The 121,896-nt window shown below is 45.5% G+C and overlaps 2 protein-coding genes across 10 annotated transcripts in view; both read left to right on the top strand.

The window, feature by feature from the left end:
- The first annotated feature begins 726 nt into the window (after window positions 1-726).
- Window positions 727-80,980, top strand: SCD5 (stearoyl-CoA desaturase 5). Its single transcript, XM_073340509.1, has 5 exons — window positions 727-1,378; window positions 49,243-49,373; window positions 60,499-60,704; window positions 68,987-69,219; window positions 79,059-80,980. The coding sequence occupies exons 1-5, from the start codon at window positions 1,150-1,152 to the stop codon at window positions 79,247-79,249; spliced, it is 990 nt and encodes a 329-aa protein (XP_073196610.1). The 5' UTR covers window positions 727-1,149; the 3' UTR covers window positions 79,250-80,980.
- A 37,614-nt stretch (window positions 80,981-118,594) lies between these two features.
- Window positions 118,595-121,896, top strand: part of TMEM150C (transmembrane protein 150C) — a 41,196-nt gene continuing 37,894 nt past the window's right edge. For 4 of the 9 annotated variants that reach the window (XM_073340503.2, XM_073340501.2, XM_073340502.2 and 1 more), the window contains exons 1-3: window positions 118,595-118,684; window positions 119,908-120,006; window positions 121,287-121,495. The gene's annotated coding sequence lies outside the window, so the exon portion shown is untranslated. The remainder of the gene's footprint in view (window positions 118,685-119,907; window positions 120,007-121,286; window positions 121,496-121,896) is intronic. The other 5 variants (XM_073340505.2, XM_073340498.2, XM_073340506.2 and 2 more) reach the window with 2 other exon arrangements.

Genomic DNA, 121,896 nt, shown 5'->3' with positions numbered 1-121,896 from the left:
CATTATTTGGTTCATCAATTAGACCTAATTTTCACCACCAATTTTGGTTCACTGATTTCTGGTCCCACGCGTCTCTTGTTTACCAGGCATGATCTTAACACCAGCTGTGGCTCCTTTTCCCATCAGTGTGCATTGTTACAGCTTATCGTGACACCTCACGCACTTATAGCCACTTTCCCACCGTTTTTACAGTGAGCTTACACCCAGGGTAAAGGTGGAGGCCCGTTTATCAGCAGATGGCCCGTAACATTGTTAACCCTCTGGTTATTGTACATTCATAGCAAGCAGCAAGGCTGCAAATAGATCACTCAACAATGCAATCCACTGAAAAACTGCCCTCTCCCTGTGTTACCATGTGTAGTAATTATCATTAAGGGACCTGATTTTCCAGTGGGAGCCAGATTGGGCCCTCAGTCCTGTCTAGAGCAGGGATTTTCAACTGACGTTAAATTATATGTCCTTTGACATCAATTGATATTAAGCAGGCACAGTTGTACTGAATGAGTGCAGACTGATTTGGTGCATGGAGGGGTTTTTCCCCCACCCACCCAGGGGCAATTGAGAGGGCTCAGCAACCTCACAAAAGCTTGGCTGCCTTGGGGGAGGGCTAGTTGCATCTGGCCACCGCTTTGGATTCAATTCCCTCCCTCCCTCTCAGTGTTTGCATTCTGTTTGCGTGGGGGGGAATTTTCAGTCTAGCCAATATGTGGCACCAGCGGCCAGAGCAGCTCTCTTGTAGAGCCCCACATGTAATTCTGATTGGCTGTAGCTATGCAGGTCTGTCTTTCACTCTCTTTTTTCTCTTTCCCTCCCCCCCCTTTTTTTTCTTCCCTCTGTTGCTGTGCGGAGTTCAGTTCTGGCACAGCAGGAGCATCATGGATGAGATGCTAGCAACAGATGCTGTGCTCCAGGACTTGCATTCGTAGGGTTTATTTAAACCTGGTCTGAAGGGGAAAGAAGGCAGGGGAAAAAATCCCCAACCTAAAAAGAAGAACAATCCTCGTCCGTTACAACAAATAAATCATCAACCCTCCAAGCAAGCAACTACTCACCTTCGCTGTCAGACTGGTAGCCGCTCTCAGACCCTGGTCCGTGGGGCACCGCACAAGCTTGGGTGCATAGGCACACTCGGACCTTGCTTCCTCAGCTATGCCGGGCCCAGGAGCCAACTGTGCAGTGGCTGGAGAGAAAAGGACCCCCTTCTGTGGTGGGAGAGAAGAAAGCCCGTTAGGATCAAAAGCCGAGAGCAGCGAGGGGAATGCCAGCTATAGCCAGCAGATTGTCTGGAGGAATGTCGTCCTAATGACACTGCTTCACATCGGAGCTGTGTACTCCCTCTGCCTCATTCCCAAGGCCCAGCTGCTTACTTTAATCTGGGGTGAGTTCCCCGACAATCGGGGTCTGCTTTGTTATCCCCTTGTAGGAGACCTCTCCTTTCTTGGGCCGGGGGGGTTGCTTCTGTTTTCTGAAGGCTGGATTAGTCCTGTGTTGGCGACTGTTCTTTAAAACTAGAGGGGGGGGAGGGAAGTCGCACATTGGAGCCTAATGTTTCAAAGTCCTCCTTCAGCTTGAATCATGCCGTTCAGCTCCTCTGCTGCATGATTTGCACCCTAGGGCAAAAGGATGATAAACCACCCTGTACTTTTCCCACGAGCAACAGGATCAGTATTGTTCCCGTGCTGGAGGGGGGGTGGGAAAACCGAAACAGTCAGATTAGAAACTTCATCCCTCTCAACCGATGAGGACATCAATTGGCTGTTTTTAAGCACCTTCCCATAGGAGATGGTCTTGTCTGGTCCCTGTCCCTGTCTCCCAGATCCTGGTAATTTTGACTCATTTCTGAACCAACAGCTCACAGTATTCTCAATGAAACAACTGGGTATGGAAGGGAGAGGGGGAGATGAAATCTTACCTAAGGGCCTGATCTTGTGAGGGGCTGAGCTCTCCACACCTGCACTGAAGTCAGTGGGAGTTGGGGGCACTCAGTACCTAGCAGGATCAGATGCCAGCAGCCTAAAATGCTTCCCACTCTTAATTCTTTGTTTTATATACAGTCCAGGCTGTTGTTACTTTTTCTCCTTATGGGCTCCACTTCCCCCACCCCACCCCCCAGTCCTCCTGCCAGCCTCTTCCCCCTTTTAATGCCTGGTACGTGTAGATGCTATTTGCCTGCTTACATATCCCTAGAGTCACTAACCGAAGAATCCCCCAGGTGTGTCTGTCATATGTGCCCCTGGCATAAAGTAAACCTGCTGGAGATACGCTGAACAGGGCTCTCTGCTCCTTTTCCCCAGCTCCGGCTGGGGCATTGTGGCATGCACCAGGGACTTTGGGGGGCAGCCATGACTTAGGGCTGCAGCCCGGGAAATGCTGAGGCTCGTGCAACTCGTCCCAAATCATCTTCGTTCCTGCGCGTCGGGATTTACAACCGGCCTAACTGCATGCACTCTGATGGGTACGTCAGCATAGCCACTTCTGTTAGCCCCTTTCCCCCAGGTTTAGCTGAGACAAAGGACACAACCCCTGCTAAGTGAGTGGGTGCAGGTCGACCCCTCTGCGCGGGGGACTTCACTGGGTTTTGTTTGTTTTTAGAAAGCCCATTAGGGGCCAATGCACAATCCCAAAATGCTCGTGCTGCAGCCAAGTGTCCAGCCCCCTGCAACACACACGAGACTTGCTGCTGATGCTTCCCACAAGTGCCGCTGAATCTGGTGGGAGATGAAGGGGTTTGACGCCACCCAGGACAAGGCCCATAAGTAAAGATGTAGAGAGTTAGTGCATGCTGGGAATGTGGAGAGTTATTCAAGGGCCCTTCCACTCCCTGTTTGGTTTGGGGGAGCTGTGTGTTGACACGCTGGTCTGCATAACACATGGTATGCAGGGAATGGTGCTAAATTCCAGGGCGCTCCGGTTCCCAACCTTCTCCCTCCCCACCCCCATGTATATATTCACTACTATGCTGATGCTCGCTGCGTTCCTTAATGACAATTATAAGGGCTCGTTGCACTTCCATCTAACCTCTCATCAGAGCATCTCTAAGCACGCTGTTAGCCCAGAGCTACAGAAGGGGAAACTGAGGCATGGGGAGGTTGTCACACTGAGAGTGAGTGGCAGAGGAGGGAGTGGAATGCAGGTCTCCTGGCTCCCACTTGCCAGCTCTTGCTTTTTACTCCTCTGCCTTAAAAGAAATGATTGTGCTACTTGAAAGCCACAAGTGTGTGAGCCGGAGTGGCATGGGATGGTACAGGCAGGAGGGAGGTGGAGGGAGTGATAAAGGCTCTAGATCCAGACCGTGTTCATTAGAAGTTGCTCTGTTTCCTTCCTGAATTCCATGTTTGCTTTTAAGAGCAGTTGTAGAGAGATTTCAGCCTCCTGAGAGCACTCGGGCTGGCAGGACAATAAAAGGAGATGAAAACAAGTCAAGTGTAGTATTTGTTCAATGTCTGGCACCTCCTTCTGGAGAGGAGGTGCTTGCACTCACCTCATACGCAGGTAGGGGAGGGATGAGTATTTGATGCTCTGATAGTCCTTTTCTGTTTCTAACCACTCAGATCCCAGCAAAGGTCACATGCTGCAGGAAGCAAGACACACACACCACCCCAGTGAGCATCACACAAGCTGTCTGAAGGCTCTCAGGGTATGTCTACATTGCAATTAGACGCCTGCGGCTGGCCTGTGCCAACAGGCTCGGGCTAAGGGGCTCTAATTTAATTGTGGTGTAGATGTTTGGGCTTGGGCTGCAGCCCGAGCTCTGGGACACTCCCCCTTGCAAGTCCTAGAGCCCGAGCTCCAGCCCGAGTCTGAACGTCTACAGCACAGTTTAAACAGCTCCGAGCCCTTGAGCCCGAGTCAGCTGGCACGGGCCAGCAGCGGGTGTCTAATTGCAGTGTAGACGCTAAATAGAGGCCTCCCTATCCCCAACCACCCATTTCAATAGAGGGAAGAGAGGGCTGGGGCAGGGGAGGGTTCGGCTGTACTGAACCTGACCTGAGGGCTTTTTGTCAGTGTAACCCATCTCTACTTCAGATCCATTATCCCAAAACCTGCCCACTGAAGTGGTGCCAGGACTGCCAGCTCCATCAGCAGAGCATTGGTTCAAAGGATACACAACAAAGAGGCCTTGTTAGTCCTATGTCTTTTAAAAGAAACACCCCCGTCCCCTCCAGGGTTCACAGGAGGTGGCCTATATCCCAGGCCGAGACTGAGCGCTGCTAGCAGAGGACAGCATCACTGACGCATATAAAGCTTTCTAGATGAAGGTGTTCTCCGTGCTTGTGTCTTTCAAAGACAGATTCTGTATCCCTCACAAATCCATAGCAGCCTCATTATGTCTCTGTTACCTAGGACACCCGTTTGTGGTTTCTGTGCTGAGTCAGCTGCCTGTGGCCTTGATTACCATTGATTGCAATCCCCCTCCCCCCCCGCTTCCTTTTAATAATTCCCAGAGGGTTGGGTTTAGTCAGATTATTCTTCCCTCTGCAACATTTCCAAAGTCTCTAAATGGGCATTTTCATGGCTGGCCCTGCTCTTTCCAGGGGTGGTTGTGTTTTGAGACTGGAGGATATACCAAATCTAAATCAAAAGCCCACGCTAGCACTGTTGGACGTAGATCTCGCCTGCTGCAGAAGTCGATCAAACCCTTCCATGGCCCAGCCAGAGCCTGCGTTACCTGCTTAGCCAAGGGAGTTTCCCCAGTCTCCCCACGTGGAAATGGCGAAGACAGCCGGGCTTATTTCAGCTGTTGTTGTATCAGCTTTTTGGAATCAAACGTGCTTCAGAGTCAGGCTTTGCAGAGCTGTCGAAAGTTCAAAAGGGAAAAGAATCTGCTCTAATTGTTCATAAAATCTCCCAGTCTTTTGTTCTGTAACAATGTGACCATGCCTTAGACAATACCGCTAGCATAATTCCTGGGATTTCAGTTGCTGTAGAAACAGAACGGAGCCACTTTTTTCAATTACATCCATTACTTTCTGTGATAATTTTTTCGTTTCTTCTGCCCTTTTTTAAGTGGAGGAAAAATATGATGAGCGAAAGGGCTGATCTCTATTAAAATCCATGTGGAAAACAGGTTTGTTTCTCCCTCCCTCCCTCCCTCGCTCCCTCCCTTTTGCTGCAATGTAGATACCTACCTTTTCTATTTTGGGACGGTTTAGAAAACCACCCCCTGCTGTATCTTTCTGGGAATGCTGCACACAGCGTAAGGAGAGGGGAGATTTGAAAACCAGACAAGAGTTGTAAGAGCCAAGCAATGAGAAAATAAAGGAGGAGGCCCAGCTATGCTCTCTGAGACGGGATGGCTTCTCTTGTCTGTTCTGTAGCTGGCCATGATGAGAAGGAGAAAGCAAAGGTTTGCACTAGGAAAGAGAACCTAACATATAGCTTCCTTTATCTTGTCCCTCCCATCTCCTCCATTGAAAGGAGGCTAAAAGAATAGATTGAGTGTTTGAGGTTCTGCCTTATATGTGGGTTTACCACTGTCCCTCTGCGGGATGGAGTGAGTGCCTACCTGGCCGCCTATGGGCTAGTCAAGGAGATAAAATCCTCACTACTGCTGGCAGCTGAATGAAGGTCTCATTTTTCGTAAGGGCTACACGTCTGTGGGGTGTTTGAGCTAAGGGAGAAATTATTATTTATTTGTATTGTGAGAGCACCTAGGAGCCCCAGTCCTGGATTCAGGACCTCATTGTGTTATCACAGAACCAAAAGACGGTCCCTGTCCCAAGGAGCTGACTAGCTAAGTATTTTGGTTTGCTGTCAAAAGTGCTAAAGGTGACCTGCAATTGATTTTGGTTGCATCCTTCATTTGTTCCTCTGTAGTGTGTAAAGAAGGGCTGGGAAGCTCTTTTTAAGCTTTGTTTTCCTCCTCTTTTCTTCTTCTTTCCAAATCTTAGAAATATCATGGACGTCAAGTCTGGTCTACCTTAGGTTAAAGTCCCTGCCCTGCCACAGACTCCCTGTGTGAACTTGGCCAAGTCACTGAGCCTCTGTTCCCCATCTGTACAATGGGGCTAATAGCACTGCCCTGTCTCCCACGGATGTTGTGGGGGTAAACAATTAAAGACAGTGACATGCTACTACTGATACTAGGGTAATGGAGGCAATACAAGTACCTTAGCTAGACATCTGGTGAAGGGTAGCAAGGCTTGGTACATGTGTCAGATAATATCTCAATGAACTGGGGTATGACCTTCTCATCCTCCACATTCTGCTGTACCAGTTTAGAGGGTGTGTGGGTTTTCTGTTCTGATGTAGAGGAAGCTATGAAGGGCTAGTGCCTTATGGGGAGAAGGCTGTTAAAATGAAGACCCAGGGCATGTGCTATGCACAGGAAAGGTTGTGGGTAGAGGGTTTTAGCTGGGTAGTAGGAAGGTGCATGTGGAAGGCTTTTAGAAGTGGTTGGAAGTCCTCCTTCACTCCTCCACCTCTCCTTTTTTCCAGCCAGTGACTCCATCCAACATGGACATATTTCCAAGTCCATCTGAATTCAGAACATAGTTTGCAACCCTAAGACTAAATGTTGCTGTCACACCTGCACTAAGATCTCACTTAAGAAATTCTGCTCTCCTTATGGAAACCAAATCCCCATTTATGTTGACAAAGAATGATGTAGGGAGAGCAGAACACTGGAGCCAAGAGCTGACAGAAGCATGTGAGAAAAGAACTCTGTCCATCCAACATTTCCCCCTCATCTTCAGAGGAATCTCTTCTGTATTATTATGAATAATGAGTCACAACCAAATTAATATTTGTATCATAGTAGGACCCAGGGTCATGCTGGTCAAACATCTTCCAGACACGTGGAGCAAGGATAGCAGAATAGGGCCCTCCAGCTACCTCACACGCTCAGTTTTCCAGGCCAAACGTCCCTGCTGTGCTGTAGATGATTGCAACTAGAGGAGCCAGAACCAAATTGCCACTTCTCCAAGCTTCAGGATAGTTTGGAGCTGGATTTGGATGTGAGCTTTGCAATTCAGGCCCAACTCGATGGGAAACCTTTTTGCTTCATTAAAAGATGACAGTCGCCACGTAGGTGGACTCTTTCTAAGGGCCTGTCTTTCCCCTGAAAGAGAAGGAGCCTACAACCCACAGTGAATCCCTGAGCGGTTGAGCAGGAGGATGATGTGGTTCTCCTGGTTATCAGGACAGCTGGGTTCAATTCCTTCCTCTGCCACAGACTTCACACGTGACCTGAGGCAAGTCACTTCAGGCTGGAGTTTTGACAAAGCTCAGCTCCCAGCTAGGCACCAAAAGAAGTGGCCAGATTTTTTTATGTTGGACGTTGAGCTCCTTTGAAAGTGTGACCATGAGTCTGTCTGTGCCTCACTTCCCCATCTGTAATATGGGGATAATACGGCAGTGCTGCCTCACACAGGTGTAGTGACAACAAGCAGGTTAAGTGAGAGGTGGTTGGATACTCTGGTGGTGGGAGTGGTATAAATCCCTGGAGGGAGAAGTCAGGCGAGTGGAATCTGTGCACCTCAGAGAGGTAACTGCCTGTAGCGGTCCCCCTGTGTCCCCCCAGGAAGTCATCCCAAGGCACTTTGTAAATGATGTCCAAAGTGCATGTAACACCTCAGGGAGCGACTGCAGTAAGAGGTATGCAGAGCTGTGACTCCCCAGTGGCCAGCACTAGTGTGGGACACATTCCTAATGCTGTCTCACAAGCAGAGAGTTTTCCATACCATTGGTTTGTTTGTTTTCTACGTTCCCTTCCCCTGCAACATCCATATGCAGCTAGTCTCTCCCTGTGTGGTCTGGGGCTGCCACTTCTCTCCCAATACAGGCTGGGATTTCCCTCCCAGGCCCCCTACTGATCCGCTTCCCACTGCTCCCAATTAACTTGTTAATCAGTGAGTCACTGCTTCATGCTAAGCAGAGATGAAGGAGGGCCACCATGCTACCTAGAAAACAGCAGTTACAGCCAAAATGAACACTCAGCAGGATTAGTTTCCATTGGTAACTTACTGAAATGCATCCAGCTGCACATAATAGACAATGGAAAAATTAGGCCAAGGACAAGCCAGTGTCAGTTGTTTACTTAGGATCATCTGTACTTCCCCTTCCCCTGCTTTGACCAGCACCTAGAGAGCTTTATTGGGGCTTGTAAACCACAGCTCACAGGAGCAGCAGAGGAGATGCAGGAGGGCTACCCAGAGGCTTTCTGGGTGGCTGAGCCAGGGAGTGCACTGAGGGAGGAGAATCTGCACTACCCTTTCAAGGGATGCAGCATGCAAGCCACTGCCCCCACCAGCCCCTTCCTGCCCCGTCTAGTGCGGGGAGGGCTGTGGCACCAGACGGGATCCTGCCCGTGACAGTCAATGTTTGTGTAAAGCATATAGAAATGGGGGCTCCAACCCAAAGAACTTGTAAACCGAGTTTATCCTTAGCTATGGTATGAGTTTTACCTTTCACATGGCCTCTGAATAGCACCTTCATGGGTCTGTTTTGCCTACCTGAGAATGGCTATGCTGATGGAGACAGCGCCAGTCTCCCCGGTTTCATCTCCTGAAAACTTCCCCAGGTAATGGCGGGGGGAGCACTCTCAGTTTGATGCATGAGGATTCGTGCCCAGCTCTCCCAGTGAAGTGAATCAGCGGAGCGAAGAATGGGAAAATAAAAGTAGCAATAAAGCAGATTAGGATGGGAGGGGAGCTTCACTCTCCCAGCAGGAGCAGAAAACAGGGAGCAGCAGCCTGAGGACCCATTCCCAGCACCAGCTCCTGAAAACAGGAGGGACTCCCCTGGTGTGAAATAGGATGGTGTGCTGTTAGTCGTTCTGTCTCAGCCCTGCTCAAAGCTGCGTATGTAAACCACCCCTGAAATCCAGACGGCAGCATGGTGGAGGCTGCTCTGCTTCTGTCTTCTGTGCGCGACACGTGCCCTGCTTTCCACCAGGGTTAGAAAACCTCCCTCCCCAGCCACTTCTTTGCACTCCCATTGGCGGGAAAATACCAGTGTGTCTCTGAACGTGAGTATGGAAACAACTCGTCATTGAACTGGAACCCTTCCCATATTTCTATTACTGGCAAGGGTGCCTATTGTCATTTTCTTAACCAACAGACCTTTTTGTTGGTCCTTCTCTCTCTGAGCTCTTTGTTGTGTGCAATCAGTTGTCTTTTATGTTTTCCATACAGTTCCATCTATGTGCTTTTTATTTTAATTTAAGGAAAACAACAAAATAAGAACAAATTTAAAATCTCCAAGAAAGAGAGAGAGCTGGGGGTCTCTCTCACTCCAAAATCCAGTGTTGCCAACGCTCACATTTTTATGGGGACGCTCACCATATCTGGTGTTTTACTTAAAGCCCCAGCTCCTGGAGTCATGTGATTAATAAGAATCTCAGCTTTAATTTCTTTTTAAAAGTCAGTTTTAGCCCTTTCAGTTAAGGAGAGAAGCTTAGGAATGTGACCTGAGTGCACCCTGCAACCTTAAAAACCAGAAACCTAATAAAGAGAATCCAACATTTATTATTGTTGAAACCTCATAATTAAGTTAATCTCATGGGAGGGTGGGCAACTGACTCATGATTTTTGAACACTTGGGGTTGCTGATACTAAAATCTTCCATCTTCAGTCCTCTCGCAGCTCTAGCAGGCAGACAAGCACCCTTCTTACAATTAAGGATGTGCCAGACTCCGAACAGCTTTCAGCACAAGAATGTTTCCTGGACAACTGGACTTTGGCCCAAGTGATTATTTCTGTAGTTAGACCCCAGAATCGTTAGACTAACCCCACTGTCATCATAATGCCTGTGTAGATGGGAGGTTGCTTTTGTTTTAACAATATTTAGGAGGCATGTTCGTGCTCTTGAAAGGGATGGATGGATAGCACACGCTGTAAGCAGGGTCTATGCCATTACTAGGCCTTCCCACCCAGCTCTCCCTGTGCACTTCAAGTCTGGGCTGCCTGGGGCTCTGTCTACACTACAAGCGCTGCTCCACCACAAAGGGGTTTTTCCATCACTGTAGTAAATCCACCCCCTTCAGAAGTGGTAGTTAGTTGGCGGAAGAATTCCTCCATCAACCTAGCTGAGTGGGGGTTAGGTCGACCTAACTACGTTGCATAGAGTGTGACATTTTTCACAGCCCTGAGTGATGTAACTAGGTTGATCTTAGTTTTCGGTGCAGACCAGGCCTGGGAGTTCAGCCTGACTGGTGATCGTGCCCAACAGCATCTGAGCCAAAACCCAGTAGCTGAGCACTGTTGAACTCTGAGAAAGTTCAGGTCTGCAGCCAAACTGTTGCTTGGAACTGTCTATAAAACAGATTAAAATAACTGCAGCATTATTATTTGTATAAGAATAGTGCCTAGAGGCCATAACCAAGATATGGCCCTGATAGTACTCCATGTAAAGAGCTGCAGAGGCAAAACAATTTGCCGTGCACAACAACGAGCTGTATTGTATTGGTCTGATAAAACCCAGGAACTATGCTGTGTATTCTTCAGTGCCATCTACTGGCATTTTATCGACCAACTATCCGATGAAGTGAGCTGTAGCTCACAAAAGCTTATGCTCAAATAAATTGGTTAGTCTCTAAGGTGCCACAAGTCCTCCTTTTCTTTATACAGTATACGTATGTTTTGACTTTGAGCACTCCTGTAACACTAGATGCTGAACATATCCAGAGTAAGAGATTGTAAACTCTAGGGGGATGGGATAATCTAAATAGACAAGACACACAATGGGAGACGAGAGAAGAAATATTTCTATTTTACAGATGTGGATCTGAAGTCTCGGGAGATAATTGATTTGTCCAAAGTCACAGAAGACCTGTGCCTGAACTGAGAGCTTAACCCAAATCCCCTCAGTCCTAACATAGGACCTTAAATCCTTTCTGTCTGTGAAGAATGGCAATTTAACAGGGACTTGTCTAAACCTGCCCCCGCATCACCCTAACTGTCACTGCAAAAAGATCTTACCAGGGTTCCATCGGTGCAAAGTGATCCAAATGACCGTTGTACAGGCTTTTGGGTTTCAGGCATGCTCGAGGGCAGGGGACTGGTGACAAATGCTTTCTGCTGATAGTACTTTAAGGACTTATCCACACCCTTCAGAAATGTACACTAGGAGGGTTTAATCGAACTTAGGTTGCATCTACACGTAAAACGCTACAGCAGCACACCTGCAGTACCTCAGTGTAGACCAAGGGTCAGCAACCTTCGGCACATGGCCCAGCAGAGTAATCCGCTGGCGGGCCGCAAGAAATTTTGTTTACATTGACCATTTACGTTGACCGTTCCCGGCCAATGGGAGCTGTAGGAAGCGCCGGCCAGCACGTGCTTGTGGCCCGCGCTGCTTCCTGCAGCTCCCATTGGCCGGGAACAGCGAACCGCAGCCACTGGGAGCTACGGGGGGCCGTGCCGGCGGATGGTCAATGTAAACACAATGTCTTGCAGCCCGCCAGCAGATTACCCTGATGGGCCACGTGCCGAAGGCTGCCAACCCCTGGTGTAGACACTCACTATAGCAACCGCAGGGGTTCTCCCATCACTGTAGTTAATCCCGAGATAGGCCAGCTAGGTCGATGGAAGAATTCTTCTGATGACTTAGTGCTGTCCACACCAAAGGTTATGTTGGCTTAATTATGTCTCTGAGGGGTGTGGATTTTTCGCTTCTCTGATAGACGTAGCTATGCCGATGTAACTGTTCAGTGTAGACCAGCCCTTAGTCTCAGTGCAGGTCTTCTCCTGTCAGTCAGGTCCCAGAAGGGTCACTGACGCCACTGCAATAATCAGTGTTGATTAAAAGCAGTCATGATCTCTTAGCATTGTCCTGGGCTAGCAGACTGGCGCTCTGAGCCAAGCTAGGCTCAGTCTTGCCCATGATTTGGCAGGTATCCCTCAGCCTCAAGGATGAGCTGGCAACAGAAGGGTTAATTAGTGAGCCCTGCTGGATGTAATGGGACTTAATTAGAAAGGCTGAGCCCAGCTGTGGTGGTGGAGCAGCAAGAGCACTGCTGAAACAGAGATGTAAAGGCAGTAGAAGGAAGAGAACTCTAGAGAGAGAAACAAGGGGAGTCAGGCTGAGTCACCCGCAGGGAGCAGGGTAGGCTCCTGGGGGCTGTGAGATAGGGCTCATAGTGAGCAGTGGGCTCCTCAGAGCTACATTCCTGGAGTTGCTGGGAAGCAGTGGGGGAATCCGGCTGGGGAAGAAATGGTTCAAGAAAATCTCTGCAGGGGCCAGGAAGCAGAGGATTTCAATCAAGCCTGAGAAGGGCAGAAGAACTTTAAGTGTGGACATTGTTTGTTAACTTTATGTGGAACCTTTAGTTACCCTGCAAGGGGAGGGAACTGTTATGTGATTTGGCCAGAGAGCTGAGCCCCGGAGACCCAGGGCGGGAGGTGGGAGAAGATGTGGGCTGGCCATTGCAGGGCAAAGGAAGTGGCCACCAAGGTGTGTATGAGAGGTGAAGTCCCCCGCAATACTACGTCAGGCCCTGAAGTGAGGATGTGCACTTACAAGCATATCACAAGGCAAATCTCATTATTCACAGACTAGACTGATCCAGGGCCACACAATTTTCTTGACTACTAAAGCCTGCAAAGGCCTAATCTCTACTAGAGCTCAGCAGAGAAGCCAACTGAAACCTGAAAACTAAGGGGCCAAATTCATCCCTGTGATAAATGGGCACAGTTCCATAGTGTCTGTTATGCCAGGGCTGAATTTTGCCCACAACTAGGACTACTTAGGTTTTTCTCAACCTTTGTCTAGTTTGAAAGTCTGTGTGACAGCTCTTTGCCTAACAAACACGCACAGATATAAGGCCTGCTCCTGCTCCCCCTCTAATCAATAGCAAAGCTCTTTTTGTTAACAGGAGCAAGATCAAACCCCATGTGTGTGTAATTTCATAGGTCTCTATATTGGTTTTATCCCTGTGGGTAGCGTTTGGGGAAATGAGAACCCTAAAGTTAGGGACGGAATAATCTATTACTATAGGCCATCTAGACCAGTGGTTCTAAACCTCTCTCACACTGGAATGCCCACCTCCCAATGTAGCTGGGATCCCCACGCACAATAAGCAAAAAAGAGATAAGACCATAAAGCCATCTTTGCCCGTGACCTCTGGTCCTGTGCCAAGTGCAGCTTGGACAGATGTTGGAAATGGGTTTTCAACAGTATGAATGAAATCACTTCCCCTCTCAGCTAGTACCTGATTCGAAGCCCACTGAAGTCGATAGGAATCTTTCCATTGACTTCTGTGGGTTTGGGATCATGCCTCTTATCAGTTTTCACTTGCAAGGTCCCTCGCAGTCTGCCTGGCTCTTTAGTGATCCACAGATTCTTGCAGTAAAAACCGGGCAGGCAAGCTCTGAGCTTCTAACGTAAAAAATGAGCAGAAATAACTTCAAAAGAACCCAGCCAAGCCTTTGAGGCCTTCCTCCGCCATAAAGAAGCACCGAAGTGCACACAATGATTTGTTTTCCTTTGGAAGCCTCGTTTAAAGACCATATCCTCTTGGCAATGAGCAGGAGAAACACATTCGCTAATAATCCTGCAGCCCCACAGATCCAACAGCAAACATCCTCCTGCAGCGAGGACCTCGGTCCACAGTATGGCGCTTTTCTTTTGCAGTTCTGAGAAGGGGGGCATGGCAAGTGCCCGCCATGTGCCCACTGAGCTGGCTGCAGTTCTGAGAATCTCAGCTCCTTCCCCTGGAGCCCAAGCACCAATCTCTCAAACACATGCCCCCCCCCCCCTTAGAGAGTAGGGACAGCAGCAGCTGGACAGTAACATTCTAGGCCTCCCCCAGAGTGTGCGCGCTCACTCTCTTTCTCCCTCTCCCTGCCAAAGATCTAGTGGAGGAGACCCGAGAAAAAGAGCAGCTCAGGGAGCTGCGGGTGATGTGATATTGAACCTCGCCTTTGTGACTCAACACTTCAGGCTTTATTGACACTAAAAGATGGGAAGCAGCGCTGCAATAGGTAGTTGTGTGTGGGGGGCCAGGGGATAATTAGTCTGCAAGCCTTGCGGTTCAGTGTTCTGCCCCCTCCTTTCCTCTTCACAAATCCCCTGACCCCAGATGCTGCGGCATGTACAGAACCCTTCTTAGCTGTGCTTCTGCAGGAAAACAAGGGAAGGTAATTAAATGATGCAAGAAAAGGAAGGGCGGGAAGAGAGCTCATTGTTATAACAGCAAGAGAAGAGATGGTGACTTTTTGCTTTTTCCTTCTTTAAATCTTGCTTCCCACAAATTTAGGTGCCCCAGCCGCTGTTGCCCATCAACTAATTCATCCACTCAATGGACGGTGCTTCCTGCTTGGCAAGCAGCATTGAGACTCCTCCCCAGCACTCTTAGTGATGTGTGACTAGACATGCTCAGCTGGTGGTAGCTCGGTGGCATGTGGTTCTGTGGTAGACCCTTGCAGACAAAGTGCCTCTTTCAAGGTTAAAAAGGAGACTGATCGTTTTTAAAATGTTTTCGCTGCTCCAAAATGGAATCTGGGGATGGCTGGGTGTCATGTGAGTCTCCTCCATTTTGACTTAGTGGCTACCCACTGAAACCTGAGGCACATTAAATGTGCCCTCAGCCAGTTACAAGTATCAATATTTGGGCACTTTTATAGGCTTTTCATACACTTGCTAATTAAGCTTCAACACCACTGTAAAGTGGGTAAGTAGATATTATTATACCTCATCTTACAGATGGGGAAACTGAGGCAAAACGGTTAAGTGAGTTGTCTCAGACCAGAGAGGGAAGCAGTATCCCAGGTGGGGCGATCCTGTCTCCTAGGACTGTGTTTACACCACCAGAGCACATCTCTTTCTTGGTGATATTAAGCAGGTGTTCTCAAAGAGAGGCTCAGTAATGTCAACAGCCCCAAAGTCTGCTGAGAAATCTAATAATATCAGCCTTGGCCTTCTGTCCATTTCCGCACCACAGCAGGTGCTAACAACAGAGCGAGAGGCAGCACACAGTAGAGTAGGTGCAGCGGTGGTGGTTCTCCACCAACTCCCAATAACCTTCCTGAAAGAGGCAAAGATTGAGAGAGGCTGCAAATAGTCAGGACTGTCGAGAGGTGGTCCCTTAAGCAAGGGTTTAACCATCACTTTTGCTTTAAGATGGTAGGCAGGTGGCCCTCATGGAAAGAGGCATGAACAATCCCCATCAATAATGGACCCAAGTTCTCCTCGCTGGCTTTGACCAGCTATGAGGGGCAGGGTGAGTTGACCAAAGCTTATTCCCTGTACCTCGAACCTCCAGCAGTGAGACTGGAAAGGGACTCACAGCCAGAGAAGAGGGTGTATTTTTACCCGGCTCTATCCACATTAAGCAGATTCTCATGCAGCTAATGGTAAATGGAGCAATATTTGACTCCTCCGCCAGGTGGAGGCAGTGTGGATTCAGGCTGCCTGCTGCTTGGAGCTGTGCTGCTTTTCTAGACTTTGCAGATGCTGCGGGGGAGGAAATAGCTGCCTACCCTCCACTACATCCAAAGCACTGGGATGTAAAAAGTCTGCTTCAATCAATAGGATTCAGCACTGGTGCTGGAGCTTCCTTCCCTGCAATTACAATTGCACTTGTAATTAACATTGCAACGAATTGCTCATCTTTAATTATAACATCAATCAGTAGATTTTATTTTTTACCATCCGGGCTAACTGTATAATGCCCTGCTCCACTGGAAAGTTGGCAAGTCAACATGACTCTGCTACATGAGGCAGCACCTGGCCTGCGTTCTGTCCCACCTACCCGAGGCATGTTGGCCAGCACACACCAAGTTAATGTAGCTGCCTGAGAGCTAAAGCACAGCATCAGAGCGGATATCACAGAGAGCTTTACAGCGCCAGGACGGATATGAGAGAGAAGCATATTTGTCAGATGCTGGCATCAGGAAATCTATATTCTATTTTAGTTTTCCAAGTGAGCCTCAACCTTAATAACAAAAGGAATCCTAGAACAAGGGGCACTTTCCATCCGTCCTCAGATAACCGACCTTGCAGATGTTGCTTGTAAATGGGCCAGAATTAAATTAGATGGAGTCAGTAATCAAAGGAACTTTCCTGGAATGAATGACTGGCCAATTGCCTAGTCAGTGGTCTTCACTTCCAGATTTAGCTTGTGAGTCCCCACCCCGGCCCCTAATACTATCCTGGTTACACAGCACTTAGAAACCTGCCTCTCTGCCATTCCACACACTGTAGTTGTAGCCATGTCGATCCCAGGATATTAGAGAGACAGGGTGGGTGAGGTAACTGTGATGGGTTCTCCCCGGGGTACCACCTGGAACTGGAGTACCACTGAATTCCCTGACCCACCAGCCTGGGCTCCCTCTCTCACTGTGCTGCTGTGACAAGTTGCAAAGCCCTCCAAGCTTGCACTTTCCCCAGCATTCACACAGGCAGGGACACACCCAGCTGCACTTACAGGCAGGCTTCCTAAGCACCAGCATCTCAGCCTAGGACTCCAGAGCAGTACTGTCCTGCCCTGGTCAAATATGGCCAGTATGTGGGTTTAATACCTGATCTGCCTCTCCCTCAATGTGAAGAGGACCATGCACGCTTGTGGAAACCAAGCTGAGATTTTCCCCAGACACCTTAATCAAATGCACACTGATTTGGATTAAAACATAAAATAAGTTTATTAACTACAAAAAGATAGATTTTAAGTGATTATAAGTGATAGCAAACAGATCAAAGCAGATTACCTAGCAAATAAACAAAAATGCAAACTGAGTTTAACATACTAGATAGGTAGGATATGAATTAGCAAATTCTCACCCTGAGTGATAAACAGACTGGCAGATTCTTAAGGCACAAGCTGCTTTGGCTTTGCAGCTTGGGATTCCCAGGTTTCATACATGGGCTAGAAATCCTGTTAGCCTGGGACCATCACTTCCCCCAGTTCAGTCTTTATTCCTCAGGTGTTTCCAGGTGTGTGGTTGTAGGGAGAGTGAGGTCCCATAATGATGTCATTTTCCCTCTTTTATATGTTCTTCCAACTTGCTGGAAAGCTCTTTCACTGCGACCTGGGTCAAACAGTTCTCATTGTGTAGTGCGATCTCTGAGAGGTTTCTATTGTACACAGTTCCTGGGGAAATCCTTGTGCTTGTGTGCATTTCCTCAATCAACCATTCACATTGTTTAGCCTTTTTACTGTTATACCTGAAAGGCGGCTTGTGGATGTTTTCAACCTCGTGACATGTTTCAGTAACACATACATGATAGCCAAACTTCGTAACTTCCCAGATGCCGATAGTACACACCATCCAACGAGATATTAATCTCTAGCTGATCAACACTTTTAGAATGATACCTCACGAGGCATACTTTGTGCAAAACATATCCTAATTACATGACAGTGGTGAATATTGGGGTGCCAGAGTAATATCTTTTATTGAACCAACTTCTGTTGGTGAGAGACAAGCTTTCTTGAGCCACACAGAAGAACGAGAGCTCTGTGTGGATGGAAAGCTTGTCTCTCTCACCAAAGGAAGTTGGTCCAATAAAAGATGTTCCCTTCCTCATTTTGTCTCTCTAGGGAATTAGGCAGTTAAGAAAAGTCTCAGAATCACTGGGGTGTGAATGCTCAGGTGAGTTGTTATTGAGTGAGGAGTTGGAGAACCTCCTGCTTTAAAATCATGAGGTTTTTACAGTTAAGAAAAAACAGTCACCCATCTACCCATTTTTTGGAAAGGAGAGCCGAGTGGGAGTGGAGAGAGTCATCTATGCACTGAGCTATTTGGGAAGCCATTTCATGATGTGCAGTGTGTCTCTCCCGCACTCCCCACTTATAAAGTTGTCTCAGGGAGAATGAGCCATACTGAGGATAAAGGGGTATCCCTCGCCAATGAAAGGAACTGTTTCAAGGGAAGGGAAGTCATTTTGGGGATGGAGGAGGTGCACCCTATATGGAGAGCAGCTTCAAGGGAGGTGGGGTGGAACCAACTCTACTGGATTTGTTGTAACTTCTTCCAAGCGCTCATTTGGCTCTCAATATGGAAAAATATGATATTTTTAAAAAAAATTAAACACAAGTATAAGCAGAGTCAGGATGAGCTCCACCCTGACATCTGGTGGTGAGTTGTGTCAAGTTGTGGAAAAGAACTTCAGGGGCTGATCTCATTTGCATAGGCACACCCACCCCACCTAGCATGAGCCCACAGCTGCCCAAATGGTCACTTTGGCTGCTGTGGGATCCCCAGTTTCTCTGTTATTGGGGCAGGAAGAATAAATTGTAATTATCCTGATTATGTGAATCAAGGACAGTGGAACTGTACTTGGCCTTTTGTTATAATGGAGGGACTCACCATCAACTAAGTAGCACTTGCTAGGCAAGGGACATGGGTTCCAAAACTCAGTGAATTGAAGGGATATTTATCAAAGGCCATGATTAGGTGTCTTGATGTTTTTTGTCTTTTGGCCTTGAGATGAAAACCTTGTCTGTGTCTCTTGGACTGTGAAGTAAAAATATTATCTAAGTTATACATGGTGGTACGGGCCCCCTGGTGAGGGCCTTACATGCTAATTGCACTTCCTCCTCTTTCCACTGTGGAATATCAGAGCTAATTTTGGTTCCATTAGGAGTCTAGTTACAGGCTGCTGAACTGAATTCACTTTGGGCCAATGGTGCACCAGCACTGAGGCTCCCCTACTACAGGCTGAAATCACAAAAGAGCTAAACTTACTAAGAGCTGAAATCACTGAGTGTTGTGTTAAGTAGTGGGGGAGCCTGAAGATATACTGCGGAGCAGTTTGTGGGACAGCTGGCAGAGCAGAGCGGCTCGTGGGACGGCTGGAGCAGCTCGTGGGACGGCTGGTGGAGCGGAGCAGTTTGTGGGATGGCTGGAGTGGCTCATGGGGCACGGCTGGCGGAGCGGAGCCCCATGGGGAGGTGGGGCAATCGGCTTTGGACCACGTAAGGTGCCCCTTAAACTCCCCCCGCATCTCCACCCAGATTGGGAGGTAAAACTCTGCAGATAAACTTTCAAGCTCTGGTGCTGCACTGACCAGGACAGAGACTTTTGGGTTGTTGGACTTTTGGGACTTTGGGTGACTTTGGGTTGCTGGACTCAAGAACCAAAGGGAAAGGACACACCCCAAATTGCTTGGGGTGGGTTTTTTGCTTTTGGGTTGTGTTATGAATCCTGTTGGTGGTGTTTCCCCAACATAATGCCACATTGTTTCTCTCTGTTATTAAAAGGCTTTTGCTACACTCAGACTAGGTGCTTGCGAGAGGGGAAGTATTGCCTCTTGGAGGCGCCCAGCGGGGGTGGTATATATTTGTCCCAGGTCACTAGGTTGGGGCTCGAGTCAGTTTTGCATTGTGTATTGGAATGGAACCCCTAGATACTGAACCCGGCCCTTGTTGCTGCCAACTCTGACGGGCAGAAGGGTTACACAAGTTTAAATCAGTTGCCTTCACTGTAGTATATACTTCTTATCATCGGCCTGCTCCTGCTCCGTTGAAGTCAATGGAACGAAAGCATTTAGTTAAAGTCAAGCAGGTACATCAGTGTTTTGGGGCCTGATCCAAAGCCCACTGAAGACTCCCATTGTCTGCACTTGGCTTTGGATCAGGCCCTTGCTGAACCATAGATTAGACTTAAGCATGTGCTTAAGTCAGTCATAGGCTGGCTGGTGTCTTTTACTATGCATGCAAAACTGGGCCCGTTCCTGCATTCTGTGTACAGAGATGGCTGAACATCATATGCTAAAATTTTCTGCCCCCAAAAAATTAAAATTCACCAGTTGGCGGAGTCCAAGGTCCTGATCCTTCAGTGAGCCATGCACCCACACATAACGCACTGCAGTGCACCAGGAGCCAAGCTTTGACAATTTTATCTCAAAGAGGAGTGCTTCAGAAAGTTATGAGCAAGGGACAGTGGGTTTATATCTGAAACCATGCTGCAAACTTAACTCCGGCACTCACTGTTTCAGCTTTCTCTGCTTCTGTGGGCTGGCTTTTATGTTTAAGACAAAAGAGTTCTTCTGTTCTCTGATCTTCTTACATGGGATTGCTCAGTGTAATTTACCATAGGCCGTGCTTGATACACATTCAGCTCTGGGTGAAAGGCTGCAGTTTCAATTTTTTATGAGCAAGATTGCGCTAAGTTTGTCTGTTAGGATAAAGGGACAAAAGGATGGAGAAGTGGGAGACCCCATTTGTGTCAGAAGTTCTCCATGATGATGAGAATAAGCAGCTTAGTGCTGACTTTTTGAACTGTTGGCTCTGTTTCCGAGGGAGTTAAATGCAGTATGTACATAAAATACACAGGTAGGCTTACAGGTTTTAGGTGTGGGATCCTCCTACAGAGGGAAGGACTTGGGTGCTATATTGTTAGACATAAAAATAGTTCAAAACCTAAAACCCCTGAATTAAAAAAACAAAACAAAAAACCAGTTAGGTTGCTAAGTGACAACAGATCAGCATGACTGGGCAGATTCTGCACCACACCTTGGCTCATACACGCCCCAGCATGGTCCACTCCAGGGTATATGCCAGGGATGGAGTCAGATGTGGAAGGGCATGTGCTGAGGGGGGCAGGGGTGGAGGAGCAGCCCATGGGCAGCCATAGGGAGCCTTCTGTAAATCAGAGCAGCTGTTGGCAAGGAGGGGCCTGTGTTCGTCCTTGGTGCAGGTGTAATCCATGTGGCACAAAGGTGGTGTAAAGCGACCCCTCGCCCCCTGCCCCCGTTAGCCTTCTGCACTGCACCTGTCAGAAGATGCAGCACAGACTCTAGTCCATTGTGTTTCTATTTATCATGTGACTAGTGTCAGCTTGATAATTCCTTTAATGAGTCACTTCCTTGTTGTGAAGCGCTTGGGTTCTGTATATGATGTGGTAGATGGCCGTCACTTAGCAACTTCAAGAGTGTGTGATTGTGTGTGGGTGTGTATTTTCCAGGATTGGTTTTGGTGGGGGTTTTTGTTTGTTTGTTACAAATTTCATTTGTGTACAAAGACACCTATTTTAAATAAATAAGCTGGAGCAAGGGGCACTGGGCAAGCTAATAATGGCTGGAGACCAACCTCTATTTTTCCCTAGTAGATTACGGTAGTGCTAGGCACTGCACCTAGACCTAGTAAGAGACAATCCCTGCCCAGGAAGGCTTACAGTCTACAAAGACAAGACAGACATAAGAAGTAATGTTTTTTACATATATGGAACTGGTTCTCCAGGGTCCTCCACCTTATGTAGTCATTCGCACCCATGCAAAGCAAGTGGGACGTTCACAAATACGTCACATGGAGCACGGCAATGCAGAATTATGCCTGAAATCACCAGGTATATTAAGTTACTTGTCCAAGGTCACAAACGGAGGCTTTAGTAGAGCTGGGAATTAAATGCGGGTCTCCACAGTCCCAGTCTAATGCCTTAACCACAAGACTGTCTTTCCTTCTGCCCTTGAAAACTGCTCGTGGCATGAGCCAGTATCAAGACCTAATTCACCTATCTATCGGCATTTATAAAGCACTTGTCACTGTGGTGTTTTACCACTGATTAAGGACAAGTGCGGTTGCCCACAGGGGAGTCAGTAAAATCTGTGTCCTGTGTGTTTTCAGTGATGTGATGAAATGTTATTTACTGAACTGAGAGAAGGGAACATTGGAAACTTCAGAGAAATTAGGAAATTGTCATGCCTTGCTTTTTGTAACCTCAAAAATCTTTAAATTGTTCAACTTGTTGGAGCAAATTCCAGTTGCCAGTGTGGTTTAGCCTTCAAAAAAAAAAAAGAGAGAGAGAGAGAGATCAGGAAGATTCGGTTTCTGCCTCTGTCCCTAGCTTCCTGTGGGACCTTTGGTATGTCGCTAACAGCATCTGGGCCAGTTTCTGATGCCAGGTATGCTGGTGGAAATATGGAGCATCTCCACTGACTTCAGTGGAATTAGTTTGGATTTGCACTGTAGTAACTGAGATTAGAATCTGGCCCTCTGTGTCAAAGTTGACCTGTCTGGAAAATGGGAAGTAATATCATCCCTCCTTAGGGACAGTGGCATGAGTTTTTATTCCATGAGTGTTGCGAAATGTAGGTATTTATTAAGGCTGGGCTTTTCAAAGGGGCCTAAGGGAGTTAGGCACCCAACTCCCATGAAAATCTCCGAGACTCTTGAGTGGAAGACGTGAGTTGGCCCTAGAACTGGGCACCAGTGTCCATTTCCCATAGGGCCTTTTCAGCAGGGAATGCAGAAGTAGGTGCAGAAGTCACCTTCCCAGATCCTGGAATTTTCTTTCAAAGTGGAGAAGGAACCCGAACCAGTGGATACTGAAAATATTCTGTCCCCATGATTTTTCCCCATTTGGCTTTATGAATTTAGAATCATGACTCGTCTTCAACTTAAGACATCTTACTATTCCTGCCCTGGGGAGTTGCCAGAAGCTTTTATATATGTGCAACCAAAAGGTTTTGATCTGTGGACCATCCCAGAAAGCTTGTGTGCACAGAGACTGAGACTGTTCTATTTCATTTAGCTGGTGATTGTTGGGGTAGAAGAAGCGTGTGATTGCTTCTCTTTGGAATTCTTCCCAGGATGGTAAGGAGGTGGTGGTGAGGAATTGCTGGAGAGTCCTCTTCTGTTGTTGTCTGAAACTCTGCTTCTCGTTTTGCTTTGATGTGCTTGTGACTTCCATCTCTCAGAGCTTAATTTAGAGCTGTTCAAAGAATTTTGAGGTCCCCTTTTAGATTCAGTCGATTTCGTTCTGAGATGTCACGCATTTGGCCTGCAAACAAATATGCTTTTTCCTTTGAAACATGGGAAGGAGGTGGGAGTGAGGGGGTGCTAAATAGGATAGAATGCCTTTTGCCTCTTGGTTGCTAGTCTGAACTCAGTCCAAAGTCACTTTGATAGCAATGTTTGCTGTTCTTTGGTGGCTGTGCAATGGCTTATGTGAAATAAAGATGTGTACATCACATGAATCATCATGTTAACTAGTACCCACTTGATTTTTTTTTTCCCCAGCAATTTCAGCAGCAAACCAAACACTAAATGGGGCCTGGAGACTGAACTACCCAATACCACCTAAAGAACGGCTACTTCCTGGTCAGTGGGTGAGGCTTATTGGTAGGACAGGGTGGAGAAGCTTGCACTATATTACCCATTGTGCACCTGTTCTTCAGGTAGAGGATTTCACGCTCCAGAGCTGTCCAGCCAGAACAAGCCTGGAGGGAGGTAGCTTGGTGCTGCAGGTGGGGTATCAGACTTGGGTAGAGGAGATCTAGGTTCTAGTCTTGGCTCTGCTACTAACTTGGTGTTTGATCTCAGTCAGTACATTTTGGGTGGATTTTCAAAAATGCTGGCTTAACTCTGCTCCCAAGAAAGTCAACGGAGAGCTTCAGAAGCATTCACAGTTTGCCTAACTCTGCCGTCAGTAAAGTCCATGGTAAAACACTCCATTGTCTTCAGCAGGAGCAGAGTTAGGCCAATACTGAGCACTTCTGAAAAGCCCATTCTTGCCTCCACCTGGGTCAAATAGTCCTGTACATTTCATGAGCCATAAACTCCCCCCACCACCCCCAAAGTCTAGAAGCTTATTTTTGAGGGGGATACAGGTTACCCTGCCCTTGAATTTAGAAAAAGAAATCCTAATTTTGGGTATAAAAATTGCTCAAAATGAAGATATGGTTGTCTCCATCACCTTGGAGATGCTGTTTTGTCCTTGGAAAAGTCAATTTTAATACAACTCTTCTAGCCTGATTCAAAAGCAAGAACTTTACAGACGAGATTTTCAAAACTCATGGGCAAGCAATTTTGCCCTGGCTCTATGAGTAGAGGCAATATGTCAACAGGTGAATCTACAACAATGTACACACAACCACTCCCCCCCCCCCCCGTTTTCACACTAAAACTGGTGTTTACAGATTCAAATGATTGCATCCCTACCATTTACATGTGTAACGACCTAGGCTTCTCATAAATGGTGGGGAAGGATGGTCTTGTGATTAAGGCACAAATCTCTTGAAATGATTCATCGTACTGAGGTTTACTCAAGACACCTATATAGTTCCATCTATAGCTCCTAGAACTGAAAAAAATTAAAATTTCTTATTAAACTCATGCACGAATTGCCATTGCAGCTGTCCATCAAAACAAAGTAAAGCACAGGAACGATTTCTGCCTAGAACAGCACTAACGTTGCGTTCAGTTGGCCTCTTGTGTAAAAGGTTACAGATGATGTAGCTTTTGTCATTACAGGTGACGTGTAACTTCTGCGTCTGACTTTTTTTCAAATCATCATTCAGAGCTGGAAGATAATCTTTTATGGTCATACATGTATCAAGAACTTTTTCATTCATAAGAAGCAAAATAAATAGCTGCTCTATCTGTTATCGTATGCCCATGGGATCTCACCTCCTGATCCTTGAAATGCTTGAGGCGTTAGCAGTTCAAATGAATGGTTAGAGTCCTACAGTGTTGGTAAAAATGTAAATACCTTTATGCAATCTAGCCTGCAGCTGTACCGCCTGGGGCTGTGAACGCATCAGATCTCATAAGCCAAGCACTGTGGGGCCTGTCATCATTTGGAGGTGAGACTTCCAGTAAAACCCAGGTGTTGCAGCCCTGTGAAACTGTTCCAAAAGTGTACTGGTCGAGCTAGAAAAAGGACTTGTCTGCCCTTTATCATGATGACTGCCTAGGAAAAAAAAATTGAATATTTTTTTCAAAAACTGACTTACCAAGCGAGGGAGGAATTTTGCATATTGCTCATGAGTGGGACTTTGCAGAACTGTGTTGGTGCTCCAGTGGGTATATGCTGCTGCAGTGACATAAGGGAGCTGTAAAAGCCACCCAGCAGGCGGGGGGAAGGGGAGATTTCCTGAGCCTAGGCATTGCATTGGGCTTCTGTAAGCTGGGGGCCATGCTGAGAACAGGGGGGGAAAGGCCCAGGGCGACTAGCAGAGTGGGGATTCTGGGTGGTGCTCCTGCCCATAGGCCGCTCAGGATGGTGCTGCTGTAACTTAGATGTCTAGAGGCCATTTTGATCTCTAAAGGAGCCCAGAGTTGAGAGGGCCCAAAGCTGCCTTTGTCCTCCCCATCCCTGCAGGCATGCCAGGGTCACATGTCCAGGCCACCACTCACGCATTCCCAGCACCCAGACTCGATGTCCCACATTGAGCTGGGCTGCAGGAATGGGCTACTAGAGTTGTGGGGCTCTGCTGCCCCTCTGTGTGTCTGCTCCCCCTGCCGGCTCTGAGCAGGGAAAATGCAGCTGGCAGGAGTAAGTGAGCAGCAGCTAGTGGAGGAGGCAATAGGGACATGGCCTGTACTGGCTCCAGAAACCTGCCAGCCTGCGCCCAGCCCAGAGACACTTCACCCACCAGCCTCCCACAAACGCCACTGTCTCCATTTCCTCCACCAAGCTACCCTACTACCAACCCTAGGTACTGTCCAGCCTCACCCCCGCCCCCATGAGCTATTCGTTGCTTCCCTCAGCCACCGATTTTGTTTAATCTCCTCCCCTTCACACATCCTGTACACCCCCACAAACCCAGCCTCCCCCAGCCACCTCCACGCACCCGCTCCATCCAGCAACCCCCACCCCAACAACACCCATCTTTTGCCCAGACACCCCCCCACAAACCCAGCTTCCCCTTGCTCCCCTGACAGTGCCCTCCCCCTCCCTAGCCATCTTCTACAGCTGCCAGGTTTTGGGCAGCTCTGTGCCCTGACCCCGCAACTGTTTGGGGCAGAATATTGACCTTTCAGTTTATGGCCACGTACAAATTATGTGCAAATATCCAGATGATTTTAATGGGCTATTTTGCATATTTATAAATAATTGGTATGAAAAGTCCCATGGAATTGGCAGGTATGTGCTCAGGCTGCCAGTTTTGTACTGGGCCTTGAAGGTGGTACCGCACAAAATCTCACCTAGTCTTTACAGTGTGTTGAGATCCTTTTCGGCAGTCTTGCCTCATGGGTGGAGCACGAGGCTGGTACTCAGGAGACCTGGGTTCTATTCACAGCTTTGCCACTGCCATGCTGGGTGACCCTGGGCAAATCGCTTTGTGCCTCAGTTTCCCCGTTTGTGACGTGGGGATAATGATCCCGACCTCTGGTGTAAAGTGCTTTGAGGTCTATGGAGGAAAGGTGCTCTGTAAGAACTAGGTCGTATTATTACTATTTGGGATAAACGGTGTTGTATGCACTTTAGGTGTTTGCTAGTCATCGCTTTCATTCTTCTGAAGTTGTCCGGCAGGAATTAAAACTCACACTGTGCACGTGTGTGGTAGCGCCCCCTAGTGTTAGCACACAAGCAGGTATTTACACCCTGTTTGAGGAACAGCCACCTGCGCATTCAAACTGCGCATTAAATTACGCTTTGGAGTCTTCATTTTTAACCAGAGGATCTCAAAGCACTAATTAACCCTTGCAACTCCAATGTGAGGTAGGTGTGTATATAATATTACGATCTCCATTTAACGGTTGGGGAAACAGAGAGGTTGAAGTTCAGTAACTTGACCAAGGTCGCACAGATTCAGTGGCCAAGATGGGAGTAAACACAGGTGCCCTCACTTCTGTGCCCGTGCGCCGACCATAGACAGCACTGTCCTCTGAGTGCATTGCAGGGTTTTGAGAATTGAACTCAGTGTCCGATCATGAGCTGCACAGGGAGGGGAGAACGCGCAAGGTGCTTCAGTAGGAAGCTGGGCATCAGGATTTGGGGACCGATTCTCATTGGCAGCCACTTTAACAACCTCCTTGATGCTGCGAGAGCAGTGCAAGGGCACTAGTGTAAAGGAGAATCGGGTCCTCAAAGGTGAAAAGCTTTATATGGAGTGGAGGGGTCTGTGCAGGGATGCGTGAGAGAGACTCCTAGGGATGGAGCTGCGTAATATACTGGATCTGATGACAGTGGTAGATGGCTCTGTATATTTCTCATTCCCAGTAACAGAACAGCATTCTGTGTTGCAGTCTGCAGCAGCAAGCTAATGAATTGATGTTTATCTTCACGTCTGCCCTTGAGAAGGGCCTCTGCAGCAGGCACCTTAGAATTTGCATTCATTTTTAAGGAGTATGCCCCTCCCTTTGGTATGTGTGGGAAATGCACGTAAATAATGGGCCAGATCCTGCTCCCACTGGAGTGAATGGCAAAGCTGCCCGTGGGGCTCTGCCTGCATGGAGCTTGTTGCAGGATGCGGATGTAAGGAGGATTGGTCCTGCTTTGAGCAGGGGATTGGGCTAGATGATCTCCTGAGGTCCCTTCCAACCCTGATATTCTATGATTCTATGAAAAACAGGTGAAGGTTTGGGGATGGGGAGAAGTCAAGGAACATGGTGGTGACTGGCACCATTAGCACCATAGCAAAAGACAGTTTCTGCCCCAGAGAAATGACAGGCTAAATAGATCAGACAGACAAAGGCTGGCAGGCAAAATTATTCGCAGCCTCTCCCCTTAGGGTAAGGGGAATGGGAGAGTGTTTACATGGATTGTATTTTAAACAGAAGCAAATCCAGCTCACCAATTCCAGCCCTCCCCTATCACAATTAACCCTTAAGAACAGTAATCAATGGGAGAAAAAAAACCACACCAAGATCAACCGTCATTGTGTCCCATAAGCCCATGGTTTGCAGCATACCCTCCAGGTCAGTAGGTTTGGGCTATTTCAAACCAGAGTGGTGAGTGCAGCAGCCACTGGACCTCTGTGATGGCATAACAGCTCCTCTGTCCCTACTGTGTGGTTTTAAATCTCCCCCATGCGTATGACCTGGTCCTTGGTTTGTTTTTAAAGCCTATTGTAATAATTGAAACAAGAGACTGTCAATGGCTCCTAAGGCAAGATCGTTTGTGAGGAATTATTCTCTCTTTTTATTTTTTATTTTATTTTAAGCAGTTTTGACTTAAAAAAAAAAATTCCTACCCGCTGATAAAAGCCAGAGGTTTTAGTGCAAAAGCTCTGAGCCTGCTTCAGGTGTGTTTTGATCTGAGGCCCTTCCCACAAGGTACTGCCTGTACTGTGACAGGGTTCAAAGTGATGAGATGTAAACAGGAGTGGGAGCCTTACCTTTGTATCTCCTGGCTTTAGCCACAAGCTTAATGCCACATAGCGATGGTTTATGTCTGTCAGTTTCTCTCTGTGCGTCAGACATGCTGTACTCCTGTCCACTTTCATGATACTGCACGTTCCAAAAGATTTGTCAGGTGCCAGGTGCACGAAGACTGGAATATACATCAGTGCTGTGGATTCCAATGTGAAAAGTATTCTCTGCTTCCTGAGTACGCTCTCCTTTGGACAGATAGCTTACTCTCCCTAAAGCAGTGACCTCAAAATGAAAGCTCATCGTGAATTCTCCCACCTCCGCACCCTTTATACTTTAGAGTCATTTCAGTGCTTTAAAGATTCACTTAATTGGATTTGCGTCAAGGAACGTCATTTCTCTTAAGAGCTGAACTGTGTGCTTGGCATTTTAAAATTATGCAGCTTAGTTACTTCTATAAATAACTATCTTATTCAGAAAAGCTAATGTCTGCCTTGCTCCTGTGAATGCCTTCAGTAATTAAACCTTAGCCTCTGCCCTGATTGGTTTTCTGCTACTTTTTGCTGCTTTGGATGCTAATTGTGTGCAGCATTAGGAAGGGAGGGTCTCTAGTTCTCTAATAAGCCTTTATTTGTTTTTGTTAGACTTGTCTTTCTTCCCATTTGATTAAAGTGTGTTTATTTTATTTTTCCATAATAAATAATATAATGTAATAAATCTCTGGCTAGCTAGGATTTCAAGTAATTTGACTTGAGCTTATGTGCTTAAAGCTAAGCATATGCTTAAGTGCTTCACTGAATCAGGGCCTAAAAGATAGTTGTTCAATTTCATAGTCTAAATAATACTTTCAGAAGTGCCTAAGTCACTTTTGAAAATGGGACTGTACTGCAGTTGCTTTTGAATTCCAAGAACACAGTTCATCTCATTGGGACTGAGGAATGCCAAAGTCAATGTTGAAAATGGGACTGGTGCCTCATGTGGCTTTTAGGAGCTTTGAAAATCATATCCACTCCCTTTGTAGTACTGTAATAGTAGGGTTATTATCCAGCTGTCATGGGAAGGGGGAAGCCAGTTCTGATGCTGTTTTCCTGTGCTGATATTCCGTATCTTCCTATCCTATCTGCAAGCTCATATCTTTCAGCAGGAGAGGGAGCTTGCAGGCGATTGATGTCTAGTTAATGCAGCCTTGGCTTCTTACAGGAATGTTCACATGACATTACTCATTATTTTAAAGCATGTTTTACAGATTATCAATGGCAACATTGTGAATGCCTAATTGATTTGTCTCACAACTCCTATTTTTAAAACTTGTGTTTTTGCCCCTCGGAGAGAGAATTGCAGTTTACTCGATGTAACTAGGTTATGTTGGATTTTTGGCAGTACGTGGATGGATGTTATCTGTTGCGGCGTTTTGTAATCTTCTGTTAAGAAGGATGTGCAGGTATTTCCTCTGTTTCAGGAGCCAGCAGAGTTGATACTCGTCCATTTTGGCAGAGGGTAGAATCGTGAAAGCACTAACATTTTTATCCAGCTTATCTTAGAACCAGATAATGATCCCAATTGATCTGTAATATTCATTATGTACTGTGCAGGTTCAGCCATTAGTAAATGCCTATTAACTGGACAAGGTGGGGACAGATTTTCAAAAGAGCCCAGGGTCAGATGTTTAGGAGATCAGTACCCATAAAAGAGGCCAGATTTGTTTCAAAAGAATTCAGCTTCCATTCAGGCAACTACTTAAGGGCCAGGGTAAAATCTTGGGCCACTGGAGTCGGTAGGAATTTTGCTCTGGACTTCAGTGAAACCTGAATTTCACCCCAGGTTTTTACAACTGCTTGGCACCCAACGCCAGATTACTTAGTCCTGGCTTGAGTGCAGGGGATTGGACTAGATGACCTCTCGAGGTCCTTTCCAGTTCTATGATTCTAAGAGCCCCATGCCCGATGTACTGAGCTTATTTGAAAATCGAGCCTTGATCATGGGCGCTCAGCCCCCTGAAATATTTGGCCCTAATGTTTTAGGCTGTTCACCTCTAATCCGCTCCATTTTTAAAGGACTCACCTGATATGGTTTATGCTGCTTCTCTAGGTGTGTGATATGATAGCCCTGTGTCTGCAGCTCAAAAGTGCATGGATGTTTTTTGTTGCCATATCGCACTGCAAACTCAGAATATTTTAGTTGCTGTCAACAAACATCCCTCAGCCTTCTTCCAGGCTGCTGCTTCCCCGGTTTCTTTTCCCCATTGAATATCCCTGTCTGGGGTTATTTTCCCAGAGATGCATTACCTTGCTGTTTGTTTTCAGACTGAATCTCATCTTATTCTTCATTATCTATGTCCCTATCCTGCCCAGGTCCCTTTGCGTTTATCTGTCCTCCCTGCTGTTCAAAACTCCTCCAAATTCAGCATCTTCTGTAGTTTGTAATTCATATGTCATTTAATTTTGTTCTAGATCGTTAACAAAAATGTTAAAACAACACCACTTTGTCTATTGGTTGTGGAATATTCCCATAAATAGCATCTGCCCACGTGCACAACATAACTCAGAGCCTGGCAAGTCACCGGCTTCTGGTTTGCATATGAGGAAAGACCCTGGAGATTAAACTCTCTCTCATCCTCTCCCACTTCCCTTTCCTTGTGAACCACTGTTCTCTTTGCCCATCACACAGTGTCACTACCATTGGTGCAAGAATGTTCCCTCGGCTTCTGCCGTGTGTAACCGGTGGCTTACATCTCTCCATCTCAGACACTTCCCAATCTTCAGATCTCCTCGCTTGGTATGCCTCTTAAGGAGGACCTCTCCCTCTGCTACCATATAAAGGCATTTTGTATACAATACGCTCTATAAAGTAAGGCTGTGATCCGAGGGTTGCTACCTTTCTAATTGCTGGTAACGGGACCCTCCAAGACCCCTACTCCTGTCCCACCTCTTTCCCTCCGAAAGCCCCGCCTCTGCCCTGCCTCTTCCCCAGGGTGTCACCCCTGTTGCTTGCACCACCTTCCACTGTTGCTCACTGGATCCTCTCTAAGAGCCTGCCTGTAGGTAGGAGGCTGCCCCAGCTCAGCAGGGGCTCGCGTGGGTTCATGATCTGGTGCTTCCTCCCACCCCATGATAACCGGACTTTTGGTTCAGAAGCCATCTAGGGCAACCCTATGTGATCCTGCAGTTGGTTCAAAATTCTGCGATTTTTAATTGTACTTTTGCACTGACTCCGTGTGGGTATAAAGCTCCATCCACAAGGATGAAATCGCAGGACTATAGCCCAGAGCCCCACTGCAGTAATCTAGCACCAATTTCTTCCATTAGCATCAAGCCTGTGTACTATAGTAGCTTTTAAACACTGCTGTAGAAAGACAAAGGGCTAAATCCACAAAGAGAATGTCGGCTCAGCATTGCAGTGGCTGATCAGTTTAGGTGCTAGTGGAATCCACAGCTCCAGCTTGAGACACTCAGGTTCCTGTACAATGCATTGGGTGAATTAGGTGCCTAAATCAGAAGCCAGCATGCTGAGCAGGGATCTGCCTAAACTAGCCAGTAGGAAATGCTTAGGCCCTGCCCCTCAAAGGGCTTAGTCACCGACCTTGGGCTAGAGAGCGAGGTTAGATTTACTCCGTAGCCCAGTGGTTCACGTACTTGCACTTAGGGGAAACCCAGCTTCCAGTCCCTGCTCCAAGGAATGTTTAAGTAGCTTATATAAAGTGGAACAGCTTCAATGGGAGAACTAGAGAGAGACTCGCCCTATAGCCCAGTGGTTAGTGCACTCATCTCGGAGGTGGTAGACCTGGGTTTGGGTACCTGCTTAGGCAGAATGCTGCTTGAGTTTCCCACATCTCAGGTGCTGTAACCACTGGGGTGCAAGGGGTGGTACCACGGTTGTCTTTTGTGTGGGTTAGGCGTGCTTGTAGCATGCCTACCGGATAGGGCCCTGCGGGTGAATTAGGTGGGGGGTGCCTAGTTTGAGAATCCTACCGGGGTTTAGATGTGAGTGAGGTGCGGAGCGGCTGAGGACACAGGCAGCTCTGCACATGCCCACTAGCAGGTACCTCGGGGACTTTACTGGGGGAAATTCAGGAGCCTAGAGAATTTGGTGTTTGGTGGCAACTTGGCAGGGGTTTTGAGGATCTAAATTTTGTAATGTAGTTTTAGGTACCTAATTACCAGTTTAGATACCTATGTGTGGACCTAGGCCGACATCCCTGTCGAAGTGGAAAGAGCTGTCATGATTCCTCAGAAAAAGAGAGGAAATAAAATCAATAGAAGGCCAGAGGATTCCAATTGAAACTGCAATCCTAGTAGCTTACATTCACAGTTGTTTTTCCCCTCTGAAAATCTAGACTGAAAGTAAACCAAACAAAGGCAGCACTAGATCACAGCGTTTAAACGCTCCAGATCAAAGAGCTGCTTGCACAGAGCCTGCAGTCTCTCCTCTCAGCATAAAGGTGCTCATTCTAATTGACTGAAATACGCTACCATGCCTTTGAAATGCAATCACAGGCAGACAGCCCCTGAACTGCTTCACCACAATGAAAGCACAACAAACCAGCTACTGTTCCCCTGGCTAATCTGGGCTCAAAGTGGCCTGTACGTATTCAGCAATAAGTGGAGACAACTGGTACGTGCCATGATTGTGAGGAAGACTGACTCACTGATAGATGATGATGACAGATAATGGAGCAAATAATTAAGAAATCAATTTGCAAACACCTAGAAGATAAGGTGATAAGTAACAGTCAGCATGGATGTGTCAAACCAACCTTGTAGCTTTCTTTGACAGGGTAACAAGTCTTGTGGATAGTGGGGGAAGCGGTAGATGTGGTATACCTTGAGTTTAGGAAGGCTTTTGATACTGCCTCACATGATCTTCTCATAAACAAACTAGGGAAATAAAACCTAGATGGAGCCACAATAAGGCAGGTGCATAACTGGTTGGAAAATCATTCCCAGAGAGTAGTTATCAGTGGTTCACAATCATGGTGAAAGGGCATAACGAGTGGGGTCCCGCAGGGATCAGTTCTGGGTCTGGTTCTGTTCAATATCTTCATCCATAATTTAGATAATGGCATAGAGAGTGCACTTAAAGTTTGTAGATGATATCAATCTGGGAGGGGTTGCAAGTGCGTTAGAGGATAGGATTAAAATTCAAAATGATCTGGACAAATTGGAGAAATGGTCTGAAGTAAATAGGATGAAATTCAATAAGGACAAATGCAAAGTACTCCACTTAGGAAGGAACAATCAGTTGCACACATACAAAATGGGAAATGACTGCCTAGGGAGGAGTACTGTGGAAAGGGATCTGGGGATCATAGTGGATCACCAGCTAAATCTGAGTCAACAGTGTAACACTGTTGCAAAAAAAGCAAACATCATTCTGGGATGTATTAGCAGGAGGATTGTAAGCAAGACCTGAGAAGTAATTCTTCCGCTCTACTCTGCGCTGATTAGGCCTCAACTGGAGTATTGTGTCCAGTTCTGGGTGCCACATTTCAGGAAAGATGTGGACAAATTGGAGAAAGTCCAGAGAAGAGCAACAAAAATGATTAAAGGTCTAGAAAACATGACCTATGAGGGAAGATTGGAAAAAAATCGGTTTGTTTAGTCTGGAGAAGAGAAGACTGAGAGGGGACATAACCGTTTTCAAGTACATAAAGGTTATTACAAGGAGGAGGGACAAAAGTTGTTCTTCTTAACCTCTGAGGATAGGACAAGAAGCAATGAGCTTAAATTTGCAACAAAGGCAGTTTAGGTTGGACATTAGGAAAAACTTCCTGTCAGGGTGGTTAAGCGCTGGAATAAATTGCCTAGGGAGGCTGTGGAATGTCCATCATGGAGGATTTTTAAGAACAGGTTGGACAAACACCTGTCAGGGATGGCCTAGATCAGAGGTGGGCAAATGACGGCCTGTGGGCCATATCTGGCCCGCGGGACTGTCCTGCCTGGCCCCTGAGCTCCTGGCCCAGGAGGCTAGTCCTCAGCCCCTCCCCCACTGTTCCCCCTCCCATGCAGCAACGCCACCATGCAGGAAGCAGGGCTGCGAGCTCCTGCCACTCTGAGCAGCATGGTAATGGGGTGGTGGTGGCGGTGCATAGCAGTGGAGGGGTTGGGTAGGGGGTTCCAGGGGGCAGTCGAGGCAGGGGGCAGTTAGGGGCGGGGGGTCCCAGTAGGCAGTCAAGGGACAGGGAGCAGGGGACGGTTGGATGGGGCGGAGGTTCTGGGGCGGTCAGGGGTTGGGGAATGACGGGGGTTGGATAGAGCGTGGGAGTCTGGGGGGCCTGTCAGGGGGCAGAGGTGTGGATAGGAGTCAGGGCAGTCAGGGGATAGGGAGCAGGAGGGTTTGGATAGCGGGTGGGATTCGGGGGGGGGCGGTTTGGGAAAGGGGGTCCCAGGAGGGGGCCATCAGGGAACAAGGAGCAGGGGGGGTTGGATGGGTTGGGGGTTCTGAGGGGGACAGTTGGGGGTGGGAAGTGGGAGGGGGCGAATAGGGGGCAGGGGCCAGGCTGTTTGGGGAGCACAGCCTTCCCTACCCGGCCCTCCATACAGTTTCGCACCCCGATGTGGCCCTCGGGCCAAAAAGTTTGCCTATCCCTGGTCTAGATAATACTTAGTCCTGCCACGAGTGCAGGGGACTGGACAAGATGACCTCTCGAGGTCCCTTCCAGTTCTAGGATTCTATGAGCACGGAAGGCTCATCGTGCCTGCAGCCACAGCAACTGCTGAGAGAGCCCCGGGTAGCCAACCCCAGGATGGGTCATATGGGGGTGTATCACAACCCCTCTCCCAAGCCTCCCTGGCAAGGACCCATGCGGTAATTCCAGCACTCCGGGATCAGTGAGGGGTCAGGAAAATGGGGAGAGGGAGGAAAAGGAAGAGTCTAGTAAGAGTGAGCCATGGCCTTACAGCAAGGCCTACAATAGCAGCACTGCTGTATTGCCCTGCTGCTGAGTGCTGGAGAGCTAACTAGGCCCTGCACTTTGTGGTAGGATGCATCGCCAGTGAGTGCTCTCGCAGCACTGGTAGCTAAGTCGATTGGTCTGCAACCTTTCCTTGCACACACAAATGGAGCAGCACAAACACCCTGCGACTGCCTGACAGGAATGAAGAGCAGGTGCTGAAGAGCCTCATGTGCGTGCTATGGCGCACAAGCTCTGTGGCTGGTGACGTACAGCTGGGGTATGGAGCGCCAGAGCTGGGCTAATGCTATAAAGCTTTGCAGAGGGCAATGTGGACAGGTACCAGATTCCGTAAAGGGTGGTCCGGAGGCCATAACTTTGTTAAAATAGTTGAAGAAGAGCCCCCCTTAAAGACAATGTTCTGCTAGCAGCAAACTGGCGTTGGGGTGAAGCAAGAGCAGCCTGGAATTGTCACCTGCCCCCTCCACTGTAAATATATTAATCCTGTTTTTGACCCGAGCAGTTAGGCAGAAATTTGGGGTCTTGTGAGTTGTTCCAGGCAGAAAAAGGAATTGGTGATTGACTTGGGTATTTCTTTGGCACAATCCTGTTTGGTTAGAACATATGAAGTCCTGGTTTCCTGAACAGAGCAGCAGGAATCAAACAGGAAATTGTATCTTTGCTCAGCAGACCAAGCCTCTGTCAGTCAGCTCTCAGCCTCAAAAGCTCTTTCTATAGGATTTTCCTCCGGGCCATGCTCCCAGGATTTTGTCCTTTGCTTTCAGCTGCTTTTCTCTCAGCCTCTGTGGTTGTGGTCTTGGTCTCCTCTCTGATGCAGTCATACACCTCGACTCAAAACAATACCCCGTGAAGCCCCTTCACGCATACAGCTCAAATTCCTGAGCAGCCTCACATATGCCTTTGTTTTGGATGGTGCATGTGTTTTGGTTGGAGGCTGCCATTATTTTAGTTACCTGGTTCCATAAAGGAGTTTAGTGGTGTCTTACAATTATCTTAAATGAAGGGTGATGGTTACATCGCCAATGGGGTTTAATCCAACACACAACAGTACAAATATCCAAGGTCAAATGAGCCATCTTAATCCCGTTAGCCTAGATCAGGCCTGTATAATCCCAGAGTTTGCATAGGCCTGCAGATGTAACCCAAATACCCGCTGGAGTCTGTCCCATCTAGTGGCACCAAGACCACTTAGAGAGAGAGATAAGTCTGTAGAGCAAATTTATTAAACAGCCAGTTGGCTTTTAGCTCATGCAGTACAGGCTCATGCACTAAGCTCCGGAGGCTCTAGGTTCGATCCCGCCCTCCAACAACTGATCAGTGTTACACAGACCCAAGCAAACTGCTGCTCTGGAGAACCACCCAACATGGCAAAAAGCACTCAGGTGTTCACACAGAAACAGCCCCTAGGCAAGGGCTGTTTCCCCCCCATATGCAGTGAGAATGGGAAACTGAGCCCCTACTGCAAGTAACTTTTAAACCCTTCCACCCAGGAAGTTAATCTAATCTTTTGTGAAGGCATTCTATCAAAAATAGCTATCCTGTGACACAGAGTAAAACAGTCCCTCTCCCCACCCAACGTGCATTATAAACCTGTGGAACTCACTTCCACAAGATGTCATTGGATCCGAAGAGCTCAGCAGTTTTTTTTTTTTTTAGGCTTGGATGTGTATATGACTAATAATGAGAGCATTTATAGTTCCATGGAACAGATATAGACTCTTATGCTTCAGTGCACAAGCCAACTACTAACTGAGCCTGGGGTTAGGAAGAGGTCTCCCTTGGGATGGCTTGCTGGGCACACATATGGAGGAAGAAGAACAATCTGCTGCAGTTGGACACAGGGCACAATTTTCAGGCTGGGGTGAATGTTAGGCTGCATTCACAGCCACAGTAACACACTTTCCCTCCATGCCAGAGCCTGAGGCATGGCACCATGCCAAAGACTGAGTGAACCAGATGCAGCCTGCAGCTTTGAATTCATGATCAAAGCGAGCACTCCTCTGAGCTAACGCCAGCTCTCGGGAAATGGCTTGGGGAATCGTTCTCCTCTTCCCCTGGCCTTAATAACATTACACTGATAGCTGCCTGGCTCTGCATTTCATTTCACTGCACTAAAGGGAAACTGTCTCATCCCCCTCATCCCCCAACACGGGTATTCCCCTTCCCTCCCCTGTTCTTCAGCCTGCCTACATGGGCCATTGCCTCCTGCACAGAACAAAACAACTTTGCTCACTGATTAAGGCATAGGAATGTTTCCTACTCTCTCCTCTGATTTCTTTTCAGACATCTTTTCCCTGCGTCTCTTCTCCCCTCCACCCACATCCTTTTAAATCCTCTGTATGTAGATTTGAATCTTGGCACGAGACAACCTATTGTCAGATGGCTTCAAAGCTCCTGCTTTCGCTGCTGTGCTACTGATTAGGCCAGGTCTGAAACGTCAAGGCCTTGGCTTCCCAGCACTCTCACACCTTGACTTTTGCTCTTCATCCTGCTCCGTTGTTAGCTTCCCCTCAGCATCAGTCCTGTGACTAGTGAGAAGATCCTGAGAGCCCTTTTAGACTCCTTGTCCACCTTCATACAACATGGGGCATTGCCTGTTCCTCCTGCCTTGAAAAACCTTCTCCATTAGTTCTCCCCAGCGTGGCTCAAATCTAAAGGCCCTTATTTAATTTACTTTTTCAGGCAAACTCCAACTCCTTGAGTAAGCCAGCAGGGTTTGGCCTATATACATAGCACCCACCACTATCATATCTGAGGACCTCACTATCTTTAATGTGTTTAATGTGAACATGTATCACAACACCCCTGAGAGGCAGGGCAGTGCTGTTATCCCCATTTACAAATAGGGCACTGAGGCACAGAGAGACTAAAGGCCAGATTCACAAAGGTATTTAGGTGCCTAAAGATGCAGGTGGGCCCCTAGTGGGATTTTTCAAAAGTACCTAGGTGCCTCACTCCCATTGACTTTCATTAGGAGATAAGCACCTAAGCTTGCTTTAGATCAGTGATACTCTGATCTAATTTCAGGAGCCAAATTAGCAATCAACATTACCCAAAAGAGCCACAGCAGTGTGAATTCATTGTTTGTTTAACTGGAGTACTATATATTCATATTCAAACACCTTACCCAATAATAAGAGGTGCTGAGGAAGTTGGTGGAAGTGGCATGTCTTCAATTCTTCTGAAAACTTGACACCAGTTGTTTTTGCACTGGGCATGGAAAACCAGTGGCTGTTTGTTAGTTAAAAATGTCCCCCTTGTAATGGTATAATTCAGGTCTGGTATAACTCTGCACCCCCCCAAGAGGGATGAAATCATGGGTGGGATGAAGTCTCCGGCAGAGCAGTAGTTACCCTGAGCCAAGTAGCGTAAACTCTCCCCTGTACATCAGCCCAACACTTCTGAAGTGAGAAATGACCCTGGCAATACCAAAGTGAGCTCGAACACAGAAGTGAAGCCCAACCGAAGCTCAGTGAAACACAGGGAACAAAATGCCGAGGCAGGTTCATCCCCCAGGGCTGGATCCCTTTGCTGTTTGGTGCCATGACTTGGATGTTGTCCTCGAATAGTGGTAATTGTAACAAATTTGCCTGTCACCTCTTTAAAACAAACTCTTACCACAGCAGATATTCTACATGGACTGTGCATGAGAGGAGAGCCAGGAGGACACAGTGGGATATGTAGCGCTCACTGATGTTCATTCATCTGAAGCACTGCCCGTCTCACGTAGTTACAGAGAAACGCAGGTTTTCCAGAAGGGGAGTCTTGGATCTTTGTTTCTTTATTCCCCAGCCCCATTCTCTGCAGTAACGGTGATCTCTGCAAATCTGTATGTTAATTCCGCAGTCATCATTTTCGTTGATCAGGATGAGGATGCCATCTGCATAGCACTAGTAGAAAGGGTTGGGATATGTAAGGGTTAAGGAAAGACCTGGGAAACTGCTGGTGTGCTATCATGGCAATAGGGAGTGAGGCACAGACAAGTACGATTTTTTTCCTTGATAGTAAAGTGCCATTTCCCCCCCCTGTTTTTTGTTTGTTAAGGATTGATAAGTGTTGCAGCTGCATAAGGAATATGGTTGTCTAAAAAGAATACCCTTTGTGTAAAAAAGTGTTGTTTTTTACCCTTCCTTTTTTTCCCAGATACATAAACGAGCTTGGGGTCATGGCCCCCTTTTTTTCCCCCCTGTGAACTGCTAATTAAGGGAACTTGTGGCTACAATTACTGCAAAGAAATGTATCTTCAAGGTAAAAATGTCTGTAAAATATGCTTAATGCTGTAAACAGGGGCAGGAATAATTATATTCAGCATATAGCTATTAATATTCATTGTATGGGTGTTGATATTACTAAATAAGGGGTTTAGGGGTGTTGTAGTAAATGTAGGTATTTACATACTAACTTAAATAAAAAAGGGTGTGCTGTAACTAATTCTGTGCTTACTCAACAATTGTGTCTAGGGGAACATGTACCACAATAAAGAAGCCCGTTTATTCAATCTGCCTCTGGGTCCTCCTGCTCGTCCTCTAACAGAAAGCAGGCTGGATGTAAGGCAGATTTAAAACACTGATTTTCATATGAAGCATCGAGAGGGCAGCTTCTGTTGATTTGCAGAAAGGGAAAGTTTCGTCACCACCCACACACATGGAGTAAGTGGTATCGTTGATGCCTTGGAGTGCTTCACGAACTCACGTTGACCATATCTTCATCTTGGGAAGGGCTTTATATTCATTGCTTTCTTTCCTTCTCCAGCTGGCGAGAAGGGCTATGTGCTGCCGAGTGCACGTGAGAGAAGGAGAGGGGTCTGGGAAGGCTGCTAGATAGAGGAAATGTCTTGTTGGAGGTAGATGAATGAAGTGGTTTGGGGTGACGGGCCATAGGTTCAGCGTGGAAAGGAAGCACAGTAGTGCCACACAAATGGGGTTGGTGGTGGGGTCCTTTGGAGGTGAAAGGCAGCTTCACAGCACCAGCTCCTCCTCATCCTCTACATAGCCACCTCTGTCCCTGCCATCTCCTTGCCAGGCAGGATGAAGAATGATGGAAGAGCCACACGGGCCTGGATTTTCAAGTGCTCAGCACACAACGTGCCAAGCCACTTATCTAGGTGTCTAAACGGGAGCAGAGTGCTTTTCGAACCTCTGGCCCTGATTGGGGATGCTGAGCTGTGTGGAAGAATATAGCTCCTAGTGCATATGTTCCTCTCATATGGCAGGATAATTTACAGCGCAATACGCATCATCAGTGACTGCTGATCTGAGCCACAGGGATGTCACTCCACTCCCCCAGCCCAGCTTTCTCCGCATTTACCATGAGTGGGATGTGCATGTGTTACCTACACACCTCTTGGGTGTGGTGTTCTGTCCCACCTAGTGGCAGAGAGAGAGAGAGAGATTATGAATCTGCTCTATAGCCTTAGCTAACAGCCAGCTGGCTTTTAGTTCATGCAGTAGAGGCTCATGCATTAAGCTCTGTAGGTCCCAGGTTTGATCCCGCCGATGGCCAGGGTCTGTCGGTGTTACACATGCATGGTCAGTAGGGAGGCTACCTAGCAGCAGACTGGCCTTGGCAGCAGGGCTGGAGTAGTAGTGGCCCAAGATTCATTGGCTTGTCCTCCGCAAACCTCAGGGATCATCAGCCTCCGCTTGTTTCACAGGCGATGCTCCCAGCTTATTCAGTGCCACTCCTGGCCCTGCCTCCCAGTTAGCACTCTGTGCTTTGCCTGGGAGTTGTGCATCTTTATAAAATAAATCCTCCCTTCTGTACGTGGGTTTATTTCCACAGGCAGGAGAGAGGATGGCCCAAGGCGTGTTTATGACAGCTTAAGACTGCCTGTGCCACATCTTTCTTTGCGGTGGCGGGGGCAGCCTGCACCGATCCCCTACTGTGTTTTACTGCTCCACGCACTGCAGTGCAGTCCAGCTGTGGGAGAGGCAGCTGTGCTCTCGTGTGTTTTATGCACCATCCACAAAATGGTCGCCCGTGCTCTGATTCCAGAATCTCCAATACTGGGGGTGACCCGCGATAACGTGTGAAGCAGAGAGAGAGCGCACCACTGGATTTTCTCAAACTAGGCTAAACTCAAAATGCCAGTTTAAGAGCGAGGGGCCTACTGGCCTGGGATGTGGGGGATTCTCCAGCACGTGGCCAGTCTTTCTCCGAGCTCTGTGCTGGCTCCGCCAGGAGGTCAGGGTGGGACCACGTGGGGAGGCTTCTCGAGCTGTGCTAGGCAGGAGGTCAGACTCCATCCCGCTGGTCCTTTCTGGCCTGATGGCTCGAGCTGCAGAGGTGTGGAGGAGCAAAGAGGGAATGCCAGTTTAACCTAGTATCACCAAATCTAGCTGCGCTAGCTCACTCTCTGTACTTTGCACATTCTTGTGGGATATATATATTTTTTACATATTACAATATATATATATATATATATATATAATATTTTGCTTTGCTTTGTAAATCAGCACAAGACATTTCGGAAGTTAGCTCAGTAAAATAAACATGAAAGGCCACCTTGCAACTATGATCATTGGCCAGCATTTTGAGCTAAACCATGTGCCAGGCACTAACAGATCCATTAAAATAAAATGGTTACAGCGTTAATGTTTTGGTGATCTTTTGATTCCAGGTGTTTTCGGGAGTGGCCAGCTCTTTTCCTTACTCAAGCATATGACCTTACTGTTGGCTACTACTTATGTGATCTTGTCAATTACAAATCCAGAAGGGAGCTTCTGGAGTATAGGGGAATTGCTAGTAGGAGAGGTTTGCTCTAAATTTAATCCTTTTATATGTCAGGACAGTCTCGCTCTGAAAACGAGCCAGGAATATAAATGGCCACTATCTCCTCATATAATTACTATGGCAACTCTGATTATTTTAGGTAGTTCATTTAAAATCAAATAGTTGGTGAACTAATTGAAATTGAGTTGGTATTTTATTCTGCGGAGGAAAGGTGGGGATTAGAGTCTTCTCACTGTAGATCTGCGATGATTTATTAGCTATTTATAAATCAGGAGATGGCTGTGGTGAAGTAACATTTGCAAGGACCTGATTTCCCACAAGGGTCACGTCTACTCTCACCATGAAATACATCTGATTGAAAAGATTTGCTTTTGCTCTGGTCCTGGAGCTGTTGGGGACTTTTTGCTGGGCTATTTCAGCTCTCAGGGTTATGTATGGAATATGTATGCTGGTGTAGCTGCCCCACTGTAAGTCCCACAGAGTAGATGCGCTGTATGGGTGTAAGACTAGATTTGCTCCATCATATCTGCTACACCTATATCGCTACCTGTATCCCCAATACAGACAGTTCCTTGGTCTTGCCCTTCAGTTCTCGTCAGCTGTTCTAATCGCTGTGGATGGGAGGTTGGGGGTTGCACACTGGAGAGCTCCTTGTGGAGCTTGAAAAGGGAGAAAGAAAGGCTGCTTTTCCGTGGGCTACTTTTTGTAGGGACAAATCCCGGTCCCAGTCAAGCCAATAGGAAATCTCCAATTGGTTCAGCTGGCTCAGGACTGGACTCTGTCACAGCCTGTTCCTGGAAGGTGCTGAGCAACTTGGAGAGGTGCTGTCAGCCTTCAACCACCATAGATGTCCCTGGGAGGTATGGTCTCCGAGCACCTGTCAGGATCATGCCCTTAATGCACACTTTTTTTCTTTAATCTGTCTGTCATTTAAGTTGTCAAAATGAAGTCCTGACCATCTGTGGCCATTAAAGATCCCGTGGCACGTCTTAAAAGAGCCTGGGGTCCTGGCTAAATCCCTGCCTGTGAAACTACCTAAAAATGACCCTCAGAGTTTCAGTTGGATACTACATTGGCCACTTCCTATCCTTCCCTGCTGTGCAGCCTTGCTAGTCACTGCTGCAGAGATACCACGTTCTGCCCCAGAGGTGATTGCACTCCAGTGGTGGGTAAAGTAATTCCTGAAAAATGTTAGGGATAAATCCTTCTCTCATTTATACCCACTGGATCTTACTGAAGTTACTTGGGTGTAAATTGGGAATGGAGCGAGGCTGATAGCTTTTAAAGTGTTTTGGTGACCATCCGAATGGAAGCCACTGTATAAAGGGATGGACAGTGCCCAAGAACATTGATGGCACTTCCCACATTAAAACAACAAACAAGCACTATGTTCTCATTCTTTCAGCTTTAAAATTCTTGTCCTTGGTGGCATTTCAGCATAACACACATTCTTCAGGGTCCCTGCTGCTGTTTACCCCTGTGTTAAATAAAGTCTTAGCGCCAGATTTCCAGCTGGTGCAAACAGTTTGATTTAAATGGAGCTACTTCAATATATGCCAGTTGAGAATCTGGCCCAGTATAGTCTCTCTCTCTCCCTCCCCCTGCCCCCCCCCCCGTACCCATCACAGAAAGGGAAATAAATAGTGAATTGACAAGGAAAATCAATGCTCCATTACTGTAATGAACTTATTCCCTCTGAACCCAGTTATCTTTCATTCTACTTTTGTACAACTGAGCACCATTAAGATGCTGCCCTTGGATACAGAAATGATCTGATCCTCTGCAATCATTGGAGCCCTTCTTGTGTTAGATGGAGGTCCCAGCAGCTGCTGCTTTCAGCAATACCTCTGTCCCCATTAATGACATGCTAGAGATGGGCCCAAACAAAAACACCAAGTCCACTGCTCTTGAAATGTGGAGGGCCTTGGCTTTTATTTCAGAATTTGGCTCTAGATCCAAATGTCATGACTAGCCTCTCTTGTAGAAAGGGCTGAACCAAACACCCATGACCAATATCTTTTTCACAATGATACAAGGGCCACAGGATCCTGTGCAACATATTGTTATTTATTGTATAAACTGGATATGCCGTATGTCCTGTTCGTCACACATTTGTTCCCATAATTGCATTTTGGGGCAATTTCGAAGGCCACCTTTTAGAGACACTTGTGCCAGGCTCTCCTTTTTTTGGATAATAAGCTGTCAAGTTGATATGTCATAAATAACGGAATGAATTTTTCTAATTTGATAGGCATCCCAGTCCTCTCATTTAAAAAAACCTTGTGCAAAAAATTAGAACAAGGCTGGAGAGCCAGCTTCAAAGAACCTAGAGTGAGAATTAAAGAGTCTGGACTCTTCATCACGTCATCATCTTTCCTGACCTGATACTTTGCAGCTATTCTCATTACAATGATGTGTGGGAAGGATGATAGGAGTTTCAATTAACGTTTGTATCCCCCTCTCAGGAATCAAAAGACAGGCTGAATTCAGCAATATACTTAAGCATGTGTCTGATTTTAACAAAAGAACGGCCATACTGGGTCAGACCAAAGGTCCATCTAGCCCAGTATCCTGTCTTCTGACAGTGGCCAATGCCAGGTGCCCCAGAGGGAATGAACAGAACAGGTAAGGTAATCATCAAGTGATCCATCCCCTGTCGCCCATTCCCAGCTTCTGGCAAGCAGAGACTAGGGACACCATTCTTGCCCATCCTGGCTAATAGCCATTGACGGACCTATCCTCCATGAACTTATCTAGTTCTTTTTTGAACCCTGTCATAGTCTTGGTCTTCACAACATCCTCTGGCAAGGAGTTCCATAGGCTGACTGTGTGTTGTGTGGAAAAAATACTTCCTCTTGTTTGTTTTAAACCTGCTGCCTATTAATTTCATTGGGTGACCCCTAGTTTAAGTGTTGAAGCCAACAGAACTGCTAATGCCTTAAAGATAGGCACATGCTTAAGAACCTTGCAGAATCAGGGCCTTCAAGGAGCCCTGAGCCACCACAGCAGCAGCCACCCTATCTCAGAGGTCCAAATCAGTGCTGCAAACAGCGCCCACCAAACCTTGGTAAGAGGCCACTGGACAAGTGTTGGTCCTCAATGGATCATACGGAGCGAGCACAGGCTAGATGAGGAGAAGCATGCATCCAGGATTGCCCTGTAGTCTAGAAGACAATTGAGGTATTATCGACTGCTGCTGCCCAGAGAGAGCTTTACATGTCACGGACCTGATCCAAAGCCCGTCTATGGGGAGTTTTTCAGTTGACTTCGGGTTAGGCCCCATTAGAGGATGTTTGAAAGCCAGCTAGGGTGCCATTGTCTCAATATCATAGTCCAGTCCTCAACGCTCCCCACATTTTATCCTCCAATGTTCAACATCCCCTCCTCCCCAAAACTCTGCTTGCTTTCTCTTATGTTGGTTTGGAACATGGAAAATGGAACTAATTTAGGGCCAAATTCAGTATGATCATGACTCACAATGGGCAAATAAATTGGGCTGAATCCATTGTTGGTGTGATACCACTGAAGTCTGTTTGGTCCTTTGACTTCAGTGGGGCTGCCTGGGTGAAAATCAGCACAAGAATCTGCAAACATTTTGGCAAATTAAGTTTTTATTGCATTTTCCTCTCATGACTCAGGCCCATTCATGCCAACTGGCAAAGGGTTCAGAGTTCTTAACAAGCAGCTCCTATCTCAGACCTGACAAACTCACTCCACCTAATACACCACTTTCATGATAGTTATCCATCAAGGGTAGCATGTTTGGTCTCTACTGAAAGCCTGTGACTCATTAATACTCATAATCTTTGTGAAATGTGTGTAATATTTAAGGACTAATGTAACAATATTGACAGTCATGTCCTTAGAGTCTTGGAGTGAAAGTGAGTCACTAGGGAATCATGTCTTGGTAATGGCCCAGTCAAGCAGGAGGGAATTGTTAACCCTCCTTGGCTAGCCGATTATGTAATGTGTTGCTCACTCGTCCCCCCATTCCAACAACCCAAAAAGTCAATGGAAAGCCATTAAAGGTAAGCTATAAACATCAAAACCACTTGGATGTGAAAAGGAATGATTCAACAGTGAGGGAGTGGCATGTCTGTGAATAAAGACAAAAAACAGATGCAGTATGTCCTAGATGGGGGAAAGACACTGGACATCACAAAGAGACACTTTGAAGGGACCGGGATGCATCTATGGTCAACCTGCAGGGCAAAGATTGGGCTGGTACAGCCTGAGTGACTGACAGGCTGGTTGTGTTAGGGAGTTAACACCCACCTGGCAAAGGCAAGACAATCTTGCACTGGAGGCAGATGGCAACAAGATGACTTACAGCCCCAGAGTCCTGAGTAGTGTCACAACTTTTGATGTTACAGTTTCACCCACTGTGATTATAGAGTTGTGACAAAGCGGGACTGTTCTTAATGTTTCCTCTGAATAGTGTGGGGGTGCCTCAGTTTTCCCTATGCAGTTCTTAAGTATCTAGGTGGTGGGATAAGGGTGTATTATCATTGCAGAGCCCTAGAGGGCAGGTGTGTGCAGGGGTCTGGACACAGAGAATGGCCAACACCCTGTTTCCTGGCAACTGGTGGCCTGCCCTTCCCTGCTGCAAGGTGAGAGCTAAAGGGATGGAGAACAAAGGAATCTAGTGACCCCCTGGCCTGGGAAAGGGACAAAGCCCAGAGGAGGAGAGGCTGGAGAGAGTTTCAGTTGGGGGCTGGCTGGGGACATGGAGTGAAGTGCAGACTTGGTTGTCTGGCTCACTGCCCCCCACAAAATGGACCCAGCTGAGGGGTCCTGTTCTCTGTACCTACAAGCTCTGTTTTAGACCATGTTCCTGTCATCTAATAAACCTCCTGTTGTACTGGCTGGCTGAGAGTCACGTCTGACTACGAAGTTGGGGTGCAGGACCCTCTGGCTTCCCCAGGACACCGCCTGGGCGGACTCACTGTGGGAAGCGCATGGAGGGGCAGAGGATGCTGAATGCTCCGAGGTCAGACCCAGGAAGGTGGAAGTTGTGTGAGCTATGTGTCCTGAAGACAGTCTGCTCACAGAAAGGAGACTTCCCCAGAGTCCTGACTGGCTTCATAGGGAGCAGTTCCAGAGCATCACCCGGGGACTCCGTGACAAGAGTTAATAGATACTTTTGCAATCTTTTTCAGGTTGTGTCATAACCTTTGCAGTTTGGAACTGTAGATGTTTTGCAGTTAATCAATTTCACCAATATTTCAGGTCATTTCCTTGCAACCACACTGCAGGGGTTGCTGCTTGATATGATATAAACACAAATAGACAGGAAACCTCAGCCATGTGTGTTTACTCCAGGTGAGAAGAAATGCATGACATACTGACATCTAATATTCTCTGTTAAAAGGGCAAATTAAAATTAAAATTCTTAATAATACAAAACATCTCGTGCAGATGGAATCTGTTTTCTTTTTGTTTGCATAAAATTATTCAGAGACTGAAATAGGCATATATAGTCACCATACATGTATGTATTCCCAGCACGGTGAGGTCCTTGCTAAACAACACAGACAGTGCTGGACCTGGAGCTGTGTGGAAGCTTGTTTGAGTTTACACTTTTGAAATTGTTTTGTGAAATAAGTGCCTCCTGTTTAAGAGAGCAGAAATGCCATAGATTGTGACAGTAGGGTAGTTTTGAATTTTGAAGGTTTAAGTGGATTTTGCTTTTGAACACTGGTCCAATTTGTATGGATTGTATATAATTGCCTTTTCCCCAGCTTCCTCCCAGAAGATGAGCAGCACAGCTGTATTATTATTCTTACAGCCTTTTCTCTTTTGTTGTAAAACAAAACAACAAAATCTATGCAGTATTTATTACAAATGGATTCAGATATACTGGGGATAATAACAAGATGATCAAAGCGTATGGCATCAGGAGACAAATGAGTGAATGACTCAAACTGACACAAGAAAAAGAGTACTTGTGGCACCTTAGAGACTAACCAATTTATTTGAGCATAAGCTTTCGTGAGCTTTGCATCTGATGAAGTGAGCTGTAGCTCACGAAAGCTTATGCTCAAATAAATTGGTTAGTCTCTAAGGTGCCACAAGTACTCCTTTTCTTTTTGCGAATACAGACTAACACGGCTGCTACTCTGAAACCTGACACAAGAAAGGGCCCTTTCCTGGTTCGGAAGTCTGAAATAGTCACTGCACACAATTATTAAAAAGTGACTTCAGTTGGGTACAACTGTGCTTTTGTAAATTAAATTAACTTTTTGAAATTAGGAATTTCAGATGAAAATTTTTTGTATGTTTCTTGTCACCTGGAAAACAAATCTGCTGCTGTGGTCCATTAGTGTATATATTGTACACAGCAGCAGCTTTCTCGTCACAAATACATGAAACATTTGTTAAATTAAAAAAATAAATAAAAAGGAAGAAAAGATGATGAACGAGGGCTCTTCTATAACTCATAGAGCCTGAGCTGCTTTTGGCTCAATCCTGCTAGGTGCTGAGCATGTAAGTATTTTTGTAAACACTGACAACTGTACTTATGTGCCTAACTTTAAGCCTGACCCCTCAGGGAGAAAGGAAGAGTACGGTGGTGATTTAAGGCAGTATGTTAATGGTTAAGTGTGCAAGCTGGTCTCTTGGTTCCAGGACTGGCAGGGCAGGGATGTATTTTTATTCAGCACTTGCCTTATTCCTACTTTTATCGTTGTTTGTATGGTAGTATCATCTAGACACCATAATAAAGATCAGGGCCCCATTGTGCTAGGTGGATAGTCTCTGCCCAAAGAGTTTATAATTGAAATAGCCAAAGGATGGGTGGGGAAATGCCATATGCTCCTTCCATAATGGAAATTATAAGAAAACAGAGTTTGACTGGGCCCAGAGGCAAATAAAAAATCCCCTAACCCAGAAAAAAAGGAAAAACACTGAAGGTAATTTTTGTTTCAGATGCTTAAAAAAAAATCAAACTTTAAAACTGACCCTTTTGTTGCTGCCTGGGCCAGAAGTGGAAAATGCATACAGAAGAGTTTTGAAGGGGGAGAAAAAAATGCCTGCAAGCTAAGAGTCCTTGAATGTCCAGCTTCAGCAGAGAGTGGATTTTTATTGCCAAGTTATAAAGCCTTGAGTATAGTGGGTTTTGTAATGGGAACTGTGACAGAACCTTTATCTACAGAGGTATGAATGGCACCTGTTCAATTAGCTGACAAATTAGACTCGACAAAAGACGTGGAAAGGGTGCAGAGGATGGTGCCCGTCAAAAAAGTGGCTGCCTCCCTTCCGATGTAACATCACGAAGGGAAGTTAATGGCTCCTCTGGTGCAGTACAGAATGCACCAGACTAATCCACTTTTCTTAGATGCCATTTATATTACAGTAGCATCTAGAGGTCCCAACCAACGTCGTCAGCTGCTTGTGCTAGGCAGTGTGGACGGTCCCTGCCCAGAAGAGCTTAGATTATATGTGGACAAAGGGTGGGAGAAGAGACACAGGTGACATGACTTGCTCCAGGTCACACAGCAGGTACCTGGCAGAGCTGGGAGGAAAACCCAGTTGTCCTGACTCCCAGTCCAGTGCCCTCTCCACTAGGAGACACTATCTCCCTGTAGGGTTGACTAGACAGCAGAAGGAATTTTTTTAACAAAGGAAAAGAATAAAAACAGACCCTTAATATGCACTATTTATATATATTTCTGTCTTTCAGCATATTTGTGTTTCCTAATGACGGCTCTGGGGGTGACAGCTGGTGCACATCGTTTATGGAGTCATAGGTCCTACAAAGCCAAGCTGCCTTTGAGGATGTTCCTGGCTGCAGCCAACTCCATGGCTTTTCAGGTAGGGATGAGGTTGTCAGATATGATCTTCGGTCTTTGTGCAGTGTTCTCTGCAGGCCAGCACAAGAGTCTCTTCTGTGAAGAGAGGCCAACTATTAAAAATTCCAAGTAAACCCAAACGTCCACCAGTTTCTGTACTGTGCGAAAGCAGCGCTGCAGTGATCACCTCTTTATTTGTACGCACCATCCAGTGCAAGGGAAAACCTGATCAGAGCAATGGTCCATGTAGTCCAGTACCCTGTCTCTGAAAGTGCTCCGTACCAATGCTTCTGAGGACAATTACATGCTACCGTGCCCATATAATAAAGTTTCTTCCTAAAACCAGGCAACTAAAGATTGGATTATGATATCATTTAGGCGCATTTTTTATCTTGGTTAATCAAACAACATGTCATGGTTTTCTACAGCAGATTTACAAAGGAGGTATCACTAGCCCCATATTACAGATGGGGAAACTGAGGCCCAGGGATAAGAAGTGATCTGCTCAAGGTCACACAGCAGGCAAGTCACGGATCTCCTGAATCCTAGTCCAGGGCATTATCTATTCGGCAACACAGCATCACTTACATGTATTTCTTTAGTGTAACTGTAAATAATCTTATTACTAATATAAATAATCTGTCAGCTTCAATAACATCTTGTGGCATTGAGTCCCACAGGTTAAGTTACACTTTATGAAGTATTTCCTTTTATCAGTTTTCAGCCTGTTTCCTTTCATTTGGATTGGCCACCTTCTACTTCTTGCATTATGAGAGAGGGTGAATCACAGCACCCTAGGGACCTCTATACCATTCATTATTTTGTATACCTCTGTTATGGTGCCTCTTATTCATCCTGTTCTCTAAACTAGATAGCGCTAATCTCCTTAATCTCTCCTCCCATTACAAAGAGCACAGCAGAGCTGTTGTTTAAAGCAGTTTAGGAGATGTTTGATTTGATCATATTGCCCTCGCTCTCTGTATGAGCACTGGCTGTTTTCTGCCACTCCACTGATGCAAAGCAGCCCTGCAAAGTGTCATGACATTGCTGCTTGGTGTGTTGAACAACAGTTCAACTTGTAAGCTGAATCAATGAACAGTCAACAAAGAATCAATGGAGCAGCTGGCCACTATTCAGAGGAAATCTTCCCCACTTAATTGCTGTAGACCTGCGTCCACCTCGGATCCAGATGATCAGGACAGTCATGGTTTCAGTGGTTCTTTTGAATTCTGCTTCCTGTGTTCCTGCAGATTTCACACTTGGATACATTGGCCTCAGTTATCAGCGATGGCTGAAGAGTGTACAGTGTAAATCCAGATAAGTGGGGTGCCTAAAAATGGCTTTGTGCTGCCTTTGCACCCCTACTTAGTTACAGTGGTACCATCCAGGTCACCCAGTGGAAGTTATACCAGCCTGAGGGCTGTTCTAATTCACTTCAGCTGTGGGGGGCCTGTGGCAGGGTCGCCCTCCACAACACCCATATGTGGCTTGCCACTGCACTACTCACCTTGTCTCAGCCACACACACGCTGGCAATGGTCTCCCTCAGCACCACTGGTGAGGTGCTGGTAACAAATTTAGACCCTAGCCCCATGTGCAACGTAAACACAAGGGTCTACTTCTCCTCCTGGCTCAGCTCTCCGCTCTTTCCCATTCTCCTACAGAGCAGTGACTCAGGGCTTCTCCCCACTCTGGGAATTTCCCTTCTTCCAGAGCCCGGCACAGGAGCCAGCCTCCCTCATGCAGCCCTCCTTAGTCTTTCCCCAGGCATGCTTGGGAGTCCCTTCTCCAGGGCCTACCAGAGGAACCAGCCCTCCATTCTACAACCCCCCTCCATCCAGCTGAGCTCTCACAACCCTTTGCAGGCATTGCATGGGACTTATAACTGGGCAGGGCCAGATGATCCCTAACCAATCAGGATCCAATGTCTGGGGTGGAGGGGTAGCTGATCAGGCACAGGCCAGGCTGAGCCCTACTCCCCTTAATAGCCAGTCACAGGACTACTATCATGGTAGCCATGACTGCTGACCATTGCCCTATGTTGGCTTCAGGGACAGCAGATCGCATTGGAGGAGCTACAGCATCCCGCCATGTCTAATATTTCAGTATAAGCACGTCTCCACGGGCACTGTGGATTATACTTCACGCTGCGTACTATCGTGGCATGATGTCTTTTGCACAAACCCTATCAGATGCAGCAATTTCATCTCGATAGTCCCAGTAGATTTTTATGCTTGGAGGTACCTGAGCGGGTTCTCTTGACCATCCATTCTAGGACAGGGGTGGCCAACCTGAGCCTGAGAAGGAGCCAGAATTTACCAATGTACATTGACAAAGAGCCGCAGTAATACGTCAGCAGGCGCCCATCAGCTGCCCCCTCCCCCAGCCCCCAATGCCTCCCTCCCACCAGCAGCCCTGCCGATCAGCGCCTCCCTCTCCCTCCCTGCACCTCCCGATCAGCTGTTTCGTGGCATGCAGGAGGCTCTGGGGGAGAGGAGCGAGGGCACGGCAGGCTGAGGGGAGGGGATGGAAAGGGGTGGAGTGGGGGCAGGGCCTGGGGCAGAGCAGGGGGTTGAGCAGTGAGCACCCCCCCGGCACATTGGAAAGTTGGCGCCTGTAGCTCCAGCCCCGGAGTCGGTGCCTAGACAAGGAGCCGCATATTAACTTCTGAAGAGCCGCATGTGGCTCCGGAGCCCCAGGTTGGCCACCCCTGAGCTAGAGTTACTTTCTCAAGCTCTCGTAAGGTTGAGTCACTTTTTTTGTTTCAAAAATGGGGCAGTAGCTGAGTCATATTTACTTCACACACCTGTTCCTTGGCTCCTTTCGTTCACTATGTCAAACCCTGCTGAGTGATATCCACTCTTCCTGAGATGTGCCATTGTGACTCTACCGCATGGGTTTATTTTGTGCCCACTGTATGAAATGAGCTACGTTTTTGATCTTAGCATCAGATGGTCACTAATCATTTTGCTCTGATTACCTTGCACTCAGCTGCAGTATCTGTCTGGAATTTCACTTGAGCTCATATTATTTCCTCTGTCACAAACCAACCTGTTAGAAAACCTCACTTTGCAAGCTTTCTAAGAGACCCAGCAAAGACATCTGGTCTGCATCTTCCTCATAGCTTTGTCTTCTAGCTGTATGTTCGTATATGTATTTTACTCTTGTATTTACTTCAAATGTGTGCTGATGTTTGCTGCTACTACATGTCTGGCACCACACTCCTCGTGTCTGACGTCTTTACATGTCACGTTGTGATTGCCTCTGTATTTGTTACAAACCGTTCTGGTCTCTGCTGTTTTATTTGCCTGTCGATTCTGTCATGATGCATTTTTAATTAGATGCACTTCAGCTCTTTTTCTCTTTTTCGCTAACACTTTCATTTGGGGAAAGCACGTTTTTCACCAGCCCTGCAAATATCCTTTGGTCTATGAAAAACCAAGTTAATTTCTTGCACTAACATTGCTTTGACCTGATTGTTGGCTCAACCACAAATAGCTTTATTGTATAGGCCTCTAACATAGTGATCAATAGTTTCATTTGGTAAAGAAAATGTGCCTTTTGCCAAGTGACATTCCTGTGTCTTTTTGTCATTTATAAATGATTTTTGTCTAGCAGTCCTCAGGCCTCTTCCTGCTCCCACTGGAGTGTAATGTAAAATTCTAGTGCCTCTGGACCTGCCCCTTGTAGCTTTATGGAGGGTTTCACTCTCTGTGGTTTCTCTGCAATGTTGCTTGCTTCCTGTCAGTTTTGGAAGCAGCGCGACTATCTCCGATAGTTCTCAGCCAGACGGAGGTTCCGGTGACTTAATATGCTTCACTTTACCAAAGCTTTCGTTTTCTTCTGATATCATGGAAATAAAGGTGTGACAGACAGGAATGCTGGAAAGAGACTTGTCTGTATTTCCTGGTCCCAGTCGCCTGACATGGGTTAATGTTATATAAAACTAATACCCTTGTCACATGACAGGAATCAGGACTTCAGTGGTTACTGGTATGTTAACATTCCCATACAAATGTCACTTAAGTCTCACTTTGCTACAGTGGGGGACAATAGTCGAGCTGAGTTTGGGTTTTTCCAGTGTCTCTTTGTTCTTTAATTCTCTGCTGGAACGGAGGTCAAAAAGGAGTTATTTATGTGCAGTCCTGGAAGTCTTCCAGGTACAATTTCAGGATGATGACATTTTCATCATTTACAGATTGGAGACGGGTTCTTTGGTTCTGTGGCTCAGTCCCCCTCAGCAGTACTGATCATTCACACCATACAGTCTCTTAGAAGTCAGCAACTGATATGCAGGGCAGTGATGTCTACCAACTCTGACAACAAAAGCTTCTCCGTTCACAAACTGTGGACCTATGCAGTTGTCTTCTTGGACTTCCTGCATTCTTCAACAATAATAGCGCACGCGCTGTCTTTTGTTATTGCCTCACTCTGGATGTTTCACAGAAACCCCCAGCTGTCCGTCTGCTCTGTTCTCCTGCTGAAAAGAAAGCTGCTGCAACTGACAGTGATGATGCTACTGCCCTTCCTGAAACACTTGCTGCTTTGGAGGGCATATGCTGTGTTGCCTTCCATGTTGTGCCAAGAGGGGGAAAGAAGAAGAGGCCGCTCTGCTGAATGATCTTTGCTTAACACACTGCTATAGATGAGAGCACAGACTAACATCTTCAAATGTGGGGGCCTAAAGTTAGGAGTCCAAATGTATAGTTAAGCACCTAATTAAGTGGTCTGATTTTTCAGAGATGTCCAGCACCCAGCAGCTGTCATTGCAGACACTGGATGGTCAGGACCACTGAAAATCAGACCACTTACAAGTATTTCAGTCCCTTCAAGTGCCTCATTTTAAGTACCCACTCTTGAAATCTGTGGCTATAGAATTTATGCTTACCATGGGACAGGTAAGCTTGTTAACAGCCATTCTTTGCCATCAGACTTTTAACTGACCTTGATATCTCATGACAGCTTGAGCAGACAGGAGCCTGAGCTGTAATTTGTACCCTGACCTGAGATCCAATGTTCAGGGTTTTTAGATCTAAGGTTTTTGTCCCAGCCCATTTGCACACAAAGGAACCAGATCCTATAACAAAGGCACTCTAATACCTAAATCAGGTACACGTCCTACCTTCTCCCTCCAACAACAACCATCATTATAGCTGGCTTCCCAAGTCACTCTCACAAAGACCTGAAGACGAAAATAAAACTAGTGACAAAAGTCCAGTGAGTGAAAATCATTTTTGCCTTTTCTGAGCCTTAATTTTCCAGCATATCTGTGGGCAGTTTTTTGTTGGTGCTGAAGCTACAGCGAGCTAAGGAGTTTAAAATTCTGTTGGAGCTTTGTTTTGGCCTAGGGATAGGCTACTGCAGTTTGTTCCTTCTCCCAGGTCTTTTTGGTCCATTGTCACACATTGGGCTCACTCTTGTAGGGTGCTGAACTCCTGATAAGTTCAATAGGAGAAGAAGGTCATTGACACCTCACAAGATCTGACCCATTTTCTGTGCTGCGTTGGTCCCTAGAGAAGTTGATGATGATGATGAGCTATAATGAATAGTACCATCGTTTGGTTCGTGGACAGTGGAGTGACATTGGCTCTGTTGCTGAGCAGACTAAACCAGAACTCAGAAGTAAGCCATCCTCCCAACTGCATCTCCTCCAGCAGTAGAACAGCTGTCTGATTTTGTTAGAGTGAGAATTACCTGTTTCCAGGCAGATGCTGCTGACTCAGAGACCCACAGGAAAAACCATCTTCAAAAAACATCCTCTGAGCTCTCTCATGGATATGCGCTCCAGTAACCACAGTGAAGGTGAATCTGATTTCTTTCAGCTCTGGGTCTCGCAAACACTCGTTTCTTCCTAGGGCAGTAAATCTGCATCCTGGGAAAGAAGAATGTCCATGATGAAAGGGATGCCTTATTTGGGCCTGCAGCAGCTGTGACTTTCCAGTATGGCTTTTTGGAAATCACTAAAAAGGACAAGATTAGGGCAGATTTGTTGAGTGTCTCATTTGACTCAGTAAGATGGACACTCTGGATTTCAGCACCACCAGTGTCTGTTGCCTTTATCTGGATACATTTGATGCACCAGCCACCATGGGTGGTTGGTGTATCAAATGTATCCAGATAAAGGCAACAGACACTGAACAAATTGGTTTCTGACACTGAACAAATTCCTTAGTGTCCTTGTTACTAGGATTGGAGATGGGCCTGAATCAACACTCCCAAATTGGAATAAGACAACCATTGGGGAAGCTTGAATCCAGATCTAAACTTCACAACAAGCCCCATCTCTATCATGGGCTCTACGAAAACACTCTGGAGTCCAGCAACTTTAGGAGAGGCTGAAACCATTTCTGAATTTTGGGCTTTGGGCCAATTTTAGAGCAAGGGTGAAAGAGACATGGACACCTTGAGCTCCACAGTGCTCCAGGAATGCAGAGTCGTAAAATCCTTTCTGCAGGGTCACCTTCTTTCCACTGCAGAGCTGGTTCCTCTGGGCAAGAAAACTTGCTAACCTAGTGAGGAGGGCTTTAAATTAGGTTCACCGGGGAATGGTGACCTTAGCCCAGAGGTAAGTGGGGGAGTGTGATACTGGGAGGAAACAAAAGGAGCAGGGTGCAAAGGGGAGGCCTCCTGATTCATACTGAGAAAGCAGGGCAATCAGCTAGTTACATTAGGTGCCTGTACACGAACGCAAGAGGCCTGGAAAACAAGCAGGAAGAATTGGAAGTCCTGGCACAGTCAAGGAACTATGATGTGATTGGAATAACAGAGACTTGGTGGGGTAACTCACATGACTAGAGCACTGTCATGGGTAGGTATAACCTGTTCAGGAAGCATGGGGGTGGGGGAGTTGTACTGTATGTCAGGGAGCAGTGTGACTGCTCAGAGCTCCGGTATGAAACTAGAGGAAAACCCTGTTGAGTCTTTGGGTGAAGTTTAGCGGCGAGAGCAACAAGGGTGATGTGGTGGTGGGTGTCTGCTATGGACCACCAGACTAGGTGGAGCAGGGAGACGAGGCTTTCTTCGGACAACTAATGGGAAATTTCCAGATCATGGGCCCTGGTTCTCATGGGGGACTTCAGTCACCCTGACATCTGCTGGGAGAGCAATACAGCAGTGCACCAACAATCCAGGAAGTTTTTGGAGAGTGTTGGGGACAACTTCCTGGTGCAAATGCTGGAGGAACCGACTTGGGGCCCTGCTCCTCTTGACCTGCTGCTCAGAAACAGGGAAGAATTGGGAGGGGAAGTAGAAGTGGGTGGCAACCTGGGCAGCAGTGACCAGGAGATGGTCGAGTTCAGGATCCTGAAAAAAGGAAGAAAGAAGAGCAGCAGAATATGGACTCTGGACGAGGCTGAGGAGGGCACCTGAAAATTTGGGGCACCCACTGGGTCTTGGTGTCCACCGTCCTGGCTCTTCCTATCCCTGTTCTGACCCTTCCTGCAGGCTCCCACAGCTGGCTGCTATAGCCTGGTGACTCTTACTCTGGAGGGGATCCTGTAACTTAAAAGTGAAAAAGTCTTCCAGCCCTATTAGCACAACACTGAAACTGTTAAAGAGCCATTCAAGTGGTAATGAAGCCATTTAACAAGCATTTGCCAAACCCCAGGTATATACTGTCGGTTTCTGAATTTACTGACAAAAACAGTTATGCATTACTGTAATATTTACTCAGAACATGTTAGTCTATAGGACCTTAGTTTAAAACTTGCTTTAAAAATATTTCATTAGTGAGTTGGTGAAGATTATAAAATCATATCTCTTAAAAAATCCTTGCATAGATTTTTTTTAGATGCACAATCATCTTTAGCCTTAAATGCTTGGATCTTCAGACATATAGGTTTTTAAATAAATCCTTCAAAAGACCACCCTTATCTAAAATACACATTTTAATTGTAATTACTATAGTAAAAAAAACTTCCTATCCTTTCTATCCATCCCTTTCTCCGTTCACCCCCTGTTAAGGGACAACATCCCTTTCCTTCCAGATAGCTGGACAAAGAGTTTCCCTTTCTTTACTTCTGACTATCTGATGAACTAGTTTTAAGAGAACCCTCCAGCAAAATCAGTACCTTATAAGATATAAAATCCTTTGTTATGCCTAAAATCTTTGGAAACATATTTTTAAAGTTGGTGAAATTTTATAAACATGTCTATTGTTATGGAGATCACCCAAAGAAAATTAGTGTTCATTTTTTCTAAAAGCAATGAACATTGTAATGAACACACTAAACCTCTGTGACTGATTAATTTAAAATAATGTCTTTGTTTCAGTGAGTTAAATATGTAGTAATCTGGAATGATTATTTTATGAAGGCTTAAGAGTACATTTAAAATATAAAATCAGCTTAGAAATACTGATTAAGAAAATATAAAACAGAGAAGAGCTGCATCATGTATTCCATAATATTTAATGTTGTATTCAGCAAGACAGCTGACTCGCCCTTACTACAAAGTTTTGCAAATAAATCTCTGACAAATTTCAGGGCCTATCAAAAAACCTGTAACTGACATTTTTTAGTGCTTTTAATTAGGTACCTTCTGCATGTCCATTCTGCGTGAGGGAGAGGGTACCGGGGTCTCTGCGGGGAACTGTGACTTTCCGTCGCTGTGAGGCGGGCCGAGCGTCACGGTATCCTTTGCTGCATCGTTCCTGCCCCCAACCCTCAGGCTGTGAGCCTGGGCTGCCATCAGGCGTAAGGGCAACAGTTTAATAATACTACGTAGGGCCCCATAAATCCTGAGGATGGCCCTGCTTGGACTTTAGAAAAGCAGACTTTGACTCCTTCAGAGAACTGATGGGCAGGATTCCCTGGGAGGCTAATATGAGGGGGAAAGCAGTCCAGGAGAGCTGGCTGTATTTTAAAGAAGCCTTACTGAGGGCGCAGGAACAAACCATCCAGATGTTCAAAAAGAACAGCAAATATGGCAGGTGACCAGCTTGGCTTAACGGTGAAATCTTCAGTGAGCTTAAACACAAAAAAGAAGCTTACAAGAAGTGGAAACTTGGACAGATGACTGGGGAGGAGTATAAAAATATTGCTCGAGCATGCAGAGGTGTAATCAGGAAGGCCAAAGCACAATTGGAGTTGCAGCTAGCAAGGGATGCGAAGGGTAACAAGAAGGGTTTCTACAAGTATGTTAGCAACAAGAAGAAGGTCGGGGAAAGTGTGGGACCCTTACTGAATGGGGGAGGCAACGTAATGACACATGATGTGGAAAAAGCTGAGGTACTCAATGCTTTTTTTGCCTCGGTCTTCACGAACAAGGTCAGCTCCTAGACTGCTGCACTGGGCAGCACAGTATGGGGAGGAGGTGAGCAGCCCTCAGTCCTTCACCTGTTCTTTCACCACTATTTAGAAAAGCTGGACATGCACAAGTCCATGGGTCCAGATCTAATGCATCTGAGGGTGGTGAGGGAGTTGGCTGATGTGATTGCAGAGCCATTGGCCATTATCTTTGAAAACTTGTGGTGATCAAGGGAGATCCCAGACGATTGGAAAAAGGCAAATATAGTGCCCATCTTTAAAAAAGGGAAAGAAGGAGAATCTGGAGAACTACAGACTGGTCAGCCTCACCTCAGTCCCTGGAAAAATCATGAGCAGGTCCTCAAGGAATCAATTCTGAAGCACTTGGAGGAGAGAAAGGTGATCAGGAACAGTCAACATGGATTTACCAAGGGCAAGTCATGCCTGACCAACCTGATTGCCTTCTATGATGAGATAACTGGCTCTGTGCATATGGGGAAAGCAGTGGATGTGATATATCTTGACTTTAGCAAAGCTTTTGATACGGTCTCCCACAGTATTCTTGCCAGCAAGTTAAAGAAGTATGGATTGGATTAATGGACTATAAAGTGGATAGAAAGCTGGCTAGATCATTGGGCTCAGTGGGTAGTGATCAATGGCTCAACGTCTAGTTGGCAACCTGTATGAAGTGGAGTGCCCCAGGGCTCAGTCCTGTGGATGGTTTTGTTCAACATCTTCATTAATGATCCGGAAAATGGGCTAGATTGCACCCTCAGCAAGTTCGCAGATGACACTAAGCTGGGAGGAGAGGTAGATATGCTGGAGGGTAGGGATAAGGTCCAGAGTGACCTAGACAAATTAGAGGATTGGGCCAAAAGAAATCTGATGAGGTTCAACAAGGACAAGTGCAGAGTCCTTCACTTGGGACGGAAGAATGCCATGCACCGCTACAGGCTGGGGACCGACTGGCTAAGCAGCAGTTCTGCAGAAAAGGACCTGGGGATTACAGTGGACGAGAAGCTGGATATGAGTCAACAGTGTGCCCTTGTTGCCAAGAAGGCTAACGGCATATTGGGCTGTATTAGTAGGAGCATTGCCAGCAGATTGAGGGAAGTGATTATTCCCCTCTATTTGGCAATGGTGAGGCCACATCTGGAGTATTGCGTCTAGTTTTGGGCCCCCCACTACAGAAAGGATGTGGAAAAATTGGAGAGAGTCCAGTGAAGGGCAACAAAAATGATTAGGGAGATTACGAGGAGAGGCTGAGGGAACTGGGGTTATTTAGTCTGCGGAAGAGAAGAGTGAGGGGGGATTTGATAGCAGCTTTCAACTACCTGAAGGGGGATTCCAAAGAGGATGGAGCTAGGCTGTTCTCAGGGGTGGCAGATGACAGAACAAGGAGCAATGGTCTCAAGTTGCAGTGAGGGAGGTCTAGGTTGGATATTAGGAAACACTATTTCACTAGGAGGGTGATGAAGTACTGGAATGGGTTCCCTAGGGAGGTGGTGGATTCTCCATCCTTAGAGGTTTTTTTAAGGCTCGGCTTGACAAAGCCCTGGCTGGGATGATTTAGTTGGGTTTGGTCCTGCTTTGAGCAGGGGGTTGGACTAGATGACCTCCTGAGGTCTCTTCCAACCCTAATCTTCTATGATTCTAGGAAACAGCAGGTCTGGCTATCAGAGTGCCAACCCTCTGTGTATATAAACCCACGTTTCCCCTAGTGGTTTCAGTCCCTGATTTAATCTTACGTGATTTATTTTTCTTAGCGGATACAGAGAATCATTCTGTGGTTCAAATATATTAGGGTGTGGTTGGGGTGTGTGTGGAGGGGTGTGAGATAAGGTGCTACCAAAGTCATTATGCCAAGTCTGCATCTCTCACCCCTCCCTTGCTGTCTGCACAGAATGACATTTTTGAGTGGTGTCGAGACCACCGGGTGCATCACAAGTACTCAGAGACGGACGCTGACCCCCACAATGCGTGTCGTGGCTTCTTCTTCTCCCACATCGGCTGGCTCTTTGTCCGCAAGCATCGCGATGTCATAGAAAAAGGCAGGAAGTTGGATTTCACTGACCTGCTGGATGACCCTGTTGTGCGGTTTCAAAGAAAGTAAGTGAAAGCTCTGGAACTACTCCCAAGGGGGGATCTGAGCGGAGGTTTGGGGGGAATGAGGGTTGGAGATGGGGGAGGGGAGTTCACTTAGTCTATTTTTGATACATTATTTTATACTTTCCTTTTCTTTCCTCCCCAACATGCCCTTCCCTAAACTTGTTTGGAAATAGTAGAGCCCACCCCTCACAGTGGTAACCTGTTGGGTACCAGGACATCAGTCCTGCAAGCTCTTACTTCCAGGCCCCCTTGCCGGAGCAAACTAGCCTTTTCTTACCTTCCCCTCTTCCAAAAACACCAGGGCATGCAGTCACATGGAAAAAAAGAAAAGTCTGCCTCTGGAGCTTTTAATTGGATTATATCAATGAATGCAATAAACATGATCATCAATAACAGCCTCAATGAGGAATCCCTCTGTCTGAATTATCCGCTGATCACCAACCTGACCCACAGGGCCCAGTCGAGCTGAACTGCTGCCTCTCCCAGTACCTTAATTCCTTTATAAAATGAGATGTCATCAGCTTGGCCCGCTGGGTTAGTACAGCCCAGACTGCAGCCTTCCCCAGTCCATTATCATCACTATGGTAGGGGACACTGATCTGGATGCTTCAGCCGGTATTGAAATTATAATATTTTCGAGTAGGTACTGCACAGGGTGTAGGTACTATTCTCAGTGGTGAATGTGTGACCAGGAGGGGTTTTAAAAGCCGGATAGGATCAATTCTGTTTGGTAGCCAGAGTGTTATTTTTGGACACTACTGGGAAGAGAGGGTGGTCACGCCTATCTTTGCATTGCAGAAATCCCCAGGAAGGGCTGAACTAATCCCTGGTCAATGGGACTGGACCCGGGATGAAACTGATGCAATGCGTTGGTCTTGTTGTTTTAGCTGTTTTTTGGAGAGCAGTGAAGAATTCCACAGGACTTTGCAAAGTCTCCTTTGCAGCGTGTTTGAGCTTCCATAACTGTCTTCTCACCTTTGCTTGAGTGAATCATTTCCCATCTCAGACAGGCATTTCTGTAGTGCTTATATAACTGTGGCATAAGGTACATTTCTGTGCAGGGAAGATCGTCTTAGGCTTTGGCTACACTTGCACGTTATACTGCAGTAAAGCCTCCCAGAGCGCTCCATCTTACTCCCCGTCCACACTGGCAAAGCACATAGAGCACTCTGACTCCCTGGCTGGAGCGCTCCTGGTACTCCACCCCCCCGAGAGGATTAACAGCTGTTGCGCATTGGCTGAGGTGCTCCAGCTCCAGTGTAAACAGGGAGTAACGTTATTGACCTCCGGAAACTCCCCATAAGCCTTTTAACTGAAGCGTCCTCTCTTGTTTTGTTAAAAGAAAAGGAGGACTTGTGGCACCTTAGAGACTAACAAATTTATTTGAGCTTAAGCTTTCGTGAGCTACACGAAACCTTATGCTTAAATTTTATTTATTTGTTAGTCTCTAAGGTGCCACAAGTCCTCCTTTTCTTTTTGCGAATACAGACTAACACGGCCGCTACTCTGAATCTTGTTTTGTTGTGAACTCCAGACGCAGAACTGCCGTTTCAAAGCTCCATTTCTAGGGCTGCTTATCAAAAAAACAAACACAGCCCCTGTTGGCTTGGAATGAGCGAGAGGCAGGCCGGGGGGCTCCATCTGGAGTGCCGACAGCTAATGGTTGCTTGAAGAGAGAGCGGCGGTGCCGGGGGTTTGGGGTCTGTTTCGGCGAGCGGCTGCTTAGCTTGTCTAGAGAAAAAAAGAAACAGCTGCCCTTTGCTTTCAGTCAGTGAGTGAGAGAGAGGCAGGGGAGGGAGGAGGGTCTGAACTTACAAGTCAGCACGCTGACACACTCTCAGCCCCCCCAAAAACCCACTCTCTCTCCCCCGCCCCCATTTGAAAAGCACGTTGCAGCCACTTGAATGCTGGGATAGCTGCCAACAATGCACGGCTCCCAATGCAGCTGCAAATGTGGCCACGAGACGGTGCACTGGCAGCTGGCAGTGTGGACAGACTGCTGCTCTTTCCCTACTCCGCTGTACGAAGGTGGGTTTAACTCACAGCACTGTACATCTGTAAGTGTAGCCAAGGCCTTAGCAAGTGATATTGCTCTGGACTTGACAGTTGAGTTTTGGACTATTTAGTCTAGTGAATTTAGAGTTTACATTTTCTTTTTCTCAGGAAAGTAAACCTGTTTATGTCAACACCACATTGTTGTCAGAACAGAAGGTTATTATTTACTTCCTGGAAAAACAAAAGACGTCTGATTGGTAATAATAATGGTGAATTGTACCTCTCTAGTGGATTTCTTAGGACCAGATTATGTGACATCCTGACTCACTCTGGGTCCAATTCCATTGTCAGTTGCATTAATGTAAATCTGGAGTAAAACCGTTAATTTCAATGGAACTACTCTACATCTACGCTGCTGTAACAGAGAGCAGAACTTGGCCCACTGAGTCGTGCCTTAGTCCATGAATAATCAACTCCATTAACTGCAATGAAACTACTCCGTGCCAGGCAGTGTCCAGGGCCCTCTGGGGAGCTGCAAGCAGGTTTCAGGGGGTCCACCAAGCATGGCTGGTGTTTAGGCTCACTAGGGCCCAGTGCAGAAAGCCAAAGCCTGCTGCACAGGACTGCAGCCCAGGGTCCTGGGCCCCATTACCCGGGGCTGAAGCCGAAGCCTGAGCAACTTAGCTTCATGGTGCCCCCAGTGGCATGGGGCCCCAAGCGATTGTCCTGCTTGCTGCCCCCTAATGCCGGCCCTGGCTTTTATATGCAAAAAAACAGTGGTTGTGGCACCGGTGGGGCCGTGGAGGTTTTATAGCCTGTTGGGGGGCCTCAGGAAAAAAAAAGGTTGAGCCCCCCTGGTGTAAGGAACAATTCTGTGTGCGTAAAAGTACAACAATCGCTGGCCTTTAACTGCACAGCACGGGACCAAAGCTCAGAGTTAAGGACATACACACACACAATTGTGCTCGGAGTTTGCAGAAAAGGGAGGTTCACTTATTTTGCACAAGTAATCATCAGAGCTGGCTGAAAGATTTCAAGTAACTGCTTTTCTTTCTTGTGAAATGGCTGACGTTTTAAACCACATATTTTTGCAAAAAACGGTCGCCATGACTGAATTCTTTAACTTTTTGCTAAAACTTTTTGTGTTTTTTTTTAAATTGAAATTTTAATTGCATTTTTTTGGTGAAATATGTCTTGACACATTTCATTTGCTGAAGCCTAAATTGTTGATAAATAAAAAGCTTCTATCAACATTTTGATAACCATCTTGACAAACAAACAAACAAAAAAACCCCACAAAAATAAAAATGGGATCCATTTTGATCCTGGCAAAACAAAAACAACTTTGAAATGTTTTTCTTTATTTTGATTTTGGACCAGGTCTAACAATAATGTTGCCTCAGCTACAGCTGCATTTCTGGTTCCACTGTTTTGCAGTGATGAAAGCGAGATATTGTGAGATCAGCATGGATGGGGGTAAATTTGGGTTTAAAATAAGAGGCGCCCTGTCTGAGGAGGCCTAGTTCAGAGGGATACTCGTGCTTAAAGTGGCCTGAAAAAAGTGTGGGTGGGTGGGTGGGTGTCTGTCATAATCTGGGAGCAGCAACTTTGGTAAGACAGCAAAGAGCTCCCCTCAATGACCCACCCTGTTTTTTATAATTGTTCTTTTTGCCAGGTCTGTGTGTGACCCCTTGCAACCTTCCCCCCACAATTTTAAGCACCGAGGGATGCTGAGCCTGGACTCCCTTTGCCTGTCCGTCTGAGGATAAATTGCCTCTCATTCTCCAGTGCTGAGCCCTTGTGGGACACCGTGCATTACCCTGCTAAGCAGGCTTGCCTGTGGCACCTTTAAATTCTCTTGCCAGCCCCTCATTTTGTTTTGTCTTCAGACTATTCAGCTCTTCTTGGCCTGTTCTCCATCTTATGGCGCATTATCTTCTGTCTGTCTCTCTCCTCACCTCTTGTGCCTCTTTGCTGCTCCTCTCTCTGTTGAATCATTCCACATGGCTTGCCAGCTCCTTTGTCACATTATACTCTTTCTGCCATTCACTCTTCCTTTCTAGGGTTGCCGGGCATCCGGTTTTTGACTGGAACACCCGATTGAAAAGGGACCCTGGTGGATATGGTCAGCACTGCCGACCAGGCCGTTAAATGTCTGGTCGGTGGCGCATCCCTACCCGGATCCATGGCGACATGTCCCTCCAGCTGGGGGGTAGCCACGGGGGCTCCGCATGCTGCCCCTGCCCCAGGTGCTGGCTCCGCAGTTCCCACTGGCCAGGAACCATGGCCAATGGGAGCTGCGAGGGCAGCACCTGAGGACGGGGGCAGCACATGGAGACCCCCATGGCCGCGCCTCCGCCTTGGAGCTGGACATGGTGGCTGCTTCTGGGAGCTGCCTGCGGTAAGCGCTGCCTGGAGCCTGTATCCCTCACCCCCTCCTGCTCCCCAACCCCCTGCTCTAGCTCAGAACCCCCTCCCACGCCCCAACCCGCTGACCCAGCCCGGAACCCCCTCCCACACACAAACTCCCTCCCATAGCCTGCACCGCGTCCCACACTCTAACCCCCTGCCCCAGCCCTGAGCCCCTCCCACACTCTGAACCCCTCAGCCCCATCCCCCAGCCTGGATCCCCCTCCTGCATCCCAAACCCCCCATCCCCAGACACATACTAGGGCCCCCACTCCTAGCTGGAGCCCTCACCCACTTCTGCACCCCAACCCCTGCCCCAGCCTGGTGAAAATGAGCAACTGAGCAAGAGTAGGGGAGAGCAAGCGGTGGAGGGAGAGGGGATGGAGTGAGTGATGGCGGGGCCTCGGAGAAGGGGCAGGGCAGGGATGGAGCCTTGGGAGAAGGGGCAGGGCAAGGATGTTTGGTTTTCGGCAATTAGAAAGTTGGCAACCCTACTCTTTTCTCTCTTTCATACACACACCTTTTTGTCTCCCTCCTGGCTTAGTTTAGCATTCTGCTTCACTTATCAGCCTGCTCTCCCTTTCTTTTTGCCTCTTGTACTATTCAGCTTTGTTTCCTCCACGCCTTTGTGTGTGTGTCTTGTACAAACTTGGCTGAACTGTCGGAGCAAGTTGTCACATTTCAGGGCTTTGAAAACTACTTTTCCTCATGAAATTCTGAGGAAGAAATAGATCGGTCAGAGTTACAGCTGCTTATAGATTTGGGGGCTTGATTGAAAGTAAATGGGTGCGAACCCCTGGCCTTCACTGGAGTTTCACCTTCAGACACCTGGTCTGTATCTGCCTCTGTTTTATAATCTCTTCTTTACGTGTGCCTATAACTGTCTCCAAAATGCCCCGGGGTGGGGACTGAAATCTCCTATGCAGCCTCAGCAAAGGGGTGATTTTCACTGGAAAGTTTGAGGAAAATCCCTCCTCTATTTTTGTATTATGTGATAATACAAATAATTAAAAATATAGAAGTGGGCGGACCACAGACATGGCTTAGATTGTAAGTTTATCAGGGCATGGATTGTCTTTTTGGTCTGTGTTTGTACAAGGCCTAGCACAGTGGAGTTGTGGTCTGTGAGTAGGGACCCTAAGTGCTACCACAAATCAAGTAAAAGATTTTGATGATGATACATTGCCCATTGAAGTCAATGGAAGGCCTCCCATTGACTTGAGTGGGTGCTGGCTAAGGCCCTGCTTGTATAGCCAGGTAGGCAAATTCAGGCCCAGTGAGGTTTGTGACGTGATGGGGACTTGGTGCCCAATCAAATCAGCCTAGATACCAGAAGATTTTTAAAAGGCTAAAATCTTCTTGCAGTTACATCTGTGTTACCCACTTAAATGACAGAATTTTCAGTCATAGATTTTGAAGAAAGAAGGAACCATTAGGGTCTGGTCTGATCTGTAACATAGACCATAGAACCTCTCCCAATAATTCTTGGCCTTCACTTCTGCTTGAGCTAGAGCATATCCTCTAATTTTCTTCTTCCTTTATGGAGGAGTTTGTGCCTTTGCAATCTGAGTGGTGAAAGTGAAAATAAAAACCGTGCCAGTGGCCAACATGCTCAGTGTGCTTCAATATCAAAATATCGACAGACATGAACCTGCATGATAATTCTCCTCTCATTGAATCTCTGCTAATTCCTTAGCATCAAAGTTCTCAGTCCATCCTATTGCTAATCTCAAGTGATTAGCAGACCTAAGGGCATGGGACTGCTGCCAGTGCAAGTTGTGATTTGCTAGGGAAATTAATCATGGCTCAATGTGCCTAGACAGAACTTTCATATGTATTGTAACAGACCTGTAGCCTCTTTGGACCTTTTTTCATGGCTGTCTTCACTCTGCCGCTGCAGTCGTTTGGTGCTTCATGCAGCAGTGGGGAGAGAACGCCAATATCCCTGTTCCAAAAGCAGCGTTTCCTATGGATGGGGCTCAAGAAGAATCTTCGCTAGCTGTAGGACAATGGTGCATTTGACACAAACATAGTTGGACAGTCCAGCCCAGCTGATATACCTTAATTGCCGTACTGGGACACAGGGCAAATGGTCTTTGGTGCATTTCATAGAGTCAGGCCCCATTTGCAAAGTTTGCAGCCAAAGTGGAACTTTCCCAAAGTTCCGGGGTGTTCAGACAGAGGATTTGCGCTGTACAGTTTGATCTCCAGTGTTTTGATCAATTGTAATTTATGGCTTTAAATACTCTGACTGTCATAGGACCTTGAATCACTAGTCCTTTTCCCCTTGAAACACAAAACAAGCGAGTTATGCATATCTGGAGCTTCCCCTGCTGCGTTCAGCCTTCCCCCGGCCTAGCTGATGTTACCTGTCTTTTCTCCATAGACAGATTAATGTTGAATGCAATTTTCACTCTGACAGAAAACAGCTGCAATTTTATGGTAATTTTTTTCCCTTCAGCAAAGTCTTTTAATTATTCCTCTTTTAGTCAGCCTGTGCAACTTCCCATTAAAAGCTGACACATCTTCCATGTAGCCTATTGACAGCAGCTGACAAATAGGCAAGGAGAGATCTGAAACAAAACGACCAAACACTTCACTACTAACATTCTAGTGGAGGAACAGAAAAGCTCCTGACATTTAACAAGCAGTGTTTTGGCCTTACCGCTCATGAGTAATTAATCTTCACACTTTTCTTTCGAGCGGGCTGTTGGAAACATAACCACAAAGGCGGGGAGCAAGGGAGGGAGGAAACAAGCTTTTAAGAATGAAAAATTGTTTACCTTCCTAATGCATGATTGTTGCTGGCAACTGTTTCTGAGTATTCCGAATAATGGTTTGAAAATGTCCTCTGTGTTAATAAAGCAGAACTCTGCACTCAAAGGTAAAATGGAGGGCAGATTGCATTTACTTTAGTTAATGCTGCCATGTCAGCACCATTTTTTTGTGCAAAAACAAATTAAGGTCCAAATGGCTGAATGCAGCTAATATCTGCTGTGATGCTATTTGTTTCAGTTTGGAAAACCAGCTCGATTTTAGACTATTTTTCCCCTGCTGGAGTGAGTTGGTAATCTGCAGAGCTCCTCATCTGCTGCAGTTCTGTTCCAGTGAACTTTCTTTGGCATAATAATGATGATACCTGTCTTTTATATAACGCTTCTTATCCATAGATTCTCTTATCTCCACTTTTACACATGGGGAAACTGAGGCACAGAGTGGGGAAGTGACTTACCCAAGGTCATGCAGAAAGCCAGTGGCAAAGCTGGGACTAAACCAAGAGCTCCTTAATGCTACCCCCGTGCTCTGTCCACTAGGCAGCACGAGCACATGTGACTATCAGAAATAAGTAAAAACTCCTGGGTCAGCACCAAGTGAGTAAACTGCCCAATAGCCTGTGAAATATACAGATGTTCTTCTCTATTCAAGAAAATAAATCTCCCAGTAAATAGCTCTGTGCAAGGCTTAGAGGAAAGGAGGAATTACAGGAACTTCATGACCGATTTTCTTTTAAAATATATTTTTCATATAATAATGTTATTATTATTTTGTATTACAGTAGCACTTAGAGACCTTGAATGAGCTCAGGGTCCCATCGTGCTAGCCATTGTATATACACATAGCAAGAGTCAGCCCCTGCCCCAAAAAGCTTATCATCTAAATAGACTACTCGGTCAAACAAAGTTCTATTATTCGCATTTTACAGATGAGGAATCCAGACACAGAGAGATGAAGTGACCTGCCCCAAGCCACACAGGGAGTCTGTCGCAGAGACAGAAATTGAACCCAAGTATCCTGAATCCTAGTCCAGTTCAGTAACCATGTAGCTCCCGCTCTGGTCACAGTAATGCTGTTATTCCTGTCCGTTTTTCTCCTTATAGGTACTATAAGAGTTCAGTAGTGCTAATGTGCTTTGTGATTCCCACCCTGGTGCCCTGGTACATCTGGGAGGAGAGTCTGTGGAATTCCTACTTCCTTGCTTCCATCCTTCGTTACACCGTCTCACTCAACGTCACCTGGCTGGTCAACAGCGCGGCTCACATGTACGGCAATCGACCCTATGACAAGTACATCAGCCCCCGGCAGAATGCATTTGTCACTTTAGGAGCCATTGGTGAGTACCAGGCAAAATGTCTCTCTGAAGCTTTAACTTGGGTTACTTTGCACTTTGCCAAGCTCTAGCTAGCAATGGGATTTCCTTTCACTGCAAACAGAGCAGCCACTAGAATCATGCACATAGGATAGTCAGCAATCCATTCCTTGAGTGCTTAATCCTGGCCAGGATTTAGGCAGTCTCTCTGCAGTAATCCTGTACAGCACAGTGTGTGAGCCAGACAGCAGGCCATGAGCGTCTAGCATCCTAAGTAAAGATTCCTTGTGTGTTTTATTACACTGACCTGAGCCCTGTCTCTCTTCTCTCACAAGGGCTGCTCAACTAAATCCATGTCTCCAGCAGACCAGGCACTCCCATGGCACTCAGTTATGAAACAATTATTACAGTCTCTGAGGGAGAAGTGGGATGAAATTCAACCAAAGCTTACAAGCAGCAAAGCCCCAAAACCGTTGTGGCCACTATATAAAGCCACTGCTTCTGGCCAAGATTTTCAAAAATATGTGCCTCAACTTAGGTGCTTACAGAGAAGATTCTTAAAGGCACAAAGGGCAGTTAGGCTCCCAGCACTTATGGGAGTAAGGTGTTTAACTGCCCTTTGTGCCTATGAAAATCTCCCCTGGTTCATATATGTAGGTGCCTAAGTAATTGGGCTGATTTCAAGAAATGCTGAGCACCCAGGAACATCTGGCCATCCCAGTGGGAGCTGTTGGGTATGCTGCACTTTTGAAAATCAGACCATGTATTTGGGGTGGGATTTTCAAAAGCCTAACTTTGTTTCTATGGAAGCCTATTGTATTCCAGGTGGTTCTTAAACCATGCTCATCACCATCGTATCTGAGCGCCTTTCAGTCATGCATTAAGCAACATCACTACACATCTGGCATATATTGTTTGTCCTCTCATCCTCTCCCCAGAGGGAGAAGTGTTGTGCAGTGCAGTGTCTTGTTTTGGTAGGGTGCATTTTATATCCCTGTTGCTATGTTTTTTTTATATTAGAGAAGACAAGGCCAGAGAAATGTGCCTTGCATTTGGAGAGGAAAATGAGGTTTGCTACGGCCCCTAGTTCCTTGCGGGAGTTCATTCCATCGGCTTGGACTGGCCCCCAGAGAAAGTTGTGTCTCCTGCACCGATGAGCTTTAACCTTATTGTTGAGAGTTCCGTGGTGCCAAAGGAGCGTAGTTGTTGACCACAGTCTTCATCCCAGAACTTTAGATACCCTGGGCCTGAGACCTTGAACTTAATTTGCAAATCTCTGGGAAGACAGCATAGAGAGTGGAGGACAGGTTTGATATGTTCATGGTTTTGTAGTCCGTGTTGCTGAGATGTGCTACAGTGTTCTGAACTAGCTGGAGTTTCCTAAGTGCTGAAGGCTTCATGCCCAGGTATATTGCATTGCTGTAATCCAGCCAAGAGAGGATGAAGGCATAAATAACTGAGGGCAGGTCTTCATCTGCCAACATGGGACAGAGTTTCCTAGCCAAGGAGAGATGGTAAAAAGAGTTACTCATGGATGCTGCTAGTTGAGAGTTCAGTGTCTCCAAGGAACCCAAGAGTACTCCTAGACCACGGACCTAGCTGACCAATTGTGGGAGTTTATCTTCAACCAATGAAGACTGCACCATAGCTGCAAGCTCTTCAAGATACTTTCCTCTGCCCACTAGCATCACCTCTGTCTTGCTCGAGGTCAGCTTCAGCTAGCTGTTCTTCACCCATGAGCTGATCTTATCCAAGCACTAGGCCCTCTTGGTGTAGTGCTGTGGTCATATGTGAATATGATTGCATGTAGATGTTGAAAAGGACTGGAGAGAGAACTGATCCTTGTGGAACTCCACACGTGAGTAGTCTGGTAGTAGAGGTGGAGTTTCCCTGCACTACTTGTTGGATGCACCCCTCCAGGAAGGGCTTAAGACATTTTAGCATGTTACCCTGGATCCCTGCCATCTCTCTCAGGTGAGACAACAGAATCTCAGTCAACATTGTGGAATGCTGCCAAGAGATCCAGAAGGATGAGAATGGATGTCTCTCCTCTATCCGCTGGCAGGAGGAGATCGTCCAACGGTGCCACTAGGGCAGTTTTGGTTTTGTCCTGGCCTGAATCCAGAATGAGATGGTCTAGGTCATGTTGGCTTCAGTTACATGAGCTTGTAGTTCACCTTTTGCTTGCTTGTCTATGAGCTTGGAATGAGAGGTCTGACAGTGGATGGTAGATGGCTAGGACCGAAGCATTTAGGGTGGGTTACTTCAGCAATGGTCAGGCTAGTGTGTGTTTGAAGGAGGAAGGGAAGTTTCCTTCTGTGAATGAGGCATTGATCATTTCAGTCAGGAGTGGCACCAGTTGTTCAAGACTCTTTCACAAGTCAAGAAGGGCATGGGCTGGATTCACAGCTCTTGGGCTGAGACTCCTTTAAGGTGTCAAGAACTTCTTGATGAATGAACTCTGGGAATGCAGGTGGGCTGTTTGGTTGGTGAGTGGAGGTGGAGTGGATTCCAGCTGTTTGAGCAGGCTTCCTAACGCTGCGTGATGTTTTCAGTGAAGTAGGACGATAGATCTTCACAGCACTTGGTGCTCTGCTCCACAGCAGGTTGTCTTCATTCAGGATTAATGAAGCTGTTTACCATCCTGGATAACTGCTTGGAGAGGGATTTGGCAGCCACAGTGGAAGCTGATAGGAAGAGTCTCTTGGCTTGTAATATAGCCTCGGCCTAGGCTTTGAGGAACTTATGTTTCATCCTCTCTAAATCAGCCTTTGTTTTCTTCTGTTGGTGCTCAAATTTCCATCCCTCTCTCTTCACCCAGCACAAGGCGTCAGTAGCCACGGAGATCAGTGTGAGCAGTGTGAAGGAAAGGGCTGTGTGGGGGCCAGTGTGTCAGTGGCTGACTGTAGAAAGGTAACAAGGTTCTCAACCCCTCGTCTTGTGGATGGAGTGCTATTGTCCTTTGTCAGGCTTTGGAACTGGTTGGAGTCCATGAGTCTTCGTGGTTGAATCAGGATCATTGGACCTTCTTGTTGCCTGGGTGCTGGAAGGTCTCTGACCACTGCCTTCATGAGGTGATCATCTGTCTAAGACAGTGGCTGTGTTGTGATGTTCTCCATTTTGACATCTAGGCCAAAAAATAGGTCCAAGGTGTGACCAGCGCATGGGTTGGATCAGGGGTGAGCAGTTCAAGTCCTAGGGTGGCAAGTGAGGAGATGAGTTAGGGGGCTTTGGCATCTGTGGCCTAGTCGAATGTGTGTGTTGAAATCTCCCAGGATGACAAGTCAGCAGCATTTCACCACCATCACTGACAAGGGGTCGGTGAGCTCCTTTGTGAATCATTTAATCTGTGGTGGTTTGTAAATGAGCATAAAACCTATGTTAGCTTTGGGTCTGGTTTCGACTGCCAGATGCATCAATTCAAATGAAGTTGTCTTACATGAGGCACATCTCTTGCGTTGGATGTTTACCGAGAAGATGAATGCAGGGCTGTCTGCCGCCTTGTTCTGTCTAGGTCTGTGATGTACCTGGTATCCTGAGGGAATGAGGTGCGCGAGCACAGGGCTTGCTGAATCCAGTCAGGTCTTGGGGATGCAGACTATATTGGGTACTTTGTCACTGATGAGGTTGTATATTGTTTGTTGTTTGTTAGCGGAAAATCTTGCATTGTTCATCATCAGCTTTAGTTTGTATTGCCTGCTTCTGGTCCCTGCCTCAGTAGGGGTCTTGTACAGTGTGTAGGCATTAAATGTCTGAAATCGGGTTTCTTTTTTCCGTTTCCTTAGACAGTTCTTCCTAATTAGAACAGTAATAGGTGGTGATGTAGAGGTTGCTCGGGTTGGGAAGTTGTTACAGATTCCACCCTTAGATGCTAAGTGTAGATTTAGGCTCCTATGAAGTACCTACTTCGGACCATCTTAGCTTCTGTATTCATCATACATAACTGAACCTCACTTCTGCTCTTCCCACTATCCGTGCTTCTGAGCCTGTGATAGTCTATCTCCTCCTCCTCCCCTTTTAATCACAATAATTTTGCCTACTGGACGGCACACATCTGTGTCCCAAAACCAAAGCTCTGGCCTGCTACTCTAACCAATAAAAACAGATATTTCCCACTTCCTGGGGCTAACCCAGCATTAATTGAAGCCTCATACCATATGATTACCCTCTTCCCTTATTATTTGAATAGACTAGTATAGTGGCTATTTTGACAGTCAATCGCGCTGTTGCCACACGTAAATACTGCATGAATGTCAGACACCCTTGAATGCAAATGTCAGGGCCTGGGCACATTCCCCTTGAACAAGTGCTGCAATGAAATGAATAGGAAGGGTTATTAGCTGCCACAGGGGATGTTCAGTGTTTTCTGTAATAGAAAGGAAGTCAGGGAGCTTATCTCTGCTCTCACCTCTGCCTGATTCCTCCACTCTCTCCCACTGCAGGTTTTCTCGGCTCCCTGCTGCTGCATAGTTTTTAACCCTCTCTCTTATAACTGTCTTAAGAGTTCTACCAGCATATGACTCAAGCCCTGTTAGGAAAGAACTGCTACGCTTCTCTCTGTTACCTTAACTGAAACATCTGTTCAGCAGTGAGCTGTTTGATGGGGAACCTGAGCTATTGTCCTCAGAATTGCTAAACTTATTCTTTTGGGTTCACAGAATGATAGAAGAGTAGGGTTGGAAGAGACCTCAGAAGGTCACCTAGTCCAACCCTCAATGCTCTGCTTCAGATACATGTGTGGGGCTCTGGCTGATGGCAGCATGTCCTGTCTAATAGCTGGGCTGGATGCTGCCAAAGCTTGTCAGGAATGGGAGACTGGAACCAATACTGAAACCAGTTTAGCTTATAGCGTGTGTGAGACAAAAAACCTTGTGCTGCCTTGCGATAGAGGCATGGTTGAGCCTCAAGTCTCGGTTGAGCTGAAAAGAGATTTGTTTTGCCTACACTAGCAGTCAAGCTGTTTTCAACAGTGGGGCCTTCTGGTTCATTTCTGACAGCCTTGGAATAGGCCAATTTTGTGATAGGGCCGAAAGGGAACTTCTTCCATAGTTCTCATCCAGGGGTGTCCTTGTAAAATCACGTTGGATCACTCCTGTCACGGGGGGCACCTCCCTGTGGCCACAGCTGGGGATTAGCTCATGACCAATCTGACGCCCCCCTCCTTCAGTTTCTCACCCCATTGTCTCATTCTCTTCTCTCTCTCTGGAGTCAGGTTACTGCCCCTCCATCCCTCAGGGTGCTCTCTCTTCATGGCTTGGTCCTCTGGCCAGGTCACTGTAGTCTTTCCCTTCCGGGGTCTCAAAGTCCTACTGGACAAACTGACTCAAGCAGTCTTCTGCTCCACTGCCCAGTCTGTGCCACTTCCTCAGTGGCTGGTAGGGGAACCCAGGCCTGCCCCCTACTCTGGGTTCCAGCCCAGGGACTTCTACAACCAGTGGGCAAGGTCTGCACTGTCCCAGACCTCGCTGCTGTTTCCCTTAGCTGCTTCCTACTTCACCTCTTTCCAGCTCCTTCTCTACCCTCATCTGGGTACTCTCTTCCCAGGGCTTCTAATCCCCCCTCCCATTTGTTCCTTTCCCTCTCTAAGCCCAGAAAGTTACTGCAGCCCCCTTCTTATTCTCTAATTCCTGGATTTAGAGCAGTTTAGCCTGCCTCTTGCTCAGCTGGGCTTCATCATCAACTAAAAGTTTCATAGATTCATAGATATTAAGGTCAGAAGGGACCATTAGGATCATCTTGTCTGACCTCATGCACAATGCAGGCCACAGAATCTCACCCACACACTCCTGCGAAAAACCTCTCACCTATGCCTGAGCTATTGAAGTCCTCGAATCGTGGTTTAAAGACTTCAAGGAGCAGAGAATCCTCCAGAAAGTGACCTGTGCCCTATGCTACAGAGGAAGGCAAAAAACCTCCAGGGCCTCTTCCAATCTGCCCTGGAGGAAAATTCCTTCCTGACCCCAAATATGGGGATCAGCTGAACCCTGAGCATATGGGCAAGATTCACCAGCCAGATACCCAAGAAAGAATTCTCTGTAGTAACTCAGATCCCACCCCATCTCATATCCCATCACAGGCCTTTGGGCCTATTTACCATGAATATTTAAAGATTAATTAATTGCCAAAATCATGTTATCCCATCATACCATCTCCTCCATAAACTTATCGAGTTTAATCTTAAAGCCAGATAGGTCTTTTGCCCCCACTGCTTCCCTTGGAAGGCTGTTCCAGAACTTCACTCCTCTGATGGTTAGAAACCTTCGTCTAATTTCAAGTCAAAACTTCCTAATGACCAGTTTCTATCCATTTGTTCTTGTGTCCACGTTGGTACTGAGCTTAAATAATTCCTCTGCCTCTCCAGTATTTATCCCTCTGATATATTTATAGAGAGCAATCATATCTCCCCTCAACCTTCTTTTAGTTAGGCTAAACAAGCCAAGCTCCTTGAGTCTCCTTTCATAAGACAGGTTTTCCATTCCTCAGATCATCCCAGTAGCCTTCTCTGTACCTGTTCCAGTTTGAATTCATCCTTCTTAAACATGGGAGACCAGAACTGCACATAGTATTACAGATGAGGTCTCAACAGTGCCTTGTATAACGGTACTAACGGTATTATCTCTACTGGAAATAGAATAATAGAATATCAGGGTTGGAAGGGACCTCAGGAGGTCATCTAGTCCAACCCCCTGCTCAAAGCAGGACCGATCCCCGACTAAATCATCCCAGCCAAGGCTTTGTCAAGCCTGACCTTAAAAACTTCTAGGGAAGGAGATTCCACCACCTCCCTAGGTAACGCAATACCTCGCCTGATGCATCCCAGGACTGCATTAGCTTTTTTCATGGCCATATCACATTGGTGGCTCATAGTCAACCTATGATCAACCAATACTCCAAAGTCCTTCTCCTCCTCCGTTACTTCTAATTGATGCGTCCCCAGCTTATAACTAAAATTCTTGTTATTAATCCCTAAATGCATAACCTTACACTTCTCACTATTAAATTTCATCCTGTTACTATTACTCCAGTTTACAAGGTCATCCAAATCTTCCTGTATGATATCCCAGTCTCTCTCTAAATTAGCAATACCTCCCAGCTTTGTATCATCCGCAAACTTTATTAGCACACTCCCACTTTTTGTACCAAGGTCAGTAATAAAAAGATTAAATAAGATTGGTCCCAAAACTGATCCCTGAGGAACTCCACTGGTAACCTCCCTCCAGCCTGACAGTTCACCTTTCAGTGGGACCTGCTGTAGTCTCCCTGTTCACCATTTCCTTATCCACCTTTCAGTTTTCATATTGATCCCCATCTTTTCCAATTTAACTAATAATTCCCCATGTGGCACGGTATCAAACACCTTACTGAAATCTAGGTAAATTAGATCCACTGCATTTCCTTTGTCTAAAAAACCTGTTACTTTCTCAAAGAAGGAGATCGGGTTGGTTTGGCACGATCTACCTTTTGTAAAACCATGTTGTATTTTGTTCCATTTATCATTGACCTCAATGTCCTTAACTACTTCAAAATTTTTTCCAAGACTTTGCATACTACAGATGTTAAACTAACAGGCCTGTAGTTACCCGGGTCACTTTTTTTTTCCCTTTCTTGAAAATAGGAACTATGTTCGCAATTCTCCAATCATACAGTACAACCCCTGAGTTTACAGATTCATTAAAAATTCTTGCTAATGGGCTTGCAATTTCATGTGCCAATTCCTTTAATATTCTTAGATGAAGATTATCTGGGCCCCCTGATTTAGTCCCATTAAGCTGTTCAAGTCTGGCTTCTACCTCAGCTGTGGTAATATCTACCTCCATATCCTCATTCCCATTTGTCATGCTACCATTATCCCTAAGATCCTCTTTAGCCTTATTAAAGACTGAGGCAAAGTATTTGTTTAGATATTGGGCCATGCCTAGATTATCCTTGACCTCCACTCCATCCTTAGTGTTTAGCGGTCCCACTTCTTCTTCTTTGTTTTCTTCTTATTTATATGGCTGTAGAACCTTTTACTATTGGTTTTAATTCCCTTTGCAAGGTCCAACTCTACTTGACTTTTAGCCTGTCTCACTTTATCCCTGCATGTTCTGACCTCAATAAGGTAGCTTTCCTTGCTGATCCCTCCCATCTTCCACTCCCTGTATGCGTTCTGCTTTTTCTTAATCACCTCTCTGAGATGCTTGCTCACCCAGATTGGTCTACAACTCCTGCCTATAAATTTTTTCCCCTTTCTTGGGATGCAGGCTTCCGATAGCTTCTGCAGCTTTGATTTAAAGTAATCCCAGGCCTCCTCTGCCTTTGGATCCATAAGTTCTTCCAGTCCAATCCACTTACCTAACTAATTTCCTTAATTTTTGAAAGTCAGCGCTTTTGAAATAAAAAACCCTAGTTGCAGATTTATTTTTGTTAATCCTTCCGTTCAGTTTGAACTGAATTAGCTCAAATGGCATCCCCTCTAGTCGGTTCAGCAACTACTTGATGAAGGAATCCATCAGCTATCGCATCTAGGAAAATCTGAGCCCTATTATTATTACTAGCACTCGTCCTCCAGTCTATACCTGGGAAGTTAAAGTCTCCCATGATCACGCAGTTTCCATTAGTATTTACTTCATTAAAAACATTCAGCCCTGACTCTTCTTCTCCAGCCTCCCTGTGCAGCCTGTCTCAGGGTTAATTGCCTCTTCCTCTCTACTCCGACCTTGTGTGAAGTAGGCACCCAAGGCCCTTCTTGTTTTCCATCATGTGGTTTAGCAATAGGGGATTGTTTGTCAAATGTCTTTGCTGCCCCTTCTCAATGGGGGAAGCAAAACCACAATGCATTTTATTGATGTGATGACCAAATTTGCTACAGAAACCTTGTATAGATAAAGATGTTGCTTCCTGTGAACTGAATTAAGCTACATCAATGTAAACCAGAGGTGGGCAAACTATCGTCCATGGGCCACATCCAGCCTGGTCCCTGAGCTCCTGGCCGGGGAGGCTAGCCCCTGGCCCCTCCTCTGCTGTTCCCCCTCCCCCGCAGCCATGCTGCCGCACGGGCACCAGCACTGCAGGCCCCTGCCGCTCTGAGTGGCATGGTAAGGGGGTGGCGGTGGCATGCTCGTGGCAGTGCAGGGGTTGGGTAGGGAGTCCCGGGGGGCAGTCAGGGGACAGGGAGCGGTTGGATGGGGCGGAGGTTCTGGGGCGGGGTGGTCAGGGAACAGGGGAGGTTGGATAGGGTGTGGGAGTCCCGGGGGGCCTGTTGGTGGATGGGGAGGTGGATAGGGGTCGGGGGACAGTCAGGGGACAGGGAGTGGGGGGGGGTTGGATAGTGGGTGGGATCCCGGGGGGCGGGGGCGGTTTGGGGCGGGGGGGTCCTGGGAGGGAGCGGTCAGGGGACAAAGAGCAAGGGGGGTTGGATGGGTCGGGTGTTCTGAGGAGGGCGGGAAGTGGGAGGGGGCGGATAGGGGGCGGGGGCCAGGCTGTTTTGGGGGGCACAGCCTTCCCTACCTGGCCCTCCATACAGTTTCGCAGCCCGATGTGGCCGTCGGGCCAAAAAGGTTGCCCGCCCCTGATGTAAACCAACTGTAAATTGAGATGAGTATCCACACCGCAGTTTGCCCAGTTTAACTAAATCAATGTAAAACCCAATATTTGTGAAACCGGTGCAACTTTTTCAAAAAGGGAAGCCAGAGATAGATAGATGAGGCCACGATCCTGCAACTTTTTCCCTCTGCATTTTAAATCAATGATGCACCTGGTGGGGTTGCACCAGGGTAGAACATGTTACAGGATCGGGTATCTTCTATCTATCTCCCTAATCTATCTAATCACAAGACGTATGTTGGCCACTGCACTTAAAATCTCTCTTTTTGCTTTTCCAGGTGAAGGCTTCCACAATTACCATCACACCTTTCCATTTGATTATTCAGCCAGCGAGCTTGGCTTGAAATTCAACCCAACCACATGGTTCATTGACTTCATGTTTTGGTTGGGGTTGGTTACTGACCGAAAACAGGCTCCCAAGGAGATGATCTTAGCCCGCAAAGAGAGGACTGGTGATGGCAGTGCTTGAAAATGTAACATTTCTGTGTAAATCGATGCTGTCGTGTGTGTCTGTATGTGTGTGTGTGTGTGTGTGTGTGTGCATTTTTTCTTTGGGAAAAATAGTTTTTTCAGATAAAATGGGCTAAATTAATCCCTGGGATAACTCCGTTTACTTTAGTGGCTTTATGTCAGGGGTGAATTTCGTCCCAATTCTTTTCGTATTAGCTGTTTTATGTCCAAATCCCAGACTATTAAGTGTAAAAATATTGGATATTATTTAATATTAGTGTTAAACATCCTAGATCTTTGATTTTAGTCATTCTAGTTTAAGTCCAGTGTACACTGTAATATGCTTGTTCGTGTTAACCCTGGCAAGATGGAGGAGTTAACTATCCTTTCAAAGTGCGGTCCAGGTGAATGTTTGTTTTGTTTTTACTAGTCGACCAAACATACTTTGAGACATAATTTTGGGGGGGGGGAGGCGAGGGGGGTTGCAGATAGGGCCTGATATGCTGTTGAAAAACAAACAGAAAAGAATGTTTAAAAAATCCCCTGTACTGGGGAAAAATCAGTTTTAAAAAAGATGTTTGTCTGAAAATCTGTTTCCTTATTTTTCTTTATCCTGGTTGCAAGACCCTTGCTCCACTGTCTTTGTTTATATGAAATTCATTTATTGCTAAGCAGGCTTTTGTGTTAAAAGCTACACACTATACAAGCCAAAATACAAACTGATGCCATGCTTAGCTGATTCGTTCATTGTCACATAAACATTGTAACTCGTAATGATATACTGCTCAACTATGTCTTAAACCAAAAAAAAGCTTCGATTTAAATGTTTGGAGACCTAATTTATATTCTAACAGGTCACAACCACAGCTGCATGCATATTTTAGCTACTTCTGCACAATAGGTGTCTTAATTTTTTTCCCAGCTTTCACTATCAGGTCTTTAAAACCTGGCCTTTATTTAGATCACAGTTTTTCCTTATGTTACAACTGCATGCAGCCTCTATTGGTTTCAGAGCAAAATATTTATTAAAAAAGTTATGTAGCTTCTGGATTTAACAGTTGCCTTGTAATGTCCGATTTAATGGGACCTACAGCCCTTTGTATTAGATGGTAGCCAGTGCAGGAGAAAGGCTTTATATTGTCTGCACTGGAGCACTTTTGAAGACAGAGGGCCTGATTCTCATTTACAGGGTTTGTCTACACTTAAAATGCTACAGCTGCACCGCTTCACGGCCTATGCTGATGGGAGGGGTTAGGTACTCCACCTCCCCGAGAGGCACTAACTAGCTCGATGGAAGAATTCTTCTATCAACCTAGCGTTGTCTACACAGGGGCTTAGGTCAGCTTAACTATGTTCTGGGGTGTGTGGATTTTTCACACCCCTGACCAACATAGTTAAACCGGTCTAATTTTCTAGTGTAGCCCAGGCCTAAGATTCCCTTTGCCCTTTTCTGGCAGCGTGCATGTGCCCACTTTCACGCCCATTTACACTGCAAAGGGAGGAGGGAGGGATGGTCTTAGTATAAATGAGAATCAGGCCAAGTTATTTTCAGGAAAGATGTACAATTTTCAAACCAAACTCAGTTCTTTTGGGTTTGTTTCAGTTTTCTTTAGTTTTGTTTTTTTAAATGATGCCAATATAAAATAATTGTCCTTATTCTGTACTTCATCCAGCAGGTGTTTAACAGTGTTAATTTGCCATTAATGACATGTAAACTCTTGAATAATTTACAATAAACAGCTATGAATTAGCCTGTGGCCTGGTCCTTATTTGAAGATCTTTCATTAAATGGTGGTTTTATGAATGAATGATCAAAAATATTACACTCCTGCTCTGTGGCCAGTGATTACTACAATCCTTTGTGAAGTCTCATCTACGTCTGAACATGGCTCCATCCATTACCATAATATCTACCACCTCAAAACAATGAATTCATCCTCACATCATCCCTATTTGACAGGTGGGGAAACTGAGGCAAAGCTATGGGATTGGACTTGTTCAAGTTCGCACAGGACATTAGTATCAGAGCCAGGAACAAAACCCAAATCTCCTGAGTCCTTGTCCAAGGTCTTAGCTACAAGATCATCACCTGCTTTCTCGCTTCCTTGAATCTTACAGTTGGGCCCAACAAAGAGTGGCTAAAATGAGCAGGAACCCACATGTGCAAAATGTAGCTGGTCGGTGGATTTGGAGGTGATGAGGTGTATGTGAGGGAGAGTGGCAAGGAAGAGATACATATGCCTCTCATAGATGATTTGTCCCTTTATAAAAAGTCCTGTTGTTATTGCGGTTTACCAGTTGGGGAAATAACATGAATTCAATGGAGAGCTAAACTTGGGTTTATAGCTTTCAGTTAATCTTTGGAATGAAGGATCTCAAAATTATACCAGTACTATCCCTGGACTGTGTTGAGTTCACTTCTCTCCAAGCACATCTATAGAGCAAAACTTCACTACTTCCTATTATGGACCCAATCCTGCAAATAGATGTATTGGTGTGAATCTTTATGACTGCATGGAGTTAAACTGAATTCAATGGTACTTTGCACTGATGTAAGAGATCCACACTAGATCACATTTCAGCAGTACTAGGACCTAAGACTTTGCAAATGACAGATGCTTTTTGTGAATTCGAGAGCCAGCAAAGAAACATGATTTTGTAAAAAAAAAAAAAAAAAAAAAAAAATTAAGGCTACTACATCAAAACAATGTGCTTTGTACTTCTTTGTGCTTTACTTTCTTCTTTACTTTGCATTTCGGTGGCTAAAGATAAGCACCTAAATCAGCATGCAGCAGAGCTGGTTGAAAAATACCAATAATTTTCACAGGAAATTTTTTTGGGGAAAACAAAAATGTTCCTGGGAAATTTTGAAAGATTTTGACAAAAATCTTCAACCAGAAATGGAAAATGTTTTGCTTTTTGCAAACTGCTTTTGGTAAAAAAAATTTATATATATGTTAATATTTTCAGTTTCCCATTTTTCATCAGAAGCCCAGAAAATTTCCATCAAAATAAGGCATTTCTAAGACAAACATTCAGTTTGATCAGAAGACCCATTTTTTGGTCACCGAAATATTTCTGTGAACAAATTTCAACTGGCTTCTGATATTTAGGCTCCTGAATAAAAGCGGCCTGATTTTCACAGGTGCTAATGCCAGAGCTCCCTTTGATCTCAATCGGAGTAGGCGCGAGCTGTATCTACACGTATCATACCAGACTGAAATCCCCCGAGTCAGAACACCACCAAGTCCCTCCCTTGGTGGCAGATTCCTTACCCTTAAACTGGGGCCTGTAATAGTCATCATACTAGACTCGTTGAGCCATTGTGGAAACAGTGATGCAGCCTGCTAGGGCTGACTTTCCAGAGGCAGAAGACTGGAGCGGAGAAGCAAGGAAGAAGGTAGGACTTGAGGAGAGGTGGGATGAAGAGCAAAAAAGTAGTATGAGGGAACAGGGTGGAAAATATGCCAGTGGACAGAACCTAGGAGGGAATGGCAATGGGGTTTTTTGTTTTAAAATATAGTCACCCAAACCATATCCCTGAACTCTGATTTTCCCTAGTCCTCCAACAGACTTCATTCAGCCCACTATCCCCTGGTATTCACACACTGTTCATGCTGAGTGCCTGATTTCCAAAAGACCTAGTCCCTTTCTTCTTATTCGGTGGAGTTCATTGGAGTGATGCTGATTGACACAAGCTGAGAATCTGGCCCTCACATGTAGTTCAGAGCCACAGGGCCAGATTCTGCTCTCAGTTACACCATCAGCAACCCACAGTAACTCCCTAGATTTCAAGTGTTATGCCTGCTATACAGCCGAGTGGCTAAGAGCGCAGTCTGACCCAAGATCATGGTAACAGCCTGCCCTGTTACAAACATCCTTTCTGACAATCTCCTCTCTGTGCCAGATGCTATTTGGACAGCCAGACTTCTTCACAAGCTCACAAACTGCGGGCCAGCTCTTTAGCCACTTCAGTGGAACTACGCCGACTTACATGAGCAGGATAGCTCTCTGTGGGTCTGCAGTTCAACTCCCAGCTTTCTCAGTCAGCAGCTTGCTCTGTTTTCCCAGATCTGCAGGCAGACAGGATTACGCTTATAATACCTTATGCTTAACAGACAGATTGTGTACACACCTCTGCTATGCCATATGTCAGACATATTACAATTTATTAACAGAGTGACACCTTGGGAGGGGAAAGGGTGCTGAAGGATGTGACAGGCACGCATAGGAAAATAAAATACGTTAAAGAGAAAACCCAAACTGGTGTGGTCAGATATACCCACTTTGCACTGTCCAGAAGTACACCATGGTGAATGGAGTTCTGTAGACCCAACTACATTCTCCACGTAGGTCTAACACTGGAAAAACAGCCATTGCAGTTATTTTGGCCATATAATTGGCTACATGGCAGGATGCAGTTAATCTCTTACAGGCTGTTAGGGCAGAGGGACTGGTTAGCTGGTGAGGCAGGTTTCACTGTGCTCTTGAAATAATTCATATTGTCTGTAATAACTCAACACCAAAATAGGGCTCTGCATACAGGAACGACTCATTTCATTACATGATTGCACACTGTGGCCTGCATTTGCAAAACTGGCTAATGATTTTGGTACTTCAACTTCAGGTTGTCCAATTTGATGTGTTTGAAAGAGGGCTGATTTTCAGAGGGCAGCTACTCAGCATTTAGGGCCCCTTCAGGTGTCTCAGGTTGAGCACCCCAAATCAGTCACTTTTGCAAGTTTAGGCCTATTAGATAATGCACTGAAACAGGATTTTTCTACTACCCTAAATACAGGAGCAACAGCTTGACATATTTTTGCATCCTTTGGGGGTTACCCTATTCTATTGCCACGGTGTTTCACACTAGATTTCTAGACAGTTGTTCTCTGATCACTTTTCTAATCTGTTTTATTCTTTAATTTTGGCCAGGTCTTGCAATAAGGTCCTGACAGGTGGAGCTCACTGCAGGATTAGGACCTGTGTACTACACATTCTCTTATCAGCCAGCAGCACAGCCTTCTTTAGTGGCCATGCAGGAGATGAACCAGTTAAGTATGCAGATAACTAACATGGATTTTGACTAGCTGCACATTTTCTCCATTACCCTGAGGCCTTGGCTATACTAGGGAAATATTGGCGCAGTTGTCCACTATTGTTAATTTTGGTTCACCCGCAAACAAGAGTAGGAACGCTTTCAAAAACTGTCCTTGTGTAGCTAAGGCCTATGTTGTCTACTTAGTCTGTGTTACACGTTGTATTAGCACAGTCTTCTGTGTGCTTGACTTTCACGGCTGTATTTGTCTGGCATATGTAGCCCATCTTTCAAGATGCTAGAGAGTTTCACTTAAGTTTGTAAGGGAAACAAATGGTGTTGTATTGTATTGCTTTGGCCCTGATCCTGCAATGAGTTCTGGAAGAGCAGACTCTGTAGGTACACAGTGCCCCATTGAAGTCGTGGGGCTGTGCATGGACACAGGGGTCCACCCATTGAGCACTCAGTGCAGAATCAGGCCCCAAATCATAATGCACACAAACAATGGGCCAGGGGAAGATTGCACATGCAAAGTAGAGCTGAGGACATTTTTTCAGGAAACAGTACATTTGCCAGAATATTCATTTTGACAGGCACGGACACGACTCGTGAATTCAGATTAAATTCGGTCAATAGTTTAGGCTGAAAAAGAAAAAGAAGAATTTGTTTTTTGAAACAGTTGAAATGATTCATCTCAGCCATTTTGAAACGTTTTGTTTCAACTTTTAGTTCAGAAGTGTTGTTTCATTTTGAAATGTAGCTATTTTTTTAAAAGGTTAAAAAAAAAATAATCCCCAAACGTCCCAAAACTAAACAAAAAAACTGAAAAAAAAATTGTTTGGGGGTCAAATGAAATATTTTGTTTGATCCAAAACCAAATGGGTTTTGTTTTGCTGAGAAACACTGGAAAAAACCCAACCCCACTTTTGGTTTGAACAGAACTCATTTTTTATTTTTCAGACATTTTGGTTTAGCCCCCAAATCAAAAACATCAAGTTTTTGCTCGGGTCTAATGCAAACATAGGCCCTGCCTTGTCCTGCAATTAGCTCTGCATGAGCTCCTGACCCTATAGGACCAGCTGCAGGTCTGGGTCCTTGCTACAGGGGTGCTAAATCAGGAGGGAAATCAGCACCCTGTCTCTAATACCCACCAGGCTATAGTAATTAGGACCTAATTCAAAGCCAGATAGTTGACAGAGGGTCTCAATTAACTGAATAGTGCTACAGCTGAAGGGCTAATTGAGGGGGAAGATTCCCCCCCTTGCAGCAGCTGGGATTATGCGAACAGACATGAAGGAAGCCTGGCAGAGACAGGCCTAGATACTGGTAGTATGATTCCTTTTCCTAGTTGCAAGTGGGAAAGCTGGCTATGGACTGTAAATATATACTACTAACGCCATAGTCTATGGCCTGCTAGAAGAATCCAATAAAAGGTGATGATGGTGATCTGGAGTTGTTGTGGTGAGTGACTGAGGCTGAAAGGGATTCTCAGGGGACCACCCTAGCGTGACAGGCCTTGTTTTGGTCCTGATCCTGCTAAGGCTTAAATCAATGCTTAGTACGATGCATGTACATAGATCTGTTGAAGGCCTTGTCATTTCCTTGGTCTTGAGTTGCTCGCTATTCGCCCTAATGTTCTTAGTGTAGTTTTATGGAGGTGGGGTTGGTAGGTTTTTGTTTTAAAGGAATCAGCAATTCTATGCTTTAGACAGATTGGGATAAATCCCATTGGAATGCTCTATCCCTGCTCCTGCCACAGCAGCGAGCCCTTTGCTATCTGTCCTACAAAATAAATATGCACTGAATGAGGTAAGGACTCCCGCAGGGCCCTAGTTTATTCACTCTGCACCTGGACCTAACATTGTAGTGTGTCTGTGAGGGGCTGTAGGAAGCCCATGCTCCCTGAGGGTAAGGAAGGGGTTAATGTAAGCCCAATGAGTGGTAGGAGATGGACCAGCTGGGCTCATGTATAGCTCCTGTTCTTACAAATTGGCTTTGCTCCCAAAGCACTGGGGTGAGCCGGGAAGTAGGCTGGGCCCTGCTGGGGAGGTGTATGTGAGGGGTTTCAAGGTATATCAGCTGATGGACTGGGATAGCTGGAAGTTAGCATTGGTGAGCTTGTTTGCTGACTCTTCTATTCATGGCAACCTGATGTAAGCAGCCCTTTGGCTTTTGGGCTGTAGATGCCCCCTTAACTGGAACGAAGGAGGAAGATGGATGTGGATGAAGCACTTGTGGATGACAAGGTGAGACTGAAGCTTTTACCTGTGAACCCCCAATGAAGGGTGCCTTTCTTCAAGAGATGGGGACTGGCTGAGAGTGGTGGCTGTTGGAAGGAGTCTTTAATGCTGCTGCTAAATTAGCCAGGTGTGTACAGCCTCTCCTGTCTGCACTCCTGACAAGGCTAAAAAGTTGTATTAGGTGTGTATCGAATGTGACCTATTTTCCCAAAGGCTCATAACTCTGCATATACCTTCCCCCCGCCGCACCCAAAAAAAAAAAAAAAGCATTCTTCACTTTGGTTAGCTAACTTGAGTTATAATAGCAGTGAAAACATGGTAACATGGGTTAGCAGCTCAAGTTCAACCCCAAGATCCCTGTAGGCTTTTACTTCAGCTGCTAACCTGAGTTAATATTAATTGCTGTGTCTTCACTGCTGTTCTAACCCAAGTTAACTCCATTTAGCTAATCCACATTAGTTAAGATCACACTTTTTGCAGTGTAGACATACCTTCAGTTGAATTAAACCTAACTCTTCTCCAAGATATTCAAAAGCACTTCTCCTCACTGTGGCTTGTTTCTCTGTTACATTTGAGCTATCTAACTTTAGCTGTTTGGGCTACAGAGTACTTCAAGAAAGGTTGCAAGAATCTCTCAGTAGAAAAGCATAGGTGGCTTCCCCCTATCTCAAACTGTAAACCTATTTTTGATCTGATTTATAACAGATCTCTAGGTGGGACCAAATCTGGAAAATTTCAGACCCAATTTTGAAAGTCTTCAAGAAGTTAAATGAAAGAAACCTAAGGGGTGGAATGGAAACACGTAACCAGTGTGAGTGCTGCTGTGCGTGCTGTATCAATGTACTCCTTTTAAAACCCCCCACAAACCACCTCAGCAATGTTTCAGCAGCTCATTCAGTGAATAGGGGAGCTGCCTTTTATTGGGACAATCACGTTAGCGATGATGCTTTCCAGTAGATGCCCCTGTTTATAATATAAAATAGAACTGAATGAGAGGAAGGTGGACCCTTTGGCTAAGGCACTGAATTAGAACTCAGGATATTTTGGTTCACTTCCTGGCTTGGTGACAATCTCTGTGGGCAAGTTACTTCTTACCTCAGGTTCCCATGTATAAAATGGGAATACTTCCTTTCTCCCACCCTCTATCAGTCACTTCAGACCCTGACTCTGCAAGGGATTATGCATGAATTTAACTTCAATGGGACTACTAGCCTTTGCAGGGTCAGGGCCCTGGATTGTAAACTCCTTGGTGCAGAGCTGGTTTCCTACCACATGTACATTCTTGACTGAGGCCTCTGGGCACGACTGGAATACAAATAATAAATAAATGGAATGGACTTGCAGTTCAGAAATAGCAGGAATTAGAAACTGTTGAAAGCAAACTCTGGAATTTAAAACGGTAGGATTAATTGAACAATCAGTTTAATGGCTATTAAGTGACACACACAAAATACTAAATTGCAGCACTTGCCTACAACTTGGAGGAGTTGACTTCCCATGCTTTGTAACAAGAAAGCCACCCCTTTCAGTGCTACTTTCCATAATTAGGGCTCTCAAGGTGAAGACTTCCTGTCTGACTGTTACATACAGCCAAGGCTCCCAAATGCTTTTTAGTGATTTATTCTTCTTTGCAATTAGATATGGGGTTTTAGGCTGTACTCCCTCTGCACCCAAAGCTCTCCTGACTCCAGTGGCACCTATGGCTATTCAAAGGATGCAGGATCAGTCCTATTGTGATTAATGTTGTTCAAAGATATTTAAGTCATGGATCACAGTGATGAATTACTTTGTGGAAACTGCCCTGAGGAGCGATCAGTTATTTGGTAGGTTACTTCCAGTTCCTATTCATTTCAACAGTCCTGTCATTCCTGTCTTAAACGTGAGTGGTGATACCCACATCCAGAATCTCCCTGTTCAACTAGCAAGAACAATGCAAACTGAATCCATCCCCTCTGACTTCTGCAGTATTGATTGCTTTTCAGACCCAGTAATCTGCAATTTGTGACGCTGCTTTTTCAAAGTAATACTAACAAGTTTTGCTTCAGTTCAATCTATAGGTATTGTATTGGAATATCTGTGTCCTTCCCCTTAACTAATATCTGATCTTAAGGTATGTCTACACTATGAAATTAGGCCGAATTTATAAAAGTCGGTTTTGTAGAAAGCGTTTTTATACAGTCGATTGTGTGTGTCCCCACACAAATGCTCTAAGTGCATGTAGTCGGCAGAGTGGGTCCACAGTACCGAGGCAACCGTCAACTTCTGGAGCGTTGCACTGTGGGTAGCTATCCCACAGTCTCTGCCGCCCATTTGAATTCTGGGTAAAAATCCCAGTGCCTGATGAGGCTAAAACATTGTCGCAGGTGGTTCTGGGTACATATCGTCAGGCCCCCCTTCCCTCCCTCCTTCCATGAAAGCAACAGCAGACAATCGTTTCGTGCCTTTTTTCTTGAGTTACCTGTGCAGATGCCATGCCACGGCAAGCATGGAGCCTGCTCAGATCACTTTGGCAATTAGGAGCACATTAAACACCACACGCATTATGCAGCACCAGAACCTGGCAAAGCGATACCGGGTGAGTAGGTGACGTCAGCGCGGTGATGAGGACATGGACACAGACTTCTCTCAAAGCACGGGCCCTGGCAATGTGGGCATCATGGTGCTAATAAGGCAGGTTCATGCGGTGGAACGCCGATTCTGGGCTTGGGAAACAAGCACAGACTGGTGGGACCGCATAGTGTTGCAGGTCTGGGATGATTCCCAGTGGCTGCGAAACTTTCGCCTGCGTAAGAGCACTTCCATAGAACTTTATGACTTGCTTTCCCCTGCCCTGAGGCACAATAATACCAAGAGGAGAGCAGCCCTCACAGTTGAGACGCAAGTGGCAATAGCTCTGTGGAAGCTTGCAACGCCAGACAGCTACCAGTCAGTCGGGAATCAATTTGGAGTGGGCAAATCTACTGTGGGGGCTGCTTTGATGCAAGTAGCCAACACAATCAAAGATCTGCTGATATCAAGGGAAGTGACCCTGGGAAATGTGCAGGTCATAGTGGATGGCTTTGCTGCAATGGGATTCCCTAACTGTGGTGGGGCCGTAGACGGAACCCATATCCGTATCTTGGCACTGGAGCACCAAGCTGGCGAGTACATAAACCGCAAGGGGTACTTTTCAATAGTGCTTCAAGCCCTGGTGGATCACAAGGGATGTTTCACCAACATCAGCGTGGGATGGCCGGGAAAGGTACATGACGCTCGCATCTTCAGGAACTCTGGTCTGTTTCAAAAGCTGCAGGAAGGGACTTTATTACCAGACCAGAAAATAACCGTTGGGGATGTTGAAATGCCTATAGTTATCCTTGGGGACCCAGCCTACCCCTTAATGCCATGGCTCATGAAGCCATACACAGGCAGCCGGGACAGTAGTCAGGAGCTGTTCAACTACAGGCTGAGCAAGTGCAGAATGGTGGTAGAATGTGTTAGGGGGCTTATTCCTTCACTCACTTACTTCCCTGGTCCTTCTCGCATGAACAGAGAGCAACAATACCCAAAGTCCAAAGGTGCAAACAATTCGATGTTTATTGGGGTGAACTTCCAGCAAGCATGATTCCAGTTTCCTTCCTTAGTGTCCCCCTTTCCAGCTCTGGCACCACAGAGCCTTACCTGTGTACCTGTTCCCATTCCTGCCCTTAGCCAAACATGATTCCAATTTCCTTACCCCCATTCCCTGTTCCCATTTTCCCCACACCCACCCACCCACTCACTCACTTCCTGATTGGCTGCAGACTATATAGTAAAACTTGAGTTCTGCTTAGCTATACCTTAACCAATCATTTTCCTGAAATTTAACTAACCAATCCTTACATATTGTAACATGATTATGTAACCAATTATATCCCACCACCTTAATTAGTTTACACCCAGCAAAATTAATTATACAGCAGCCAGGAACAATCACAGAACCAGACAGAGATTATACAGACAAACAATAGCAAAGTGGGAACTATAATGACAAAACAATACAGAAGTGAGGATTTCACATCTCAGCTATTGATAAGTGAGTTCTTGCCAGACCGGATGCTATCAAACTAAGTTTCCTTTTACATCTTCAAGGCACTTCCCTTTCGATCGGCATGATCAGGACAGGATTGTATTCCTAACAGCCCAATAGCACCTTCTTTCAATGTGACTAGTTTGGAATGTGAGGATGTGACCGTTCACTTCCCAGCTTATGGCTGCCTCTGTTGCTTAGCCAAAGGCCTTAACCTAAGAACAGGGCCTCAGCCTGTCACGGTAAGAGAAGGACCTTACACCAGTAGACAGTGATTTTGATTCTTTCATTTATACCTCTATAACTAGCTAAGTGATAAGAATACACCTAAATTCTTAGAGTACTGGCCTTTACCGACAGGCCTGAATATCTATATCCTAACAGAATGTGCATTTGGATGTTTAAAAGCGCGCTGGTGCAGTTTACTGATTCGGTTAGACCTCAGCAAAACCAATATTCGCATTGTTATTGCTGCTTACTGTGTGCTCCACAATATCTGTGAGAGTAAGGGGGAGACGTTTATGGCGGGGTGGGAGGTTGAGGCAAATCGCCTGGCTGCTGGTTACGCACAGCCAGACACCAGGGCGGTTAGAAGAGCACAGGAGGGCGCGGTGCGCATCAGAGAAGCTTTGAAAACCAGTTTCATGACTGGCCAGGTTACGGTGTGACAGTTCTGTTTGTTTCTCCTTGATGAAACCCCCCGCCCCTTGGTTCACTCTACTTCCCTGTAAGCTAACCACCCTCCCCTCCTCCCTTCGATCACCACTTGCAGAGGCAATAAAGTCATTGTTGCTTCACATTCATGCATTCTTTATTCATTCATCACACAAATAGGGAGATAACTACCAAGGTAGCCCAGGAGGGTGGTGGAGGAGAGAAGCACCAGGAGGGGTGGTGGAGGAGGGAAGGACAAGGCCACACAGCACTTTAAAATTTTAAAACTTATTGAATGCCAGCCTTCTGTTGCTTGGGCAATCCTCTGGGGTGGAGTGGCTGGGAGGCCGGAGGCTCCCGCACCGCGTTCTTGGGCGTCTGGGTGAGGAGGCTATGGAACTTGGGGAGGAGGGCGGTTGGTTACACAGGGGTTGTAGCGGCGGTCTGGGCTCCTGCTGCCTTTCCTGCAGCTCAGCCATACGCTGGAGCATATTAGTTTGATCCTCCAGCAGCCTTAGCATTGAGTCCTCCCTCCTCTCATCATGCTGCTGCCACCTTTCAGCTTCAGCCCGCCACCTCTCCTCCTGGTCATTTTATGCTTTCCTGCACTCTGACGTTGTCTGCCTCCACGCATTCGTCTGTGCTCTGTCAGTGTGGGAGGACAGCATGAGCTCAGAGAAAATTTCATTGCGAGTGTGTTTTTTTTCGCCTTCTAATCTTCGCTAGCCTCTGGGAAGGAGAAGATCTTGTGATCCTTGAAACACATGCAGCTGGTGGAGGAAAAAAAGGGACAATGGTATTTAAAGAGACACATTTTATAGAACAATGGGTACACTCTTTCACGGTAAACCTTGCTGTTAACATTACATACATAGCACATGTGCTTTCGTTCCAAGGTCGCATTTTGCCTCCCCCTACCGCGTGGCTACCCCCTCAACCCTCCCCCTCCCCGTGGCTAACAGCGGGGAACATTTCTGTTCAGCCACAGGTAAGCAGCCCAGCAGGAATGGGCTCCTCTGAGTGTCCCCTGAAGAAAAGCACCCTATTTCAACCAGGTGACCATGAATGATATCTCACTCTCCTAAGGATAACACAGAGAGATAAAGAACGGCTGTTGTTTGAACGCCAGCAAACATACACTGCAATGCTTTGTTCTACAATGATTCCCGAGTACGTGTTACTGGTCTGGAGTGGTAAAGTGTCCTACCATGGAGGATGCAATAAGGCTGCCCTCCCCAGAAACCTTTTGCAAAGGCTTTGGGAGTACATCCAGGAGAGCCGCGAATGCCAGGGCAAGTTAATCATTTAAACATGTTTGCTTTTAAACTATGTATAGTATTTTAAAAGGTACACTCACCAGAGGTCCCTTCTCTGCCTAGCGGGTCTGGGAGGCACCCTTGGGTGGGTTCGGGGGGTACTGGCTCCAGGTCCAGGGTGAGAAACAGTTCCTGGCTGTCAGGAAAACCAGTTTCTCTGCTTGCTTGCTGTGAGCTATCTACAACCTCAACCTCATCATCATCATCTTCCTCGTCCCCAAAAGCTGCTTCTGTGTTGCCTCCATCTCCATTGAAGGAGTCAAACAACACGGCTGGGGTAGTGGTGGCTGAACCCCCTAAAATGGCATGCAGCTCATCATAGAAGTGGCATGTTTGGGGCTCTGACCCGGAGCGGCCGTTCGCCTCTCTGGTTTTCTGGTAGGCTTGCCTCAGCTCCTTCAGTTTCACGTGGCACTGCTTCGGGTCCCTGTTATGGCCTCTGTCCTTTCTTGACCTGGGATATTTTGACAAATGTTTTGGCATTTCGAAAACTGGAACGTAGTTCTGATAGCACGGATTCCTCTCCCCAATACAGCGATCAGATCCCGTACCTCCTGTTCGGTCCATACTGGAGCTCTTTTGCGATTCTGGGACTCCATCATGGTCACCTCTGCTGATGAGCTCTGCATGGTCACCTGCAGCTTGCCATGCTGGCCAAACAGGAAATTGAAATCCAAAAGTATGGGAGAATTTTGAATGAGAGAGAGAACAGTTCAGATGAGATGTGCAATATATAAAAAGTCAGCCACGTGGAAAATGAATGACCAGTTTTCTCCATAGTTCAGCTTGGGAGGAGACTGGTGGGGTTGAGAACTCCACCAGTCTGGGTTTGTGTGCTCTTGCAAAGTTGACCTCTGGTGCCACCCCTTTGGTGCTAGTAGCAGCAGATGTTATAGTGTGGACCACACCTAGGTTGTCTTCACCCCCAGTACCCTCTAATGAGCAATTAGTGCAAAGATACAAATGGCTGTGTTCTAGTCTAATACAGGGATGGACCCACATTCAAGTTCACATCTGGACCCGCAGCCGAAGTTTAGATCCAGGGTATATCATGAGTCCATCTCTGGTTTTGGATATGTCGGTAAGAGCTTCCTTTGAGGGCAATCAGAACCTCATGCCTGTGCCTGAACCCAGAACATGACCTCAAAACCAGCATTTGAGTGCTTGATTATTATCACTGCAAGATGGGTCCTGATTTGTATAATTCCTGTATGGGCAATATAGATATGTTTGTAGAGGCAATCATAGGGCTCCTTTCTAATGTGGCTTGAGTCACATGCTACTGCTGTCGCTAAGATAATATTTTAAAAAATTCCTGGTGTTGGAGCAGAGAGGATGTACTGAACAACAGCATAGCTGTGCTTCAAGCAAAGAATTTGACTTCCTTTTTATTATAGGAAGGAAATTTGTACAGAGTGATATTTTTGTTTCCAGGGTTCCCTCAGGACTCCACTCCCGCACACTCTTTCAGCTTTATGAAGAAAACTTCATACTTTATGATCAAAAGTTTGCGGGTTGTTTTTTGACCAAGAACATGTAGAATCTGTAACTCTGAGACTCTTTCACTCCATGTCTTTCCTATCCTCCTCTAGCAGGACTGAGAGAAGCTGGTGTGAACTAATGACTTTAAACATCACAGAGAAAAGGAAGGCAGGCAAAGTTTCAATATCCTATAAAACTATAGTTGAGCTTGGAAAGTACCTGATTAAAAATGTCTTTTCTCTTAATTTAAAACTGTCACTGTTCAAGGGCACAGCTCTGATGTTCAAAGTCAATAAAGACTGACTGGCACCAGCAGGGTGTGACTAGTTCTGGGAAGTGCCTGTGAGGTGAATGGCTGGTTGCAGCTTGCTCTGAACTTATACATTTTTTGTTTTAGTGCTCTGGAAAACTGCCAGTTTGGTCATAGTCCAGGTGCTTCAGTGCAGACACTATCTTCCTCTGTTGGTGGCATAGAGCCTCTCATTTGTGAAAGGCATACAAGAGAACACTTTATGGACCCAGATTAGATAATGCTTAATAAATAAGAGATTCAGCACCCAGTTTTAAAAGGGGAGTTAAATCTCTTACAAGGAACACTTTAGAAGGCAGCTTTTTTTCTTACCATTTCTAAATAAATGCTACAATGTCATATGGACACACTGGCAAAGCTTTTTTAATAAGTAGTATCCGACCTACAGGGTAGCCTGTTTCTATGGTAGAGGTAGTTAACAGATCAGTCACTAATCAGCTATCCTGTAGATAAAACTGCTTTTTTTTTTTTTTTTTTTTTTTCTCTCTAGTTTTCTGGCTGGATCTCTGGGAACAACTGCAGCTTGCAGAGCTTCTTTTGTCCTCTGTTTTTTCCAGCAATTCTGAAAATTCCTGTCCTCAATTCTTCCACCTCCTATTCTTCCTCCACCTTTGTAACCTAATAGGGTTAAAATATGGCTCTGTCTTGCAGTATAATTGGGACCTATATCTCTACACACATTCAGCTCTGTAGCAAGGTTCAAGACTGCAGGGAAACACAAGTCTTATCCATACTGCAGCATGGAACAATGCATTAAGTGTGCTGGGGGACAATCATCCTGTAACCAGTCCCTCCAACATGGTTTAATTTAAAGGCCCTAAGGCCCAGATCTTCAAGGTATTTCACTGGAAGTGATGAGCCTAAATATCTTTTGAGGATCTGGGTCTAAAAGTGACCTGCCCAAGGTCAAGAGGGAGTCTGTGTTAGAACTGGTATTAGAAGTAAAGAGTTCCTGGCTGTCAGTCCTATATTCACCCCACTAGAACATGCCTCTCTAATAATATCAGGCCAATGTTCAAATATAAATTCAGTTCAACCACTAATAAACCTATGGGTACCTAGATACCTGCTTCTAGCACGAATATCACCAGAACCTAGTAATATTAATAAACATTTGTACTTCACAAATGATGAAGCTCTGGGAGGTCTCCTGAAGGAAGGTAGTTGACCTTATATGACTAACTACTTGACTGTCACTTAAACTAATTTTTGATTTCTTCTATTGAAGCAGCCTTGAAACAGCACAAATTTCTATTGGAAATTGTCTAATCGATTAATAATCCCTGTGGGTCCTGGTTTGCATTGTTTAATATATGTTCCAGTAACACAGTCCCCACCCCTTTGTAGAAGACTAGTTTAAGTAGCTCTGCCGAATGCAAGAGAGAAGGACTACTGACTAAGCTGAGATTTCTTCCAGCCCATTAAACTAATATCTTTCTTACTCTGTTGCCTGGATGAATTCAAGTCTAAGTGGTGTCAGATGGACTTGAGTTTTCATTCCAGAGTGGACGAGAATTTATTTGACAGGAGAACTGCCAAAAAAGGTAATAGCTTTAGGAACAGATTAGCAAAGCCTTATTTTTAGTGTCTTGAAAGGACTGAGGCTAACTTGTCTCAGGGTTTCTTACTGGTTCAACAGGAACGACAGTCACACAAGCACACAAATCTTAACTCACAGTTAAGGAACTTGAGCCGTAAGTGGGTGGATGCTCCAAAGCAAGAGAGTGTTGTAACCAGATCAGCCCTCATGGTAGAGACATTATCTCTAGGGATAATGTAGGGTATTGCAAGAAGTAGTATGGTGATGCTGTAAGTTACAGGTCAGCAACCTTTCAGAAATGGTGTGCCAAGTCTTCATTTATTCACTCTAATGTAAGGTTTGCATGCCAGTAATACCTTAATGTTTTTAGAAGGTCCTCTCTCTATAATTAAACTATTATATGTAAAGTAAATAAGGTTTTTAAAATGTTTAAGAGGCTTCATTTAAAATTAAATTAAAATGCCGATCTTATCAGTTTAGTGTGATTCTTCCCCTTGCTTTTCCTTTTGAGTTTTCCAATGTCTGGCATGTGTTTGGATACTTTAAGCTGCATAGAGACTTCTGAGTGATCAGTTGTTAACCAGCTCGGAGAGGGACAGAGGACAGGTTTCATGTGTTAAAATACCTGTTCACACAGCTATGTGGATCCAAATGCTGAAAGCATTGCAAATGCAATTTTCTTCAAACAGTTAAATTTCACTGGCAGGGACGTCCAGCAGGTCAGAATAGAGGCCCCATGATCTCTCTCAGTAGCTTTAAGTACACTCTGCAGATCTCCGAACTTTGATGCCCACAATTCTGAGCTTTTTAACTGAATGAGCTGCATTTCGAAATCTTCAACACCCAACCTCTGAAATACAGACAAATCCAAGTCGCTTTTGTTGAACTTTTCAGGTTTAATTAGAAAAGAAAGCATTGGGCCAAATGACTGGAAATCTTGAAATCTGTCAAAATTCTGATTCCAGTTCTTGCATGTACAATCCAATCTCATCGACACTCACAGAATCGATAGCTCTTTTATGTGTTGGAAGTAGCGGAAAGTCAAAGTTCGAATATCCCGAGAAAAAACTGCTAGTTTTACAACAAATGCCTTCCCGGTTTCATAAAGATTCAGAACCATTTGCCCTGCACCCTGGAGACAGAGGTTCAGCTTATTTAGGTGAGCGGTGATGTCAGTTAGAAACGTGAGCTTACACCGCCATTTGTCACCATCCAGTTCGGCGTAGTTTTGTCCTTTTTCCGACAAAAAGGCTTTGATTGCATCAAAACGGTTTACAAAGCGTACCAAAACCTTGCCATGACTTAGCCACCAAATGTTGCTGTGAAGTGGAATGTCATTATAATCACTGTCCATCTTGTCTAGCAGTGCTTGAAACTCTGAGTCAAAGCAGATCGAGCAACAAGGACGTTCACAATTTGCACCACTGTATTCATCACATCATTAAGCTTCTGAATTAGAAATTTTAGGTTTTCTTGATGGATGGTATGGTAAAATTTGACTGTTGGGCAGCCAATTTGATCTTCAAGTAACTTTACAAATCCCTTTTGTTTTCCGACCATGGCAGGAGCACCATCTGTTGACACACACAATATTTTTCTGATGTCAACTCCTTGTTCTTCAAAATGGTTTACAAAAGTTTCCGCTATATCTTCCCCCTTTGTTGTGCCATGCAGGGGTTTTAGGCAACAAAGTTCCTCTTGGATTTCATCAGAAGCACAATATCATGCAACAATTGCCAAACATGGAACGTTGTTTATATCCACGCTCTCATCAACTGCAATGCTAAACACTGCTGTGTCTTTTAATGCAGTTGTCTGCTTTTCATTAATGTTTTCTGCCATTTCACTTATGCATGTCTCAACTGTTCTGACAGAGACAGGCAGTTCTTTTATTCTAGATACGAATCTTTATTTGGCAAATCATTGAAGAAAACCTCCGAACTGCTGAGAGAAACTTTCTTTATATATTCCCCATCTGTAAACGGCTTTCTGTTTTTTGCAATGCACTGTGCAATCTTGTAACTTCCTTCTGTGGCTTGATTTTTACTTGTACTTAAGCATTTAAAAACACTGCTTTGCTTCTCATATCCTGCTACTGCCTTTTTGATTGATTCAGTCTTGTCTGCTTTGTCAAGAAAGGTTTTCTTGTGCTTCGTTTGAAAATGTCGTCGAACACTTGATGTGCGACAAACACTCACAACAAAAAGCACAAACAGCACAGTCCTCCTTTTGAATAAATCCAAATGTGTCTGTCCAAGAAAGCTGAAATGAACAGACATCTAACTTTGCTTTCTTAGGAGCTGACATTTTCGTCAAATGTACCCCTGAACTTACAGTGGGGGGGGGAGTGAAAATCATGACAGACGGTGCACACAACATGAAATGCAAGGCGCTGTTCCACGTGACGAGATAGTGCTGTAAGCAGCAAATCAGGACTAAAAATATCCCAGTACAGTCATGCTGAAACAATATTTAAGGTGGGGGCGCTGAGCTGTGCCCCCTCTTGCCCTTGTCTGCACCCCTCACTGTCCCAGGTTGGGGCCAGTGGGTCACAGCTCAGGGCAGCTGCAGAGCCCTGGGCTGAGGCCAGGAGCAGAGCTCCGGGCCGGTGGCTGGAACCCCAGGATGGCAACAGAGCCCCTGGGACCGCTGGCCGGGGACCAGGCAGTGAAAGTGCCACTCAAAATCATCTCGTGTGCTGCCTTTGGCACTTATGCCATAGGTTGCTGACTCCTGCTGTAAGTGGTGCTCTTCCCTGGGTCCTCCAACATATCATAAGGCATTGTGCTGCTGGAGAGAGGTGGTCTTTTGAAAGATGAGATCCTGGCCACTGTGGTGAACACCAATCTCATTAAACAACTTGCGAATGTAGGAATGCTATTCAGGCCAAATTCCAACTCTGGTAATCACATTCTCCATAAGTAAATTCCCCTGCTATTTCAACTAGGTAAGTATTGTTGTTTGGCATAATGTGAACAGATCCTTCAACACAGTATAGCTGCCTGAGAAATGCTACAGGATATTGGCGTGGCTAGATTATCATTAAATAAACACTAAACTGTAAATCTATTACAAAGGAATAAATGAGACATAGGTCAGAATCACAAATACCCAAAGTGTGCCAACATGATATTTTTAAGGCTTGGAAGTTCCGGGCTATTGGGCAATGGAAGATGGAGGGTTTTTGTGCAAGAACAGTAGCATTACTCTCGTGGTCAGAGGGAGTACTCTGGCACTAAACTGATTTGCAGTGGCCTGACCCACTTGTGCAGCATTCTCTGGGGGCATATTGTTAATGGAATCACTCTTAATCTGTACTTGACGCTAAACTTTCTTGATTGAATACTGAAAATCCTAGTAATAAAGTACACAAGAAGGACAGATTATAGCATAGGAGTGAGGGTACAGAACTGCAGCTAAAAGACTGTAAAATCTAGTGAGATAAAACTTCTGAGTAGATGTATGGATACAAATACTGATTAACAAAAATACAAACCCGCTAAGGTCTGTACCACAGACCTACTGATCAAAAGAAAGATCTCTCATTGACTTCACTGGGGCCAGCATTTCACCCACTGTATGTGATGCTGAGAGAAACTGAAACCAGCCAAGTCTAATAAAACAGAGATGCAAGGTAAGTGAGGTAATATCTTTTATTGGACAACTTCTGTTGCAGGTCTGGGAAAGTACACAGAGCGTCACAGCTAAATGCATGGTGGAACAGATTGTTTAGCACAAACACACATTTTAAGGGACCATTCTACATTGAAATGTGCCAGCTACTTATGCTAAACAATCATCTGTTCCACCATTCACTTAGCTGTACCTTTCCCAGACCTGAAGAAGAGCGCTCGCTGTGTGGCTTGAAAGCTCGTCTTTCTCACCAAGAGACGTTTGATCCACTAAGATATATTGCCTCACGCCATAGGCGCCAACCTCCCCACTTTCCCCTAAGTGCTTGACCCCTGCTCTGCCCCAGCCCCACCTCCTCCCCTGAGCGCGCCACATTGCCTTTCTTCCCCCTCCCTCCTGGAGCATGCTAACACTGCCAAACAGTGGCAGGGTGAGAAACGCTGGGAGGTAGGAGGAGGAGGAGTGGGGACGTGGCAAGCTCGGGGGGGGGGGGGGGGAGCTTGGCTGCTAGTGGGTGCAGAGCACCCACTAACTTTTCCCCATGTGTGCTTCAGCCCCGAGCACCCACGGCATCGGCGCCTATGCCTCATGCACCTTGTCTCGCTACTATCCAGGGACTGACCTGGCTACAACTACACTGCATCTAATAAACAGTAATAATGAGCAACTCAAAGGGGGTGCATTTTTCCTTGTTTTGGGCTTTGCTCTTCTGGTAAGGGTAGGTTGGTTCATTTGTTAAAAAACCCCTAAGGCATGGGTTTCCATGGTTTTATCGAGAAGAAAAACCGCAAGTGCAGCGCACATGGCACTGCGAGTTGTGGCCTCGGCAATACAAAATGTCTCAGCCTCCTCAAATCATGGGAACAGGGGTGCTGGAACAATTTTTATAGTGAGGGTGCTGAGAGCCATTCAACCAAACTGTAAACCCTGTATATAATGGAAATCACTTCAAGCCAGGGGGTGCGGTAGCACTCCTGGTTCCAACACCTATGAATGGGAAATCAGGTTAGGGCCTCTGTGGTTGCTATTCCAGCTTTGCCTTGCTGATTTTAGAGGCTCTTAGCTGGCTCTTCCGTGCATTGTTAAAAATTTTATCTTAACTGCCTGCCCTGAAAGCCATTTGCACAGTGTTATCCACTCCCTAGCTGCTGAACTAATCCACCCTGATACTCAATCCCCTGGCTACAAAGAAAATCAGAGAAGTGTGAGTTGGAAAGGGAGGACAGTAATCCTGAGATAACAGATCAAATATCATCAATAGAAGGGAAATGTGACCGAGGCAGCAGTAGATGAATTAGAAAAACCTTTTAAAAAAAAAACAGGGCATGGTTTCACCATGAAAGATGTAGACTCTGACTTCTAGCACTTCTTGGAGTTACTGAAGAAAACAGCATTCCTTTTAACTCCTATTTTGTAACCAAAGAGCTTGATCCTGTCAACCTTTTATACAAGTAGTCAGCCTGGCTGACTCTAATAAGATGAATCACCGTCAGTCAGCGTGGGAAGTTTCAGGTTGATAGTATGTTTGTTTAGCTGGTGTGAGGAAAATCAATCAAGTAATTTTCATATTTTAGTAGGGTTTAAATTCAGGTTCTCAGTCCTGCAATGTTGGGTTATAAAGTGTGATCTGAAAGTATATTAGTTTACAAAGCTTTCACATGGAATTTTAAAACCTCCAAACAGCATTTTTACTGGTTATGCGAATATTTTGTTTTCCTGAAGCCTAAACTTGGGGCTAAATTAGCGCTGTTATCTCCCTGAATACTGTATAAGTAGGCGGTTGGGGGGGGGGGGGGGGAAGCCATGTGAAGCATACAGTACTGCAGGAGCTTCCCAGGTGCTGAGGCAGAGAGAAGGGTCTAAACAGCTATGTTTGACACTTTCACTTATGATATGATTTTTTGGGGAACTATGACTGACTGCCTTTTGAAAACAGTGAACTATTTATGCAATTCCCAGAAATAGGAAGTGGTGTAGAATTTCTCCAAGTTTTCAAAGCTGAGCACAGCACTTCATTGTATAGTTAAGAAAAGATATGGCAAACAAATATATAAAAGAGGGAATGGTCTTCTATAGCCATTCCAGGGCTGGTAATTCAAAGTTTAAAGCTAGGGAATGGACAGTTTAGAAGGGAGTATGTGTATGTACATAATAATGTTTCCCAGGTCTCAAGAGGAATCCTAGAAGGAGTTAGGAAATGTTTTAGTAATTACTGTAAACTACTGCTTCTCCAATCTTTCGGATTCATTTCTGTTTTAATTTCAGTACTTCCTAGTATCAGGCTAATGGGGTTACATGTTGTCATTTCTTACCGCATTTTAAATTGTAAGATTTATGTAAAAAAAACCCCGTCTAATGAAAAAGGGCTGCTCCAGAGCATAACTGTGCACAGAGATGTTGCAAATATATTCTTGGATCTCACCAGACAAAGGTAAAAGAATATTGTGTGCCTTATGACACGGACATAAAGCAATATGGACAGATAGCAGCAACAATATTATCCTTATCAAAATAGCATGGGAACTGTGCGTTAGATCTATTTCATCCACAAATACTGGTGGTTTGCTAGTTTGTGTATTCAAATGCATTAACGCCTGTTACAAACATGAATTAGCTAAAATAGCTCCCCTCCCCCCCCCAGTATAGTATGTCAGAAGTCAGGTGTGCTCTACAGTGTTAATAGCACAGGATTGTGCAGGGTTACCAGTCTCAGAAGCCCCTTGCATTATCCCCCACCCAGTCCAGGAGACACTCCTCACCAGATCTCCCAACACAGTTCACATCTACCAGCCTTTCTCAGGGTGTGATCCTGCAAATCTTTATTCTCATAAATAACCCCGTAGAGAAAAGTTTGTAAGATTGGGCACTTAATTTCTCCCACTACACTAGCTCCATGCTGCTACCTACCTTTCCAATGGCCAGAGATCCCTTCTTATGTGACCTATGCCTGGTTTTAGCAGTCTCTCTATCTTCCTCAAATTCTTGCGCTCTTCATAACTTGTTCTGTGGCCATAGGCTCCAGCTCTGCAAAAGGATTAAAGTCAAGGGGATTCCATGTGGGTATAGGGTCCGTGTTGTAGGATCAAGTACTTGTTCAGTAGTCTCTGAGCATCAAGGATAACTGTTGGCTATTTGGCAAATACCAATAGGAGAGGCAGTATGGTTTAGTGGATAAAGCTCAGGACTGCGAATCCAAATCTTGGCTCTAACAAATGAGTGATCTGGAAAAAAGGGGTGAAAAGTGAGGTGGCAAAATTTGCAGATGATACAAAACTGCTTAATGTAGTTAAGTCCCAGGCAGACTGCGAAGAGCTACAAAGAGATCTCGCAAAACTGGGTGACTGGGCAACAAAATGGCAGATGAATTTCAGTGTTGATAAATGCAAAGTAATGCAAATTGCAAAAACATAATCCCAACTATACATAGGGTTCACTTGGGGTGTTTGTTCCTCCTTTTATAGTTTTAGTCCTCCTCTTGAAAAATATTTCCAGCTGGGCATCAGGAGACAATCTATGTGGAAGGATGTTCCCTGCTGCTTTTTTCTTGGCTGTTTGAGCCTTTGTTGTTTCCCTCCCTGCTTAATGACTCTGTTTACTGCTTAAATGCAAATTAAGCAGAGCACACATTCCTTTGTTTGCAAACCTCAGTTTGGGCAGAGCTGTGTGGTTTAGAACATTTTGTTAATAATACCATACAGTGGAATTTTATAACTAAACATACAATGTTGCCACATTCAATTTACTGGTCATTATTGTCCTGGTAAAATAAGTTTTCAAATGATACCTTACAAGGTGTACTTTTGTGCCATAGTGTGTAGGGCATGAATACAGGTACATTCTTTCATAATAGAAGACTGCTAGATGGACCATTGGTCTGACCACTATGGCTGTTCTGTTGTTATCCTGCTCTGCTTCTGCTCATCTATGTGATTTAGACAAGGCTCTTCACCTGTAATTGTATCCCCTCCAGCCTTTTGTCTGTTTAGACAGTAAATTCTTTGGGGTGGTCTGTTTGTGTCCATTTGTGTGCACCGAACACAATGGAGCCCCTCTGTCAGTTGAGTCCTCTTGGTTCTGCTGTAATAATAATATAAAACAAGATGCCTTGGCACACTGCTCTTACAAATGAGGTCCTCCCCCGATAGACAGGATTGTTGTTGTTCACATGTGCCGATCTCTGTCCAGCATCCTGCAGGTCTGGGTCTCCAAAGGGCTGAATGCCCTGAACTCCCAGCACCCTCAGTCGGAGCTGAAATCTGCACCTGATGAATTCAGTGGTGCAGGATCAGCCTTTAGGAGCTGAATGCACTGAAAGTCATTGACATCAAGAAATCACTGGTTTTGTTTTTTTGAGACTCAGACACTTTTCCAGATTCTCAAAGGTATTTACAAAAAGAAAAGGAGTACTTGTGGCACCTTAGAGACTAACAAGGCATCTAACTTCCATGGAGTTCAACGGGATTTCGGCACCAAAATACCTTTTGAGGTCTTAGCCTTAGGGCTTACTTTCAGAAGTGTGGAGAGCCCAAATGCTAAGTGGAGTCAAAGGGAGCTGGGTTGCAGAGGTCACAGCTCTGATAATTAGACCGAACATGTCTCTAACTGGGCAGGGCACCCCAGTTCTGAGCCACCTACCAGTGAAAGCAAATGGCCACTATTGAAAATGGTGGCCTATATTAGTGCTAAGTATTTGCAATCCTGTTTAATTTCTCATGGTTTTGTCTTGGATTTCATTATTACAGTGAAACACAATTTTACAAAGGTATGCTTTATAACAGGGAAACTGATTATGAAAATAATGGTTAGACGATGCATCTGTTAAAATGCAGTCACAGAAAAATAACAGCTAGATGTGGTGTGTTTGTTTTTTTTAAAGCATCATCAAAACAGGGATTTTTCTTTTTGCCAAGTAGCCTCTATACTCTTGCTACATTAGACAAAGGGAAAAAACCTGTAATAAACTACAAAGATAAAAACAGAAGAGTGGTGTTGTCTATATTGGGGACTAACAGAATGAACTAGTTACTAGAAAAGTCACGTGATGTGGGTTTCCTTGACAACTGTTCCCATAGAACCTGATCTCAAAAGGAGGAATCCTAAAAAGACCACTGAAATTAATACTTCTAGCTATACGAAAAATTTGTGAGAGACTTAGCTCAATTAAAATAGATAGCTAAGACTATTTTATAGTCGTTGGGTTGGGTTTGTTTTGCTTTAACAATGCCCTACCTTCCAGAAAACTAGATTAGTGAAGGATTAGAAAAGCATATGCCAAATGACCTGATAAAATGTAATATGCTTTGCTCATTTCTGAGATATAATTGTCCCACAGAAACCAAGGTTTAAGATATGTGACAGGTTTAAAAAAAGTGTTTTGAACTGTAAACAGTCTTAATGTATTTGATCAACAGTCTGTTTTTGATAATAGCACACGTGTTATGGAACAGATGATGGCAAATAGGACATGCACCAGGAAACTAATATAGAAGTTGAGCCATCATCCAAATTAAACTGAACTCTCTGAGAGATGGTTGGCAACTGTTCTCATGTGAGACTTTTTGCCCTCATCTGGGGAAAGATTTAGATATGAAGGAAAAAAGTCTGTGTGAAAACAGGAGGAGGCTTACAGAAAACACATTACAGCACAATAAAATCTTACAAGCTTAGAAAAGAACTGTAAAAGAATAAGGACGGTCTTGTGATGAAAGCCCTGCATTAGGACTCAGGAGAGTTGGACTCAATTCCCAGTTCTGCCACAAACTTCCTCTGTGACCTTCGGTGAGTTCCTCAGACCCAGATCTCCAAAGGCATTTAGGTGCCTAACTCCCATTGGATTCAGTAGGAGTTAGACACCTTTAAAGATCTTATAGCCCCACAGGCTTTAAGGTCAGAAGGGACCACCATGATCATCTAGTCTGAGCTCCTGCACATTTAAGGCACAGAACCTTGCCCACCCACTACTGTGATAGACCTTAATATCCCTGCAGTTTAGTTTGCCTGTCTATAAAATGGGAATAATCTCCCCTTTTTCGTGGGGGAGTTCTGAGGATAAATCAATGGCTGAGCACCTCAGACTCTATGGTCCCAACTGCCATAGAAAAGCCAATAAATAAAAGGGGAGGGTAGAAATCAAATACAATTTTTTTACTCCTTCACACTCACAGTAGTGTGAGGCTCTTCACAGACAATACATAGAAGGCCTGCCCTGTATAACATACAATCTAAAGGCCTGATCCAACATTCATTGAAGTCAAATGGAATCTTTCCACAAATTTCAGCCGGAGTTGCACTAGTCTGGACCCTAAATGAAAGACTTCACTGGCAGCCATATGAGGATGTAACACACACCGGGAAGAGGAAGGCTGTGGCTAAATTACCACATGTGGCTTTTAAAAAGCGTAAGCATGCTGTGAGGGGTTCTCCTCTCTGTTCCAGCTCCTGTACACAACAGTGCCTAGTCACAAAGGGGAGAATTTGTGCTATAGAGCAACTGAACAGTGGAAACCATAGACTGCCATGCACAGGCCCCCTCACAAGTCCCAGAGTAGGGGGCTGTGCTGGGGAAGGGGCCATAGTGTACATTGCTACAGCCATTCTGGGCAGCTCCAGGCTGTAGAGCTGCCATAGGCTGCCTGATTTACAGCAGGGGCTGTTCCATTTCCCCACTGACCCAGAATTGAAAGGGTGCAACCGTGGCTTACGGCTAATAATAATCAATTTTAGTTATTTCTAAGGTGCCTGTTGCTGCAGTGTGTGTCTTAAACAGGGAGAATTAACCTGTCTGAAACACGATGGTAACATAGGAACTGGTGCAAGAACAACCAGGGAAAGGATGAAAATGTAAGGAACTGGGACTTAAGAATTTCAGAACATTTCATTCTCTCATTGGGTGAGGAAATCCTAGCACTCTTCTGTTGTTACATCTTCTGCAGAACACAACTGAATAAAGAGCTTTCCAGAAATACTCTTATTCGTAATGACTGGGACTAGAACTCAGGAGACCTGGGTTCTAGTCCCAGATCTGTTACTAAACTTGTGTGTGACCTTTGGGGAAGTCTCATCACTGCCCTGTTCCTCAGTTTCCCCATCTGTAAAATGGGGATAATGATATTGACCTCCTTTGTACAGAGCTTTGAGATCTACTAATGAAAAGCATGATGTATTAGCTGAGTGCTGCTATTATTCATAAGACTATTTTCATTGGAGTGAGGGAATAACCCAATGGCTAGCAATGTATGGAGGTGTCACATACATTTCATAAATGTACACTTGTTTGTTTAAAATAGTAGCATAGGGCAAAACACCTACGACTTCAGAGCCATAGGCCCCGATCGCACAATTAGATCTGTGCAGCCAAAGCTCCATCAACTTTAATGGAGCTCTACACATGTACAAGTGTTCACCTATATGTATCCAAATGCAAGGGGTGTGTGTGTGGGGGGGAGGGGATACTTTGTATTCTCAGTGTACTGATCCATTTTGTTCTATGCCACATTGTCCCATTTTAAAAGCAGATTGAATACTCACTGTCACACTATACAGTTGCAACCTAAAAATAATACAATGGTCAAATTGCTAATAGCTCTGCAGTTTGAGGCCATCTAGTTCACTTCCAGAGTTTAAACACTTTCACTTTCTTGCAATGGAATTTACAGGGATGTTTTGATTGCTGATCAAGACAATTAACGGTTGGACACTTTGCAGTGGGAAATCCTACAATGGGGAGTTGAGAACCACTTGTTATAGTGGGACTAGACTGGAATAAATGTGAGTGGTAAAGACCGAATACCCGTGCTCATGTTGGTGGTAGGGCAATTTTTAATTATCTCAGTATTTTTATAAAACTATATGAGATGGATGAGCAGATGGCGATGAGTGATCTAGCTTATAAACTGTATGGCTATCCTTGAATTTGAGAAATGTTAGTTTGGTTGCTATGTTAGTTCATGGATTGGTTAACAGAGTCTTATTCCATAAATGCAGGTTACACAACTCTGCTGATAAATCTCCAGTTGCCAGTTTTTTATCTCCTTATTATTTTGGAGTTGCTGGCTGGCCAATTCAGCGGAGAACCCAGATATATGGAATGGGTGCTCACGCAGTACTTAACTGAATGGGCTGATGTGTTAAATTTTAAACAGGAGAGCTTTTCTCCCAATTGTTCTTAAGCATTTGAATTAAATATTAATTAAAACAAACACAATTTTGAACAGCCTGAGTAAAAATAATTTGCAATTAATCAGGTTTTACATCCATGGTATCTATTTTATCATAAACCTACTACTAATTCTCCAGCTATCTGTATAGTCTTCCAGAGGAAAAAAGGTGTGAACAAGATCTAAATTTCTAATGTAAAAAAACCAAGCAGAATAAAGAGTCTTTGGGTTTGTTTTTCAGGGGAGGTGGGGTAGACTTTTAGGCCTCTTACATATACCACAAAGAAGCACAACCCCCCTCCCCCTGTTTTCGGTTTCTTTAGCTTTTAAGGTTAAGAAATCAAGCACTCATGAGTCAGGATATGCAGAATTAAGGCTGAGCTCTGCTCCCATGTTGAAGCTTTTAAAATATGGTTAATTTGAAATGATATATTTAATGAGTTATAAGCATACAATATAAAATTTCTTATACAGCCTGAGGTCCTAATCCTGCTATGGGTTGTACCTACACAGAACTCATTGGCCCTTCCATATAACAAGTTGCAATAATGTTTCACATATTTGTGTTGGTTTTGCGAAATTGTGTGAGGTTTAAAAGAAGACTTAAAAATAAAAAGTTCAGAGAAAATCAAAACCTTTCATTTGGACAATTCTGAAACAAAAAGTTTTGATTTTTAAGTTCAAAATTATTTTTCACTTCAAAATTTCCTCAATTTCATGAAAAAAAAAAAGTTGAAAGCGAAATGAAATGTTTGTTTTGTTGAAACAAAACAGTTTTGTTTGACCCAAAACTAAATTTTCTGGACTCTCTTTTTGATTTGCTGAAAAATGTAAAAAATTGTTTTCAGTTGGACCTGAAACAATGTAGAATTGTTGGGTTTTTTTTTTTTTGGAGTTTGCAGCAAACCAAAATATCCATTATTTGTATAATTCTAATAATTAGCCACCTATTTCAATTTCTTTGTTTGGGAAAAAGTGAATCATTTTTCCACTTGTCACTATTTCGCTGAATTCCTCGTGTACTTCCCTTTTTCTGGGATGACACTGGTCTTACATTTGCTGACTTTAGAGAACCTTCTACACTAGTGAACTGATTTTCTTGTAACTGAGCTTGATCTGTATAGTAGCTCTTTCCAAAAATAAGAAAAATCAAGCCACATCTGCCAGTGACGTTAGTGTACCCAAATAAGTCATAGCTTGACAGAAAACCCTAGCTCAGGCAGCTGGTCCCATAGCTACCGGAATGTAGGCATCTCAGCAGGGCTGTCTTTAGGATTTATGGGGCCCTACGCAGTATTATTAAACTGGTGCCCCTATGCCCGACTTGCTCTTAGCAACACAAATGTAAGCTTACAGTATTGGAAAACTTGCCACATGCACTTAATTTTTTTAAAACTGTCTTTAATCAAGCACGCTATAATGCTGATGGACTATATTTGCACTAAATAAGTAGCGCTATAGAAAAAAATCTGATTTATTGACAGAATGATGCAAATTTTTTTAATTTGTCAACATTTATTGGAAATTACTATGAAGAGGAATTGAAACAAGGATTTGTTTTTAGTTAAAAGCAATCCTTCTGGCTTTTTTGGCTGCAAAATCAGTAATAACGTCATCGTATGACAAATACAAAGTGATGTCTTGTTCATTGCAAGAATAGCAAGACCAGGCAAGCGTTCCTGACTCCTTGTAGAGTGGAGATAGTTTTTTAATGAGCTTCAGTTTTGAGAAACTCCATTCTCCTGATGCTGCTGTTACAGGAATTGTCAGTAGAATATGAGTGGCAATGTACACATTAGGATATATGTCAACAAGTTTGCTGGTATGAATAAACTATACAATGTCCACCGCTGACTTTGTATGTGGCAGCATGGATGACAATGTCCTCAATTCTTCATACAGTTCAAGTCCATTTAAATCAAAACTATCACCATACTTCAAGAGGCTCTCTAGGGTTTTGCTCTTTGTCATTAGCTGCTCTTGTTTTCCTATTTTGTTGAATTTGGTTATGTCATACAAAAATCCAAACTGTTCATGGTGTGCTTGTAAGGTATTAAATCTTTCATCAATGGCAGATATTGCTTTATCCATCACAACATTAAAAAAATTCAACCTCAAATTTCTTTTTTCTTCTTCTATGGGCTCATCTGCTCCTTCATATTCCACTTGCCATTTTTTCCCCAAAACTCTTGTCACGTTCGGACATGGAAATTTTGGTTGCAGGGTGCCCCCGCAAACTCTCTTGCTGTAACCTGTGCTTCTTTGAATCCAGTTTCTCTGTATTTCACTAAAGTTTTGTGTGTTGTTTAGTAAGGTAAGTGTTGAATCAAGCTGTATCATTTGACTCTGCATTATTTTGCTTACATCTGAGATTTTAACAAGAATGTCAAACCAGATTATGACAGATGTTAGAAGCTGGATATTCAGAGGCCAATGACTGTGCTTCACTTTCAGCTTTGGATCTCTGGCTTCGTAAACTTCCTCAGATTGACATCTCAATGTTTTTACACTTTCTATTCTGCTTTCCCAGCATGTCTCCGATAGGGGCTTAACAGTAATACCACTGACATGTGCTTTGAATATTTTCCATAGTTGAGTGGAAGTTGAAAAGAGCAGGTAAATGTGTTGCAGCAAACCAAAAAAAAAATAGCTTCTACAGAAGACTTGGCCATATCACACAAAATCAAGTTAAGGCTGTGGTATGCACAGGGAACAAAAAAAGCTCCTGGATTTTTCCACCAGCTATCTAGCTTTCACACCAGAAATGCATCCTCTCATATTGGTGCCACAGTTGTAGCCTTGTCCTCTAATGTTCATTACAGACAATACCATTCGTTTTAGTTCATCATGGAGAGCTTGAAGAAGTCCAAAATCTGTAGTGTCCTCTACTTCTAAAAATGTGATAAATGATTCCTTAACTGGCATCTGTGCTGAATCGCTAATGTTGACAAATCTCACTACTAACATCATCTGTTCTTAATGACTTATGGCCGGAGTGCAATTTAGAATTACAGCAAAATATTTTGCCAAAGAAACCAATGAAACAATTTTGTCTCTCACTTGACCACTCATTAGCATGATCAGTTCATTTTGAATTCTTGGTCCCAAATAGTGGTCAAGTATTTCATTTTCAGTTATTCTTTGGAGATGTTCGTTCATCACTGTGTCAAATTTTCCAAGATGTTGTACAAGGCCCAAAATTTGCCATTTTTGGGCTGGTATAATTTGTCAAATTTATATAATTTGCTTCCTCTAAAAAGCAAGATTGTTGATATTCAATAATAGATGTTCAAGAACACGATGCCAATGCTGCTTCTCCGACTCCAGCAATCTTTGATTTTTGGGCATCAAGAGTTTTCTGTTTGTTTTTTTTTTTTCTTTTTTTTTTGTTTTTGTTTTAACCTTACAATCAGTTTACACCATTTGTGCATACACTTAATGTGGTGGTGTGCCTTTTCATGTTGCAGTAATGTTTGACTAAGATTTTGCCAATCATTAATACCCACGGTCGCTATGTTAAAATTGCAACTGTTGGAAAATCTTGCATGGGAAACAAAATACAGCATCCTTGCATTTAGAGTACACAAGCCACCATCTGTTGACAATTTCACCATTAGAAAGTCTTTTGTAGTAATTGTTTTCTGTGAATTTCCTACCTCTAATGTCTTTAGGCCCTGTGAGAATAGAAGGTCTCAAATATCCTTTCTCAAGTATAATGTCGCGTAATTTGTTGTTCAAAGATTGTGGCCATGTGCCAATGTCATCTATATCCCATGCTAGTACAGTTTCAACTGTTGTAATTTCTTGTTTTGTGTCTGCATCTGTTTCAAATGATCCATGTTTTGTTGAGTTTCTTGAACTTCATGTGCATAAAATTTTTGTTTGGCAGTTATTTGATAATCTTGAGCAACTTTGTTGTTTTCATGACGTACAAACTTAAGTATAGAACCCATCTGTGCTTTTATAGCTAATTCTATTTCATCTTTTCGTTTTCTTTTTTGTGACCCGGAAAGTTGTTTTCGATATGACATAACTTAAAGGGTGTTTTTTTTAAAGAAATAACTATTGAAATTGTCAGATTCTCAGAAATATTATTTAAAATAACTAATATAGCTGTGAGTCTGTGACATTGAGCTAGTGTAGAGACCCCTCACAAGGCACTCCATCCTGACTGAGACACAAGAAAGCTGGAAACCCATGTCATTTTTACAAAGTCACTTTTTAGTTTTAAATGTGTAGTGGGCTTCAGTCTTAATGTTAGTTACAACTCTGTATCAACCTTATACTGTAAATAGATTGATGGCATTATCCAGTTTAATAAACTGGGTTTCCAAGCAGCGGGAAAACAGGACCCTAGTTTTATTCCTAGGTAAAGCACAAAGTGACCATAATGAAGCAAGCACAGAATCATCTCATCTGGATTAAGGTAGGACAGAAATGTTACAGAAGACCTATCCACTAAAATTCGTGCAACATGGGCAGAGACAAGCTAATTTATTTTTCCAAGCTAATGTGCCCTTCTTACAGAAGGGCCCTCACCAGGTTTTGTCACTCATCCTTTCTGATAAACAATATCAATTATGACAGGTTTCAGAGTAGCAGCCATGTTCGTCTGTATCTGCAAAAAGAAAAGGAGTACTTGTGGTACCTTAGAGACGAACAAATCTATTTGAGCATAAGCTTTCGTGAGCTACAGCTCACTTCATCGGATGCATGCAGTGGAAAATACAGTGGGGAGATGTTATATACACAGAGAACATGAAACAATGGGTGTTACCTACACACTTATAATGAGAGTGATCAGGTAAGGTGAGCTATTACCAGCAGGAGGGGGCGGGAAAAAACCTTTTGTATTGATAATCAAGGTGGGCCATTTCCAGCAGTTGACAAGAAGGTGTGAAGAACAGTATGGGGGGGGGGGGAATAAACATGGGGAAATAGCTGAACTTTTGTGTAATGACACATCCACTCCCAGTCTTTATTCAAGCCTAATTTAACGGTGTCCAGTTTGCAAATTAATTCCAATTCAGCAGTCTCTTGTTGGAGTCTGTTTTTTGAAGTTTTTTTTTTTTTGTTAAAGAATTGCAACTTTTAGGTCTGTAATCGAGTGACCAGAGAGATTGAAGTGTTCTCAGACTGGTTTTTGAATGTTATAATTCTTGACGTCTGATTTGTCCATTTATTCTTTTACATAGAGACTGTCCGATTTGGCCACTGTACGTGGCAGAGGGGTACTGCTTGCACATGATGGCATATATCACATTGGTAGATGTGCAGATGAACGAGCCTCTGATAGTGTGGCTGATGTGATTAGGCCCTATGATGGTGTCCCCTGAATAGATATGTGGACAGAGTTGGCATGGGCTTTGTTGCAAGGATAGGTTCCTGGGTTAGTGTTTGCTGGTGAATATTTGCTTCAGGTTGGGGGGCTGTCTGTAAGCAAGGACTGGCCTGTCTCCCAAGATCTGTGAGAGTGATGGGGTTGTCCTTCAGGATAGGTTGTAGATCCTTGATGATGCGCTGGAGAGGTTTTAGTTGGGGGCTAGTGGCATTCTGTTACTTTCTTTGGTGGGCCTGTTCTGTAGTAGGTAACTTCTGGGTACTCTTCTGGCTCTGTCAATCTGTTTCTTCACTTCACCAGGTGGGTATTGTAGTTGTAAGAATGCTGGATAGAGATCTTGTAGGCGTTTGTCTCTGTCTGAGGGGTTGGAGCAAATGCGGTTGTATTGGAGAGCTTGGCTGTAGACAATGGATCGTGTGGTGTGGTCTGGATGAAAGCTGGAGGCATGTAGGTATGTATAGCGGTCAGTAGGTTTCCGGTATAGGGTGGTGGTTTATGTCACCATTGCTTATTAGCACTGTAGTGTCTAGGAAGTGGATCTCTTATGGACTGGTCCAGGCTGAAGTTGATGGTGGAATGGAAATTGTTGAAATCATGGGTGGAATTCCTCAAGGGCTTCTTTTCCATGGGTCTAGATGATGTCATCAATGTAGCACAAGTAGAGTAGGGGCATTAGGGGATGAGAGCTGAGGAAGCGTTGTCCTAAGTCAGCCATAAAAATGTTGGCATACTGTTGGGCCATGCGGGTACCCACAGCAGTGCCGCTGATTTGAAGGTATACATTGTCCCCGAATGTGAAATAGTTATGGGTGAGGCCAAAGTCACAAAGTTCAGCCACCAGGTTTGCCGTGACATTATCAGGGATATTGTTCCTGACGGCTTGTAGTCCATTTTGTGTGGAATGTTGGTGTAGAGGGCTTCTACATCCATAGTGGCCAGGAGTGTGTTTTCAGTGTTAAGGAAAAGTTAGCACATGTGACTTTATTTTGGTTTGGGGCCCACCATTGTTTAAATGCCAGCACATTATACACCAGGAGGAGTGATCCTTAGATACTGAATTTTTGTAAAATTTTTTGTTTTTGTTTTTAGCCTGCCTTGACTCTTAGTATTTGGTTTTTGTTAGTTTTTGTTTTTTGGCCTTGATATGAGGCCTTTTATTTTAATAATAAAAATTACTGATGCATGGCTTTAAAACCATGCTGTGTAACATACCGGTATAGCATGAGGAATGCACCAAGCAGGGATAGGTGGTAGATAAGACAAGGGTTTGTTTATTGGCTAAGGTTTCCGATGCACGAGGGCAACATGCTTTGCTAAAAAATATATAACCTTTATATAATCTGTATTCGGGGTCCCCTCCTGGCTAGCAGGGGGGCACCACGCTCGAGCATAATAAACTTAGTGTCTTTTAAGAACTCTGCAGTTGTGGACTTTGTTTCTGTGCCTCAGCCTAAATTCAAACTGTGCGTGTCCTATCAGGTGTAATTCGTAACATCAGGAAGATCATTGATGGATTGTAGTTTCCTCAGGAAGTCAGTGGTGTCTCGAAGATAGCTGGGAGTGCTGGTAGTCTAGGGCCTGAGGAGGGAGTCTACATAGCCAGACAATCCTGCTGCCAGGGTGCCAATGCCTGTGATGATGGGGCGTCCAGGATTTCCAGGTTTATGGATCTTGGGTAGCAGATAGAATATCCCAGGTCGGGATCCTAGGGGTGTGTCTGTGCTGATTTGTTCTTGTGCTTTTTCAGGGAGTTTCCTGAGCAGATGGTGTAGTTTCTTTTGGTAACCCTCAGTGGGATCAAAGGGTAATGGCTTGTAGAATGTAGTGTTGGAGAGCTGCCGAGCAGCCTCTTGTTCATAGTCCAACCTATTCATGATGATGACAGCACCTGCTTTTGTCAGCCTTTTTGATTATGATGTCAGAGTTGTTTCTGAGGCTGTGGATGGCACTGTGTTCTGCACGGCTGAGGTTATGGGGCTGGACTTCCATCACCAGTTCATTTTACATAGACAACTGAGTAATCAGATGGTAACTTCTGATCACTTGCAATCTTGACTGCATATGAACTAATTAACCTGCTTCCCTTACAATAATTTTTGCAGATATTCTTATTGTAATGCCAGGTTTGGCTAGCCATTACAATGACTGTCCAGTGGTGAAGAGAGACTTTTTCTAGAAGTAAGGTTGGGGTTTTTTCCTTCTACTCTAGAGCTGTGCATGAACCATCCATGAAATCCCACAGTCTCCAAAATTTCGACATCAGCATCCTTTTTCACAGACTTTTTTCCTTCTTCACCAATATCTACTTCTCTGCTCCTTGGAAACCTAGCTTATTAAACTGGGTAATGCCACTGATCTATTTACAGTGGGGGCTCTCAATCTTTCCAGACTACTCTACCCCTTTCAGGAGTCTGATTTGTCTTGTATACCCCCACGTTACCTGAAGGGGGATATTGAGGGATGGGGGAAGGGAAGGTGGGGGCTCCACTGAAGGCAGTCCCCAGCTGGCACCATTGCTGACACATACCGAGCTTTGTATGTAACAGATGCTGCGACAGCCCGGGCTCATAGCCCAAGCCGGGGAGGGATGAAGCAGCAAAGAATACTGGGCTGTCCAGCCCACCTCATGGCAGCAGAGTCACAGTTCCCCGCAGTGACCCCCGTACCCTCTCCCTCCCACAGAATGTGTGGGCAATGATAGCAGTTAAGGTGGGGTGTCATGGACCTTGGTGCCAATTGGACGCCTGAGCAAATACTCCGAGGTTCCTCAGAGGGCTGTACCGAGTTGGCTAGCTCACAATGATGCCTGTGTTGCCATGTCTTCACACTTACTGTTACTTTATAGTGCATGTTATATCTTTCTATAGACCTAATCCTTTAGACTAGAAATGCACTTTCTTTAGATTAAAGAAACACAAAGAGCAATAGCAAAGTCTCTGTCCATGAGAGAAAAGAACATCCTTCCTCCTCTGGAATAGCTGACCTGAATGTAAAAGGACAATTTAAACACCAGGGACTTGTAGACTTTTAAAAGCACAGCACACAGAAAACTGAACCATAAGTTACCTAACAGTGTTGAGGGAAATTTTATCTCAAGATAGTGTGGGCAATTCCCTATGCATACAAAAGTCCCGGGTGCTTTTTTTTTCATTCGCCAAAGAAAACAAGGCCCTTTTCTCAACCTGGTGTCATTTCTCTTTGTCTGTCTGTACAGAAGGTACTAACTTTTAAACTTCTCATGTGATCAATTTCAAAATTTCAGGGACTGTTTTTGGAAGGAAGGGGCGAGAACATGCTGCACCGTGGCTGTTCTGCACCAACATGACAGCCCATAAAGGGCTGTCACAAGCCAGCGCAGTCCTCAGTCAGAGGGATCAGTAGTGGGCTGAAGGCAGGAGCTGTTTTTCTGACGACAGGGCCAGATGCGCTGATGATCTTCTTGGAGGTACAGTGGAATTACCTGGGTGTTGATTTGCTTTTTCTGCTATCTATGCTCCAGGTAAACAAGCCTTATGTAAATAACAGAAGTAAATTAGCGTAGTTAACATTGCTGTGGCTCTGTGTCGCTAACTTCTATCGAAAAAGAACCACGGCAGGCAAAAACTGCTGCTCCTCGCAAAAGCGCACCAGGACTTCAAAAACTGGGGCAGGGGGCACCAGGCGGGGTTAGGGTGACCAGACAGCAAGTGTGCAAAATCAGGAGACGGGGCGTTAGAATCATAGAATATCAGGGTTGGAAGGGACCCCAGAAGGTCATCTAGTCCAACCCCCTGCTCGAAGCAGGACCAATTCCCAGTTAAATCATCCCAGCCAGGGCTTTGTCAAGCCTGACCTTAAAACCTCTAAGGAAGGAGATTCCACCACCTCCCTAGGTAACGCATTCCAGTGTTTCACCACCCTCTTAGTGAAAAAGTTTTTCCTAATATCCAATCTAAACCTCCCCCACTGCAACTTGAGACCATTACTCCTCGTTCTGTCATCTGCTACCATTTGAGAACAGTCTAGAGCCATCCTCTTTGGAACCCCCTTTCAGGTAGTTAAAAGCAGCTATCAAATCCCCCCTCATTCTTCTCTTCTGCAGGCTAAACAATCCCAGCTCCCTCAGCCTCTCCTCATAACTCATGAGTTCCAGTCCCCTAATCATTTTTGTTGCCCTTCGCTGGACTCTCTCCAATTTATCCACATCCTTCTTGAAGTGTGGGGCCCAAAACTGGACACAGTACTCCAGATGAGGCCTCACCAATGTCAAATAGAGGGGAACGATCACGTCCCTCGATCTGCTCGCTATGCCCCTACTTATACATCCCAAAATGCCATTGGCCTTCTTAGCAACAAGGGCACACTGCTGACTCATATCCAGCTTCTCGTCCACTGTCACCCCTAGGTCCTTTTCCGCAGAACTGCTGCCTAGCCATTCGGTCCCTAGTCTGTAGCTGTGCATTGGGTTCTTCCGTCCTAAGTGCAGGACCCTGCACTTATCCTTATTGAACCTCATCAGATTTCTTTTGGCCCAATCCTCCAATTTGTCTAGGTCCTTCTGTATCCTATGCCTCCCCTCCAGCATATCTACCACTCCTCCCAGTTTAGTATCATCCGCAAATTTGCTGAGGGTGCAATCCACACCATCCTCCAGATCATTTATGAAGATATTGAACAAAACCGGCCCCAGGACCGACCCTTGGGGCACTCCACTTGATACCGGCTGCCAACTAGACATGGAGCCATTGATCACTACCCGTTGAGCCCGACAATCTAGCCAGCTTTCTACCCACCTTATAGTGCATTCACCCAGCCCATACTTCCTTAACTTGCTGACAAGAATACTGTGGGAGACCGTGTCAAAAGCTTTGCTAAAGTCAAGAAACAATACATCCACTGCTTTCCCTTCATCCACAGAACCAGTAATCTCATCATAAAAGGCGATTAGATTAGTCAGGCATGACCTTCCCTTGGTGAATCCATGCTGGCTGTTCCTGATCACTTTCCTCTCATGCAAGTGCTTCAGGATTGATTCTTTGAGGACCTGCTCCATAGGAGCCTCTAAAAGAAAGAGGCACAAATCTGGACTGTCCCTATAAAATCGGGACAGCAGGGCCCCCGAGGCGGGCTGCCTGCTGGGGTGAAGGCTCCCCTCGCCCTCTGTAGCCCCCAGGGCCGCTCTTAGGCTTGCACGGCTGCATGTCTGGGGGACCTGAAAGTTGGGGGCGCCACAGGGACAGGAGGAGGCTGGCTCCCGCACACCCAGCGTGTAGGGCAGCCTCCCTAGGCGGGGCTGCGAGCCCTCCTCCTTTGGCGCCCGTGGCGTCCAGCCGCATGACCGCGGGCCTCATGCGTGTAAGCTGGTTTCCATAAAGGGGCCCGTTTCCCAGTCCCCTCAGCGGGTGTGTGTGTGTGTGTGTGGGGGGGGGGGTTGCTGAGAGCAAGGCGGGCTTCGGGGCGCTGGTTTAACCCCCCCTGCGTCGGGCCCCACAGAGCCGCAGCACGGCCCCGGGGTGGCTCCCCCAGCCCAGGGCAGGGCAGGCTGCCCGGAGGAGGAGGGCGGCTCCGGCTGAGGGAGGAGGAGCCCGCTCGCTTTGTCTGCGGGGGGCCGCCAGGGCAAATCCCGCCCCTTCCTGAGGGAAACCCGCCCGCCCGCCCGCCGCTGCCAGAGCCGCCGCCCGCCCGCCCCGCCCGGCGCCGCGCTCCGGACCTGGCAGCAGGTAGGTGACTGGCTGCTCCCCGGCCTCGCTGCCCCGCCGCGGGCTCTGCAGGGCGGCCTGTGCCCGGGAGCGGAGCCCGGCTGCCCCCGCCCCCCGGGCTTGTCACGCGCGGGCGGCGCCTCTTTGCTCTATTCGGGCCTCAGAAGGCGCCCCCCGCCAGCCCCTGCTAGGATCTCGGTGTGTGTCCCCCCCGCCGCCCCCAGTGACTGCCTGTGTCCTTCCTCCTCTGCTGCCCGCTGCCGCAGCGCTTGGCCAGCCCTCGGCCATGTTCGCTCCCGCCCTGATCCCTCTTCCCCCTCGGGGCCGCCTGTGGCGGGTGGGTCTCACGGCTGGGGAAGGCGGCCGGGGAAGGCGCTGGGTATCCAGGGTGGGAAGAGGGATATCTTCTTTACCCCCTGCGTCTGGCAGACCAGCTGCCAAAGCAGACAGATTGTAACGCTCCAAGCTGCTAGGATTTCAACCAGGCGCTTTCTCCTCCCATCATTTAGCTCCTCGGTTTTACCTTTAAAACTGTGGGTTGTGTAAAATTTGTTACTGACCGGGACATTGGCAGATACATTCTCCATGCATCTTGTTCTGTTCCCACACTGTTACAGTGATAGGTCTTGGGGGTCAGTTATAATAGCCCACCCTCATCCCATGCATCCACACCTTTTTAAAAGGTTAAATGGGAAATATTGCCACACCAGAGAGCCCATCGACTTATCAAAGAGTCTTCTTTGCCCACTGGCTGGTTAAGCCCAGGGATCTGCATTAAATTGGGAGGGGAAGCCATTGGGATGTAGATTTCCAATGGAAATGGGGCTGATTTTTATCACAGTAACATCTGAAGACTCTTTGTTTCATTTGCTCTGCAAACACACACAGTTGGAAAGCTTACAATGAAAACAATGATAAGGTGCAAGAGGGAAGGTGGCAGGGTGGGGAAGGCCAGGTGATTTGGCACACAAGGCTGCATGTGTTAGTAGCAGAACATACAGTTTCGAGGCTTCAGTGTGCAATTTTAGTGAAATTAATGGAGAAGAGAGAGATATGAGTCATTAAAGCCCCGATCCTGCAAGTTGTTCCATGTGAGACTCGTGCAAAATCTTATTGAGGTTTTGTGTGGGTGCTGAAACCTGCCTGTGGGGAACAGCTTCCAGGATCAGAGTCTAGGAAACCACCTGCTTATGCCATTATCTTACTGTATCTTATCCTGCATTAATTTGCTCTGATGTGTTTAGGTGTTGCAACTGATAAATGGTCCTCTATCGGGGAGGCTGAGAGCAAGAGGTGATCCTACATATAGCACCATATATGCTGCAATATTTGTACACATCAAGGTGAGATGACAGTTCATTTCTTGGCGCACTCTACATTAAGACAGATGCTAATTTGATTAATCCTGTTCTATCGTGCTGTTGGAGCTACCTGACAAAGAAGATATATGGCATTCCGTGTAAAAAGTGGACCCAGAGTTTCCCCCAGGGATCTAGATGTTTATCTCCATATAATGAATTGTCCTTCTCCATAAAAAGTGGAAGTGCAATCTCCAGGCCCCCACACTCGCTCCCCTATGGCAGCCTCTCTGCTAGGCTTTATTTGAAAGGGTTGGGAAGGATTTGGTGGGGCAGGGCTAGGAGCTCGGAAGTAGCTGTGCTTGGAGACAATGTATCTAGTGGACTGCCTTCCCCTTTTTCCCCAAGAGCTGGGTGTGAATAAGTATCTAGATACACTGATGATTTTATCACTTCCTTCCAGATTTGGGGTGGAATGTCCTTTTCCCACAGGGATGTGGGGTTTGGCTGCTTGACACTCACCCTCTCCCCTTACAAACTATCATTTGTCTTCCTCTACCTCCATAGCTTTGAGGGGGTGGCTTTCGGAGAATTCCATGAGGTGAACCACATCAAGCAATCCCATTATCCCTTGAACCCACTCCTTTTGGTTTCTCAGGGCAGGGTGGGATCTGGCCTTGGAAACCATAGAAAAGAGCCAGACTAACTGATAAATTTAATAAATTTATAATAATAATATAAATTTACCTCAGTAGAGGTGGCTGATATGGATGACCTTATCATCCAAAGGTATGACATAAGCTTTAGCTCTTGCTCATAGCCCAGAGTTTACATCTCATCATGTATTCAGAATCCTCAAGTTATCAATGTTAAGCTTTTCCATGCTTATGGTTCCTTCTGTCTGGTTTTGATTTTGATTAACAAAAGGTTCTATTGCAAGAGATTTAAAAACATTATCTAACTAGCATTTGTGCCAGCATATTGTTACAACAATATAGGTATAAAGGAAATTTGTAATAATGGCTTGTTTTTGGAGAAAATGTATATAAGAAGCTTAAAAATGCATATTTATGAGAATGCCTGTAACAATTTATTTAAAGGGATGGTAGCAGCTTATTTTTATACTGGTGTAATGGATTAGATAATGAGGCCTTACATTTTGTGAACAAATATTAATTATGTTCTTGTTAACCTCCTAGATTATTAGAAGCAAAAGAATTTTTAAAAGTTTGTTGTTTTATATTCTGTGTTTATTTTTAGTGTTGCTCAGTTGGGACTGTGAAAATCAATGAAATCAGTTTCACTTTGTTTTGTTTCACTATAAGGTCCTTTAGACCTGCAATGTTTTTGTTTCCAACACTGCATGGGAATGTGTACTTGTGTAAACGCAACGGTGGCAGAGTCACGGGTTGAGCAGTGAGCACCCCCTGCACATTGGAAAGTTGGCGCCTGTAGCTCCAGCCCCGGAGTCGGTGCCTAGACAAGGAGCCGCATAGTAACCTCTGAAGAGCCGCATGTGACTCTGGAGCCACAGGTTGGTCATCCCTGCAGTAACCTGTTAAAACTGGGGAGGTGCAGACCCATTCCACAGACAGGTTGATCCAGTGTGTAAGCTGTGCTGTCTGCAGGTGTGAAGTTGCTTGGGTAGCAGGAATGCTTGTAAATGAGGGTGGGCTCCTGGGCAGCACTGCTCCCTATTCTGGGGACGGCATTACACCAGTGATAAGGCTGTAATACCTCCCCAATGCAACTACAATGGGAGAAATAGAGACAGACTCACACCTTGGCCAGGACTGCTCAGAAATAGTCAGATGGCCTGCCCTGTAGCAGGAGAGGTGCTGTGAAAGGAGCAGAAGCATGGGAGACTCCTGCCCTTGCCACAACAATGGTGGAGGGGGGTGGTGCTCCTGTCTCAGATTTCCTGAGCTGCTGATG

Source organism: Lepidochelys kempii, chromosome 4 (assembly GCF_965140285.1).
Source record: "Lepidochelys kempii isolate rLepKem1 chromosome 4, rLepKem1.hap1, whole genome shotgun sequence".
Taxonomy (NCBI): Eukaryota; Metazoa; Chordata; order Testudines; family Cheloniidae; genus Lepidochelys; species Lepidochelys kempii.
Note: the sequence above shows the minus strand (reverse complement) of the source record. Positions and strands in the feature narration are given on the sequence as shown.

Bases quoted from the DNA above. Each gene is read 5' to 3' on its own strand.
- SCD5 (XM_073340509.1), top strand. From the start codon at position 1,150: ATGCCGGGCCCAGGAGCCAACTGTGCAGTGGCTGGAGAGAAAAGGACC. The intron at 60,705-68,986 runs GTAAGTGAAAGC...TTCTCCTTATAG, and splicing joins GTTGTGCGGTTTCAAAGAAA to GTACTATAAGAGTTCAGTAG. The intron at 69,220-79,058 runs GTGAGTACCAGG...TTGCTTTTCCAG, and splicing joins TGTCACTTTAGGAGCCATTG to GTGAAGGCTTCCACAATTAC.